Source organism: Mytilus trossulus, chromosome 4 (genome assembly GCF_036588685.1).
Source record: "Mytilus trossulus isolate FHL-02 chromosome 4, PNRI_Mtr1.1.1.hap1, whole genome shotgun sequence".
In the NCBI taxonomy this organism is placed as follows: domain Eukaryota; kingdom Metazoa; phylum Mollusca; class Bivalvia; order Mytilida; family Mytilidae; genus Mytilus; species Mytilus trossulus.
The window spans coordinates 56,079,137-56,201,032 of record NC_086376.1 but is presented as its reverse complement, the minus strand read 5'-3'; the positions used below and the strand labels follow the sequence as shown (position 1 = coordinate 56,201,032).

The 121,896-nt window shown below is 31.1% G+C and overlaps 3 protein-coding genes and 6 long non-coding RNA genes across 11 annotated transcripts in view; 1 reads left to right on the top strand and 8 right to left on the bottom strand.

Annotated features, from left to right (window-relative positions):
• Positions 1 to 10,563: 10,563 nt before the first annotated feature.
• On the bottom strand, positions 10,564 to 49,715 carry LOC134715577 (G protein-coupled receptor kinase 5-like). Of its 3 annotated transcripts, XM_063577842.1 has the most exons (18): positions 49,508 to 49,715; positions 46,500 to 46,595; positions 45,273 to 45,385; positions 40,289 to 40,420; positions 37,877 to 37,954; positions 36,905 to 37,008; positions 33,126 to 33,218; positions 31,356 to 31,560; positions 30,736 to 30,926; positions 28,213 to 28,250; positions 26,730 to 26,819; positions 25,948 to 26,036; positions 25,036 to 25,158; positions 24,407 to 24,544; positions 22,809 to 22,946; positions 21,681 to 21,812; positions 20,390 to 20,413; positions 10,564 to 17,381 (listed from the first exon to the last, which is right to left on the bottom strand). In XM_063577842.1, the coding sequence occupies exons 1-18, from the start codon at positions 49,557 to 49,559 to the stop codon at positions 17,364 to 17,366; spliced, it is 1,854 nt and encodes a 617-aa protein (XP_063433912.1). In that variant the 5' UTR covers positions 49,560 to 49,715; the 3' UTR covers positions 10,564 to 17,363. The 3 variants fall into 3 exon arrangements, with proteins under 3 accessions (XP_063433912.1, XP_063433913.1, XP_063433914.1); XM_063577843.1 differs by lacking the exon at positions 20,390 to 20,413; XM_063577844.1 differs by lacking the exon at positions 40,289 to 40,420.
• Positions 49,716 to 53,369: 3,654 nt separating this feature from the next.
• Positions 53,370 to 58,308, top strand: LOC134715576 (uncharacterized). Its single transcript, XM_063577841.1, has 5 exons — positions 53,370 to 53,460; positions 55,349 to 55,379; positions 55,678 to 55,827; positions 57,235 to 57,516; positions 58,133 to 58,308. The coding sequence occupies exons 1-5, from the start codon at positions 53,458 to 53,460 to the stop codon at positions 58,279 to 58,281; spliced, it is 615 nt and encodes a 204-aa protein (XP_063433911.1). The 5' UTR covers positions 53,370 to 53,457; the 3' UTR covers positions 58,282 to 58,308.
• A 2,513-nt stretch (positions 58,309 to 60,821) lies between these two features.
• On the bottom strand, positions 60,822 to 62,557 carry LOC134715574 (uncharacterized). Its single transcript, XR_010106757.1, has 3 exons — positions 62,316 to 62,557; positions 61,805 to 61,890; positions 60,822 to 61,125 (listed from the first exon to the last, which is right to left on the bottom strand). It is a non-coding gene; the product is annotated as an uncharacterized LOC134715574 (long non-coding RNA).
• Positions 62,558 to 68,712: 6,155 nt separating this feature from the next.
• On the bottom strand, positions 68,713 to 71,361 carry LOC134715573 (uncharacterized). Its single transcript, XR_010106756.1, has 3 exons — positions 71,134 to 71,361; positions 69,515 to 69,603; positions 68,713 to 68,919 (listed from the first exon to the last, which is right to left on the bottom strand). It is a non-coding gene; the product is annotated as an uncharacterized LOC134715573 (long non-coding RNA).
• A 6,864-nt stretch (positions 71,362 to 78,225) lies between these two features.
• On the bottom strand, positions 78,226 to 80,112 carry LOC134715572 (uncharacterized). The gene is made up of 3 exons (XR_010106755.1): positions 79,886 to 80,112; positions 78,925 to 79,014; positions 78,226 to 78,484 (listed from the first exon to the last, which is right to left on the bottom strand). It is a non-coding gene; the product is annotated as an uncharacterized LOC134715572 (long non-coding RNA).
• A 4,840-nt stretch (positions 80,113 to 84,952) lies between these two features.
• On the bottom strand, positions 84,953 to 86,832 carry LOC134715571 (uncharacterized). The gene is made up of 3 exons (XR_010106754.1): positions 86,632 to 86,832; positions 85,652 to 85,741; positions 84,953 to 85,211 (listed from the first exon to the last, which is right to left on the bottom strand). It is a non-coding gene; the product is annotated as an uncharacterized LOC134715571 (long non-coding RNA).
• A 9,246-nt stretch (positions 86,833 to 96,078) lies between these two features.
• LOC134714015 (uncharacterized) lies at positions 96,079 to 97,721 on the bottom strand. Its single transcript, XR_010106465.1, has 3 exons — positions 97,499 to 97,721; positions 96,948 to 97,032; positions 96,079 to 96,267 (listed from the first exon to the last, which is right to left on the bottom strand). It is a non-coding gene; the product is annotated as an uncharacterized LOC134714015 (long non-coding RNA).
• Positions 97,722 to 113,171: 15,450 nt separating this feature from the next.
• LOC134715570 (uncharacterized) lies at positions 113,172 to 116,145 on the bottom strand. The gene is made up of 4 exons (XR_010106753.1): positions 116,024 to 116,145; positions 114,656 to 114,840; positions 113,603 to 113,683; positions 113,172 to 113,295 (listed from the first exon to the last, which is right to left on the bottom strand). It is a non-coding gene; the product is annotated as an uncharacterized LOC134715570 (long non-coding RNA).
• A 923-nt stretch (positions 116,146 to 117,068) lies between these two features.
• The window catches only part of LOC134716683 (homeobox protein HMX1-like), a 5,293-nt gene continuing 465 nt past the window's right edge, over positions 117,069 to 121,896 (bottom strand). Inside the window, exon 2 of the mRNA XM_063579688.1 lies at positions 117,069 to 117,619. Coding sequence (XP_063435758.1) covers positions 117,069 to 117,619 — 551 coding nt within the window. The remainder of the gene's footprint in view (positions 117,620 to 121,896) is intronic.

Genomic DNA, 121,896 nt, shown 5'->3' with positions numbered 1-121,896 from the left:
GAAAATGTGAGATGGTTTCATCCTCTTTACCGCAAACTCTGCAGACGGCAGATACATCATTTTGATTAAATTTTGCTCTATTTGTCTGTAAGATGTAATTGCCAGTTGCAAATCTGGTCCTAATGGGTAATTTGATTATGTCTCTACAGTTTGATGTATTTGTTGTAAGAATTGGATGTATTCTTTTTGCCATATATTCACCCGATATGTATTTTAAGCTGGAGTATCTCTCTGATTCTTTATTAATTTTGTCATTCCAATAGGTATGTATTTTTTTGGTAATTAAACTTTTCCATTGCAATTTTCCTAAAGGGTTATTTAAAAAATCCTGACAGTCCAAAATGCCTCCATAGGTAGAGATCCACTTAAAATGTATACCGCAGGATCAGCTGTATTTTTGGCTAATGACAGTATTTGTTTTATCATTTTCTTATGGAATTGATGTATAGAATCCAAAATTCGGCCAGATGGAAGTAAGATTTCAAGGCCATAGGTTAAAATAGGCATGACATAAGTATATAGGATCGTTATAGCTGTTTCAGGATCCAAACCATTCTTTCCATGTAGACCTGTACCCATAAGACTATAGAGTGATCGTCTCGCTTTTTTCATGTTCTCCTCAGCAGTAAGTTTTGCAGAATTTTTTTGACATTTTTGTATTTCAATGTGTGTGGAATGTTCTACAACTGGCATCTGATTTTTATTGATGTTCCAGAAGTTTTCATCGATTTCAATAGATTTAGTAGAGGTACTTATTGGTATGACTACACTTTTTGTTGGTTGCAACGTGTAGCCCTCTCTCTTACTGAAGTTGGCAGCAATGTCTATCAACATTTGAAGTTCCATAGGGTTGTTTGAAATTATGGCTACATCATCAGCACAAGTTGGGGCACAGCATCCAATGTCACCTATATGTCCACCCAGTCCTGTTCCACTTAGAATATTTAATAGCGGATTAACATATAGTTTATATAAATCAGCGCTAAAGGCTCCACCCTGTCGTACACCCTGTTCTATCTCAAACATCTGTGAAGTGTTGTTTCTCCATTTAACGCATGAAGTCGCATTTTTATATAAGCTATCTATTAATATAATAGATTGGTCTGAAATACCGGCTTGATATAATCTCCGTATTAAATTTGAATGAACAACTACATCAAATGCAGATTTACCATCTAAAAGGGCTATATATGTTGGAAGTTTTAAATCTTTGCTCTCACGTTCAAACTCTTCAATCATAAGTTCACATAATAGAGGGGTGGTGTTTTCTGTAAATCCTCTTTGGAGTGGATTCTGATTTTTCAGGATAACTGGATTCTCCCTTATCTTGATTATTTTCTCTATAAGCTTGGAGTATGTTGGAGTTACGGTAATACCACGGTAGTTTTTAGAACTTTTAATATCACCCTTATTCTTATATACTGGGAACAATATTCCAATTTTGAGAATGTCAGATATGCAGCCAAATTCAAATGATTTATCAAAAAGTAATTGTAAATATTGTTGAAGTTGTTTTCCACCATGTATGATGTTTTCTGCATTAATGCCAAAGTAGTCAACTGCTTTATTTCTATTTAAATCAGATATTGCTTTTTCCATTTCTTTGTTTGTTATTGGGCAATGTTTGAAACGCTCTTTGCAAATGTCTATTATAATTTTAGCTTCATTTTCAATCAACTCAAGATATTCATTGTCATAATTTGGATTTGGTATTTTCTTTGCCAGTTGATGGAAATGTGTACTCCAGCCTTCTATTATATCTTCATTATAAAATATTTCATCATCAACATTTAACTGGTCAATAAACTTTGATAATTTTCCTCTTTGATTTCTAATAATCTTGTGGAACATTTTACGATCCGCTGTTTTAGCATTAACCAATTTTTGACGTTCGCATAGCCTTCTTTTAGCAACTTCCAGTCTACATTCTTTTCTTAAAGCATGTGTTGTTTGTTTTTTATTTTTCAAATATAAATTATCAATCTCTTTCGGTCTACCATTAATTTTCCATTTAAAAAATGCAATCTTTTTGTTTTTGAGAGCGACTTTAATTTCTTCATTCATAACTTGCAGTTTTGGTCTTTTCCTGTCAATTTTTCTAGTTGGGATCAGAGCTTGAGTAGACTGTTTAATGATTTCATTGAGTTGAGTAAATGCATTGGTTATGTCTTCAACAGATTTAATTTCTGAGTTCTTATTTGAAAGTTTGGAGTTGATGTTGTTTTCATACTTTTCCTTATCAATTCTATCCCAGTTAATCTTTGGTTTTAAAAAATCATTCAGAGATTTTTGCTGAATTAAATAACTACGATGTTGAAGGACCATTTTAATTGGATAATGGTCTGAGACATTAGCATCTATGTCTAGTTTCTTGATTTCAAGAACAGAATGTTTATATGAATTCTGGTATAGAAAATAGTCAATAGCTGTGGTATCATGGCCATTAGAGTGTATAAATGTGCTGCCAGTAAATTTTGTTTCTAAAGAGTGATCTTCCATAAATTCAGTAAAAGAGGCCTTTCTTTGTGAGGATGGACCATTTATGATATCTTCATTAAGATCACCACCTATAATAATTTGATGAGTAAGTTTGTAGGTGCAGACTATTTCATTTAGAAGAGCTATGCAGTCTTGAAATTCATCTATATGGTCAGAAGTACCTTTACAAGGCAAATATACAGAAAGTATGATAAGATTGGGTTCACCAGATATTTCAATTCCTTGTATCCTCTCATTTCCTATGGTTAGAGGTGTTATAAGAGTGTCTAATTCTTTTTTCCATAAAATAGCAGTGCCACCATAGCCCCTTGGCATTTGAATAGGTGGAATCGGGTCCAATGTATCAACAGCTTTGCCAACTCCAGTAAATTTATCATTGATTTCATTTAGTAGAGGTAATTGGCAATCAAATAACCAATGTTCTTGTAAAAGAAAAATGTCAACATCACTTTCTGTTTCTTTAAAAAACGGACCACAGGTTAAGATATTTTTACAATTAAAATCTAAAATATTCAGAGTCTCATATGTACAAGTATTTACATCTTTCTCATTATTTACAAGTTCGGTTCTTTGTATCTGCTGGGGTTGAGGCTGGCCAGGTGTAAAAAATGAGTTTGTTGAGGAGTTGGATGAAAATAAAGTGGCTGTCCAATGGTAGGAAGATAATGTTCAGAATTTTGAGCTTGCGATTGGTTTGTATACTTTTCACTATAATTCTGAGAATTTCTATTCACTTTCTCTAAGTTGCAATTGAACTTTGGCAGCTTGTTTTTGTCACAATACGTTGTGTGCTGAGTATTCACAGGTTTTGAGTTTATTGTAGACGTGTGAACATTTGTAGGTTGTATCTCAATAAGATTGTCTGTACAAATGTTTTGAGCAAACTCTGTATTTTGGTACGACGAAGAGTCTTCATTGTGTCCTTGTTGCCAATTATGATGATAGTTATAATAAGGTTGAGTATCTCTATACTGTCCTGAATAGCCATTGTTGTAATTCCAATAATTATCAGAGTAGTTTTGTCTTTCATAATTGTATTGAGGATTAGAACTCGTTTCAGTATTGTGTTCTGAATGATCATTGTTTGATTCTAGTTTGTTCAATTCTTTGTCGATTTTATTAAGTACAAATTTTGTGACCCTTTTTCTCATGCCAATAATCAGTTCATCTTCCTCCTCTTTAATTTTAGATTGAGAATTTGTTGGATTAGAGTTGTTTACTACTGAATTTATAGGTATTTGCTCAATTCTAGTCTGTAAAGTTTTGATTGTATTTTCGAGCTCAATGTTTCTTATTTCAGCTTTATGTAATCTATCCATAATCTTTGTTTTTTCTTTCATATCTTCGTTGAGCATTGCTTCCTTTATTTTTAATTGTTCCTCTTTCTTTTTCAATTTTAGTTCTAGAGTTCTTAATTCTTTCATCTTACTTGATGTTTGTATTTCATTTTGAGTGTTGACAGTGTTATGATCTGACTGTTTATCTAAATTGGCTGTGTTTTTGGCAGAGCTTACAGAAGATGTTATCAAATTTGGTGTAGGACCAGAATTGTTGAGGTCTAAATTTTGAAGATTGTGAGATGTTTGTTTCACTCCAGTTTGATGAAAATTTACTGAGTTTATGACGGTATCTTGGTCCTCAATTCCAATACATGAGAAACATTGGTCGGTTGTTTTATCTAAACATTGATTATGAAATGTCATATCACAGTTGACACATTTATTTTCTATTTTATCCAAAGTGACATCACAACCATTACATTGTATTTCTTCTAGTAGTAGAGTTTTTGCTAAAGTGGAGGTTCCAGTTGATAGTATGCTTTTATTTCTGATAATTTCTGAGCTATTTTGTAAAGTTATACATCTGGATGGTGATTTAAGTGATAAATTGGAACATTTTTTACAGATGTAATTTTGTTCATCTTTCTCAATGGTTTGTATATCTTTTTCCGAAAGTTTGTCGCACGAATAATGCACCCAATGGCCAAATTGACATAGTACAGCTCTAGATTTGCAAATTCTATTGCATTTGTGACATTTTTCAATAGCTTTATGGGGGTTGGATATGGCTGATGTTGGTTCTAAAGATGATTTAGAATGATCAATAGACTCTAATGCTGACTCTAATTTTGAGGCTAAATTTTTGTTCAAAAGTTCAACATTCACTTTTGCTCCTTGAATTGTTGTGTTTGACATAATCTTATGAATATATATCACATCATTGTTTATGAAATGTTGCGTATTTCTCCCATTAATCAATAATGAGCATTTTGTAAGGTATGCATTAATGGTATAATTGAACGGGTCTGAATCTTTTGTCTTTATATGGAAAGTATACTGATCATTGTTGCTCTGTCTATCAGTAGCAGTTGTTTTGGTAAATTCATGTAGATTGGATTCCCCGTAGAATTTTTCACAGGCATGTATAAAGAGTTCAAAGGAAACTGCATCTAATTTAGACGTTATACCACCCTTTGTATTTTCATATTCAATTTCTGTTCTTTTGGTTGATTCTAATTTTTTCTTTAAAGATTTCTCAATATTTAGTGTGTAGTTATTCTCATATTGATTTGTACATGAAATTTAACTGTCACTTTTGGTTTTTCTCAAAGATTTTCTTACTAGATCCATTATTGTTGTTCTTTATGTTGTATGCCCAGTTTTATATTACCAAAGAACCCTGTATGGCAGGACTGTTGCAACACAGATAACTAGACACTGTGGAAGGTCCCACCCTAGCCTAGCTATACTGTGTCAACGGTACCTGTGGAAGGTCCCACCCTGACCGCTAGCCAACAGCCTACCAACAGTCGTTCTTGACTTTATGTGCTATTTTCCTGAGCCAAACTCGAGCTAGATTGATATCTGGGTGGATCCCGTCTTTGTAAAGACTGAAGTTGTACTGATCAACTGCCTTCCGGCTTGATTCTTTTTTTGAGGTATTGACAGGGTGAAATAAATCAATTGAGAATCCTGGAGTTCTTGTTTCCAATGTGTTGTTTATATATCTGATGTGATCATTAATCTGAAGGATATGTTTAACAAGAGTGATGTCCTGATCAATAAATTGTTTAATGTCCGGATGTGAACGACGAGAGTTCCATTCATATATTGAGTAGGGTGATATTTCAAAAAAAGTTAATTTACAAGCTGGGTAATTCTTGAGAATTTCCGCAATTTTCTGGAAATTATTTATCACAGATTGAACAATTTCTTCAGGTTCTTGTCTCAGCTTTATATAAGGATGATTGTATTCAGTGAGGTCGCAAGTGCCAACCCAAATATAGAGTGTAATATTGCCTATTAGTGCAATTTCTGTTTCTACATTATCACGTAACCACTTTAGACCTTGTTTTGAGTTACGGCCAGATTTGTCCCACCATCTGATACTGTTTTCAATGGGTAAAATACACTGTGCTTGTAGATATTTCCCCTTACTATCTGTGAGAACCACTGGGGTGAGTATTTGTTCGCCGTTGGGTGGCTCAAAGCTTTTTTTCAAATATTTAAGAAGCTTTTTATCCGTCATTAGCAATTGATAACACAGGTATAAAAGTATATATATGGAAAACTCAAATGCAGACAGCAAGTTAGGTTTAAGTAAATGTCAAGCGTAAGCACAAACACACACAGATAAAAGTATATTTGGTGATGATGAAACTAAAATACAGCTATATGCAAATGATAAAATGTTTCTTGATGGAAAGGGTCATACACTGATGCAGGATCACAATTTCCGAAGCTTGAGTATTCCTTCACAATAAAAATTTCTGGATTTAAGAATTTTCTATTAAAATGTCAATTATTATATTTACTTTGGAATAGATTATTTATTAAAATCTAAAAGTAGTGTGTGGACTGCAAAAACTTCTTTTTCAGCCAAGGGCCGCCATGTTTTCTCGCTTTTTGATTTTGGCGGGTCACATGTAAAATGTTTTTCTGTCTAAAATTCGTAGGAATACTTTTTTAAAAGGTAAAATGTATCACGCCAGTGTTATTATGCAATGTTATGATATGTTCCTGATACAAATAAACGCCAACAGTACAAGTAATTCTTCAAATTGAAGCACAATATAAAAAGACGTCCGTCACCATCCACCACCACACACGAAAGTTACCATCACGAGTTGGTTGACCGTTATTGAATAACCGTTTCACAAATGATATCGGATATGTTCCTTACGTCGTAACTACAATCCCCTTCTCTTTCATGAATGTGACCTACCGAATTAGACTATTTACCGGCTTTGTAATCACATAAGCAACACGACGGGTGCTACATGTGGAGCAGGATCTGCCTACCCTTCCGGAGCACATGAGATCACCCCTAGTTTTTGGTGGGGTTAGTGTTGTTTATTCTTTAGTTTTCTATGTTGTGTCATGTGTACTATTGTTTTTCTGTTTGTCTTTTTCATTTTTAGCCATGGCGTTGTCAGTTTGTTTTAGATTTATGAGTTTGGCTGTCCCTTTGGTATCTTTCGTCCCTCTTTTATAATAGATAGATATAACTGTAAACAGCCATAATGTTCAGGAAAGTAAGATCTACAAAAACGTTAATAAGACCATAATTGTCAATTGACCCCCTAATGAATTATTGTCCTTTAAAGACAATTTTACACAATTTGTTCATCAAATTTACTAACATTTAAAAATCTTCTCCTCTGAAATACAGGTGAGTGATTCAGGCTCTTGAGAGCCTCTCCTTTGCCCCCTATTTGCTAAATGATTTGATCAATAATTCCCGATAACCATCCCTTTGTAGTATGGAAACAAGTGGTATAATTTCAGAGATATTTATACACTTAAAAACAAGTTACAAGTATTGACTGGAAACTACAAAAATGCTTATTTGAGACCCCTTTTAGGCCCAAAACTTTTTGAAACCCCCCTTGGAGCAAGAACCCCAAAACTTAATTCAGCCTTTCCTTTGTAGTAAGAAACCGTGTAGTATAATTTCAGAGAGATCCATACACTTAAATACAAGTTATTGTCTGTAAACTAGAAAAGCTTCTTTTTCGGCCCCCTATTCCTACATGTTCGGGGAAATTAACCCCTTACTCAATCCCAGCCTCCCCTTTGTTATATGGAACCTTGTGGTACAATGTCAGAATTATTCATAAAGAAAATGCTTCTTTTCGGTCCCTTATTTCTACTGTTCAGGGAAAACTACCCCTAACTCAATCCCAGCCTCCCCTTTGTTATATGGAACCTTGTGGTACAATGTCAGAGAAATTCATACAGTTACACACTAAGTTATTGTCCTGAAACTAGAAAAATGCTTCTTATTGGTCCCTTTTTGGCCCTTAATTTCTGTTTGCCCCATAACCCTTACAATAAATCCAGTGGCGTAGCTGGGTAATTTTTACGTGTACGCCCGAACCTTGGCGACCGCTCAATCTAAAGCACCTGCTGGTAGTGGGTTCGAACGGGAGGAATTAAGCCCCCGAAAGCTTTCGAGAATGAGATACCGTTATGATTCCTGTCAGTAAAAAATCATTGATAGCAACATACTTTTGAATCCAATTGGTTTATTTGTTTTGGTTAAATTTTGTTACATCACGGTTAACTTATTCATCGTGTTAAACTGGAAGCTAGCCTAATGGTCATTTGTTTGAGAGAAAACGTCCAAACCAATATTACTTTTAAATAAGTTTAAAGGGTGCCGTGAGTGAGTATACAATCGACAAAAGCACATTTAACTCGAAAATAAATATTTCTAAGAGATGCAATAGAAAAAAATTGAAACACCTAGGATTTCGTCCCACAAAAAGTGAGTCAATTTATCATTCCTTTAAAGGGATTTAAAAAAAAAATCTAAAATTTTCTTTTGATATTTTTTTCTTGATCTGGAATATTTCACGACAATCTCTGAAGGTTTATAAATTAAGCATGTACAACAATTAATTGCGTTAAGAAGAGTCCGGCTATCTGTCTATCAGAAAAGAACAGAAAAACGAACGAAAACAAATGCTATCAAAATTTTAGCTTTAGACATTAGTCATAGAAAAACTGCTTCTTCAGCATTTTCATAAAATTCGATGAAGGTTCGACAAGTAGTTAATGTATTGAGAAATAGCAAAATGTAAGCCCAAACTTTGACCACTTATTAATTGCAGAAAGAAAAACATTTTGTCTTAAAATGCGGGAAAATTAAAGATATAATTGCTTTATCATATTGATCTGAATATACTCTTTTGATCATAAACAGTTTCTGTCCAACTTTCGTAAAATTTCACGGAGAGTCATTCATAAGACTTTATCCAACTTCGGAACCTGTATATTGACGCCGCTTTGTCTTGCTTTTGGGACATAAATCACAGGCTCGACAAAAAATACAAACAGCATATCGAATCTGAGCAGATAGTGAATTGCTTTAAATATAAGAAAAGTATGTAGAATTCATAGCAGATTCAGACTTTTACAAAACAATCGAACACATATATTAGATGATCTATTTGAGTAAATTTAGTCCCTTTTTATTCAAAATTACAATCCATTGAAAAAAGAAGCACAAGGTTGGTGTGCTTTTGACCAGTTTTTCTTTTTCTATGTAGATTATTTATTTTATTTTCAAAATTCAAGGGTACGCCCGGGTGTTTTGACGTAAACGTAGCTACGCGCATGTAAATCCCAACCTTCTTCTTATGGTGTTTAACATTGTGGTACCATTTCAGAGCAATTGAAATACTTATACACCACTTTTTGTCCTGAAACTAGATAAATGCTTGTTTTAGGCCCCTTTAGACCCCTAATTCCTAAGCCTTTGTGACCGTAACCCCCAAGATCATTCCCAACCTTCCTTCTGTGGTTACAAACAATGTGTTAAAATTTTATTGTTTTCTTTTTACTAATACTAGTTATTTTCCGGAAACCATCTGTCTTCGGACGAAGCTGACCACAACGATGATGACGATGACGTGATACCAATATATGACCAAAAAATATTTATTTTTTGCAGTCGTATATAAACTAATCACTGAGCAATGAAATGTAAAAATGAGGTCAAGGTCAAATAAAACCTTCGACACTGACATATAGATCATAAAATATTTCCATAAACCAAATATAATTGACCTATTGCATATAGTATAAGAAACAAGAATGTGTCCAAGTACACGGATGCCCCATCCATACTATCATTTTCTATGTTCAGTGGACTGTGAAAATGGGATAAAATCTCTAATTTGGCATTAAAATTAGAAAGATCATATCATAGGGAACATGTTTGCTAAGTTTCAAGTTGATTGGACTTCAACTTCATCAAAAAATACCTCGACCAAAAACTTTAACATGAAGCGGAACGAACGGCTTATTTTTATCCTTAATGGATGCTCTACCGGCTTATAGTATCAATTCTTAATTCTTAGTTTATTAATTTTCACCTAACCTCACCTTAGTACATCCTTAATGTTGTTTTTGTTCAATTGTTCACGACTTGTTTATAAATAACAAGATCTGCATATCAACTATTCAAGAAATTTTACAAACTAACCAAATTTTGTCATGATTTGTTGCCAAGGTTACTTGTTAAATGTGAAATGTTTTTCTTTTTCTGAATAACTTTTATCTTAGTTATGACAAATTTAGGAATTTTTATGTCAACTTACAATTTGCACTAACATTTGGGCCAAATAAAGGCTTCATGGTCCCTATTTCTATATCAACCACTTGTCTAAAACTGAAAACTATGTAGGCCAAAAGTTGTCTTTTTCATATATTTGGTACTCCTTTAACATTTGATATTTTGTTTCCTGACTTGTAACAACTGATGCCACATGTTGAGCATAACTTGTGGTACTGTTGCTTGTACTGTATGTGTATACAAAGAAAAATCACAAAAATACTGAACTTAGAGGAAAATCAATTCGGAAAGTCCATAATCACATGGCAAAATCAAATACAAAACGCATCTAAAACGAATGGACAAGAACTGTGATATTCCTGACTTGGTACAGGCATTTTCAAATGTAGAAAATGGTGTATAGACCTCTGACTGATCAGGCTAGGGTTATCAAGCTTTTTAAACCAATTCCAAGCCAGAAGTCAAGCAAAACCATAATACATGTATAATTTAACATTTTATTAGTGAGCTGTCATTCACATTTTCATATAACTTTTACACGTTTCTCATTCTCATATCTACTAGAAAGGTATCAAAAGAGGTTACATCACCTACTAAATATAGCCTATAATGCTGTTATAGAGTATTGATCAAATGTAGTCAATACAGGAAATTGTCAATGTTGAAAAATAAAGTGAATGTTATGAATATACCCTGTGCTGTTTTGAAATATTACATAAGTTGAAAAATAATTATTCTGTTAAAAATTACATATCTTTAAATTTATTTCATACATTTGTACATCTGTATTTTTTTTTATGAAAATGAAAAATCTTTTTTTCCTGAAAGCTATTTTATAATTTTGTCTTTTTCCGACACTTCTGTGCTTTTATTCATAAAATTTCTCTCTTAACCATATGGAACCTTAAGTTGAAAAAGGAGAAGGTGCAATAAGACCACTTTTTTTGTCCCTTGAATTAGAAAATTCAAAGGTGTTATAGATTTGTCTCGTTATATCTTTCGGTTGTTTGTTAGACATTAGTCAGGCTTGCAAAATCTAGTAAGACATAAAAAACTGCCAAAATAACCTCATTATGAGATTTTGCCATTGATACTTAAATATGAGCCACAGTTTGTCTTTTGCGGTAAATCCCTTGCTCATATTTATATTGACATAAAGCATACGTGTAATGGGCATTTTAGGTAGGTAAATTATAACATAAGCATGAAATCATAGATTTTATTAACCTGTTCATTAACCAATAAAACTAGCATAATTTTGAAAGCCTTAAATATTTTTTTTCATGGGTCAAGAAATGGCTCTTATTATACCTCCTCCTCCAAACTTAATATATGAATTTTAAAGTATTTTGATATATTAATTTCTAGAGAACCTCTTAAAATCATACTAATCAGTTAAAAGAATTTTCAATGTGATATATGTCAGCTTCTTTGGTCAAAATGATTTTTTTTTTTATGAAAAGCACCAATGTACAGTTGATTACACCGGAGAAATATATATATTTTTTTTTACAAAGAAAAACAGCACATTTTATTTGTAAATATTGATGAGGTTACCGAGAGAAACGGACAAGTTATAAACTGTAAAACATTCACATTAAAATAATCAGGACATATATACACAGCTGAATCCTGCAGCACATACATACAATAATAAATACGATTCAAGTATCAAAATCTGCTTGGTAAATGGTGCTTTCAAAGACATGTGTTAAAACAAACAGGTAAATAAGGACAAAATTCACAGTTACTGTGGATTCATTAATATTCGTTGGATACCAATTTTCGTGGGTATAGGAGAACCACTAATTCAAATGTTCAACAAATTATAAGTTTACAAAAGGAAGGATTGTAGACTTTGCCAAAACCACGAAATAAAATATCCACAAATATGCAAGTTTTCCTCAAACCGCGAAAATTGGTACCCACGAAAATAAGTGAATCCACAGTATATCTTTAGGCTAGTCATTTAGTGTATTTTTTTTATTGTTCTACAATTATACACAGTCCTATCGTTAGAAAATCAACACAAAATTGTTATGTGAAGTTAATGACAATTTATATGATCTTTATCATGTTAATGGTGATTGGTAAAAACATGAAAGCAACAGATGAGGCAAATAAAATACTTTCTCCAAACATAAATAAAAGAGATCAATTATTATATTAAAAAGTGGTTTAACATATCCACACCATTTACCATGCAAAAAGACTATTCTTGTACAAGTCAAATTTTATAGCTATATATATATATTGTAAGAAATTCATATGACAAACATCAATAGTAACCGTTGTACGAACATTCATTTTATATTTTGAGTAACAAAAATTTCTTTCATTCATTGTCAAAATCAATTTGACATTGGTAACAGTTTTCACTGCAAAATTGGGCTTATGCAAAAAAGGAAAATCTTTGAACTCTTACCCCTCATTGAAAAATTCACATTAGATATATAACCTAGCTAGTATTTACTTTCATTAGAAAAATACCAATGAGCTTCAAATACAGATTATCAAGTTCACTTAACAAAGGAAGATAAGTTAAATAACTCTCATAAATCTCTTGTCGGCATAACATTTTAGAATGCACATTTTACAAAGCAATATCTTAAATTATTTCTCAATTCATTTAAATGTAGACTTTACAAGATTTTGCACTGACAACATTTATAATGAGCACCTAGATTCCTTCTAAAAATAAAAGCTGCAAAACTGCATAAATTTTTTTAAAAGATACTCCCTTTGAATGTTAGTTGTCATTGATTATGGATTGACAAACTTTTGTGTCAAGCAGTATTGAAAAAGCTTTGTGTAAAGCAGGATTGACACAGCTTTCAATCAAGTAGAAAAATGTGACAAAAACAATGCCTCCTTATCAAAAATGTGGTGGAAACATCATTCCTATATATCTCGCCACAACTTGAGCAAGTATTGATCAGCTTATAAAATGCCCACTGTTAAAATACCTGTAGTTAGTATTTTTTTTTAGATATAGGTAATTTAACAAAATACTAAGTACTATATGTTGAACAGGAATATTTTGCATTCATTGGAGTGGAGATCTTGAACTCAAAAAGCTTTAAAGGTAAATTCTACCTATAGATATTTTATTCATTTTGTTTACCTAGCCATCAGATTTTCTTAAACTTCGATCGAAAAGAGATGTTATAAGAAAATAAATACATAGTTGAATCTAACGATTTTAATTCATGGCTGGATAAATGAAAGTTAAATTATCTTCCAGCACTTTGAAGCAGAGATTCGTTAATGAGATTCTCTATTTGATTATATTTCAAATCTACCATTTGAACACATTGCTCTAGCACATAACAATAATTATCTGGTATTAATACATTTTTGTCACATTCACATTCATACAATACTATTTACTCATTATGTAGTCACAATCCTCATAATTTACTTATTTACAAAGAGTACTCTATATCTATGCTATAATATTGGACTTTTTAACTTGGAATATGCTATCTGAAAAAAAATTGAATTCTATTTATTAAAGGAAAACTTCCCATAAATATCTATAATTAGAATATTATAGTAAAGTTGGTAAACAATTTGGGTTTTTTTGGTTTTATTTATCCATGTTTGCAACTTTTTATTTTTTGTTGTTGATGAAAGGCTTTTATTGGCAATGTTTCCTGCAAACAGGTAGAAATGCAACTTTCAAAGCAGATTTTTTTTTACTTTCATGAAAAATAAGTCATGGTTTCAGTGTTTCACAGTACCTCTTCACAAACCTTTATTGACAAAAATAAAATTTCTTTCTTCTTAATCTCATGATTTAATGTTTAATAACTTTATTTAATTCTCTCATAAGTTTCATTAGATAGAAACTAAATTTAAAAGAAAAATTGTTTATTCTTATGCACCATGTTTATTTACAATCCATTTGTTATTTTCACTTCCTGGTTGAGAGTGTAAACCCAGGAAATTAAAAAGAAAGGTTATAATCAAACAAAATATAGTTACAATGCTTCAAATATGTTTGTTCGTAATGGCTATAAATAAATATCTAGTTATGTTAGACGTGTGGTATTTATAGTGTATTGAAAGCATAGATCTATTTGTGTGTAGTCAGGCATTATGTAAAGCTCTAACAAAATATTGGTGTTAATATCATTTTAAGAGGTAGAAGATATATCAACTTTATCAAATGGTCACGAATGATCTATCTGATTAAACCAGACTAGAATTTGTAAAGAAATAAAACCTGTCAAAATCAAAGGTCTGCCAATGCAACATTGCTAGATTTAAAGTACTGGATTGTAGAATTTGTTAAGAAGTTTTACATAAACCGAATAATGCAAGGTCCTAAATGTGTCATGGTAATGACAGCTTCATGTTGATATTTATTTGCATCATATGAATTAATTAATCATCTGTGACCCTTACCTTCTGAATAATCTTGGGCTAAGGCACGTTATGTAATGACAAACCATTCTGTGATGCCCGTCTTAGATTATGGCAAACATACCAACATACTGTGATGCCTGTGTAAGATTGTGGCAAACATACCAACATACTGTGATGCCAGTCTTAGATTATGGCAAACATACCAACATACTGTGATGCCTGTGTAAGATTGTGGCAAACATACCAACATACTGTGATGCCTGTCTAAGTTTGTAGCCAGCATACAAACACACTGCATGTACAGCATTACAATAGACAAACTGTATTCTTGGTCTTCAGGTCCAAGGGTAACAATTATGTATAACTCACATCTTCTGTTAGTTAGGGTGCAAGAGACAGATGATGAATGTGATTCATTAATACTATCTTCCTTACAGGTGACAATTTTAACCAGTGAAATTATGTAATTATTCTAAGACCATTAGCATCCAAATTTATAAAAATATATCAACTACAAGCATGTTAATTATCTTTAGGTTAACCGCAAATGGTGCAGAATTTTAAATGTTAAAATAACATTTCCAGTTAGAAAGCCAAGTATTTTCTTAATAAGATTTTTTTTCTCTCTAAAAAATAAATTTAAGGAAAGTGAGTTATGTTTTATAGCAAAATTCAATATATATATAAATACCTTGAAAAACAATGCAAGTCTGGCCTAATCAGAACTACAATGCAAAAATGAAAAAAATCACTTCAACACTGGACAAAATAAAATCCTTGTATTATATTTGATGCATTATTTACTACAAATGAAAACTTGAGTCATCAAATGGGTTTCATAACAAAGAATATACATACATCTTAAATACTGGCAGATAATCATTCACACTATAAAAACTTCTCTCACTCCAATGATACAATAACTGAGGAGAAATAAAAATCTAACAATTATAACAAAACATATTACTGTGAGCACATTACCTTGCAATGTAAACAAATTCTTTTTTTTTTGACAAAATACTGGCAAGTTTTCTATCTACGAAATTTCCTTATAGGAAGACAACATTTAAATGAACACCAGGTACAAATAATCTTGACTAGCAAGCTGCCATCATAGCTCCTATCACTTATTAGATACAGGCATTAATTACCCTTTGGTCACATTTATAACCGTCCCATTTTAACATACTCCTAGAGAGGAGCACACTTTATGTGTGGGGATCAGACCATAAGTGTGTTCCTCTCTCCATGTGTATATCTATGGGACAGCCATTATGTGAAAGTAAATAAACTCCTCATCTCAACTTAGGTCACAACTCAGTCTTATTAAATAGTGGTCAGAATAAATAAATGCCCTATTCTATAAAGATTATATAATGTTGGGTATAATATATAGCTATGTTCCCATGGACCTGGTCTTGGTCAAAAACTTACTCCCATATTTTAGAGTAAAAAAAAAGAGGGGATGTGGTGTTAATTCATTTCAAAATCCCTACATGCATTTAGTTGACAAAACGATTAGCAAAGACACAGCACTTTTATTGTTGTTCTTCGTCTAAATTAATCATTCATAACTACAAAATAAAACCATGTTTCTGATACTTTTAACAAAATTGTGTGATTTTTAAGTTGTGTGATTTTTTTTTATAAATATAATTTTTTGTCCATTGCCTTTAACTTTAAAAAAGCGGGAAAAAAAAAATTGTGAATGCAACAAGATGTATTTTAGCAAGCTTTCATATTATTGTACTCTTTTTATTTCAACTTTGTAAAGTTAAAAACTAAGAATTGCACATGCAATCTCAGCTTCCTATTAGAAGTTTAAATAACTTCTTTAGTTCAAAGTGTGAAGTCAAACAAGGTTGGATTTTTCTGAACCAGTACAGCAATGGGACTCAGTTTTATATCAGGAATACAAATTTCTAAGCACTACTGGATTTTTAATTAGCCACTTAGCCTACATTTTAACTCTTTCAACGGAAAGAAAAAAACATTTTTATTCTCTTTTCTTCAAAGAAGTATACAGGTCTGCTATAATATGCAAATCTTAAGAAACACAAAATATATAAATGTATAATACTTAAATAAAATCTCAATCTTGTGTTAAGTTATATCTTTGTAAAATGAGCAGGGGTTCGATCTAAGGTACTGAACTCATGTCAAATTTCTTAAAAGTACTCCTTTCTTTATGAAAAGAAATTGATTTTTTGTTTTCTAAATTAGTAACAAAAATATGTTCTTTTGTACTAATGTATTAATTATAAATTTTTATAATTTGAATATATTCTACGATTCTTAGTCACACAGATTTTTAAATTCTGTATCACAAGATTGCTTTAAAAGTATTGATGAAATTTTCTACAAAAAAAAAAAGAATAAATCATAGAGTTGTATCCCTTTTCCAAGGCTAACCTCCCTTAATTAATAAAAGATTTCCATTCAAAATTTGAAAAAAGACATTGGATTGATATCTAGTAGTAGTACTCTGCATTATCTAGGTAGGGAACCTGAGTTCTTCAGCTGACCAATGACCTTATAACTGAATATCATCTAGCAAGTGACCACTATATACATTTTATCACAGGAGCCCTACAATCCTAAATCTCACATATTCTGGAGGTGCATAATCCACCTTCACAGAAAAAAATGATGGCATATATTTTTATCTCTGTTTGGATAAACACAATAAGATTATATCAAGATCTCTCTTAACAACAAAAATAAAGTAAGGAACTAGCAAAGTTGTTGATTATACTAGGGAATTTATAAAAATCATTCCTCAGAGACGGCTGTCGGGTCTGGAGTTATCTTCCCCTAAGACAGTTTATCCTCTGTTTATCTCCCTGGACATAATCCTGAGCTTTGATAAATAATATCACTGAGTGTCTTTAACACCAGGTAAAATACCTCTGTCAGTGTCCTTCTGAATTCTGTTAAAAAAAGAAAAGAAATATTTTTAATTATTACATTACTGGAGTCTTTTTCTGCATAAGATAATAAGTAGGAAATAAGTAAATTGGAAATCTCAAGATTTGTTCTGAATTTTTACCATAGACCATTGTCATCATGTATGAAACCTACGAGATTAAATATCTTTTAAAAAAAATTATGTTGCTCAGTCTTAATTTTTCTATGTTGCGGTTTGAATGCTTTTGTTTGTCTTTATGTCTTCTTCTTTTTTTCTCTTTTTGTAATGTTGTGTCAGGTTATTTTCGACTTATGAGTTTGAATGTCGATTTGGTATCTTTTGCCCCCTTAAAAAAAAAAAATATAATCATTATTATTCTAACACAGTGTTGTAAATCAGGGCTTCCAAAAAATATTTGAGCCAGTTTGACATTTTATATCTGATCCCAATTTTAATCCCTCAGACTTAGTCACAAAAAGGCAATTATGGTAACCAGATGGCCATCCCATTAGATTAATAAAAAAACGATATTAAACTTTACTTTGATAAGAATTTGACGTTTTGACATATACTGTTAAATTGGCAGTGCATCATTCAAAGTATGCACATCAACGTCCTCACATCTGCCTAAGACTTTTCATTTGTGCAAAATGACTTTGTCCAAAACTTTACTTTCGTTTAAAAAATCACATTTTCTTAAAACTGGATGTTGACTTGACAATGGTTCAAGTTAAACATGGACCCTAAACGGATACATTAAATCCCTGTAGGTTTCCAAAGCACAACTGAGTGAAGAAGCTATTTCAACGTTATTTCTTCAACAAAATACTTGAAATGAACATTAAATACAGGTATCAATGATAATTTTAGAATTTTGTAGAAATTTAGGATGCATATCCTTAAATTTCCTACCTGTGCACATGCACACATGTGTTCTAGTTCATACAACGTAGTTCTGACAATTTTTCATTTATCAAACCTTTTTAAATTTTTCATCAAATCATGTTTATAAACATATTTCTTATAATTTAAATCTTTTGAACTAAATCAATTAGATACAAACCGCAGAAATGTAGAAAAATAATTATAATTAGACCGATCAATTTATACAATGTCAGGTACTGAAAATAGTTTACCTGTCACCTGCTCAGGTAAATTTCAGCAGTCCAACAACTAATTAGCCTTGATTAAAATTGGAAAGTATTGAAGGAGGGCTTGTTTTGATAGTAATTAATTATCATGTCACTTTTATGACAGGAAATGTGTGAATGTTAAAGGCAAAAGGTTGGGTCAAAAAGATCATGAATTAAGTTATCAATGACCGAAAAAGCCTTGAATTTTGAAATCTAAAAAGTAGATAACTGTTTCATGCTTTGCCCAGCCGGACTTTTACCGGAATTTATACAATTGTCTGGAATATATGATAGTTTTGGAAGCCCTGTTATGTCATGAATGTAAATCTATACATTTATAATTTCATCATATGCAGGTGATATGGTTCCATTTCTATCTTGAGTATGATAAACTAACATTTGTTAATCATAAACTGTTGACACAGAGATATGTCTTGTCTGTTGGTGGAAAATTTGAGAGAAAAAACTATTTGAAGGACAACAACATTGCTATTAATCCAAAGTCCCTGGTCCGTGACTTAGAGTGGTCAAACTGATAGTAATGCAACTTTACAGAAAATATCTTTGATCCACCACGAGCAGTTCCTATCAAACAAACTTAATGGGACATTAGCTTCCACTAAGACAAATTCTTTTTGTTTCAAGTAATTATTACAGCAAAATTTGGAAATAATATTTCCTTATAAGCAGTCAGTTTGGCCAAAATTTGTCAAAAAAAATTCAAAACATCCCTGATTATGATATAAATTAAGATGAACCATCATTCTTATACAGCTAAAAATTATGATTTGATCCTATAGCATGATATCAAACACCTAGAAAAATCCAATTGAAAGTGCTTGGTATCTATTTATATTTATGTTTATACCCAATACTATCTATTCTTCAGTGGTCATCTCCATGGTTAATTAGATGACGTCTGGATTAAAATATAAATGAAAAGCTGATGAAGTCCATGCGTTGTTAATTAGTTATTTCAAGACTTTTAGTAATTTTGGATGTTATAATCAAATATGAGAATTTGAGTCAAATCTGTGAACATGAATTCAACAGCTAATGTCCCTTTAAGCAGAAAACTTAACATTGAAAACTGCTTGTCAATTGAAAATTACTGGACCTTGGCTTAGGGGGCAGGACCTCAAAAAAGTCATCAAACTCATAAGCACTGATAGACATGAAACTGTATAGAAATTTTCATTGATCTATCATAAGCCATTTCTTCAAACAGGCTTCATTAGAAAACTTCACAAAACTTGACACTGCTGAAAAAGCAACACACATGTCTCGCGAGACAAAAATGGCTACTGATAGGATTGAACCAATAAACACTAGTCATCTTTTATCCTGCTTTGAAGTAAAATTCAACCAATATTCAAGATGAAGAACAATAAGCATAAGGTGGATAAAACCATTATTGATGATTTTCTGTATAATTGCAATAGACTATTTTGGTGATGGTCCACATACAATATTTGTAATGCATGTATGATTGCATTGGTACTATATTACATAGTCTCTAGATTTAGGCATCTCCAATTTGAATCTTTCAAGAAGTTCAATTAAACGTCTTTTGGGAAAATGTGTCCATAAACTGACTAGGTTATTTATAATTACATGTAGAACATGAAACCAAAAATAAAATTTTAATTGATTGATGTTGCCTATCTACCCACCAGAAAAAATCTGAGACTCAAAATAATTCCAATTTCTTCACTTGTTCTTATTTAAATCATTTCCTGCTGGAATGTCCTTTTCTTGTCTAATAACTTGTGTATTTTGTCCAAAAAAAATCCCTTTATACCAGACATAGGTAGGCAACATCAAACAAAGATTTTTTTAAGAGTGGCCCAAGTCAGAGAAAAATATAAATACATGCTTAAACCTATGTTCTACTTACATAACAGCATGTGTGCTGGTTTGTCTGCAAAAATAGTCAATTTAAAACTTAACACCATATGGAAAAGTATTAAAGGGGTATTTGCTATCAAATTCATGTTCACCTACATGTATTTAACTAACTCAAAATCTCAATATAATATCTATAACAAAATAAACAAAAAGTCTATCTAAATTACTGAAAGTCATAAGCAAATTAGATACTAGCATTGATTTGTAATTGTGTATCAACATTTTTGTGTGTTTTGTATAAGATTCTAAATCTAATTACAGGTAACTAGCAAGATAATCTCTGAAGAATTATGTAAGTCATATGACCTGATGTAAAATTGAATATAAATACAAAGGCAAGCATGTGCAATCATATAATGATGATGTTTCTAGGTCTTTGATTTGATGCCATAGACTATAAAAATATGTGAAATTGTTTACCTATATTTGAACAAATATTTTAAGGACAGAAAGAAGGGCTACCTTCTTGTATTACTTTTCAATTTTGACAATCTTATCTTCTTAATAACTTAACATGCTTAGCCCATCCCAGTTGAGGGTTAAATTGAAGTTCACAGGAAAATGAATTTAAACGAGTTGAATCATTGACTTGTAAGCAAATAATACACCATCAATGTTTTGAGCTTATTTTGACAATTTTGAACAAAATATGACTGCTAATAGTGAATAATTTAATTTTGGATGTAACATGTCTTCTGATTGGCTGACGTTATTTTGTTATCAGCCCATAGACATAATTAAGTCATGTGACTGTGATGTCATCAACGTTTTTTCATGGTTTTCTACAGTTTTAAATGGAATTTAGAATTAATTTATAAGAAATGACCCTAATATATTTTCTGTCGATTCAAAATAATATTCGCGCGTTATTCAGTGTGCACCACATATATTATTTTATTTCTTCATAGACAGAAAAAATATTACAATCATTCCTTAAATATTATCACAATCTACTAATATATTTTGTCCAGTTAACTAGTAACTTCCCAACTCACTAGCACCTTTAAACCACAGAATACTTGTACCAAAAAATTGCAGGGAAACAGAGAAGATGATGATCTTATAGATATATAATTTTTTTAGAAATACTAATTTTCCTGGTTTGTCAATGTAAAATCAAGAAACAATTTTCAAAATTTTACTCACTAAAGGTAATGGTGGTTGTATTGTTCAGTTGTAATTTGTTGAAAGTTTAAAAGTGATGGAAGTAGCTACTAGCATTTGATTGTAATAAATCAAATTATATAAAAAGGCTTTTGTTCTATACTTAATTAACTTACCCTCGGTCGTCTAAACAATCTCTCTAATAAACCACCCCTGTTTTCTGGAGGAGGTGGGTCTTCTAAATCTGGTGATGCACCACCGTCGGGACCAAAAGTATTTAATTCTTTAAAACACTCTGTTTCAATCATCTACAGATAAATAGTATATGAAATGTCAAGCTGGTTGCATGGATATTTATAAAAATGTATAAAATTTTAACACAGTGTACAACTACCTTGATCTACATTTCCAAATAATATTACAATTTGTACATATCCAGGAATACAGTACAAGATATAAATATACTGCTATTTGCAAGATCTACACAATGAAACGGACTTAAAAATTTAGCTTCCAAAGTATCAGAAATTAAACTGCAGGATAGCACATAACCCAAACTAGTCTATAAGAGTCCCAGGTGTCCGCGCGGCTTGTGATATCGCACGTAGGCCGATTTTGTTATATAAACACAGTATAACAAACAAAATCGTTCTTGTTATTTTTTAGCTATCCGAAGGGATAAAAAGAATAAAATTGATAAGTTCAAGAGTTAATTTAAAATAACTGCAATCCTGTGATTTGCCATAAATGGCCAATTTCCATTAAAAAAAATACAGCATCACATAAAATTTGTTTTATTTAAGTCAAACTTGCATCAGATTAAAATGATTTTTGCTCGGCATCCTTGGCAGTGTATTTGGTTCTAACTCGGCTATATTTCGTAGTATAAAATCTTTCCTTTATTTAAAATAAGCTATTTTTGGAAGGCATGCGCGAAATCATCGGAAATTGGAGGGACTATCAGAACAGGGGTTTCCCTAATTTTGGACACACATTACACAAAATCTAGAGGATAAAATTAAAGCATACAAACAGAAGATTTTATGGAATAAAAGTATGTTATGAATGTGTTCACACAATATTATCCAATTATTTGTTTTATAAGTTGAATGAAGTGAAGTCATAAGTCTTAGGTGCACGGATACACAAGACTGCACCGTAATTATATAAACTCAAAATCTCACTTAGATTTGCCTTAAATTGAATATGCTTTTTTGCTTTAATCAATAAAAGTAAATACTGAATACTATTTAAGAGTCTCTTTAAAGTGACTAAGGTAAAACAATAAGTTTCACTTAACATACCTCTTGTTGCCAAGCATAAGATACACTGCCTGTATTAAACTTTACATAAAATTTATCATCAGTGGGATCTAAATTTACTCCTTTTACTGTAGAAAATTGTTCTATATCTAGAACGTCTTTACAATATACAGCTCTTCTCTGAAAATAAAAGAATAATGCATCATACAAAGTGCCATTGAGAAAATGAAGACATACTTTTACACCTAACTTTACAGCTTGAATTTTATGCACAACTTAGAGTTTGACATAATGTAAAGGTTCAGATTCTTCTATAGATTTCAGGTGCTAGCTACGTTAAGATCAAAACACCCGGTGGGTACACTTAAATTACTAACTTCGAAAGAAGCTTTTTTCATTAATGCCTAAAGCAAAAACTTTAAAAGTAGTTTTTTTGGTTCGTTTTTCAGTTCTATACAGACAGTCTGGGAATATCTTTCCATGATAAACTTAGGTTCTCATGAACAGTTGGCAAATGTTTATATTCCAGATGGAGAAAAGTATCTAAAGAAAATGTATGATTTGTTTAAAATAAAGTGAAGAGACAGAAGCATGTGTTTACAAATTGTGAAATTATAATTTGAGACGTGTTTTGGCCAAAAGTCAGGATGATTAGGTGTCATAAAGGTCGGACGAAAAGTGCGATATATCTTAAGTTAAGAGAGCTTCGAGAACACGACAAAGGACAACAAAGTGTCATAAGATGGTCTTATGGAATGTTATAATCCTAAGATAGCTTCGCATGAGAACCACACCCCAGGTTACCACAGAACTCTCTAGAAATTTTAATATTGCACCTGAACATCTCTGAAAATTAATTATTTCCTGTTCATTCACGATGTATTTTTTTTGTCAAACCCCCACGGCTTCTTTCAAACATATTTCAAAGTAATTGGTTTGGACATTTTCTCTCTGACCACTATGGTCCAAATTAGCACAATGAATGAATTAAATGTAACAAATAAACCATTTAGATTCTAAAGTATTTTGCTATAGATGAGTTTTATTAAAGACAGGAATCGTATCTCATTCTCTGTAACTTGATACCCTTTTTGGGGCTTAGCATCGTTGATGCTTTGTCCTGCTTTGGTCCCATAGACCCCTCACCCAAGTTCGGGCGTTCACATAAAAATGACCTAGCTATGCCACTGGCTTTCTCAAAATTTCCAGACTGTTTCTGTGATCTGTGCGAAAGCTAAAATCTCCCAAATTGGTATATTTCTCATTTTTAGTTGTTTTAATGTCAGTTATAAGACTGCTGCATAAAGAAAGTGTTCCCTTGCATTGTCAAGAGGTCATACTTTGTAAAAAAAGAAAAGGAAAAAAGATTTGTAATTCAGAGGCCAACATTTACTACCAATGTGGTACAAAGTGAATATTAATTTTGAAGGCCATAAATAATGAATTTGTAGATGGACACGAATAAAACCATAGGATTTAAATTTATAGGTAAGAGATTAACTGTTGTAACTTTTACAAGATTTATATTTAATGACTTATTTTATAGTTTGGTTGCCTTACAAATGTTCAAGATTTTCTGTATATTCTACAGGCAGATTAATTCATTCAACACATATGCCTGCACTATTACACAAACTTACATCGGGAACAAATGGTGGATCTTCAATTCCAGCTTCTAATCGTTTAAAATTGATTGTTTTAAAAAATGGGTGGGCTTTAACTGCATTGGCACCAGACTCCGAACAACCTAGTCTACCTGTTGGATCTTTCTGTAGAAGCTGAAAGAAATGAAAACATAATGTAAATACTTAGTATAAAGATATATGTGGAATAAATTAATCTTTCTCCATATATTTCATTTTTAGAAATCATTTAAATAGGTCAATTCAAATATATGTTTTCCCGATCATTTTATACTCACGAGTAAAAGCTACCATATATATGATCAGTGTTATTAGTACAGAAATTATATTAAATAAGTCTAAGTTTCAATTTTAAATATTATAAAACATTAAAAGTTTCACTCATGCCAACAGAAATTTTAGAGGTTCCAACTATCATAGGCAAATATTTCTGGATATAATTCTGTTCTGTTCAGACAGATTTTGAATATGAAAAAAATGTCCTACTCTTATTGTATTACATTTCTTTAGTTTTCTAACCAATTTGATAAAAATATTTCTGATAAATCCAATAAGCCTGTCAAAAGTAGTAATTCTGTAATTTGTTCTTATTTTAAATGAAATGAAGTTTGTAAAACAAACCTAACCTGTTGACAAATATCACAACAATCCGGATTAGAAAATTTAGATGAGTAGACTTCTCTATCTTCTTTCACTCGACGATCCACCTCCTCTCGCCGAACTTTCTCTTTTCTTGCCCTAAAAGGTCCCTGTCAAGTATAAAGTTTAACAGCTGATTAAATTTGACCTTAACAGAATATAATGCTATTTTATGACATTTATTTATCAACAATTATACATAACTTTGAGAATTTTGCATTTCTTTGACAATGTTTTTTGTCATCTCCCCAACATGTTTTTTTTTCTCTATAACAGGATCCCAAGTTTGATGTATGAATAAAAGATGACTATTTTGACATTCTTATATAAAAGTGTGCTTAAAATACTTCTAAATGATTAAAGCTTTATAAACTAGGTGTAGTTATCTTTGATTGAGCTCTCATATGATTAGTAATTTTTAATTTGGATAGTCATACTTTAGAAAATTATTACAAAGGTCACAATTTGGATTTACAGTAGAAAGTTTATTTCTTACAATTTTTTTGGGGGAGTAGCTATTAAAAAAAGATCCTATATAATTAATTTAAATTCTCCCAGTATAACTTTTCTATAATGTAGAATAAAACTTATTCCTTCTTTCAGCTTTAACAAGTGAATCTGTGAGTTATTGCTCACTAATGATACCACCCCCCCTGAAAGTTTAAGGTAAACATGAAGTTGTCAAGTGATGAATCTGAAAATGCATTACACAGTATAGCTGTCTCATATAAACCACGAAACCAAATTTCAGAAAGCAGTGTATTGTAGTTTCTGAGAAAGATGCAACGAAAATATTTATAGGACAGTTGGATGGACAGACAGAGGTAAAATAGTATACTCCCACTTTTTAAAAGCAGGGGTATAATTATTTGCACCAAACAATGGTAGATAACTCTTACCTTGCCTTCTATCATTTCATAAATAATACAACCTAAACCCCACCAATCAGGACTAAATGAGTATCTTTCATTTTTCACTACTTCTGGAGCTGAAATATAAAAAAACCCTAACTGTTTTAACATCTTCTAATTAAGTATGCCATTACATTTAGATATATAAAGGCAAAACAAGTTCAAGTAGGGTGCAGAAGAGCCAGGAATTTTTGTTTGGTCAGTTTATTTATTCATCTACAATAGCTTGCAATGAGTTAAAGGTTCATCTAACAAACAAACAAAGTTTACTTTTGTGCAATACTTTGATGCATGAAGTATATACTCAGGTATAAGTGGTGTAAATGGATATTTAAACTTCAAACTAAGATTACACTTTGCACAAAAGAAATATCATTTAAAGTTAAGTTGAAGAAAATTACGTCATTACTTAAGTATATTACATTTTTTTCATGCATTTTTTGTTTAAAACTTGAATTGCTTTCAAACTAAGACAGTTTTCTAACATGTCTAATACCATCTAGAATATATTTATTCTAGAATTTGATTAATCAATTTTTGTTTGATTCACGTCAATGATAAATATTTCATGCATATTAAGGATAAGAACCAATTAAGCAATACATCAAAGAATTAGATTCCCCAAATCATTTGCTCAATCAACATTGTTTCAGCAATTTCACAAATCGTTTCATATAATAACCAATTGAGTAGTTTCTATATATAGGGTGACAATAAATACCCTAAATTTTGCTATGGAGACCATTCCAAATCTTCCTTTTAATACTTACCCATATAACCTACAGTTCCTACACGACCCTTAATTGTCTCCCCTTCTGGCACTTCCTCTGCTAGTCCTAAATCTGATATTCTAACATGACCTGTAATCATATTCATATTTAGTTGATTGTAAGAGCTCAATACCACAAAAAATAGCAAGCACATGTAAACTAAATGTTGTAGAGGGAAAGTATTTATAAATTAATTTTAAAATAGAATGAAAAAGAAAATAGACACTGTTTGGCCATACAACTCGACTCCTTTGACAAGTTTTCAAATTAACTGTCAACAGTAACTATTAATATATACATAGAAACCATTAATTTCTAAATTTTGACTACCTGAACAAATTTTTTAAGTCTATATAGTCTTTTGTCAACAAATTCTATAGTCCATATTGGCTAACTTGATTGAGGATTGGCCCTATTACTGATGTAGTTATACATTGCCTTTTAGACAGAACGATATTGGTTAACTGTTGTAAGTGTTAATGTGAACTGTTTATAGCTAATTTTTGACAAAATTAAGGAACACATGCACTCTTAAGGCACTGATGGTACCAATTTTACAGTTTTATTGACATTTCAATCATGTTACTCTGAAGCATAAATCATAAAGGCATATCTGTTCCTCTTATATTAACATTAGTGTTTTGAATCTTCTACTATTTTGTTTGAAATAGTATATATGCATCATATGTGCTTAAATACCCGGTTAACTCATTTGAATTCCTGTTTTGAGCTTCATAGTTTATATAATAAAGAATTGCAAACTTCAGGTCAGCACCTATCATGGGAGATATCCCCCATAAATAGGGATAGTTGGCAGGTCTGAATTGGTTGGTATTATAATTAACAACTTAGGGTAACCATGGATATTTATTTATCTAAGAAAATAGATAATGGGGAAACATCAAAATTAAAGGTCACAAATTAGGTAAATATGCTTAAAATATTATATTTTTGTCTGGAAAAGACGTCTCTACTCTAGGAGAGAAAGCACACCTGTTTTTAAATGGATTTGTATTTATTAATTCAAATTGACATTTTTGAAAGTTTGTTCCCCAGGCGCAATTTTACAATTGAAGTTAGAAATATCAAATTTAATACTTAATTGGCCAAGTAATACGTATAATAAAAACTAGAAATGAACTATTTAAAATTTCCTAAAATGTTTTTCAATTTATTTTTACAATAGCAGAGAAACAAAGCAGGCACTGCAGCAAAACCCATACCATGCATGAAAATATATGCGGCAACATATAAATTTTGGCAGGTGGCCCATCAACTTTTGATTATTGTTAAAGGAAGTAAAATTTTGAAGAGCGATCAGGAAAATTGTGTTCATCTTCAGATTTCAATAAGAATAGTGTATTCACTTTAAATGAAATGATATGTTTTGTTCTCTGAATGGAAACAATTATACACAATGGATGTTTACAAGAAGTTAATTACAGCTGAAAATGACCATGTAATTAGATATTAAATAACTCACCATTGTCATCTAACAATATGTTTTCTGGCTTCAAATCTCTGAAATCATATACATTCAAACATTAATGATACTGTAATTCAAAAAATAATTGTGTGCATTTGTCATGTTTGTTACTGAAATTTTTACAGAATGGACAAAAAAGCAAGATAAATTATTATGATTTCAGGAAAAGCTGAACAATTTGTAGTATTTAGGACCTCCTATTGACCAATACCCACACCAGAGGGATTGTCAGAATGTTTTAATTTGAAATATATCATATAAATTGAGATTCAAGTTCCTGCTTATTGAAGTTTTGGAAATTTGATCCTTTTACACCAAAAGCTAAATTCTATTCTTCATCTTAATTAGAATGAAATTTTAAAGAGAAGGAACACAACTACATGCTTCAAAATATTAATTTTCTTTTTTAGATTTTAACGAGATCTTATGTGAACATACATATGTACCTATAGAAAACTTCTACTACATGATCAAAACTTCATGATAATGACACAAAATTTCTATAATAATGGCATTTCATGTCGCACATACTTATTAATGTCATGTACCTGTAACTATTAATGACATCTTACCCCAAAAATAAATAGAAATTATAGTGATGTGAAAATAACTTTTTAATACATGTTAATTAAATTCTCATAATTTTTCATGATATTTTGTCATGCATCTAATTAATCATTATATAACAATGAAAACCCTTTTAAAGCCACCAACATTTGCATAAAACCAGATTCAGATTCAGATTCAATATTTTATTATACTCTCACCACATACAAACATAAAATGAGATTCACATACATATATTTAAAAAATTAAAACATTTGCATTGCATGTACCAATTCCTAAAAAGATTTATGAGAGACTTTTAAGATATACTATATACATATAAACATATTTTTACACATTTAAAATTAAAAATTCTGACACAATATACATTTTTACTAAATGATATTAAAACATTTGTTTCTTTAAAAACTAGTGAAATAAAATACTATTTCTTCTTAATAAAATGCTGTTGCAGGTTTTGGCAACTATAGCAGCAACATTGTCATTACTAAATAAAAATATAAATTTTTCATTATCTGATAAAAGGTTAAAATGTTCATTAAAATGTAAAGCTTCATGTATCATGATTTGTCTTAGATCCACATATAATGGGCATTTTAAAATGACATGCATTTCATCTTCAACAATAGAGCTTCAGTTAAAACATGTCCTCTAGTGGACTTCTTTCTTTTCATATCTTCCAGTTTCTAGTTTTAGTGGAGCTACCCCACATCTAAATTTAGCAAATGAACTTCTGTTCTTTAAAGATATAATATTTTGCAAATAATTTTCAGTACAATAGTTATTTTTAAACAATTTGTAAGTTCTTAATTTACTTCCCTCTGCATATGCAGCAACTCTTGTACACCAGTTTGATTTAAAATTATCAAATACATCCTCCTCAATTTGTTTAATACAATTTCTGTTTAATTCATTTGATTCAAAATTACAATATTGCTCATAATTATACAATTTTAACATTTCTATAACTCTAAAACTCCAGTTTTTAATTCTAGTATTACACTTTCGTATAGACCACTTAAAAATTTTAAAATTTATCCTGTGTGGGTCCATTATGGAACACCTAGCCCAATGTCTCAAGACACTTGACCATTGTTTAACGCATGGAATTGACCAGGTCCGTGGTATATACCTGTGAAAATACCAGGAAATACTGGCAAATACTGGTAAATTGAAATTTAAATAGGACATTACTATTAACACCAGTCCCTACCAGCTCAATCACTGGCTAACTGGACAAATATAGTCACAGAAAACAGACAAATAATAACGCTTTTGTGATAGAATTTTAATAATTATGATTTTATGTAAAAAAAATAAAAAATAAAAAAGAATAGCATTTTGTATCATTTTTGAATCTAAAATAAATCAAGACACTGAATGATTATTTAAGGTATATCCATGCCTAATTAATCAGAAATAAGTCTCTGAGAATTAGCAGTTTAAAAATAAATGCGTATAAATATGTTCATTCCTGGTAAATAAAGACAATTATTGAATTCATTTATTGAGTACATATGTATATATAGACTGCATAATCATTGATTGTAGATTAGTGGTAATGTTTATAATCTCATTCAACAAATTTTTAATGTCCAGGTGATATTCACACCATGGACTGGTAGTAATTAATGACACATCATCATAGCGATAGATCAATAATATAAAAAAAATCTGTGTACTGTGTACAGAAAGTAGTCCCTCCTCTGGTGACTTTTTGTATTGCGACATTTTGCCCTACATTCAAGTGCTGTTAATCCTTCACCTTATATTATCAGCTAAGTGGTTAGAACTACAGTAATGACATGATTTATAACAAGCTTTTTGAAATTATTAAGTGTTGTTTTCCTTTTTTTTTCATTTTCAATTCATGGTTTTAAAGAAATAAAATAGAACAACTAAAAAAAATAAAACCTTGCAGTGTGTAATTTATAATGCCATATTTTTACATACCGATAAACAATGCCCTTTGAATGAAGGTCAGCAAGACCACACGTTATTTCTGCTGCATAGAAAACAGCCCTATCTTCTTCAAAGCCAGGGTTGCCCATATTGTGTATGTGAAACTTCAGATCTCCACCATTCATAATGGTTAACACTAGACACAGTGCATCTTTTGTTTCAAATGCATAGGCTAAATTAACCTGTTAAAAGAAAATATACAAAAATAAACTTAAACCATAATCTATCCATATTTAATTTAAAGAAGAATATGTATTAGGACACCAATGCCCTCACCAAAGCTTGGCCCACTCTAAAGCTTGCTTATAATATTCGTAAATACTTTTTGACAGCATTTGATGTCAATTGAAGTTTTCAAGTTTTGTTTTAGTATTGTGTTACAGTTACATAAAATTGAATGCAGGAAGGACGATCATACAGTTAACGTATCACTAAATGTCCCCTTCGTATAGCGACAGGCCATTACAATGAATTGTCTAGCCTTTTTCCTTTTTGATTATATCAAACTTATACAATTGGTTAACATGTTATTGACATAAGAATAGAATATTTATAGAAGACATTGATAGCAGGCAAAACAAAAACAGTGAATATTCTGAAACAACACTTACAATAAATCTCGAGTTTATCCTTTGAAGAATCTGCTTTTCATTTAAAGCCATTCTCTCTCCATTTCTCTTCTTTATTCTTTTCTTTTCTAACTTTTTACATGCATACATTTTACCAGTTGCTCGTACTTGACAAGCACATACTTCGCCAAAGCCACCTTTCCCTAACACTCTGTACATACGAAACGTGTTCTTGGTTACAGGTTGCCTGAAATAAATGAAATAAGTCAGAAAATTAAAAAGTAAATCATGTTAATAGGCTAATGTAAATGTGGAATTACAATAAGAGTTTGTTTGTTTTGTATGTAAACATTAAAATTCCAAAAAAAAATTAATTATCCATGGCTACAATTTATGTTGGTTCTTTTTCATAATTGAAAAGAATATCATAATCTGAACAAATTAGAACACAAATATCAATTGTGATATCATTATGATGTAATAAAATTGACCATTTTAAACATAATTTTGGCAAATTTAAATATAAACCAAGGTTTTACCATAAATCATATGTGCACATAACATCATGTAACAAATTATCTTCATGGTTCAGACATTTACACATATTCAAAATCAATGACAAAATCTCAAGTTGGTATGGTTTCAATATTAAACTGAATAAAAACAAGACTGTTCTGACAGTCCAAATTCAGAAGATTGGGTAATTATAGTCAACTTCTATGTAAGCACTTGTAAAGAAAAATGAAAACAATGACAATAAAATTTTGCTCTCATGAACACATTTCTTAGAGGAGAATTTTTTTTTTTTTTTTTTTTTTTTTATCAATATATCAATCCTACAAGCATTGACAAGTGTGTGATAAGACTGATTTATAAATGTATACTATTTTTATTTCTAGTTTTCATGAAATAATCAACACATTAACCAACAAAAAAAATCCTTCTTTTATAGTTATATATATCCTTTAAATAGTAACCAAATAACTATGAAATACATGGATATCTATTGTTTTCTTTATTTGTGGTAAAGCAATTCTTTTCTTCAGTTAAATATCTATCCTAATAATAACCAAAAAACTTATACAAACATGTATGTATATCTATATTTTCAACAGTTATCGTAAAAACAATCGACACATTTACCAAACAAAAAATCAATTTGGTAAACTGATCAATATAATCACAGTAGGAGATACTGACAGCTAATTAATATTACAAGTCATATGGTATTAGCAAACAGGTGCGAGACAGTTTTGACATTTAAGTCCACATTTTCATCTCTAAACTGATTCTCTACTGTATTTAAATTAGCAGATTAGGGAATTCTGCAAAAGCTCCAATCTATATTGACAGGTATATCCTATTACCAAAAATCAATATATATTATTGTACATGTAATTGATCGTCAATGTCACCTGTAAATATTTATAAATGGAAAGAACATTTTTTTTTTTATGTAAGCTGTTTTTGTCATGCCTAGTAGGTAAATTCTATTTCTGTCACAAATACCATAATGTATGTTTAATGACCTTTTAAAAGGAAAGTGGGAATTTAAAGTTTTAAATTATGTAAGCCAATATGCAGAAATTTATCCAAGTGGAATTTTTTGTAAACATTTGAATGTTCATTTTGTTCAATTTTATATCAATTTCATTTTATTGAAAGTCCTGTTTTTGAAAGTTTTATAACAGAGATTGCATCAGCCATGGTCACAGACTTGTTACATGTCTTTTCATAACAATCAGATTCAAATACAATCATGATCTGCATTTTAATTATAACATTTTTTTTTTAAATCACTGTGTTACTTACTGTTCTAAATATTTCCATTGCAGATATCTTTTAAAAAACAATGATTCCAGAAATTCTGAGAATGGATCTCTCCGCAAGTGCTCTGTCACAGCTCTGTTGGAAATAAATCATAAAATAAGATCTAAGTTTGCACATTACTTAAGAATTGAAGGTTTAACTGGTTCAGCATTTGATATTTAGAATTTAAGAGTAGAGGGGCACAGAAAGTTGACGGGCTTGTGAGCATGGTTTCTGGTCAGAATAAATGGAGAGACAATAAACTAAAGGTGTATAAATTAATGTATTTTTGAGTTGTACAGTTTTCAGTAGATGAGACTCCAAATTTTGTTTTATATAAAGTACCTCCTCCTATCAATGCTATTATTTTTTTGGTTACTTGCTATTTAATTAAGACTGTTTCCAGTCTTTTTCTCATCACAACTTATGTAAAGTATTTTTCATCCATATAAAGCATGTACAGGTCAAGAACAATCAACCACTATAATTATCATGAAGATGTTTACAAAGTGAGTTAACCATGTTAACTGGAATGATGAACAGAAACATTATAAAGCTTCTTTAAAAAGAGGTACATGAATGTTTGGCATGGGTAAATTACAGTAAAATTTTGACTTGAAAAAGGTCATGTATGGATCACCCAAGGGTTATAACTCTTCCATCATGGGTTTAATATTTTCATTTCAACTTGATTTGGCGTGAGCAAAGGCTCCAAGTTGAAGGCCAAACTTTGACCTATGATGGTTTATTTTTACAAATTGTAACTTGGTTGAAGAGTTGCCTCATTGGCACTCATACTATGTCTTCTTATATCTATATTGTCTATGCCTTTGTACACAGATAAACAGACATCACATTCAGGTCAGTGCGCACCACAGAGAGTCAAATCGTTAACAAGCATACCACTGCCACTGCCCAGCTTAAAGCATCTTCCGAACATTTGAAAGTCCCTACCATGTACTGGTTACCGAAATTACACAAAAAACCATTTAAATTCCGTTTCATCTCCGCTTCGAGTAAGTGTTCTACTACTAATCTATCAGTGCTTCTAACCACCTCCCTTACTACTATCAAAGAACTGGTTATTAACTTTTGTAATAAAGCTTATGAAAATAATGGTATTAATTATTTTTGGAGTGTTAAAAATTCTTTAGAGGTTTTAGATAAAATACATGCTTTCAATGGTCCTTACAATTCTGTTGACAGTTATGATTTTTCTACTCTGTACACTACACTTCCACACAATCTTATAAAGAAAAAGTTTTTGTATTTGATAAAATGGTCTTTCGAAAAATCTCATTGTAATTTAATTTGCTGTAACTCGTTTAAGGCCTTTTTCTGTAACGAAAAAGGAAAGTATGCTAGATACACTTACTGGAAATGTGAGGATATGATTAAAGCTTTAAACTTTCTGCTTGATAACATTTATGTACGTTTCGGCGATAAAGTGTATCGTCAGGTAGTAGGTATTCCTATGGGCACCAACTGTGCCCCTTTAATAGCAGATTTATTTCTATATTGCTATGAATCTCAGTTTATGACCAAACTCAGTAAAGACCCATCATTGTTACATTTGGTTGATACATTCAAAAATACCTACCGTTATCTGGATGATATTTTTTCGTTGAATAATCCAGAGTTCTCTAAATATACTTCAGAAATTTACCCAAACGAACTTACTTTAACTAAATCTAACATAAACAGCAGCAGTTGTCCTTTTCTAGATTTAGACATTTCAATTTCAAACGGGAAACTTCACACTAAAATTTACGACAAAAGAGACGATTTTTCATTTCCTATTGTTAATTTTCCTTTTTTAGACGGCGATGTGCCTTTGGCTCCATCATACGGTGTTTATATATCGCAACTTGTTCGGTTTGCCCGTGTGTGTTCTGATGTCATAGATTTTAACGAACGTAATCAATGCATCACTGGTAAATTGTTGTGTCAGGGATTTCGATACCATAAATTACTTAAAACTTTTACTAAATTCTTTCATAGATACAAAGATTTGATTAGTAAATTTGGCTATACCTGTAGAAAGCTTATTAAAGATGGTATTTCTCATCCTAAATTTTATGGTAATATTGTACTTAAAGCGAGGAAATCACTATGTGATCCTTGTAAACTCATCGAACCTTTAAACAAACTTATAAGTAAGGGTTATCGTACCAATATTGTAATTAGATCTCTGAATATAGTTCACATTGGCACTAATATTGATTTTGTCATTAGCAAATTAAAACATAACTAAATTTCATTACCTTTTGAGGCGAGATGTATAGGGGACACATCCACGTTAACTTTTATTTCTATAGAAGTCGCTCTTCACTATACTACTACCTGTCGATACATTTATTTTTGGCATTGCACTAGTCATGTCTTCTTTGACTATTAATGACGTTAAAATACTAAATCCCTGTGATGTGTTTTAGTCGATTTTAGTCTCTGATGCATGATTTTTTACTATTAATTGGTTTTGGCTTTTAACTAGCTGTCAGTAACTGCGAGTACTCTCAAATCGTATTTTCTTGTTAATTCGACCTGTTGATACTGTTTATAATGCTTTTTTGTCATTTTTTATTTATATGGATCTTGGCTGTATACCAGCTTTGATTATTTGTAATATCTTCAATTTTTCACTTATTCTTACAACATTTGTATAAACTTCAAGATTATAAAAAAACGGTTTTTTGCTAAAGTGAACATTGATTGGTTAAATATTTCTCAGTGTGTTTGAATTTGTTTGATAGCCTTTTGGTCATGACTGTTTGTCTCTAATATTTAATTAACTGTGCATTTGTACTCAGATATCGCAGATCAAATTTATTCGTTCTTTGTGTAATCATACGTTTTTTGATTGAGTTAAGTCTGCTAATTGATATTTTATCGTATGTTTTTATATGTTGTGATGTTATGCTATTGTTTCAGAAAAAGGGAGAAGGTTTGGGCCCATTAAAACGTTTAATCCCGCTGCAAATGTTTGCACCTGTCCTAAGTCAGGAATCTGATGTACAGTAGTTGTCGTTTATGTAATATATACGTGTTTCTCGTTTCTCGTTTTGTTTATATAGATTAGACCGTTGGTTTTCCCGTTTGAATGGTTTTACACTAGTAATTTTGGGGCCCTTTATAGCTTGTTGTTCGGTGTGAGCCAAGGCTCCGTGTTGAAGGCCGTACTTTAACCTATAATGGTTTAATTTTTAAATTGTTATTTGGATGGAGAGTTGTCTCATTGGCACTCACACCACATCTTCCTATATCTATCATATCACATCTTCTTTTTTATATCACACTGCAAGGTCCTATAGCTATTGCAAGACTCCTCCTTTTGATCAAATGTTTTAAGTTAACATGTCTTTCCTTAAATTCATAAAATATTTAATGTTCAGCTAATAAAGGATCTGATTAGCCCTTACTGTGGATTCATTTATTTTCATGGGTACCAATTTTCGTGGATTATGGAAAACTTGGAAGTTCGTGAATATTTATTTTCGTGGTTTTGCCGAAGTCCACATACAAGCCTATAGAAAGTTTGATATTCGTTGAATATTTAATTTCCTGGTTCACCCATACCCACAAAAGCCACGAAAATTGTTATCCCACGAATAATAATGAATCCACAGTATCTATAAAACAAATATATGTTTTACAGTCTGTGCCGAACTGTTTTAGGGTTTGTCTGACCGAAAGAGAAATTTGGACTTTTCTACTTTATCTATATATTCAACCAAAATGACAAACAGAGTTTGGGATACATTGCCTTAACTAGTCATACTTACTCAACACACGAGGTAAAAAGGTCCTTATTAGCACTATTATCTGCAATGGCTTCCTTTATTTTTGAGACCTGGACGCCATTTAAATGACTAACATAGTCCGGAGACTGAAAGTAGAAAGAAAGCATACAGGTTATTAACAAATTTTCTCCTAATTATCTTGCAACCCTAATAAAAACATTAAAATTGATATGGAAGCAATGTCTCATTTCAGTGTTGCAAGGACAAAGATTCAAGTAAAATTGTGAAAGGAAATGGGGAATGTGTCAAAGCGACAACAACTTGACCACAGAGCAGACAACAGCCGAAGGCCATGAATGGGTCTTCAATGTAGCGAGAAACTCCCGCAACCGTAGGTGTCATTCAGCTGGCCCCATAACAAATATGTATACTAGTTCAGTGATAATGGACGTTAGACTGAACATGTGAAGCAAGATGATGTAAACGATGATATAAACGTGACCCATAATTTTCAGTTTATTGGCTTTTAAGTTTCAAGTAATATATCAGCTAACAAAATAAAACAAGTTATGAATATCTATCTATAAACCTCAATAATTGTAGTGACATTTCTGGTGAAATACCAGACTTTATATATCAAATAATTTTGACATTTCTGACGAAATACCAGAATGTATCAAACATTTTTGGAAAGTTTATAACATTATATATTTTATGGGGTCAATAATATTACATTTGTAGAAACTAAGAGACTCAGATATACATTGATACTATGTTGTTTCTTAATTTGGCATTTATGGTCTGAAAATATTCTTTTATATAAAATTCCTCAAAAATAAGGAATAAATATGAAACATGCTTTCCTTTTTCTATAAAAGCTCATCTTTCTTTTCTTATGATATAACTCTTAGGTCTGAAAACAGTTATTTTGTAGTGCATTTCTTTTAGACAAGAAATGGAAATGAATAATTCTCAATTTCCTGGAATTTGCTTTTTTCAAATTTAAGAACATACCTTTGTGTCTAAATATTTGTCAAATATAGAAGTAGCATCTGTTAATCTCTTCTCGGCAGGACTGACTTCAAATGTGGACTACAAATAAAATAAAAATAACAGGTTTGAAATTCATCCATTCATTCATTTATGTACACTTACAATAATACATAAAGTTTTTAAGATAAAGCCCCAACATTGTCCCAGTTTCTAGCTAAAATTCAAATAAGAATTTAATGGCAATTATCACATTGAAAATAGTTAAAACAATCACAATGAAGCTATATAGGTTATAGGTCTTTTTAGAATATATAAGCATCAGCTATTTTTAATGAAAAAATTGCAATAACTTTCAATTTTTTACCTCTTAAATGAAAAAAAAACAACATAAATTTTCATTGTGAATGAAATTTAGGACTGGAACATAGAGCGAGAATGAAGACATAAGACCTTTGACATGACAAAATGTTTTTTTTATCTTTGTTTTAAAGGCCTAAGTGTGGATAAAGAATACACTTACTTTAAACAAAATTCTATGGGTGTTGTGTAACTGTCAATGACTAATAAGAAAAGCTCAACATAAAATGTTAATTTTCTCTTCCTACATGCATTTACATATACTTCAAACATTTCTTCCTCATAAAATAATGGACATTTTAAATGGGAATCTTTTGCTACTTTTATCAATAATTACAGCAATACACTGTCAGACATAAGATATACATGTTCATGAATTTGATATAAAATCAGCATGTGCTTGACCCTTAAAATGTCTGATATGTTGGTTGATTTATGCACCTCTGCTAAAAACAGGTATTAAAATCAGCAAAACAATACTATGAGCTCATTAATCATACCCTCTACATGAAAAAAGAATGACCTATTGCTGCTGAGAAAATAAGACAAAATTTTCTGATACAACATCACCAACTTACATTCTTACCTATCAAGGACCCACAAAGTGCATATATACAGAGGCAAAAGAATATTGACCTGGATCATGTACATCAATTTTTCAAAATGACGTTTTCAGCAGAGAGGAAGCAGAAAATTGAAGGAATTAAAATAGGTATTGCACTGCATAATATAACGAGATGAAGCTTGGTGCTATAAATAAAAAAGCTAATAGCCTTGGGCTTAAAACTTGCAAAAAAGGTAAAATAAAATCATATTTATGTGCATAACATTTGAAAAATGAGAAGCTTAAATAGAGGAGACGAAAATTGAAGGAACTGATAATGCGATTGAGAATAGCCAAATAAAGCTTGGTGCGAAATCTCAAGCTGTAACTTCCAATTTTATGGACAGATAAGAACCAGTTAATCTCCATCCTTAAGAGAACGATAAAAACAAATGCACATTTGTTTTATACATGCACTAAATATATACACTTAAATTTAACCCATACATAAGAAAAATTTCACAATTACAATACAAAGTGTAACTTTCTTTAGAGTTCATGCTCAAAATAAATGCACACAAAAAGAATACATCTGTACATTTCTGTATACATCGCATTAGGAATCGAACCTCTTGCAATTTTTCACCATCTGTGTGGTATTTTGGGTTTGAATACAGCATATTTACCCTTATCACAAGACATTCAGGTCTTAAAGCAATAACTAGACAACTGGTAGTTGGGAAAATGTGTCCAAGATTGGTGATAAGTCTTCCTGGTGACCCTTACCTATACCATTAATATTAGCATGCAATTTAAAAACACTGGGTCTTTCTAGTACAAATATCACAAAACAGGGTTAATTTTCACATCAAATCATGAAAATTTTGCTTGAAATATTCCAGAAAAATTGTCTGCTCTGCTCTATGTAAAATAACCATTTGTCTTTTCCCTCTAGATGTTAAATGGGCCTCAAGTGACTCAAGTTAATTGTGTAAAATGTTGGGTTTTTTTTTTAAATCTTTTCCTCTTCCTCAACAGTTTTGGGTAGGTAGTAGTCCTATATTGTTTGACATGTACTTATTGTAAAACCAACGAGATGTCCTTGCCTGAGGCAAAATAAAAGGAATTTTCATAGTTGAACATATGGTAGAAAAAAATCAATATGAGGGAAAAAAATGTCTCTGACATTGATAACATATTCCTGAAATTGACATACCCATGAGTAAAATAGCTCTTTCATCTCAGACATCTTTCATTCAATATCTAATGTCAAAAAGATTTATTCTCAAAATAAGAAAATATTTTAGAAAGGATAAATATATTTTGATTGGTAAATGAAAACAAGCCAAGTGGAAAATTTTACTTTAGGATCCATTGAAATGTGAAATACATGTATACAAGAGGCCCATAAAGGTCTTATAGAAGGTGATCACAAAGAATCCAAAAAGTTTTCCATTGACGTATTCTAATGTATGATATCCCTATAAGATTGAAAATTTCGGACCCACACAATAATTTCATTAGTTTTATACCTTTAACAATATGTAGTTCATTATGGTTCTACAATGTATGTGGTGGTAATCATTTGGTTTTGGGGCAGTCATCAATTGGACTGTCTGGGTTCCCTTTTTGACATTATCAGCCAGATCCATGTACATGTCTATCTATAAAAAGGTTTCCACAATAAACTATAAGAATGTATATTTAATATGGACTTTTTAATTTATGATCCTAGCAATACTTTGATTTTACACACACACACAAATCAATCTATTTGTTAATCACTGCATAATATTGACTATTTGTGAAGGAATAATATATATTTTTAGAGACCCAATACTTGTAAGTGCCTTTCAGAGAAAATAATATAAGCATAAATTTGTATATTATAGCTTGCACACCATTTAAACTAACAACCCTGAAAATATCTTGGTTGTTAAAAATGCATAACACGTAACTTTTTAAGCTCTTTTAAGAACTTGTCACCTGTAAAAAACCTTAAAATTTTATGTGACATTTACAAAAGATTATAATAAATTTGAATGGATCAGACTAGTTATACATGTACAAAGAATTTAAACAATTGAATATACGCACTGAAGTTACATCATGTACACATATTTTGTCTGTCAGTGACCCACTGCTGACTTTACATGTTCAGACTATTAAGCATGTTTAGCGAAAACAAAAATAATCTTTAATCTTTGATAAAAAACCTTTGTGAATTTATCTGATTACCTGCGTAATTTATAAAATTTGTATACAGAAAATGAGAACAGGAAATACCATTTGTTTTTATTCAGATTTAAGAAAAAAAATCTTTAAATATCTTGTTTGGTAGCCTGCCAATTTTCATGTATTTAGTTTTTGGTTGATCGAGGAGTATTTTTCTGTAGTATTTGCACCATTACAATTCAATAAAATAATAACAGACCCAATAAAGCTGAAACATAATTTCATACTTTTTTTCATTTTTGGAATTAGTACCCTAAATGTGGTACATTCTTAGATGCTGTCTTTTTCATCCAATTAACCATTTTTAAGTAAGCAATAACTATCTTAAAATCACAATTAAGACATTATTGGAATAACATTCCAGTGATAAAAAAATCTCTCAACGCTTTCTCTAATTTCTATTACAATCGGTAAAATGTTTGAAGTTCTTCTACAAAGCTATCATTATAAATGATATTTTGGATGAAACAAGTACAACTAGTTGCAAGCAGTATGACGTATAATACTTTCAACCTCTGTAATTATAAAGCTGTTACCCTTAAGTATTTATAGCAATATCTCTATCAAGTAATCAGCTTTCCCCCTGATCAGTATCTCTTTACCTACTTACTCCTATCTTAATTTAATGGGAAAATGTAACATGAAGTGCCTATAAAAATCTACATTTTTTAAGATGAATATAAGATTAAGGATATCATTAATATCTATCTACATGTATATAACAGCTAAAGTTATAAATCATGGAAATGATAGCAAAAACTACCAACACGCACAGCATGTTTCTGAATACCTGTTTGATTTCTTAGCTCAATTTGTACTTGATAAAACAAAGGAACTGTATTACTTCTGATTCTTATCAGAGAGATCACCAGGAAGGCTCATCATTTTGCAGATAATATGTCTAATTAAATTTTTTAAGTTTTAAGTCTGTATAAAAATACATGTATATAGTCTAGTATTTAAAATGCAGTGTGTAGTATGGCATGATTTAACTTCTACAAGTCTAGCAAATGTACGCTTGCTTTTGGTAACTGGTAGCATTTTAGATAGAAAGGTTTATTATTATTTTGTTTGTGCTTGTTTCCATAATCTTTTCCACCATCATTATTATTTTACTGAGTTTTTTTGTGTATTTTGATAATGGAGATACAAAAGGGGAGGGAAAAAATTCCCCCAAAATTGTTTAATATTCCCATGTAAAACAAAGTGATGTGGTACGATTGCTAATGATCATGAGGCAACTATCAATAAGAGTCAAATCCAGAGGCTGTTAATCATGTAGGTCACTGTAGGGCTTTGACCAAAATCACAAAATAAGAATCAAAAATGTCAAAATCATTTTAAAATGGCCTGAAACATCAGATTTCCACAAAGCTAAATAACAAAACTTACATTTAAACAAAAGACACAAAGTATGGATCTTAGAAATCTTAAAAATTATTGAAAGCTAGATCAAGGCCAAATACAACAAATAAATAAATTATTATCAATCAGCAAACAACCATCAGATTTAGTGTAAAAGACATCATAAACAGACTGTGAAAATGTTGACCTTAATGTTTTTCTTTCAATTAAATACTTTGGTGATAATGACATATATGTTTTACTTGAATGTCTCAGTATATTTATAGTATTCAATCTTTTTAGACCAACTGTGAAAATGTTTTTTAGACAAACTGTGATTAAAGGCTTGATATTTCGTTTGGCACCTGTCTAATGTTGATGACTGTTTATTGCTCTTTAGATAATGTTTAGTTATTTTTATCATTTGGTTGCTGAATCATTGACCTATAACTACTGTTAACACCTGTGATCACCTGTCTTTATTCATTAAGTTAATATATACAGAATTTATATATAAGCAAAATTCAGTGGAAACACATCAATTTGACCATTTCTTTGAACAAATAATTTTGCTATAAGTTGAATTTTTCTAAAAACACAATTTTCATGGCATAAATATCAAAATAAGATCCATGCATGTATGAATGATTTTAGGAGTGTCTTAAACCTTTAAATCCAAGGAAACATAATTCAAGGATATAGAAACAAAATATCTCAAATTATGAATAATTTATATAGTTCACTTTTATTTCCACGTGCCATACACAACATACAGTGAAGTTAAGGAGCTGCATCACTTAGGAAACTTAGGAAAGGCAATAAATTATTAATAAGGAATTGACAATCACTTCTATTAGACTTGGATGTTAAGTGTTAATAATTGTCAATGGTATATTTATATTTATATACAATAAAATATACACTCAGTTCCAGCATAAACAATTTAAGAATTCAACTTAAAGTGAAATAAGTACATGTGCTTATATAAATACAGTGTAACATTTCATCTACCTTATTGAGTATAGCCTATTAATATGTTGGCAGACACTTACTTCAGGTACAAGTGTATCTAGAAAACTGAACTTTTTATCAGTTACATATTTGGTCACCAAACATTGATAAATAAACAAAATTAAGCTGAACTTATTATATTCTAATTAGGAACTTAGAAAATAACCTGAACAAGGATTGTTGAAAATTAAAATTTGAAGGTCAAATTTAGAAGGGCTTTGTTGCATAGAACAGAATCTTCAGACCAAAAAAAGAAAAATATTGTAACATTAAACCTATTGATCAGAGTAGCTTAAGAATGGTGATCAACTCAAAACATACATTATGTTATGACTTAAATAAGAAACTGTATTGAAAATAGAGTTGTATTTCATAGATACCCTACATGTACACAACTGAAGGACAAAAGCAATTCCATTGACATTTTCTTACAAAAACACAACTATTCTAACAAAATGTGACTCCTATGGGACAATGACTGCTGTTCATATTGATAAACCCTGGTTAGTTCCACACTGGATTGGTCATAATTTCAAATGACTTTACAGGACATGGCTTCAAATGTACATGTACTTCTTTCCCAAAAAATCATGTGATTTTTTTCAAGCAATAAAGATGAGCTTTGTAAATGTGATTGGGACAGAACATTAACAATCTGCAAGTGGGACTGTGAGAGTTCAGTAAAACAATCATCAGTTTACTACATTTGTACATAAATTAAGAAATAATCAAGTGGTATTTATAATGTGAATAATGTGACTGGGCGGGTATTACAATAATATGAATGTGCTTTCTGATATCTGTATTCAGATTTGTCTGAAATAGCAAAAATCAATCTCGCATTTTTGTCTAGTTTTTAGAAATCACATGCATGTACATGATGTATAAAAACAAATGAATGCAATAGTTTTTTTATTTACATATTCAGTTCAGAACTTCACAGAAAACTAAAATTATTTCACTGTTTAAACAGAAAAAAATACATTACTACAGAACCCTGAAAAAGCCTATGGGAACAGTAAAACTCAAATGTTTTAAAAACAAATTTCTTAGTAAAATTATCAATAGAAAGAAAAGATGCAAGTTGATTGTAACAAAAAGACCAAGAAGTAATATAATGACCAACAGCTCTTTATTCCTCTGGCACAGTTAAAATTAGGGAACAAGATTTAAATTTTCACCCCAGGGGCCAAACTTACAGGGTGTAAATATCTTGCATGGAGCCATGGACCACATGGGAATATTCTGTAAAAAGTTAGGGATCCCACCAAATTATCAATGGCATTGGCTACCAAGCCTTTGTAAAGCTTATTTCCTGACTTTATTAATGGCCTTTAAGGATGTTAACATATAAATAGCACATATTTTATCTTTCATTAAGAGCATGATGTCATTTACAGTGCATTTTAAAGTATCCTCTTCATTTGATATTTATTGATAACTATTACATGTGCATATGAATATTAAAGAAATATCCTGTTAAGGTACATATGTTATCAATAAATTGTACATAAAACCAGTGAAGTCCTCCTTCAAGGTTTATTGCCTGACAATGGACGAACCAGTATCTACATAGATGAAATTTAAAGCTGGGTACATTTATGCTACACAGCTCTTGCTGTATAGAACAAAATATTTATATTACAAATTATACATATAGATTACAGGAAATGTCAACAATGACATAACACAAAATAAACAACTTCCATGTACATGTACACAGGTAATCTAAAACCATGTGTATTGAAGTGTGTCAAATCACAGAATTATAATTACAGATTCAATATTGAGGTCACTCCAATAGCCTGTTTCCTTAAATCAAAAATGAAGTAGCATATGGAAAAAAGAAAGAAAGCAGACCAATTTCTCTTTAAAAAACACTTACATCCATAGAAATTTGGTTGTGATCTATAGAAAAATATTTACCACTTGATCAAGGAATTTAATGGCTTTGGCAAGCTCTGGTCTGGTGCTACAGTATAGTCTAAATAACTGGTTCCCTATTGGTTGCTGCTCCACTAAAAACTCATAGGATATATCTGAAATCAATAATTTTAAAGACGAAGTTAGAGGTGATCTATTCATTATTATGAGAAAATGAAATTAAACCCAACACAATTAGGTTAATGGACATTAACTTGCCTATACGTCCTAGCCTTTCATCAATTACATCCATAATTTTTTTATCTTCTTAAAGTTCTTTGCTTTGAAACATTTTTAGTTATGAAACTACATGTATATTTGAATATATTCATTTATTTACATGACCAAGCTTTTTACCACAGAGCATTGTGTTTCCTCCATGGATTTGTTACTTCCTGTCAGTTCCAGATGTGGTTTCCCCAAATACACAACATTAATGTTGGGATTAGAATATTATTTGTATTTATGGGTCTTCAGTTCCCCCTTTTTGTCTCATTTGAATGAACAGGACAGGACCTCTTACGCAAATCTTGTGAAAATAAAAACTGGAGAAACCAGGAAATATTTTTTGATAACCCCTACAGCAACAATATTAATGTAGGCCTGTATGTATTGACTAGTGTTTGGTACATGTATGATGCAAAATATACATACATGTACATTGTAAATGTACAAGTTGTACCAAAATGTTTCTAGGGTATCTTTCTAATCTAGCCAGGCTTGCATTTAAATGTTTGAAATTAATTGAGAACTCAATTGCTAACCAGATTACAATTTAAGTTTTGTTCCTACATCTAATACATTGACATTCAACATAAATTTGAACCTGTAACCATCTTCTTGATCTTTTCTAAAGGATGATTGAGGAATAGAAATATGGCCATGCTTTGTCTCTTCCAACTGACAGTATATAACCCTTTCCAAAGTGGGCACATGACTCTACATGATGTAAAAGAATGCAACCATATGTCTGATCAAAATGGGAACTTTAAATCTGATGACTTGTGAAGAGAGTGCAGTACAATTTTCCTCAACCCTCCCATTTTGTAAATGTACAATTTTTATGCTCTTCAATCAATAAATGTAAATAGGTATACATGGTATCGGAAGATGTGGCATGAGTGCCAATGAGCCAACTCTCCATCCAAATAACATGTATGTAATTAAGATTTCATTTTTGACATGTATGGAAACCGAAGTTAAACAAAGCAATTTAAGAGTTTAACTTACGTATGTCATCTTTTTTGTGTAAGCATTTTGAAATGTGTGGGAATTTCAGTATCTGTTTCCATTTTTTACTCTTTCCTTTTCTTTTTCCTCCTCCCCCTGCAATGAATATGATAAATATTTAAATACTTTTATAACCTTGGCTATGCTGAAATAACTACATATGTACATGTGCAATCATGTTTTGCAGATCAACAAGATAAAGTTCAAACAATGTTTATTGAAATTGAAAGTGGTCACTACAGTATTTTGCTTACTTGTAATTGTAAAGATTTTGCCCTTTTTTTTTATCAAAACATACACGTATTAAATGTATCTCATAAATGTACATGTACATATATATATAACTCGTCTAAACATCAACCCAACAATGTTAGATCTGTAAATTTGCTTTGGCGGGATTCGAACCCATGCTACTGAGATATCGTGACACCAAATTGAATCGCCAGCACTGTAGCCGTCCCGCTAGACAACACGACCACCTGGGCTTCACAAAAATGAAGCTTTCGGTGGCCATGTATTACCTTTCCACGTCAGTTTTAATCTAGCGTCGTACTACAGTACATGATATATATATGTACATGCATTTTAAGTGTTACATTTGTTAAGATATCGATAAATACACAAAATTTATCTAACAATAAGTTAACTGTAATATATTTGTATATAAAAGAAAAACATGCATTTTCCCGTTTGAATGGTTGTACACTAGTAATTTTGGGGCCCCTTTATAGCTTTTGTTCAGTGTGAGCCACGGCTCCGTGTTGAAGGCCGTACATTGACCTATAATGGTTTACTTTTTTTTAAATTGTTATTTGGGTGGAGAGTTGTCTCATTGGCACTCACACCGCATCTTCCTATATCTATTGTTTATATGTTAATGTAATCCTCAGTTTTAAAATGTCATTATGAAAACTTGCATCCATGATTTTCAGGTTATTCAACCCATTTCACCCTAATGTATAAGCCCTCTTTTTCAATTCTAATTGTTTTCAAATATTCTGTGGTCAATGAGGCGCTCTTTGCCATCACTAAATTTCAATTGTATGTCTATCATAGATATACAATTATTTAAAATTCATTTGTTCACATTTAATCTCATTTTAGGTCTTTGTGTGACAGTTTCTGAAGGAGCCATTTAACATGCATTACATTTTTTCCTTTCTTTTTTAATTTTAATAAAATATAATGTTGCTCATACATTGTACATTAACATTGTAAATGATTTTCTGTTATCTTGTAAACATCAGTTCAAATCAGCATAAATATAATTGTCATTATCTCCTTTAACACAGTTACAGGTGAGTAAAAAATACAAATTTCAATTTTTAGCATGCTTTTTTCTACAAAATGAACATGTAAATTAATGGGAGTATATATATTCTCAAATGGTTACAATCCGATATTATAAAATAAATATTATAAGCTATAAAACCATGGGCTTACTTGCATTGTACTAAAACTGTACTTCAGGGACTCTACCAAAACGATTTCACAGGCGTTCACCTCGCGGAATTTAAAACTGTACATGTACATTTACATGCAGGTGAATAATTATATAAATATACATGTAATTTTTAAACTTTTCTCAAACAGCTGAATGACTTACATGTATTTAGAATAAGATGTATGTACATGTACGTATAGTTCAAACCTTCACCATGTTTAGTAATGTGTATAAATGCAATTATATGTAAATTAATAACAGAATCAAGATTTTTTTTCATATTAAAATGTTGTACACATACATTTAATCATTAATTATCTATATTTTCTTCTTAATGCTTAAGATTTTGTAGATGCAGTACGTTTGAATGACTGAAATTTTATTATGTCATTTAAGATGTTATTTTTTTCTGTAAGCTTCTGTCCCATCAGATATTTCAGCATGCATGCTAGCCTGTTATTATTCAATGCTGAACGTGTTCATATTAACAGTAAATTTTAAATTTTCAATATTAAAAGTTATTGCATTTATACATGTAGTTGTGATGAATTAACGGGATTCCATAGTCCGACACATAAATACATGTACAATTTATAGATATTTCTCTTGACTTCACAATTGGTACGATCAAGACCTTCTCAGTGAAGTTGTATCAAAACGAACCAAGGAACCATTAGAAAAAGATGTAGTCCCTTGCATTTTCTAGTCAATTTACATGTACAATGTACTTGACATTTTGTGACTGTCAACGTAATAAAAAAAGACTATAATCTATGTCATGTATGTTAAGAATTCAAATTTCAAAAAATATCTTTCAACTCATGATTGAACAACAGAGATAATTGACTCATTCATGAATCAATTTTTCAATCACTCAATGATTATTTTTCCACATTTGAATTCTGGAGTTACAAGTTCACATAGTTTTGAAGCACCTATATGTACATTTGTGTACATAATAATGATTAATTTGTGTACATAATCATGATTAAAGATGTTTAAACTCCTAGACAAGTTAAAAGTTTTCACTATTTAGGATAAATCCTGTTATCATAGGCCAATAAACTTGAAAACTTGCTACATTGTAGTTTGCAAGCAGAGTCTAACATCTTGACCAGACAAAGGTTTGAGGTCTATCTCATCTAAGTTTTGTATACATATAGTCACAATTATGTATTAATCATTATGCATGCATTTATTATGAAATGAGCAAAAGGTTTTTTTCATGTTTCCATTCCATTTAATAAATAAATAAAAACATCATTTGAAGCTTCCTTTTTATTTACAATTATTAGTATTGGTCTACCAAAAATTGACGTCTGCATACAAATGTGTATTCCGAAAAGCTATTCCGAATAACTTATACACCATACACACATATGAAAACATAAAAATTTATGGAAAATTTATATGCAAATGATATAAGCGTTTTATAAAACAATGAATTTCTTTTGTTTTGAATGATAATATAGCTACACAGTACCGATAAAATGTAGTAGACTTAAACATATAAATTGAATGAATATTATGACAGAGAGAAATGACAGTTGTGTCGATACTTTACCCTCGCGTGCTTTTAAATACACAGTATTTGCAACGATGTTTTCCAATTCCATTTACTTATTGTTTTGAGATAATGGAGATCAACAAGGGTCAACTTCGACCCTAATTGAGTCCACTAACTCGCTATTAAAATCCCAGGGTGTGGTAAAGAAATCCAACAATATGGCGAACATTCAGAAAATGAGAGAGTCGTGTGATCTGATTGGTCAAAATAGGTTTCTGTCGACGAAATCGATGAAGGCAAAAGAAAGGGAAACTACTCCTGTTCAAATAATAATCGATAACATTGATGTTTGTCAACATGTACTTAAGAGTAGCAAATAAATGTGTTATGTCATTTTAAAAAGCAAAAGGGAAATATTACAAACATAATCGTATTGATACCATTTTGATTAAATGAATTTTTTGTGTTTGCTTACAAATATGACAATAAATCTAGAAGTTAAGACAGAAATTATATAAATTTTGTTAATTTCTATACCTAGCCTTTGCTTAATTTTTAATGTGTCTTCAGTGACGTCCGCTTTCACACCAGATGTAGCAACAATGTCTTCAATGACGTCCGCGTATCGGTAGGTGTCTTCAGTGACGTTCGCTCTTTAAATTGCACGGCGAGGAAAAGGGATTTATAAAAAAATCTGTGTCCATTTTTACTGGGACTATTATATTAACTTAATCTAACCATACTTACTATAATAGGCCCAGCTGATGATTTTTGGTTGAAACAATACAATAGTTTGAAACATTTTTCAACTAGTTCATTCCTGAGTGAAAATTGTTCTGTTCAATGTTCTGTTGTTAAAAAAAATTCAACCGTGTGTAAACACATGATGTTCATTTGCTGAAAGTCAAATATCTGAACTTTATTTCAATAATAAATACTATATCTTTCTATGATATATACACAAGATACACAATATGTAACAATTAACGATACGGGTAAACATAACCGTGAATCATTAAAATATAACTTTAAGCATTATAGTCCTTATAATATATAGATATTTCCGAAGTTTAAATCGTTTCTAATTTACAGGAAGGCAGCATACTTAGTTCGGACTATACATGAAACCAGAAGTCCGCGGTACTGTAGTAACGGCCGTCAAGTGGAATTAACAATCATAGTATAACTAAACTAGTCTACAGTCATATACTATTGGTACTTCTGATAGTTGAAAATGCGAATAAGACCAAAATGTCAACATACTAAACTGTTGTCCACCAGTAGGACAGAATGGATTACTGATGTTTAAGCGTTAGAATAACTTAGCTAAGAACATTTAGGTTGTTTAAAAACATTTTTAAACAAGCATTTATACCTGAAAACATTTCGAAATTTTGTCACAGTGACCAACGTCCAATTTTATCGAACTTTCGATATGTTCTCACTTTCACAAACTGTTTAAAAAAAAACCAGATCTTAATTATCTGAAAGGGTGATCTTGGGCTGAATATATATGTAATGTTCTCTTTATCATTTAAATTTGTAGTGCCATATTCTCATTTACCATAAAAAAAAATCTAAGTTACTAAATAAACTTTTCTCTTTTTCTTCTGTATTATTTAGTATACATGATTATAAATAATGAGTTTTTCATAAAAACGCTCCATTTTATTTCATTTGTTGTCTCGTAGTTTTACTTATCTTATTTGAGGAATGTTTCTTTTAAAGTATTCAAATCCGTACCGTTCTTCCTAAGTGACAACCAAAAATATATATCATCCCCAAGAGCTCAAGTTTTAAGACAAAACAAAGGACTCTTTAACAAGAAGAATACATTCTAATAAGATGCATAATAAAAAAAATAATATTTAGTTCCAGTGGAAGTCTCCCCAGATGATCAGATCAGCTTTTGCACCAGTTACTAAATTTAATGAAGATTTTCTTGTGAATACCCAGTGCTTTATAAATAGATAAAAAGAAAGTTTGTTATCTCCCTTTGAACAGTTTTTGTTATGTGCCAGGCACATTGCGGATTTCCATAAAAATGCCTTGTAGAATAATTAATAAAATATCAAACGAAAATAAGACTTTATATATTTTGCGCATCCAAAGTGATTCTTATGATTTACACTCTGTAAAGTTAAACAAATATATTTCCAAATTTGTAAGAACAGAAAGACTGATAAAATATGTGATCTTTTGGGTAAACCCGAAAATAAAATACGTTTACCTCGCCTGTTTCTTATTCCTATTGGATGTGCTTCAGAACAGAAATTGTGTTTCATCATCTATTTACCCATTAGGGATGAGAACCATATCTGGTATAAGCTTTATCTATAAATAAATACATTATACTTCACGGACTGAGGGTATATATAAATTATTGGCACATTAATACTACTTAGTAAAGTAATTAAAGTTCCTCATATACTGAATTGACTTTGTTTTATTGTTTATACATAAACCTGTGCCATTGAAAAGGGTTAAGGCTGACAGGACCTGGATATATGCAATAAAATTGAGAATGGAAATGGAATGTTTGAAAGAGACAACAACCCGACCATAGAGCAGACAACAGCCGAAGGTCACCAATAGGTCTTCAATGCAGCGAGAAACTCCCGCATCATTCAGCTGGCCCCTAAACTAATATGTATACTAGTTCAGTGATAATGGACGTCATACTAACTCCGAATTATACACAAGAAACTAAAATCAAAAATAGTACAGCAATTACAAAGGCCATAGGCTCCTGACTAGGGTCAGTCGAAAAACTGCGGTGGGGTTAAACATGTTTTTTGAGATCCCAAACCCTCTCCTATACCTTTAGCCAACGTAGTCAAAACAAACGCACAGTAAAACTCATTTAAGAGATCCGATTCCGATGTCAGAAGATGTAACAAAAGAAAATAAACAAAATGACAATAATACATAAATTAACAACATACTACTAGCAGTTACTGACATGCCAGCTCCTGACCTCACTGGTTGAAAGATTATGTCTTCATCATATGAATATCAGACACAATCCCTCCCGTTAGGGGTTTAGTAATATACCATCATAAAATATATGAGAACATAACCCGTGTCATGTCACCAACTGGTTTTAAGTTAAAACTTCAGTATACAGTCATTTAGCCCGACGCGTTCAATGGATGCATTATTTAATCTGGTTATATTTCCAAATAGTCTAAAGGTTTAAACTTCAGGGCTCTAGCCTTAAAAGAAGTTTATCAGACTAATTTAGACTACATGCACTTGGTTTTCAGGGCATATACTAACTATCACATTTGTTTAAAACAGTAGTTAAACAGTACTTTCAAGTGTTTTTCAGTGGGAAACAAACGTTTAAATGTTAGAGAATATTTAGAAAAAGGAGTAAAATGTCCAAGCGTGATCCATGTCCAAAACGTTTGTAACATAATCCGTTCAGCATTTTTTACATGTAAAACAAAGCTGTGTTTTTACACCACAGTCCCGGATTAGGGGAACTATTTTTAACCCGCCGCATTCTTTATTTGTGTGTCCAATTCAGGATTTAGCCACAGTAATTCGATGGTTGTTTCATTTAATTCGTTAAATCATACTGTATGTTGTCTTTTATGAATTTAATAACATTTTGAAGCTCACTATGTGGCATGGATAATGACCTACATGTACATTAATTGGAATCTGGTGGGTAGATGTGTCAACGGTAATCATGTCACATCTTCTTAGTATCTCGATTCTTTTTTGTATCAGTAACGTTCTAATAGTATACATGCACAAACTGCTTTTCCCAAACCCCACAAACACTCACGCACAGAAAGGGTAATATTAGATATTTAATAAATATGTTCACAGATTTAATCAATGTATTCCGATACTAAGTTTGTAATTGAGTACTATGGAAGCGATGACTCATTTCACAATTCTGAAAAGGGTTTAAATTTTTTCTGTTGTCCTTGTGAAATAAGCATGGATCAGTAGTGAAACGGATTCGTTGTATCTAAGGACTTACACAACAAAAAATGGTACGAAATTGCTTTTTAACTTATTTTCAAGTTATCTTTGATATTGTTTTTTTATAGTACTTTTTTTTTTAAATATAACTTAATGTCATGATCATACTGCGGAATTATTTCCGAAAGACAAGCTTAGCCCTCACCCGAATTCAATGTAGAAATATTTCATTGTTTCAAAAATAAATTTACTGACTTACTACTTTAATATTGTCTAACTCAGTTGAATCTTGGCTGTAAAACTGTTTGTGTTGACTCGTCTGGGTTCATTTGATACCGCTGATGCAATTGAAATTAACCCTTTTAAAGCAGTTAATTTTTCATTTATTTTATTATTAAACTAAATTTAAATCTTTTCTTTGCTGATATTCTGGCGATCCTTCAGTTATTGAAGACCATCCACCGGACGTCGACTATAAAATTTATAATTTACATCGTTTCAAGAAAAATCAAAAATCAATAAATCAATAAATCAAAATAACATATGTACATTTGAAAAATAAATTTAGATAAAACTATATACATTTGATAACAGAATAGTTAGGGTTAGATGAATATGGGGATAACATCAGATTCTGAGATCATACTCTTGAATCCCTGTAGTGTACTGCATGATACTATTTGTTGTGGCAGATGATTTCAATTTAAAACTGTTCGTGGATAAAATGCATGTTTATAACTGTCTTTTGATGTTTGTATTTGCCTAAATGAGTGTGGTTGCTGTGTCTGGTTGTATTGTCTAGTGGGATCAAAAGGTCATGTGTAGGGACTGCAACAATTTCATGTGTAAAAGATAACAAGTCTGTATCGTAAACGCCTAATTTCAAGTGGGTATACCGATTTAGGTATGTCATAATTTTTCAGTAACTGAGCTGGTGTTATGGAAGTTGTTGCACGGGAAGCGTGCTACTCTTCTCTGAACTTTTTCAATTTGTGAGATTTGCTGTTTTTGATGTGGATCCCAAATAGTTGAGACAAGAGCTTCATAAACATGAGCTTTAATTTTCGGTGAGGCTAAGTTTATGTTTCTACGAATAAATCTAAGAGACTGGTTTGTCTTTGGTGTCATGTTATCGATATGTTTGTCCCATTTTAAATTTGATTGAAGAGTTAGTCCTAAATATTTTGTAGAGTCGACTTTTTCTAGAGAGTGATTGTGTAATTTATAAGTGAAGTCTAAAGGTTTGCGTTTTTGGGTAACATTGAAAATGTTGCACTTCATTATCAGGATGAAAATGCACGAGCCAGTCTACCAGACGCTTCTAAGTCAGACTGTTATTGATATGTGTAGTCTGGTTTTTTAATTTCCCTATAAAGAATACTATCAGATATTTTTTACTCATACGACTAAATAAATCTTAAATGATGCGATTGTGCGTTATGATTGAGTCAACTGAACTGACCTTCTTAACATAAAGGCTCCTTGTTTAGAATAACATAGTTCCTTAATTCTATTAATTCTGTATTATAATGGCGATCGAAACAACACATTCGACATACATAAGATCATTGGAACTGAACACATGAATCTTGTCAAACCGCCCGCTCTTCGAGTCGACCGAATCTGGAATACAGAACACTAAATACTGAGTCAAATTAAATGAACTTCATTCATTCAATAAGTCTAAACAAAACTTCAACTGTCTGAATCGAGCAAAATGAAAATACCGCACCGGATTCATAAGGGCGAGTCCGGGGGGTATGACCCCCCCTTTTTTTTTACGATTAAGGCATTTGAAAGGCGACATATATTAAGAATCCCAATCCATTTCTTCTGGGTTGGAATCCCTTTTTTAAATGTTTCGTCGCCTCTGATATTTATATTATCAAATAATAATTATATGTGTTCAAAAGTTTTTATTTATTATCTATATACGTGCTCATAACTTCTGTTTTACAGGAGGACGACGTTCCAGAGGAACACAAAGAACGTAAGTATATATGATAAATTATTGGTTTGAAATATTCCTAAATATGAATGACATGAATGTTTTCCACATTCTTTTTTTCTTCTCTGTTGTATTAAACAATCTTTATGTTAAAAATTGTGTTTCGTTATGAAAACAATTTTACGACAAAATGAAAGCCGCAATCAGTATCACTGGGACAGGAGTTTGTAGATGACGCATACAATTTAGAAAATAAGTTATCAAAACTCAGCTTAGCAAAATAAATATGCAGTGTTATATGATGAAAAAATGATGACTATATATATGATTTTTTATTCAGGTCTTGAACAGTTGTTTTACATGTACTGCCATCCCGACTCTGGGTTACTGACCAAGGAGGGGTTCATTTCTGTATTACGAGGGCTACATCTAGATCCGACTAACACCTTTATCGAATCTATATACACCGAACACAATAAAGACGGAAATGGTATGTACTGAAATAATCTAGGAAATGTGATTTAAAGATGTGTGTGGTTCTGAACATCTTTGAAAGAGAGCGATATTTTACCCCGCAATAAATATATTTTGATTTACTGTGGCAGGTTGACATAAAACTAGAGTTTTTGACGATTTATGTTCTGTAGCGACTTTTCCAATTCTCTTGACAACTGCACAAAAAATATTTCCCATTCAAATACCTCTTCTGCGTTATACATCTCAGTCAGATGGTTTGCTTGATGAGAAAAGAGACCAACATTTTCCAAGAGAATATTGCCAGTAAAAAATTTCAAAAAAATTATTTCCTATAAATATTTAACACATAATTATAACATATACGCCTTATGTCAAATATTTCAAGCATAATCAAATCATACACGTCAGTTGGATCTTTTGCAAAGTGGGTCGACAGGGACAACTAAAAAATAGTCTATGACCCACACCTCTTCTAAATTTTACCATTCGACCTTTATATGGATATTTTAATACGTGTTATACAAAATTCACAATAACAATTATATGACGTTAATATGAAGTCACTGTTTTAACTGCACGGTGACAACATTCATAGTTGCTCTATTTGTTTCCTCTTCATATATAGTAGCGTTCGCCTTGAGTGAAGACAGACGCGGGTTGCAGTTTAATCCCGAACGACTCAAACTAAAAATTTAAAAAAAAAATGCTAATGCTGCTTTTCTCACAATCAGCCGATATTAAGGAGCACAAGGATCAAACAACAAATGGAAGTTTTTAACGACCTTGACTGGCTCAAAGACAGGTTTATCCGGAGTCAGAATGATGTGTCCAGTATATGATTGGGGTATGGGCTTTGCTCATTGTTAAAGGCCGTACGGTGACCTATAGATGTTAATTTCTGTGTCATTTGGTATCTTGTGGAGAGTTGTCTCATTGGCAATCACACCAAATCTTTTTTTTTTTATATTAAATGGCGCAATGTTGATATGAACATTATGAGTTAACTCATTAAAAAAAGGATTTAGGATGTCGGTCCTGTATACAGCAAAATATATTCATATCCCATTTACACGTTAACATCCTTAATATTTACTGTTTATAATGTAACATTTGCTAATGGACATTAAAAAATCAACCAACCTTTTATGTTCGTTAAAGATATTTTTTTTTTTACAAACGATGATCTCTTTTCTGAAAGTCTGTTGAATACTAATACTCAATTTAAAATACACGAAAAGAGATTATTGGGTTAAAGCCAATGGACTAGAAAACCAATCCAACAACCTGATATTGAAAAAGAAGTTAAATAATATTTGCGAAATTGAAAATCAGAACATCCTGTTGGATAAACAACACTGATTGATCGACTCTTTTTTCTGGCCATCTCAATATATATATTGAAAATATGTTTTTTTTGTAGACGATGGAATAAGTCTTTACGAATTCAAATCATGGATGAAGAATAGGTGGAATACTAAGGATGAAATGGAAAACAGATTATTTTCGTCACTGGAAGTTTTGTTCTCACGATATTCTGACAATCCATCACGTGATATGAGAAATCTGAAAATTCCTCTCAATGATCTCATGGATGCTTTGCAAAACGCTGGTAGCGAACCTTTAAATAAAACAGAAGCTGACCTTATTCGAACAGAGCTTTCAGCAATTGATACATCGGGAACTGGAATATTAGATGGCAAAGGTATAAAATAATAAAGTATTGCCTTATCCGTCCGCATTCTTAGTGCTATTGTCAATTAGGTAACTTTAAAACAGGTCACTTAACATTAAATCGAGTGCCATTGTCATATATAAGGACGCTTTTTGTTTAGGTCTAAAACGCGCCCTCTTCTCACGAAGCCATATCCTTTACGATTAGATTTCTGTTTTGCCTCCCAAAATGATAGACATTGTAAAAAAATCGAATAAAAAACGTTTTTGTTATGCTTCCTTTGGGCGTATTTTCCATGTTTTCATATATGATGTTATCATTTAGATGGCAGAATGTGTCAATAAACTGACATTTTGTAAAATAGGTAATTTTCTATATCACAGTACACTGACCTTGTATTGCCAGAAGTTAATCGAGACTATGAATTATATTTCACGATCGGATAAAACAGTCTTTCCAAATGTATATATGTATATGCAAGTGCGTTAAAACATAAGCAATATGCCTAATGACCGATATTCTTTGCCAGACATTATACAAAACCGCTGGATGCTAAGGAATTATATTGCAAAATTTGAAATGACTTGAATCGGCAACTTGCTACTATTTTTGAAAGACAAAAACTGTGTACCTTTATTCATTTCAGATTTGGTAACCTTTCTGCACGGAGAAGACGAGACATTGTCCGCTCGAGATAGTGTCAGGAAAGGATTAGCAACGGCGAGAGGTGGGCCTAGACAAATGGCAAAAAGTACTGGTGAGATCGAGAGGACGCCAACAGGGGACCAGTACTAGACAAAACAACATAAACTATTTTTGTGAAGCAGTTTTTGGACGAAATATAATAAAATATGTGTATAATATTATTGAAACATAGTTTACGATAACAATGGTATTGGAACGAACAAAACATTTTTGATTTTTTTTTTTTTTTATATAACCACAATTTTAATACCAAAATGGAGTGTTTTTTGTACAAAAAAATGCATTTTACAACTTTTACTGTAGTCGAACTTTACAATGTCAGACATTTCAAAATTAATCCTTAGATGACTGTTCATATCATGATTGATCGTTATACGCCAAAGAATTAGTACTTTGTGCGCAGCCTCCATTCAAACGGATAACCGCATCTAAACATCTTCTGATTCCTGCCATAAATCGACTAATTTGTTGCTACGGTAGCAGCAACCATTTCTGATGAAGGGCATTGTTTATTTCATGATGTGTTTGAACTGGGGGGTCCTTTCGCGCACTTTCCGCCCAATAGTGTCCCAAATATGCTCGATATGGTTGAAATACGGGCTACGATCGTGCCAAGGAAGATAACCGAATTCCATTTGAACATTGAATCTTCCTCCACGATGCTAATTTCCAACTTTGGCGAGCTCTGCATTACATTGGATACGGAAAACTGTGTGTCTGTTCGTTAGCAAAGGTCTCCGAAATGGTCTTTTCGCACGAACACCAGTAGCGATGAGTCGATCTCGAACAGTTCTTGTTAAAAAGCTCCTGTATGGCCACAACTCTCTTTTTAGGATTGTCTTGTATGCAATGGGTTTCCTTCTGACCAACCTTCATTATGCTTGATTTTCCTTAGCAAATGGTACAGGGGGTCTTCATTATCTCGGAATGTCTTTAACAGCGTTTATTGTCTGATTTATTCTCAAAACGACTTATAGTGAAATGGTGATGACCAACAATACGTGCAGTTTTTACATCGACATCCCTGCTTCCCTTATGCTGATAATCTGCCATCTGGCTGCAGTTAAGAGTTGTCAAGGACCCATTATAAGGTGTCAATCACATAACTTTAAAAATTGGTTATTTAAAGGGTTGAAAACAAAGGGGATAAAACAACTGTTTTGCTGTTTACGGGTACAGTAGCTGCATGTGCAGATAAAAAATTATCGAGTCGATATTTATTGATTAAACTCAGGTGATACTTAAATAATGTTTAACTAGTTCTATTTTACCAAATTATATCCCCAAAAAAATGAAAAGTGTTTTTTAATTTCAATTTCAATTTGGTGTTGCAATACTTTTTTCCATGTGTATATATTATACCTGCATTAAATGTTTTCCCTCATATGAAATCGCAAAATGAAACAACACAGCATGAAAGCTGCAACATGTGGAGCAGAATATATTTACCCTTCCATCGCACATTAAATCATCTTCAGCTGTGTGTGGGTTTTATGCTGTTCAGTCTTTAGTTATCTATTTAAGCGTTGTTGTCTTTTCGTTTTTTTGGCCATGTTATAAGTGATTTATCTACGATTGAGATTTTTTGATTGTCCCTTTTGTATCTTTCGTCTTTATTTACATAGACTTGCAGATATGTACTGAGTTGGTCATTTCAACTCCATAGCAAACATAATTCTTGAACAAAAGGAATACAGTTGAAAACTATATTGCAGTTCTGAGTGTGAATATAGTATCTTGTTGACTTTTGCTTCAATATTTACAGCAACGGAACTCGATTTTTTAAGGAACTTTAACATAAACACATTCATGTCATTTGCAGTATTAAGAAAAACTAAATAAGGCGTGTGGGCATTTAGACGAGCCGAAGATTCAAAACAGCCTAGACAATGACCACGAAGAAAACGAATAACAGGAAAATAAATAAGGCTGTTAGTTTTCTCGTTTCAATTGTTTTACATTGTCATTTAGGGGCCTTTTATAGCTGACTATGCGATATGGGCTTTGCTCATTGTTGATGGTCGTACGGTGACCTATAGTAGTTAATTGCTGTGTCATTTTTGTCTCTTGTGGAGAGTTGTCTTATTGGCAATCATACCAAATCTTCTTTTTTAAAGATAGACTAATTATTATAAACATACTACTATACAGAAAACTAGGGTTTGTAGCAACACAAATCTGAAGAAACAAAAATTCTGGAGATGCATTCAAATGACCCTTAAGGGTCAGAAGTTCATGCACAACAATGAAACCGCTCTTGTTACTCTTGTCAAACTTGTTGATAGCCATAACTTATGCAAAAAGTAAAATCACAAAAATACTGAACTTAGAGGAAAAACAATTCGGAAAGTCCATAACCACACGGCAAAATCAAATAACAAAACGCATCAAAAACGAATGGACAAGAACTGTCATATTCCTGACTTGGTACAAGCATTTTCAAATGTAGAAAATGGTAGATTAAACTCTGTTCTATAGCGCTAACCCTCAGTCTCATCAAATTCCGTTATATTTACATTTATGCGTTAAATAAACAGACACTATAAATAGAATAGTCAAAATATGGGTACACCGACATTACCGACATTAAAGAAGCAGATTGGTATCACCAAGAACACAAGTAAACAACATTTCTTTTACGTACGTTTTATTAACAATTATAAAAAATTTTAGATCTTAAAAATGCTGAACCGAACAAGTCATTAAAAACAATTAAGGGTTTGCAGAAAAAAAAAATTATAATCTGATAATAGACTCTTTTAAAACGGTTTTCACAAGTTCTGAACTTTTAGTTCAACATAATTTATGATATAATTCATATAATGGTATAAAATTTACATAAGGCCATCCGAATTGAGGTAAATCTGTAGCACACTGTCTGAAATTCAGCACTTCTATGGCTGCATGACCAAAAGTAGGGTACTGCTAGTAAACCTACAATAAACATATTACGTTTGAAATGTATATTTCAGCGACAAAAGAAAAAACATTCTTAAAATTTAAACCGATTCGTTTTTTTTTTTTTAAAGCATATCTATAAAAAAGTTATTCTATTGAAACCGTATGTGACGCGTCTACATGCAATAATTTGGGTCCGTTCAAGCAATGTTTATCATTATTTCATGTAAATTCTGGTCACTGATGACAAAATGGAGGTCAATTTGATATTCACTCTTTTCATTCTGTCATCCTTGATTGATTGGTGACAAAATGGTGATGTTGGGTTAGGGGTTAGTGAGAGGGTTGTCGATATTTTTGCCTTTTTAGTTTGGAGGTGTTTTTTTTTTTTATCTTATATAATTAAAATACGATAGCATGTTTACAGGCAAGGTGTCTTTTACACTAAAAACAATGCTATGAAACTCTATTTATATAAGGGTTTTGATATGTAAGAAGCATTAACAATGCAATAGTCTGAATAGAACAATACAAACGCGCCATTTGTCAAATTTGCAGAAATTATTTAAAATGCTTTTTATCTAACGGTTTTTGACTTTGGAAGAAATTCGAACGGCAAACTGGACTGACAAATTTGGTCCCATCAAACCAAGGTATCACTTAATAACTTTTCTATTAGAAGTAGAAAATATGAAATTCTAATGCAATAACTTACCATTGATGCTCATGAAAAATGTTTCTAACCAGCGATTTTGTTTCCAGTGACGTTAAAGAGGTTTAAGAAGTACAGACCTCCAAGAACTACAAAATTAGATACAAACTATAAATAATAATAATTATAACATGAGAAAAATGATAAATTTGAGACTTCATATATATATGAAACGTACAATTTTTGCACACTCATTGTTAATTAACTAAGAGAGAGATTTCATACTTATATAATTATATTTGAAATTCGCATTTTAAGTATTCATATTCTATAATTTTATTTATATTTTAATAGAACTATTTTCGTAATTAGAATAGCAAATAATAAACAAATAAATGATAAGAACTTTTTAATTCTCGGTTACTGTATTCCTTATTCAGTTTAACTTGCGATATTTCAAATCTAATGTATAATAGCATACTTTATAATAATACGATTACATTTGTGTTTAGGTACAAACCCAACCACTTTGACAATTCTAATAATATTTGGACCTAGTGTAAGATATACTCACGGTAGTTGAAGAGTTTAGCCTGTTTCAGACCCTGGTAGCTATTGGCAGCATATGCTGCATAAGGAGCTACCTGTCTTGGTTGTTGGTATCCAGAGTATCCCATTCCGGAGTATCCTGGGTAATACGCACAGGAAACCAGTGCGATAATGCACGGAAGGAGCAGACAAATGGCGGCTTTTGTGTTCATTTTGATGATTGACTCTCACTGAAAGAACATAGTTAAAACATTTATGTTTTGGTTTCATGCATTTAATAGATATAAATATTTTTATCACTGCAGGATGGACGTAAGAATGAAATTTCAATGATCATATCGTTATTGTATAAACAAACATTGTATGTCTAATAATGATCATTCAATAATTTCTTCTTGACTTTAATCGAAGAAAAGAAAAGTACAATCGTTATAGTAAAACCCTGAAAAAAAATCACATTATCGATAACACCTTTCACAGGTCATTAACAAAATTTTCTTATTCTAAGCACCAAAATATGAATAGTTCGTTTAGTTTGCTTTTTTGAAATTTTAAGGAAAGAAAACGAGAGAATCAAGGATTTCAACTGTATTCTGACCTTAAATTAAAAATATTTTTTTGGAATAGAAAAACTTTTTACAATCTTACCTGGATAGACTTAATTTGAAAGTGAATATTACACGAGATATACATGTATTTATATGTAACGTAACTTCCCTGTTGGTCAGAAATTAGGTCTGGACATCGACAACATTACAGAATGTCTGGACAATAACGTTACCGCATCGAGTTTTTTTTTAGGCTTTTGCAAAATGAAATATTTACAGTGAAACTTATTTTATGATCAGAGGATATGTTCGATAAAAAGTTTTTTTTTGGTGGTTTTTTTTAGCAAATTCTGTGTTTATAATTTTTGAAAATGTAACATTTATGTTTAAACATTTTAAATTTACTTTGCAACCTTTATATAAGGTGTCGTATTTATTCATTAACATAAATTATAATTTATTTTGTAATACTTCCAAAACAACCAAATAACTCGTATTTTTTTTACGTTTTTAGTTGTCGTACTCATATTTCAATCTTTGACTCCAACGAAGAGTGTTTTTTTCTTCTTATTTTTTTATTATACCAGATATAAAAAGTCAAACACACGTAAGGTGCACAACTGCGAAAATGACACGCTGCTTACATGTATTTGCAAGTTTTTAAATGTCTTTTCTTGATTTTTCAACGAAAATGAATTCAGAAACCAAAACTTTAATTTGGATTTCAATTCGAAATAGTCCCCATATCATGTTAATGTGGATAAACGATATGTAATATAAATGATCTTGCAACCTTAAAAACACTTAAAAAAAAGACATATTTTAAGTTAAAAATTTGATTTTCAACAGCAGTCGATTTTCTATCCATTTGCCAAGCTCTTAATCGCTCCGAGTATGGAAAGTTCATAAAATGGTTCAGTTTATTTAGCTTGAATTACAAATTTGTATCTTGAACTTTATAATTGGGGCCAAATATGGCCCTAACTGAACTTACTCCTTTGTGAATACATTTAAACAGATATAATCAAAGATACACAAAGCTTCTTAAATTACAACCCCCTTAAAGAAAACGAATTCACGAAAACGCACATAACAAAACAAACAGAGAATTATAAAAAACAAACAACAAAAAGTAAAGCAATAATAAAAATAAGAAACAACCATTGCCGAGGTTTCTGACTTGGGACAGTATTAGTTAACTTGGTGTAATCAGGGCTGTACAGAATTTTCAACAACGGTTGTTGGCAGTGCACTACCCAGGGGCCGTGTCAACGAAGCTGTCCTAGGACTAAGACATGTCTTAGGATGGTCTTAGGACACGTCTTAGTCCTAAGTCGGGTTAACGAACGTCTCCTAAAATAAGATATGTCCTAAATTTGGTCCTAAAGTTAGGATATACAAATAGGTGTCTTAGGATAGTTCTAAATGTTACATCGTCCAAAAACGTAATAAAAACAATAAATATGGCATAAACTCAAAACTAAAAATACTCATACAATATTAAACTATCATAAGATAAAATTAATAAAAAAAAATGTTTAATGTTTGTTAAAGATTTAATTGTATTATATTAAATTATTTCGTGCTGCCTTTTTTTGGAGCCTGAACAATACTATCATCATAAGAAACATATTTTAAATAATTCAAATATGGGGAAAAGTTTACTTCTTTTTTTATACCTAATCCCGATTTGATATATGTAATGAAATCGAGTGGACCTAAGGACAAAACTAGTTGATGTACTAAAATTGCAGCACGAATATCACAAAGTTTTGTTTAAACATTTACTTTTGTTTTCGTATTAAATTCATTTATATCTTTTATCATATTTAATAACGTATTTATTAGTATTCCGTAAAAACTTTAACTTTTATTTTGCGTTAATTGTTTTCTATATTAGAGTCAATCATCCTCCCTCTCTTTTCATATAGGTTCTAAAATACAATTCAATCTTTGTCATACAAATCTCTACATATATTTTCAATTAAATAAATGTGTTAGGATGGTCCTAGGACCATCGTAGTTAGGACAGTCCTAAGACAGCTTTGTTTTACATCCTAAGACATGTCTCAGACACGTCCTAAGACCATCGTAGTTAGGACAGTCCTAAGACAGCTTTGTTTTACATCCTAAGACATGTCTCAGACACGTCCTAAGACCATCCTAAATAATGTCCTAAGACCTATCTTAGGACATATCCTAGGATACTTTCATTGACACGGCCCCAGCCTCGCATTGCGCATTTTCAAATACGTTTCCCCTTATTTTTTGGGAAATTCAAATTGTTTTGTTCTTTGAATTTCCTGAAATTTATTTATTTTTATTTTTTATATTTAAAAAAAATGGAAAAAAAAATACGTTTTTTTTTTATTTTGGCATTTTTTAATTTAAAAAAAAAATTGGTGTTAAAATTTTATTTATCGCGTGGTGAACAAGGGTGGGTGTTATTTACACCGGGGTAATTAACCAATCAGAATGCAGTATTTTTGCTGCATGAGAAATAAATATATGTACACCTTGCTTGTTAAACTTGTTTATAAACACTTTATGAGATTAAAATAATGAGATGTGGTTTGATTACATGAAGAAAACTGTCCAGCGAAGTTCAAATCAAGTATGTAAGTAATCATAGGTAATCGTACGGCCTCCGACAATGAGGAAAACCCACACCGAATGTTCGGCTTTTAACATGAAAAATATGAAACAATTCAATTGAGAAAAAACTAACGGCCTAATTTATAAAGCGCGCAACCCTTCCCCAACGGGGACAGTATTGTAACAGTACAACATAAGTCTGCATTTTTACCAGATGAACTTTTGTTGTTGAGGATATTGAATCATCGGTTTATATTTTTATAATATATCTATATTCTATAAATTGCTGCATTAGTGTTTTATCGAAAAATACTAGAGTAATTGACGAATAAGTCATAAGCAAAAAAAAAAAAAAAAAAAAAAACGAAAGTGAAAACAAACAGAAATGAAGAATTAAGAACAATTTCAAGCATCGTTCTCTTACGTAAAAATCTTAGTGTGTGATATCACTTGCGACTGAATTCCGACTTTCACTATAAAACAATATTTATGATGAAATTTGAAAAAAATGTTGACTAATTATAATTAGTTACAACTAGATTTTTTTTAACTATGGTCATAGTTGTAAATGTTTATGTCATTTTGGTATTTTGTGGATAGTTGTCTCATTGGCAATCATACTACACCTTCTTTTTTCATATCATGTTATCACTACTCCGTATGTCTACATCATTATAAATCTACCTCTTCTACACCACAATATGTATGTTACAATCTATGAGATCTGATTGATATGTGTTCGTGTTGTAGTTTTGTTTCTGTAAGTTTTATTTATTCTTTTAATTTATAACATATAAAATAATGAAAATACTGAACTCTTGGATAAACTCAAAACGAAAAGTCCGTGTAGTCAAATTGCAAAATCAAAAAATTAAACACACGAACTGAATGAATAACCGTCATATTCCTGAATTATTCTTATGCAAAAAAAAACCCAGCGGATTAAATCTAGTTTTATAGCTAGCGAAACATCTCACTTGTATGACAGGCGCATAAAGTTCCATTGTATTTTGTGAACAAAAAAAACCAGACATGACTATGTTTTTTCGTGATAAGAAGATCATCTATAAAGTCTTATTTTCATTATTCAATCAAAACATACTCTTGTCGAAAAGAAAATAGTACTGTTAAAAAAAAGTTATTGGACGTTTTAAAATCCTGGTATTGTGATTATCAGTTTTTGGCATGGCAAATTAAAGGGGTTAACTTATCTCTAGTTTCTATTTAGTTATGCAGTACGGAATAGGCATTTTTTTTATTGATACAACTCAATTACAATAAGATGGGTCTACAAGCAACACAACTGAGTTAGGACTGAATTGACCGATTGAAAACGGAGTAACATTTAACACATTCAGGACAATAACATGTTTTGACACGTGGACTCATAAACAATCATTCCACATCTCACATATAATTTTATATAAAAAGAATAACCAAATTTCAACTTTCCCTGAGGAAGGGACGGTTAAACTATTTAATAGATTAACATCAAATTTTAAAACACTCAATGCTTACTACTTTTTTTCTGTAATTAATGACTTCTTCTTGTAATACTTTTATTTGTTTCATGAGTCTACTACTATAACATTTCATTTGATTAATCATTTATTATTCTATAACCAAAATCATCAATTGTTTGTTTTTCTATTTATCTTTTTACATTAAAAATTTATACCATATAGTGGAAATGGTATTTCAGGATCCGCACTTTAAATACACTGCTACGCGTGTTTCGTTGAACAGATCTCCTGGCTTACCTTTGGTATAAGAATGCACAACAATATGGCAATAGAGCTCCATTTTCTGTTGAATTATTACCATACTATGAAGCAAAATTAATCAAAAGACATCACTCCTGCTGTTGGTGAGAGATAATTTTTTTCCAAAATGTATTCTGAATTAGTGTATGTATAATCTTACTTTGATTGTACCTGACAATCTGCTTTTGATTTGTCACAACTGTGTATTGTCTTTGTATTTCAATTCCTTGTTTATTAAATGATAAGCATTTACTTTATATGAAGTGTCATCTTTTGAATTCTGAACGGTATGCTGAATGTGTTTAAATTTGATTCAGTATTAAGAAGGACTACTTGCATATGTCTTTGAGTTTCATTGCCTGAAATAATTAGTGGACCTGAAACTGAAAAAGATAAGTTTTGAGATTTACCGGGTTATTGCTCTTTTATTTTGCTCACACATTGTTGTCAATATACTAGTAACGAATTCTGTGAGACTGTCACACAAGTTAAAAGTTAAGCTAGCTATAAAATCAGGGTTAATCCACCATTTTTTACATAAGGAAATAACTGTACCAAGTCAGGAATATTACAGTTGTTTTCCATCCGTTTGATGTGTTTGAGCTTTCGTTTTTGCCAATTTTGAAGTTTCCTTGGAATGCGGTGTTTAGTTGCTGTTTTTCTTAAAATCGTTTATTCATACCATATGTAGTCGAAAGTATATACATTTTAGTTAATGTTTTAGAATTTTCTCTCTTTTGAATGGTTAAATGCATCAAAGTATTTCTCTCTGCGATTTGTGTATATTGCTAGCTATAGGGGTTTTGTTCTATGGTGTTTTTCATTGATAAACGGTTTGGTATGTTTTATCAGTTATATTTTTTTACATTTTCGTATTTCTTTGATACATTTAGATGCATTGTACTGCACTATTGTAATATTGTGGGTTTTTTTTGCCCCATTTTATCATTTAGTAAACTTTTGATTGTTATATTATTTAGAAATTGTTTGGTTAAAATTTCTTTGTAAATAATAACGTTGAGGTTGGACTCGTTGGTTTGTTTTTATGCAATTTAAGCATTTTTATTGAGAAATGGTTTGATACGTTTTTAACGTCACAACTTTTTATTGTACAAGAAAAAGATTAAACAATGAAAAGGGGTTCATTATCACTGAACTAGTATATATTTGTTTAGGGGCCAGCTGAAGGACGCCTCCGCTTGCGGGAATTTCTCGCTACATTGAAGACCTGTTGGTGACCTTCTGCTGTTGTTTTTTTATTTGGTCGGGTTGTTGTCTCTTTGACACATTACCCATTTCCATTCTCAATTTTATTTTGTCTTTATATTTGTTTCTTCCAAAAATGGCGGTAAACTATACAAAAATCTTTTGTACTGAAATGTGGACATTGATAAAACATCTTCAAACTTGGAATAATTGTGATATTGTCAACATTTCACTCATTTGTATGAAACCAGGACATTTATTCTAATTGCGAAGTTTACCTGGCGCAAAATAAATGTAACAGAAACAATGATAGAGAAAAATCTTTTAATTAACAATTGTATAACATTATACATCAACAGTTTTAAAGTACTGCCTTAACAAAAAAGGCATAAATGTACAGATAATGTTGATCTTGGTAGTACACTCTACGATGCTATAAGGTATTCTATGATGATGTTTGATATCCGACATTCTAGTCCACATCTTTACCATGACTGTATAAAAACTGCTTGTAAGCCTGCAATAAAAAGTATAACATTCGAAATACATATCGTAAAGGATGTGTATCAACAGTATATCAATTGCAGTAAATTGTTAGTCAGTATTAAATTATTTTCTTGTTGAATGGTGTAATTTCTTTCACTTGTATCTGAAATATCAAGAGCGATCTCTGTTTTGCAGTGAACCAATAACATATGCATACGAAAATACAATTTGTGGCAAATTATGGTAGCATTTAGGTAAATAAAATTCAGGATAATGTGACTAAAATTCGTTCTTTTCATTTTGAAGAAAATTATATAAAATACAAAAATTTTCATCTTTTGTTTATCAGTATAACCAACTAGGTCAAGCTTCAACTAATTACATTTCTGTCCTAATTTTAAATCCGATCTTTATCCCTTTTTTAGAATTTTAATTACATAAAAAAAGTAAAAAAAATCAAAACTAAAATACCTCACGGAAACCAAGATGGTCGGCAACCCAAATGGCGCTTTCCACCTGTTTCAACTACAACAGAAAATATTGAATGCATAACTATCGCTTTGGGGTACAGCCGAACATGCCAGGGGTGTTTACTTAGCCAGTCAATGTCGTTTAAATCAACTTACCTCTTCTGTATGCTCAATACATGTTTTCTAACCCGCAATTTTGTTTCCGGTGAAATTGAAGAGGTTTAAGAAGTATAACCCTCCGAGAACTAGAAAATTAAATATAAAGATGGTCAATAAAACATTGATATTCTATTGATAAAAATTAGAATACATTCAATGATAATATTTATGGAAATAAACTCATCATAGATACCAGGACTAAATTTTGTACATACGCCAGACGCGCGTTACGTCTACAAAAGACTCATCAGTGACGCCTCATCAGTAACGCTCCAATCCAAAGAAAGTAAAAAAAAAAAGAAAGAAGCCAAAAAAAGTACGGAGTTGAAGGGCATTGAGGACCAAAATTCCTAAAAGTTTTGCCAAATCCAGCTAAGGTAATCTATTCCTGAGGTAGAAAAGCCTTAGTATTTCAAAAAAAAATAATTTTGTAAACAGTTAATTTATAAATATAACCAAATCAATGATAATTAATGTCAGCACAAAAGTGCTCGGGGAAATAAATCTCCACCAGCAGTGGCATCGACCCAGTGGTTGTAAATAAACTCATCATAGATACCAGGACTAAATTTTGTACATACGCCGTACTCGCGTTTCGTTTACAAAAGACTCACCAGTGACGCTCCAATCCAAAAAAGTTAAAAAGGCCAAATAAAGTGCGAAGTTGAAGAGTATTGAGGACAAAAATTCCTAAAAGTTTTGCCAAATCCAGCTAAGGTAATCTATTCCTGAGGGAGACAAGCCTTAGTATTTCAAAAATTTAAAGATTTGTAAACAGTTAATTTATAAATATAACCATATCAATAATAATTCATGTCAGCACAAAAGTGCCGACTACTGGGCTGGTGATACCCTCGGGGAAATAAATCTCCACCAGCAGTGGCATCGAACCAGTGGTTGTAAATAAACTCATCATAGATACCAGGACTAAATTTGTTACATACGCCAGACGCGCGTTTCGTCTACAAAAGATTCATCAGTGACGCTCCAATCATATCATAATGAATAATAATGAAATTATAATGAATATGAAAATTACAAAATTACGTAAATAAATTAAATTACATAGACATTAAACTAAATACATTTGACGAAATATCCCGGCCATATGATATATCCATATATTTATATATATTTGTATTACTCAATTTATTTCACTTGACTGGGCGGAGTTTAACCGGTTCGCTTATAATAAACCAGTCCATCTATAGATAGGTGTTTTAGAATAAACTCATCAATGAAGTGTCCAGTCATTCTTTTGTAAATTCCTTTGAAGACACTGATAGGTGATTAGAAATCAGTTATAATTATAACGGTAATCATCCTTATCACACACATCTTCAAATAGACTGTCCTTATGCAAATTAAAACGTAAGCTCCGCCCGATCAGTTGAAATAACATTGGTAATAATTTTAACAAGAGTTATAAATTAAATTAGAAAAAATACTATAACAGATTGCTTTATTCTTTATCAGAATAAATGTGACTTTCCAAACCTTACATACCGGTATAACAAACATGCTTTACATTTATGCAAAAACGCTTGTAATATGCTACACTCCAACGAATATTTATCATTTGAATACCATTTGAATCCAGTTTTAATTGTACTCACGGTAGTTGAACAGTTTAGCCTGTTTTAGACCCTGGTAACTATTGGCAGCATAGTTTGCATAAGGAGCTACCTGTCTTGGTTGTTGGTATCCATAATTACCAGGTAAATAGGCACAAGAAACCAGTGCGATGATGCACGGAAGGATCAGACAAATGGCGACTTTTGTGTTCATTTTGAAGATAAACTATCACGACTGAAATAATATAATTTAGAAAAATTATTAATCCTTTTTCAATGGTCATATTATAAAGAAAAAACGCAACACAACAAAAATGAAAAAAACTAAAACATAACAAAGCAAAAGAAAAAGTTCACCATCACACTACGGAAACTAAAAATAAAATTTTAGCAAAATATACGACACTTAAGTCAACATACCTAGAAGGATTAAAGTTGAAAGTGAATGATGCATTAGTTTTACACATATTTATATGTAATATGTCACTTCCCTATTGAATCGAAGTGGTCAGACATTATGTTTTTTAATAACTGAAAACATTATATGGTGTCGTCTGCACAGTAACATTACCGCATTTGGGTATTTAGTAGGTTGTACTATAATAACTACAAATTATGCCCCTTATAAAAAGTAAAATATGTAAACAGTATAATCATATTATTAATGAAGGCTAAACATTATTTTTTTGGTAATAACAACAATTTTTTTCTCATATCAAACATATGTTATACTGATTGTTAAATGCAAAAGCTGTCAAATTTAAACCGAAAATATATATATGACTTATTTTTAATAAAATAAAACATATCTGCAGTTCTTAACGAACTGTTGTGGGCTGCAATTTTATACATGAAACGCTCAGATTTTTTTAAATCAGGTTTACTGACGAATGAATAACTTTAGTGACCAGTCAAATCATTTTTGTGTCAAATAATTTATTATTTTTATTCTTTATAAAGTTTTGACATGTATTTAAAATTAGAAAATAATTGATGCAAGCTATACTTTATTGTAGTTTTAACATGGATTCGTGATTATTTTTACCCGAGCGATATTCAGGGCTAAAGCAATTCGAATATAATGCCTACCAATGTTAAAACTACAATAAAGAATAGCTTGCATCAATTATTTCGAATCTGATGAGGACAATTATGATAGTCTCTATGTCCGATGTGTATAAGTGTAGAAGATTTGTGTAGGCTCCTCCATGAAACTCCTTTTTTGTTTGTAAACAAACGAATAACTAGCATCGTGATTTTTTAGAGGGAGGAATTTGAACAGCCAGCATGAACGAATGTCGTATCTAGGTCAAATATGCCAATTTCCAATTGCAACTCATTACAGTCATAATAAATGAATTAGTAACAAGATGTGCATCATTTAAGAGTTTAGTAGTGTTTTAAGTTAATGAAATATATCAAATGCATGCCAGTCTGCTGTAGTCAATAAACGCATGTGCAAACGAATTTTATTGGATTTAGAGCATGTGTTTATTCACAAAGCGAAATAAGCACGTCATATAAGAATATATTGATTATAATGAAATCGTTTGAAAAGATTCGGCCTAGCTTAACTATAAATGTCAACAAGGAGTTTAACTTTTAAATATTTTAAAGACACTTCAATATATTATGTATTCAGTTGGACATTTTTTCCGTTTGAATCGTCAAATATTTCGAAGCATCTTTTCAATACAAAATTCAAAGATATAAGTTTTTAAGTTTTTAATATATCAGAAAAAACATCACAGCTAAAAGTATTTATACAACATCCACAAAAAAAGTATTAGACAATAAACATTACTGAACTCGCTATCAGATTTTTCATAACTATTAAAGAGATCTAAATCATGAAACTTTAATGATTTTTGATAACACTGGACATTTTTTGACAGAAAAAGAACAGATTGGCATCTCACATATTATCTTTGATTGAAATGATTATTTTGATTTAAACTGAAAACAAAGAAATGCGTCGATATGTTATTTTCAAAAAGGGACTCTATGATAAGTGTTTCTGTACCGATAGGATTTTTGTTATCAATTTAGGGTAATTATATTTTTCGGTCTGTGCGTCCGTCCGTTCGTCCGGTCAAGGTAGTTTTGGATGAAAATGAAGTTCAATCAACTTGATATTTTGTACACACGTTCCATATGATCTTATATTTTTCAATGTGATGCGAAATTAGAGTTCTGATCCAAATTTCACGGTCTTCTGGCCATAGAAAAAAACTAATGCGAGTTGGGCATCCTTTTAATATGAACAATGTCTTGTTTTCATCTTCTCTTAACTATCCCTGTTGATAAATTATGAAGTTGTATAAAAAAAAGTGTCTGAGTTGACCTTAGATGAATTTGGCTTTTTATGTCCATTCGGTCATATAACTACTAGTATATAAGTAGAAAGGTCTTAACCATCCTTGTCTTTCAAATTTTTGTATTTGAACGTTAAGCGTACATGTACTAATTAAACTCATCATAGATAACAGGACTAAATTTTGTTCATACGCCAGACGCGCGTTTCGTCTACAAAAAGACTCATCAGTGACGCTCGAATCCAAAAAAGTTAAAAAAGGCAAATAAAAGTACGAAGTTGAAGAGCATTGAGAACCAAAATTCCTAAAAGCGCTTCGGCTGTTCGAAATCAATAAGATAAATAGTTGTTTGTATTTACTAGTGCTATCATTGGTTCGATACAATTGTTGGTGGACTATTGGTATCACCAAACCAGTAATCAGGGATTTGATCAAAGTTAACATTTTGAAAACTAGAACTAATATTTTCTAAAAGAGGGACGAAAGATACCAAAGGGACAGTCAAACTCATAAATCTAAAACAAACTGACAACGCCATGGCTCAAAATGAAAAAGACAAACGGAAAAACAATAGTATACATGACACAACATAGAAAACTAAAGAATAAACAACACGAACCTCACCAAAAACTAGGGGTGATTTCAGGTGCTCCGGAAGGGTAAGCAGATCCTGCTCCACAGGCGGCACCCGTCGTGTTGCTTATGTGATTACAAATCCGGTAAATAGTCTAATTCGGTAGGTCAAATTCATGAAAGGGAAGGGGATTGTAGTTACGACGTAAGGAACATATCCGATATCATTTGTGAAACGGTTATTCCATAACGGTGTCATCACAATGTTTAAGTAGTAATTGAATTTTTAGTGCGGGTAAGCATGATGAAGTTGTCAGTTGAAATTGATGATAGGACTAGATTTCAGTAATTTCACTTTCCAACTGACCTTTACTATGTGTTCTTCTTTTTTGTTCTGTTGCCCCACTGTCACAGGTTAGGGGAAAATTTAGCGTTTATAAAATATTTCAGAATTGTACAAGATGTCTGTATGATGATTTTTTAGTTAATCTATTGATGTGTACTGATTGACATACCAGTCTTGGAAGAAATGGTCTATTAATGGCTAAAATTTTCTTTAACTAATTCTAATCCAAATAAGTATGACGTCGTGAAAGTCTATTATTATTCTTTTGTTTTGATTAATGCAGTAGGGCGTCAAAGCAAAATAAAGGGTCAATTCTAAGATATCTAACAGAACTGTCAGAATAATCTGTCATAGAACTGTTGAATCGGTGTAAGGATACTTGCTTAGAATTTAAACACTTGTGATACATGTTTAGGTCTAAAGGTGTTTAGGATTGTGTTTAATTTCTAAACACATTTTTCAGTAAGCACATAATATTTAAACATGACGTGAATTTAAACACGTTTAAAAATGAATGTGTATAGAAATTAAACACATTTTTCTTAGCTAAACACGATTCTAAACACAATCCTAAACACATTGTACTGAGACACGTTTAGATCTAAACATGTCAAAAAAAGTGCACAAAAGATGTGCTTAGAATTGTGTTTAGGATCTAAACACCATTTTTACAGTGTAGTTTACTCTAAAAATGTTCTTGTGTAGAACCGTCAGAACTATACGTTTTAAACTACTAATTGCCGAATAAGTTTTCCCAAAAAGTACTTGAGGTACTGATTGAACAACAGTAGTTTCATTAAGTATGGAAAGCCAATATAAAAAATAAACACCAAGACAAATAAGTAAAAAAAACAGAAAAGTGAAAAGAGAAAAGAGAAAAAAAGCACAATTCATAACCTTAATCACTCGATCACTAATATGCAAGTCAAACTCTTATGTGAGAATGGTCAAATATACTAGTAAATTGAATCCTGCAGATGGAAAACTTTTACAAAAAATAGATATTTTTGCTTAAATTTAGAAAACGTTGACCAATTGATAACACCCATGTTTTTTTTAAATTTCATTTTAATGTATAGTTGTCTCATTGGCAATCATAACACCTTGTGTTGATGTTTTGATAACTTTACACTTTCAATAATTCATAATATGTAAGTTAACAGCAATGTTTAAATGTGGTAAATCCCAACATAGCAGTCATAAAAAAATTCATAGCACCCGACTTGACACAATATTCTGACCCTGAAACAACCATTAGTTACACTGAATCCGTTACGACATTAAGTCCCATGCTTGGCAAAAAATCAGTAAATACAATTTATTTTATTTCTGTAGATCAAAACAATTACATTCTGGAGTCGATTTCACAAAATAAACCCGTAAGACTAAGATTGATCGTAAGTCATGAACAATTCAGTATACTTACGACCAATCTTAGTCGTAAGCTTTTGTGTGAAATCCACTCCAGTATTGCAGGTTGGTACGTTATCACGGGTTTACAAAGAATTGAGAGCTGATAACAGACTAGACATCACTTAAATACAAACATTACACTCTATACATTTGCATTCAAACACTTTTCTGGGTTTACTTTCATCATGAATGTTTAAACCCCACAGTTAGAAAGGCAAGGATATTGCATTACTTAATATTGTGAGGAGCTGTATGTAAAAAAAACACCTTAAAGGTGTAACCAATTCCACCTAAGATCATATACCTCTGATGGATTTGAAATCCATTTCTTATTAGTTTGTATAAACGTATAATGGGGAAATTTAACAAACATCGGTTGCACTGAAGCACTGATTATTTAACACCTCTGGAAGCTAGCATTCAATCTGATGCATTATCAACAAAGCAATACCAACTCTACTAGTAACACCTTTCCCCCCTAACGCTGTATTCTAAATTCGTTGTATTCAAAGTCTGATTTTGTTGGTACGTATGTATGTCAATTCTTTTTGATTTGTCTCTGTTTGTTTATTTATTTCGGATTTCAATACCGTATAGCGGGTTATTTTCGCGGGTGTAAAATTTCGCGATTTTTGATTGAACAAGGTATACGAAATATTTTGGCGGTTATTATTTTGGCGGATTAAAAACTTTTATTAATACCTTTGTATGTACACTTTTAATTTGGCGGAATTTATTTTGGCGATTAAGTTCTGTCCGCGAAAATAAGCGAAAATTTGCACCCCGCGAAAATAACCCGCTATACGGTATCTTGTTTATTTTGTTATTGTCTCTATTTGTTATATCTTATGGAATCTTCTATCGTTATGTCAACATTGAATTCTGAATTGTTATGTATTATTTAAGTTAAATAGTATTGTTCGGTACTACTTTTATGTGTCTTTTAAAAAAAATCTATAAACGAAATCAATGCATGGAGCTGAGGACGACCAACATGGTTAGTTACTTGGGTTTAAGATAAAATTTATCGTTATAAGACTCTAATTTTTAAACAGATTATCCATACAATACGTAGATCAATATCGGCAACTGTAGTATACCGCTTGCCAAAAGTCTTAAATCGATTGAGAGAAAACAAATCATGGATACCAACCAAAACCGAGGGAAAAATATAAACTATAAGATGAAAACCGAGGAACATCAGGAACACCGGAGTGCAACAAAACAAACGTCAACACACAAATAAACGAACTATGTGATAACAGCTGCCATATTCCTCACTTGGTACAGGACATTCTCAGAAAAAAATTGGTGGGTTGAACCTTGTTTAATGGCATGCCTAACCTCCCTCTTTATAACAATTAAAAAATATATCGCTTAAACACTACGTGACAGAAATACAGCACAAACATATACAAGAACATTCATAGCAGAGACACGTACAAACAAATGACTAATCAAATGCCAAATTCAAAAGCTAAAACACATCAAACGAAAGGATAACAACTGTCATATTTCTGACTTCGGGAATATGGCAAAAATGGTATTGAAAGGCAATTTAATAATCATTTGAAAACAAATGATACGATATAACACATATTATTATGAAACACTGAATACATTTTTGAAAGGTCTTATACCTAACGTAGTTTTTGTTTTTCAATTTTAAATTCATCTTCATTTCTAGCTGCAGGCATTTGTTCTTGCGTAGTTCTTTTATTTTAGGACGGTTTGATATGTTGTGGTTTAGACTTATTTGTAAGTTTTCATCATTTCGGAAACATTTATTTATTGAAGTGCCGTTGTCTTTTTCTTGTTTCTTTGATATTGTAACATTGACTTTTGGTATTTATTTTCATTTAGTTGCGTTCTAATGCTGCATACTGTATCATTGTTGCATTGGCGTTTGGTTCATTTTTTTACTTGGTTGCGTTCTAATATTTTAGAAATTGTATGACCTATTCTTATTCGTATAGACCTTAATAAAGGTTGGTCAAAATAATTTATTACATTGGAAACGTTTTGCTGTGGTGTAAACATTATACAAGAAAATGTTTACGCACTAAACAGTTATGTTCTTAACCTACAGTTTAAAAAAGGGGGGAATACAGAAATAATTCTTTTATACAGAAACATTTTATCAAATGTGGATTTCAATAGCAAAGCTTTAGACTTTTAATAATTGTGATATTGTCATCAATTAACGGTTTTGTATAAAACGAGGAGGTTGATTTTATTCGTGAGGTTGACATGTTTGTATGAGGTTTAGCTAGCTATAAAATCCATTCTATTCAATCCACCATTTTGATCATAAGAAAATGCCTGTAAAAAGTCAGGAATATGACAGTTGTTATCCATTCGTTTGATGTGTTTGAGCTTTTGATTTTGCCATTAGATTTGGGATTTTCCTTTTTGAATTTTCATCGGAGCTCAGAATTTTTGTGATTTAACTTTTTACTGCCACACAAAAAAAATGTAACAAAAAGGTTGGTAAAGATATATTTTTATTCACAATTGTTGTAGAACATATCACAACAATAATGTACTGCCTCAACAAACAAGGCATTAAAATACAGACAATTTAGATTAAAGGAATGAAAGATGTTCACATTAACAAAAGTGTATACACGGGGTATTATGCTACAACTTAGTTGAACGATGAGAAAAGATCTTTTTATCTGGTGTTGGATGTTCGACACTCCCGCATACATCTTGACAATGACTGTACATCATACTGCTTGTAAACCTATAAAAAGAGTATAATGTTCGAAATGTTTTCACATTTTTTTCCATATAAATTTATCAATATTACAAAGTTGATTACCCGTATTGTAAGTCAGTATATGCTAAATTCTCTTGTAATTAAATTTCAAACTAATTATACAAAGAATATGTACGTGAACGATTTCTTTTGCAATAACAAAACAATAAATGTGTCTAAGAATATACAGTTTTACAGATTTAAGATTTTATAGTAGCACAAATTGCAGTTAAACGTAACAAAGAAGCAAGGTTTTTTTTCATTTTAAAAGAAATTACATAAAATATATACATTTTAACGTTATTTATCAGCATAACCACTGAGGCCAAGTTCCAAACAATTATATTTAAGTCTTTTCTTTACCACCTCATTAACATTTTATTTGGAAGCAAATAGTGATATTAAATTTCATTAAATCAACTTACCTCGTCTGTATTCTCATGAAAATGTTCTCTAACCAGCAATTCTGTTTCCGGTGAAGTTAAAGAGGTTTAAGAAGTATAATCCTCCGAGAACTAGAAAATTAGTAATGATGATAAAAATTATGATTGACAATGAAATGAATGATAACGATAATAGTTTCGATAATAATGTAAATATTTAGGATAAAATATTTATCAATACTAAACTAAATCTTCGTAAATTCATTAGATTGAATAGAGTTTAAACAGAAATTCGGTTTCAAGTGAAGTTTGAAAGATTTAAGAAGAACAACCCCCGAAGACATAATACATAAAGATTGATATTGAAATTATTAACAATAATAATAATTATAAACATAATTTTGATACGTCATAGTAGACACAATTATCGTACATCCATTAAATAGTCATACACGCGACAAAATATCTCCGCAATATAAGATATATATATATATATATATGACGAGGAAAGGTAACACCCGGTCATAGAAAGCTTCATTATTGTGAAAACAAGGTGTTCGTGTGGTCTAGTGCACCGGATACAGTGAAGGCGATTTGGTGTCACGATATCTCAGTAGCATGGGTTCGAATCCCGATGAGGGAAGAACAAAAAATTTGCGAAAGCAAGTTTACAGATCTAAAGTTGGTTTGATGTTTAAAGTTATTTAATGGTGATGATGTACCCTTTTTGACTTGTTTTGTATATGTTTGTAGCATAACATTGTGGCTTTATTTTTGTGAAGACTAAGTGGTCGTGTGGTCTATATATATATATACATTCTTAATTTTAACAGTTGAAGCACATCAAAATCAGGAAAACTACTTTGAAATAGTGCTGTATTTCATTTTTAGGCGGAATTAAAACATTCTACATAACAAACATGCGTTATATGTACATGATGATTTTTGTGGTATCCTTATCACTTTTTAAATTTGATTTGAACCCTGTGCTAGATGTACTCACGGTAGTTGAAGAGTTTAGCCTGTTTCAGACCCTGGTAACTATTGGCAGCATAGTTTGCATAAGGAGCTACCTGTCTTGGTTGTTGGTATCCATAGTTACCAGGTAAATAAGCACAAGAAACCAGTGCGATGATGCACGGAAGGATCAGACAAATGGCTACCTTTGTGTTCATTTTTAAAACTGACTTTCACGACTGCAAGAGAATGAATTAGAAAATATATATCGTTTTAAGCAAAAGCAAAATAAAAAAAAACAACCATAATTAAAGCAAAATTGAAAAATTTAACTAAAGAAGTCAAAATATCAAAGTCATTCTAACCTAAAAAAAAAAAAAAAAGAAGGAAAAAATAGATTTATAAAAAATATAGTTTAAAAGAAACTGTTTCCAAACATACCTAGAACGATTGAAGTTGAAAGTGAATATACCACAAATTTTGAATGTATTTATATGTGATATATAACTTCCCTGATGAAAAGAAGTGGTCGGAAATTATGTTTTTAAACCGACAAATATTATAGAATGTTGTCTGGACTATAACATTACCGCATTGAACAGGAGGTTGTACTGTGATAAATGTTAAGCAACTCTTATATGATTTTAAAAAAAAAATTATACACATTATTATTTATTTAAAGACACAAAAGTGTGTATACACAAACACTTGTAAAATTTATATTTTAATTTCTTTACACACAATTTTGAATTTTACATACAAAAGCTGTCAATTATAATATACATACAAGTTGTTAATTTATTCTAATACTGTTAAAAAAACCTGTTGTTTTTGGTTTAAATTAACAAGCCAAATAATTTCATATCTTTCATAGTATAACATGGTACTGGACAGTCAAAATAAAACAACAGAATATAAACAGATATGTATATCAACGTGTACGATATAAATCGCAAAGAAAAACTTATTATTTTGTACCCCAGGAGTACATTACTTTATGTGTATAAGAAAAAAAAATCAGAATTGATGTCCTCTTTGAACTTTATCTCTGTATTTATTTGGTCTTTTAACCAGTTTTATTTGAACGTCTTTAACGAGTCGTTTGTAGACGAAACGCGCGTCTGGCTTTCACAATTTTAGATAATGAGTATATATGCTAAAGGTTGTACAACAGGCCAAAATAAACGGACAATTAAAGTCTCTATCAGGTTTTATTCGAATCATGGAAAAAGTTATACATCATGGATTTGTATGATTTTATATGACAGGACAGATTTTTGTGACAGAAAAAGAACACATTTTCATCATAAAACAAAGGCAATAGTAGTTTACCGCTGTTCTAAGTTCATAAATCGATTGAGAAAAATCAAATCCGGGTTACAAACTCAAACTGAGAGAAACACATAAAAATATCATTTACGGCAATGTTATTCTTTTTATATTTTAGATAAAACAAAACATTATTCGTTTAAAGCTTCAATATAACTTACTGTAACATCTTATTACCATCTCAGCAGTCGGTTCTTCTTTATTGACATGATTCTAACAAAATTTTCTTAAATTCTCTGTTCAGAAATTAAGAATCGTTAAGAAACTAAGATTTTATTTGCCTAAGTCAATGTTGATTTTGATAGATGAATTGTCTAAGTTCTTTTTTGGTCATACAACTCCCCAATTGGTTAGGTCTTATACATCCTTGGCTTTCAAATGTTTGTTTTTATCTTTCCTAACGATGGTATTCAAAAAAGCACCTCGGACGCTCGAGATTAATAAAGAGTTCTTTTTATTTACTGGGTTGCTAAATGACTGTTAGTCCCCAATGAATTCACATCCCATTCTTAAAAGAGGGACGAATTTACAATGGAATGATTTCAAGTTCACCATTTGGAACTCTTGGTTTTAGAGCTTTCTTGTGAGCAGAAACTCCTATCAAGAAAATCATGATAGGCAATACAAACATAGTCACCAATTTATGAATTATTTAGTGAGAGAGCATCATCTATATAGCGTAACGTAGAGTTAAAGGATATAAGTTCCAGTATGAAGTCAGCCTCATAATAATAAAGAAACAAGTCGACAAGAAGAGAGGCACATTTGGTTCTCATTGGAATGCCGACAATCTGTTGAAAAACACGTCCTCCGAACGTAAAAAATATGTTGTAAATCAATAAATTAAGCATCTTGATAATGTCAGTTTCATAGAACTTTTTGTTTGAATCAGAGTGATCCTTTACAAAGTATGAATTTTCTATCCCTACGACAAGATACTTGTATCTACGTTGGCCATTCTTTTTTATAAAACAAAGCAATACCAACTCTTTCAATTTTTCTTTTAGTTTGGAACGTGGAATGCTTGTGTAAAGTGTCATCCCAATAAAGAAAATTCGTAGTTAAAGTTGTGTGCTGATTGACATTACAGTATGAGAAAGCATGCGGTGGTTATAAGTTGGAAATGGTGTCTGAACTAGCTTTCAGCTATTTTGAAATAAGTTTTGCTCTTCGTAATCTGTTTAATTTGACGAATACAGCACTTTCTACTTTAACCTATCATTGTTTTCTTTTTTTAATTGTTATTTGGATGGAGAGTTGTCTCATTGGCACTCACACCACATCTTTCTATATCTATCTACTTTCTTACTGATATTTGCGTGTGCTTTTTTTTTTATTTCTTTTGCTGATCCACCACTCTCCAATATTAAGTGGGAGAATTGAACTATCATACACTATTTCAAAAGACTAGTATGTCGTCTTTACAGTAAATCTGTTGGACGTGTACTGATTGCTTTTTTTTATTGAAAGACATGGTTAAAAGAAAAATAACAAAAATACCGAACTCTGAAAGCAAAAACATATCAGACGAATTCAAAACAACTGTCATATTCCTGACTCGGTACAGGCATCTCTTTATATAGGAAATGGTTGATAAGATTTTGTTAAATAGATTATGTACTTGTTAAATATACCTCTACATCTGGGGTTCCTACTCATCTCTATTAAGAACTGTAATATGTCGTAGAACTGATGTAACAGTTCCAGAACACTTCTATCCTAAATATGTTCGAGAATAGAACTATCAGATTCATTTTTTAAATGTAAAACCACAAAAATACTGAACTCTAAGGAAAATTCATAAAGAAAAGTCTCCAATCAAATGTCAAAATTCAAAACTCAAACACATCAAACGAATGGACAACAACTTTCATTATCCTGGACTGGTACAGGTATTTTATTATATAGATAATGTAGAACTACTGTCATAAAATATTGTATGGTATAACTGTCATACGATATTCTTAGGTAGAACTGTCAGAACTGTCATAAAGTATAATAAGGTAAAAACTTTTATAAATGTTTTGAGGTAAAACTGTCATAAAGTATAATAAGGTAGAACTGTCATAAAATATTCTTAGGTAGAACTGTCATAAAATATTCTACGGTAGAACTGTCATAACATATTCTAAGGTAGAACTGTCATAAAATGGGTCCTTTTTCGCCACAAATGTTTTCTCTAATGTTACCTTTGCGCCACTTGTTTTAAAATTATAAAGTATCATTTGCGCCAAAAATTAAATATACGATTGTTCAAATTAATAGCAAAATGACTTCCCTCTTCCTTTATTTTAATTCATTTAATAAAAATACTTTAACAAAAAATATCTACAGTCCGACAATGCATATACATTAAATTACTGTATTTTATTATGTAGTAGCCTATTTTGTCAAAAACCCATGCGTTGAAGGATGGGACGCATAAAACAGTTCATTGTATTTTTGGGGGAAATTTTTGTTCTGATTTTTTTAGATTCCTTACTAAACACTTTTAATAATAAGTGTTCATTTGTTGGTTTGAATATATTCCTTCAGTATAGACATTAGTGTAACAGTTATTTCATTAATGGTGACTTATAAGATCTTATAAGCCAAAAATAAGAATAAATGTATATTAATCATTAATATGTACGATTGCTATGTGTACAGGTAAATTGGCACAAATGTTACAATTTAAAAACAAAATTTAAAGGAAATGACCCCCGAAAAACAGTAATTGGCGCAAAAGGACTGCTGCCCATAAAATATTCTGAGGTAGAACTGTCCTAAAAAGTTTTGAGGTAAAACTGTCATTAAAAGTACTAGTTCTAAGTAGACCCTTAAGAATATGTATTAAAGAAAAACAGTCCAAAACGACGTTAACCAAAAACATCCTTCTGACCGTGATGTAGGACAGAGGTATCTTGATTTTGACTAACAATTAATATTATATACTAAAATGATAACAGTCTCTGTATGTTTTAGTTTTGTTAGTTCTCCATGTTGATAATATTTTCAATAATAATATTTTTATCTGTATGTATTAATGCTGTTTAACATAAACGATATCAATTAAAATGCAACAGATGCGTATTTCGACAATTATTGTCTCAACAGTGAAACACAAAAATTTGAATATAAAAAAAATTATAAGATATGTTGAAGAGCGGATCAAACAACAAAGCACCTAAAGCAAAGCCAAATTCGGACAAACAATCAGAGCTTTGTATGAGGGTGTTAAATTCCATTATCATAGCATATTTTGATCAAACAATATCCGTATTTTTTGTAAGAAAGTGAAGAAAAATAATAATTTTCATATCAAAAATTGCTTCTAATGCAGTCCTTTTAGAAAGACAATTTTTCATATTGAGGAGCGCTTTGGATAATCACAATACAACGAGCAGTTGAATAGTTGAATAACACAGTGCCCATATCATTTTCCCGGGTATTGTTTTCTACCCAAGATAACATGACATAATAGATTATATGTATTAATACATAGGTCGTGTTGTATCATCTCCTAAATTTTGTCATGTTTGAATAGTTCATACAGCTAGAAAAAAAATGTTTGTATTAGGTTTAGCTTGCTATACAATCCATTCTATTCAATCCACCATTTTGAACATAAGAAAATGCCTGTAAATAGTCAGGAATATGACAGTTGTTATCCATTCGTTTGATGTGTTTGAGCTTTTGATTTTGCCATTTGATTTGGGATTTTCCTTTTTGAATTTTCATCGGAGCTCAGAACTTTTTGTGATTTAACTTTTTACTGCCACACACAAAAAATGTAACAAAAAGGTTGGTAAATATATATTTTTATTCACAATTGTTGTAGAACATATCACAACAATAATGTACTGCCTCAACAAACAAGGCATTAAAATACAGACAATTTAGATTAAAGGAATGAAAGATGTTCACATTAACAAAAGTGTATACACGGGGTATTATGCTACAACTTAGTTGAACGATGAGATTAGACCTTCTTATCTGGTGTTGGATGTTCGACACTCCCGCATACATCTTGACAATGACTGTACATCATACTGCTTGTAAACCTATAAAAAGAGTATAATGTTCGAAATGTATTCACATTTTTTCCCATATAAATTTATCAATATTACAAAGTTGATTAGCCGTATTGTAACTCAGTATATGCTATATTCTCTTGTAAGTAAATTTCAATCTAATTATACAAAGAATATGTACGTGAACGATTTCTTTTGCAATAACAAAACAATAAATGTGTCTAAGAATATACAGTTTTACAGATTTAAGATTTTATAGTAGCACAAATTGCAGTTAAATGTAACACAGAAGCAAGGGTTTTTTTCATTTTAAAAGAAATTACATAAAATATATACATTTTAACGTTATTTATCAGCATAACCACTGAGGCCAAGTTCCAAACAATTATATTTAAGTCTTTTCTTTAGCACCTCATTAACATTTTATTTGGAAGCGAATAATGATATTAAATTTCATTAAATCAACTTACCTCGTCTGTATTCTCATGAAAATGTTCTCTAACCAGCAATTCTGTTTCCGGTGAAGTTAAAGAGGTTTAAGAAGTATAATCCTCCGAGAACTAGAAAATTAATAATGATGATAAAAATTATGATTGACAATGAAATGAATTATAACGATTATAGTTTCGATAATAATGTAAATATTTAGGATAAAATATTTATCAATACTAAACTAAATCTTCGTAAATTCATTAGATTGAATAGAGTTTAAACAGAAATTCGGTTTCAAGTGAAGTTTGAAAGATTTAAGAAGAACAACCCCCGAAGACATAATACATAAAGATTGATATTGAAATTATTAACAATAATAATAATTTCAAATACAGTATTAATTTGAATAATAAACATAATTTTGATACGTCATAGTAGACACAATTATCGTACATCCATTAAATAGTCATACACGCGACAAAAAATCTCCGCAATATAAGATATATATATATATGACGAGGAAAGGTAACACCCGGTCATAGAAAGCTTCATTATTGTGAAGACAAGGTGTTCGTGTGGTCTAGTGCACCGGATACAGTGAAGGCGATTTGGTGTCACGATATCTCAGTAGCATGGGTTCGAATCCCGATGAGGGAAAACAAAAAATTTGCGAAATCAAGTTTACAGATCTTAAGTTGGGTTGATGTTTAAAGTTATTTAATGGTGATGTTGTACAATTTTTGACTTGTTTTATATATGTTTGTGGCATAACATTGTGGCTTTATTTTTGTGAAGCCTAAGTGGTCGTGTGGTCTATATATATATATATACATTCTTAATTTTAACAGTTGAAGCACATCAAAATCAGGAAAACTACTTTGAAATAGTGCTGTATTTCTTTTTTAGGCGGAATTAAAACATTCTACATAACAAACATGCGTTATATGTACATGATGATTTTTGTGGTATCCTTATCCCTTTTTAAATTTGATTTGAACCCTGTGCTAGATGTACTCACGGTAGTTGAAGAGTTTAGCCTGTTTCAGACCCTGGTAACTATTGGCAGCATAGTTTGCATAAGGAGCTACCTGTCTTGGTTGTTGGTATCCATAGTTACCAGGTAAATAAGCACAAGAAACCAGTGCGATGATGCACGGAAGGATCAGACAAATAGCTACCTTTGTGTTCATTTTTAAAACTGACTTTCACGACTGCAAGAGAATGAATTAGAAAATATATATCGTTTTAAGCAAAAGCAAAATAAAAAAAAAAAAACATAATTAAAGCAAAATTGAAAAATTAAACTAAAGAAGTCAAAATATCAAAGTCATTCTAACCTAAAAAAAAAAAAAAAAGAAGGAAAAAATAGATTTAAAAAAAATATAGTTTAAAAGAAACTGTTTCCAAACATACCTAGAACGATTGAAGTTGAAAGTGAATATACCACAAATTTTGCATGTATTTATATGTGATATATAACTTCCCTGATGAAAAGAAGTGGTCGGAAATTATGTTTTTAAACCGACAAATATTATAGAATGTTGTCTGGACTATAACATTACCGCATTGAACAGGAGGTTGTTCTGTGATAAATGTTAAGCAACTCTTATATGATTTTTTTAAATTTATAAACATTATTATTTATTTAAAGACACAAAAGTGTGTATACACAAACACTTGTAAAATTTATATTTTAATTTCTTTACACACAATTTTGAATTTTACATGCAAAAGCTGTCAATTATAATATATATACAAGTTGTTAATTTATTCTAATACTGTTAAAAAAACCTGTTGTTTTTGGTTTAAATTAACAAGCCTAATAATTTCATATCTTACATAGCATAACATGGTACTGGACAGTCAAAATAAAACAACATAATATAAACAGATATGCATATCAACGTGTACAATATGAATCGCAAAAACATTAGAATTTTTCATCTAAAACAGGTATAACAAATAAATAATTGTACTAACTAGTCAGATGCATTTCAGTGTCATATCATACTTTTTATTCGTGTGAATAGAATAAACTAGTTTTAATGCCAAAACTTAAAACAGTATTGTCTACCTAAACATTTTTAGATTTTTTGAAAAACTTATTATTTTGTACCCCAGGAGTACATTACTTTATGTGTATTAGAAAAAAAATCAGAATTGAGGTCCTCTTTGAACTTCATCTCTGTATTTATTTGGTCTTTTAACCAGTTTTTATTTGAAATTTTGCACACGGACCTATACTTTTTTCTTTTTTAATTTCAATATTGAAACCTAATGAAAAATTTCAGAAATTATTGTTAACTTGTTGTTATTTTTAAACCATGTTTCAAACAGTTTTGTTGGATGTCATATGTGTTCCCGTACTTTCTTGTTTTTTTTATAAATTCAAACAGGTCAATAACTGTGAAAAATGACTTGTTTCCTTTTTTTTTGTGTCAAATGAAACAATGGCATGTTTTTCAGCTTTATTTTAATAAAAAGAGTTCATACTTATTGAAATGATTGTTTTTTGTTTCTTCTAATGGACATATGCAGATTTCTGGAAAAGGCCGATATTTATGAAAAAGCCATTTTCATGAACAATATAGAGCTGCGGTACGAAAAAATAAGTACACGGACCTATATTTTTTTTTTATTTTTTGACTTTCCTATGAATGAACTTTAAAAAAAACACTCAGGAAAACTTTCTTGTTATTTTGAATTTGAGGAGCACAACATCCTTAACGAGTCGTTTGTAAATTTTAAATAATTAGTTTATATGCTAAAGGTTGTACAACAGGCCAAAATAAACGGACAATTAATGAAGTAGCTATCAGGTTTTATTCGAACCATGGAAAAAGTTACACATCATGGATTTCTATGATTTTACATAACAGGACAGATATTTGTGACAGAAAAAGAACACATTTTCATCATAAAACAAAGGCAATAGTAGTTTACCGCTGTTCTAAGTTCATAAATCGATTGAGAAAAAAACAAATCCGGGTTACAAACTCAAACTGAGAAAAACACAAAACGGCAATGTTATTCTTTTTATATTTTAGATAAAACAAAACATTATTCGTTAGACGCTTCAATATAACTTACTTTAGCATCTTATTACCATCTCAGCAGTCAGTTCTTCTTTATTGACATGATTCTAACAAAATTTTCTTAAATTCTCTGTTCAGAAATAAAAAATGGTTAAGAAACTAAGATTTTATTTGCCTAAGTCAATGTTGATTTTGATAGATGAATTGTCTAAGTTCTTTTTTGGTCATACAACTCCCCAATTGGTTAGGTCTTATACATCCTTGGCTTTCAAATGTTTGTTTTTATCTTTCCTAACGATGGTATTAAAAAAAGCACCTCGGAGGCTCGAGATTAACAAAGAGTTCTTTTTATTTACTGGTCTGCTATAGGACTGTTAGTCCCCAATGAATTCACATACCATTCTTAAAAGAGGGACGAATTTACAAATGGATGATTTCAACTTCACCATTTGGAACTCTTGGTTTTAGAGCTTTCTTGTGAGCAGAAACCCCTATCAAGAAAATCATGATAGGCAATACAAGCATGGGCATATCGTTTCAATTGGGAGATATATACCCCTTATGCAGGTGCTGCTGGAATGTTGCTTATTAGAAAAGGAAAGTTCACAATTGGAAAGCTGAAATCATCTCTTTTGTCGTAAAGTATTGTTTTCAACCGACCCTCATTGTCAATTTCTAGGTGTACGTTTATCTCTAGTTCGATGGGATAGATGTGTTCAACATAGTCATCAATTTATGAATTATTTAGTGAGAGAGTATCATCTATATAGTGGAACGTAGAGTTAAAGGATAGAAGTTCCTGTATGAAGTCAGCCTCATAATAATAAAGAAACAAGTCGGCAAGAAGAGAGGAACAATTGGTTCCCATTGGAACGCCGACTGTCTGTTGAAAAAACACTTCCTTCGAACGTAAAAAATATGTTGTAAATCAATAAATTAAGCATCTTAATAATGTCAGTTTCATAGAACTTTGTGTTTGAATCAGAGTGATCCTTTACAAAGTATGATTTTTCCATCCCTACGACAAGATACTTGTATCTACGTTGGCCATTCTTTTTTTATAAAACAAAGCAATACCAACTCTTTCAATTTGTCGTTTAGTTTGGAACGTGGAATGCTTGTGTAAGTGGTATCCCAATAAAGAAAATTCCTAGTTTAAGTTGTGTGCTGATTGACATTTCAGTATGGGAAAGAATGCGATGGTTATAAGTTGGAAATGGTGACTGAACTAGCTTTCAGTTATTTTGAAATACGTTTTGCTCTTCGTAATCTGTTTGATTTGACAAATACAGCCCTTTCTAACTGATGTTTGCTGGTGCTTTTTTTTTTATTTCTGTTGCTGATACACCACTCTCCAATGTTAAGTGGGAGAATTGAACTATCACAAACTATTTCAAAAGACTAGCATGACGTCTTTACAGTAAATCTAGTGAACGTGTACTGATTACTTTTTTTTCTTTTTGAAAGACATGGTTAAAAGTAAAATAACAAAAATACCGAACTCCGAAAGCAAAAATATATCAGACGAATGTAAAGCCACTGTCATATTCCTGACTTGGTACAGGCATCTCTCTATGTAGGAAATGGTTGATAAGATCTTGTTGAATAGATTATGAACTTGTTAAATATACCTCTACATCTGGGGTTCCTACTCATCTATCTTAAGAACTGTAATATGTCGTAGAACTGATATCGAAGTTCCAGAACACATTATATCCTAAATCTGTTCGAGAATAGAACTGTCAGATTTATTTCTTAAATGTAAAACCACAAAAATACTGAACTCTGTGGGAAATTCATAAAGAAAAGTCTCCAATCAAATGTCAAAATTCAAAACTCAAACACATCAAACGAATGGACAACAACTTTTATCATTCTGGCTTGGTACAGGTATTTTGTTATATAGATAAGGTAGAACTACTGTCATGAAATATTGTATGGTATTACTGTCATACGATATTCTTAGGTAGAACTGTCAGAACTGTCATAAAATATTCTAAGGTAAAAACTTTTATAAATGTTTTGAGGTAAAACTGTCATAAAGTATAACAAGGTAGAACTGTCATAAAATATTCTAAGGTAGAACTGTCATAAAATATTCTTAGGTAGAACTGTCATAAAATGGGTCCTTTTTCGCCACAACTGTTTTCTCTAATGTTACCTTTGCGCCACTTGTTTTAAAGTTATAAAGTATCATTTGCGCAAAAAAATAAATATACAATTGTTCAAATTAATAGCAAAATGACTTCCCTCTTCCTTTATTTTAATTCATTTAATAGAATACTTTAACAAAAAAATCTGCAGTTCATACAGCTTAAAAAAATAAAAATAGAATAAAAACAAATATAGCAATGTACAAAGATATGGAAAATTACGGAGCCCCGCTAGGGAGAGCCCCGCTAGGGACATGCAAAGAAAAAAAAATATATTGTGCGCACAACTTACATATATTGTGCGCACAACTTAAATATATTGTGCGCACAAATTAAATATGTTGTGCGCACAACTTAAATATATTGTGCGCACAACTTAAACATATTGTACGCACATTATAATATACTGTGCGCACTTAAATAATATGGTGTGCTCCCAAAATTAGGAAAACAGTTTTCACTTGACCATGACCTCATTTTACGTGTTCGTGTTATGTGTTCGTGGTTTAGACAAAATCTAAGATACCAAATGCAATAGTTTTTCTATATTTGGTTGTATTGAACGATTTTAATGTCTAAATGTCCACTTCACAGGTGTCATCTGACCTTGACATCATTTTCAGTGTTAAGTGGTCCGGCACAGTAAAATGTTTGTGTTTTGGTGTATTTCTCGGATACTTTAAGCATTTAGTTAGATATATTTTTGGAGTATGGAATGTTTGTATAGTGAAATTGTCTATCTTGCAATTATATTAATATGACCTTGATTTTATATTCATGGTTCATTGATCCATGTTATTTGATTCTTGTTTGGTATGATTTTCAGATTCTATAAGGAATAAATTAACAATATTTGTTTTATAGAATGATTGTAATGTATATATATATTTGGCTGGTCGGTATCGTCATATCTCAGAATTGTTCTATTATTTTTAAAGGTATACATGGTACAGTTTAACTGGATTTAATGTACAAAATAATTATAAGGCGCGCAAATCATATAAGGGTTGTTTCTCAGATATATTTGGTTCTTCAATACAACAAGAAAAAATCCCGCACCCAAATGCGTGCTTCAGCTGGCCTATAAACAAAAATATGGACTAGTTCAGTGAAAAAGGACGTCATACTAAACTTTACAGTTGTTTCTCGTTTCTCGTTTTGTATATAGATTAGACCGTTGGTTTTCCCGTTTGAAAGGTTTTACACTGGTAATTTTGGGGACCCTTTATAGCTTACTGTTTGTTGTGAGCATAAGATACTTGTGAAGACCGTACCTTGACCTATAATGGTTTACTTTTATAAATTGTGACTTAGATGGAGAGTTGTCTCATCTGCACTCATACCATCTCTTCCTTTATCTATCCAAAGTGTATACAAAAACCTAAAATTAAAAATCCAACAAGATCAATAAAGGCCAGAGGCTCCTGACCTTGGACAGGCACAAAAATGCGGCTGAGTTAAACATGTTTTGTGAGATCTCAACCTTCCTTTTATTCCTCTTGCCAATGCAGATTAAAAAAACACACAGCAATACCGACAGTAAAGAAGCACGTGTCCGTTGTCAGAATAGGTAACAAATGAACCTTAACAAAATGACAATGATACATAAAATAACAAGGACTACTAGCAGTTACTGACATGCCAGCTCCAAACCTCAACTAAACTGATTGAAAGATTATGTTTTAATCATATGAATATCAAGCAAAGTCCTTACCGTTAGGGGTTGAGTATCATGCCATCATAAAAATATATGAGAAGAATATAACCCGTATTTGTATGAGCTATGTTGTATATGTATATAGTTGTCTCTTTGACAATCGCATCGAGGGTCACAAAGTTTTGAATAAATGATACCCCAAAAACGGACCATATTTGGAAAAAATGAATCATAATTGTTTCGTTTATTTTCAAAATATTCCACTGAGGAATTTCATTGGCTATTCCTAAATTGTTTCGTAACATTTTAGTTTCAAAATGAATATGAACAACATACTGTAAAATTTTATAATGAAATCGATCAAAAATAGATACTATAAGTGACCTCTTATCCTCTCTTCTATTAAAGACTATTAAACAGAATGAAACTATAACTTGACCTGAAACATTTGTATTCAACGCTTAAAATTTTTAATCATAATAAGCATACTGTTCAATGTCGGGAGCTTGTTATTCAGTGATTGTCGTTTATTGGTGTGGTTCATATCTGTTTATCGTTTTGTTATAGCCATTTTGGGCCGTAGTTTGCGGTTTGGTGTGAGCCAACGCTCCATGATGAAGACCGTATTATAACCAATAATTGTTAACTTTTAATAAATTATGACTTGGATGGAGAGCTGTCTCATTGGCACTCATATTGCATCTTCTGCTTTATATATGTACCCAGTTCAGTTTATCTTTATTTGATCACAACTTCATGGTGAATTTCGTAGACTGAACACACCGTCACATTTCAATAACGAACAGTACATTTTAGATGAGAACCTTACTTAACCATGATCAAACATATCTTTGATAAAAAAAAAACAAAAAAAAACAAAAAACAACAACAACAAAACAACTTGTACGTGTATTCAGTTTTCATTGGATTTGACTTACTCTACACTTTTACAATGATACCTTCTTAGAAACCACATTGAAGTTGGTGACACTAAAACTTCATCATAAACTATCACCAAAACATTTACAATAAACAGAGACGGACGGATGAACGGACGTAAAGACTTTTAAATATACACAATGTAATGACCATCTCTGTCGTCGAACAGGGTAACAAAATCAAAGTCATGAATTGAGTATAAGTGCAAAAAGTACTTTTTTTCATATTTGTTACAAGAAAACAGGTAAAGCTATAGTATCAAAGTGTACATAAGTTCGATAGTTTCCTCGCTCTTTTGCCAAGTCTGTTTCAAACCGTTCCAATAAACTCTGATATAAAGTGGAGGCTTCCAACGCATTTGTTGGTAAACCAAGTGTCAGACGAAATAAACGTTAATTCTTCAGTATTCCTGTCAGGAGTTGATACAAATGCAGTGATGAATATTTCCATATATTCTAGCGCCATTTCAAAAGAAAACTTTATGCATTTCTCCATTCTGTCACTTTAAAAAGGAGACATTGAAGACCTGTACCATGTGTAAGGTCAAAGAATTTAACGCACACTATATTATTTTGTGCGCACAATATATTTAAGTTGTGCGCACAATATATTTAAGTTGTGCGCACAATATATTTAAGTTGTGCGCACAATATATTATATTGTGCGCACACTTTATTATATTGTGCGCACACTATATTATTTTGTGCGCACAATTTATTTAAGTTGTGCGCACATTATATTTTTTTTTCTTTGCATGTCCCTAGCAGGGCTCCGTAGAAATGCGCATCTGGTGCAAGAAAATTGGTACCGTTAATTTTATTACTACTACTGGGTCGATGCGTCTGCTGGTGTACTATTAGTCGCCGAGGATATGGCACCAGCCCAGTAGCCAGTACTTCGGTACTGGCATGAAAATACGGATTTTTTGTGTTATTAAAATTTGCTGTTACAAAATATTAGAAATTATCATAAATTAAGGAATGTATCTCCCTCATGGAAAGCTCTGATTCCTTTCACGGATTTGGCTATACTTATGGACCTTTTGGATAATAGCTCTTCTTCTTTTTTATAAGCTTTGGATTTCAAATATTTTGGCCACGAGCATCACTGGAGAGACATGAATTGTCGAAATACGCATCTGGTGCAAGAAAATTGGTACCGTTAATTTTATTAAAAGAGAAATAAAGTGAATGTAATAAATTATGTTTATAAATTATTTATTTTTTTCAAATAAAATTTATAAAAAGCTTTATAGATAGGTAAATGAATACCTAAACTTTTATGCATTGATCTGTTCTGTGTTAAAACTGTCAGAAACATTGGAAGGGTAGATCTGTCTAACACTGTTCTAGTGTAGCAATGTCAAAATCTATTCTAAGATAAAACCACTTCTGTCAGAAAATGTTCTGATATTTTTAGAAAACAGTTCATTGACAGTTTCTAACAGAATAATGGTAGAGCAATACTTCGGGTTTTTTTATATTTTTTTATTCTTCGTACAGATCTAAAAGGCCAATTCTAAGTCATTAGTCGAAAATTAAACTGATATACTAAGGCAAAATAAAAATAAAGAGACACAAATACCAAAAAAAACTGTTTAGAAAACTTAATACTTAAGCAACAAGAACTACACTGATTTTTAATAACATAAGAATAAAATCAAGAATAGAAATGGGGAATGTCTCAAAGAGACAACAACCCGACCATAGAGCAGACAACAGCAGCAGGTCACCAACAGGTCTTCAATGCAGCGAGAAATCCCCTCACCCGGAGGCGTAGCTGGCCCCTACAAAATATATATATACTAGTTCAGTGATAATGAACGCCATAATATACTCCAAATTGTACACAAGAAACTAAAAGTTAAAATAATACAAGACTAACAAAGGCCAGAGGCACGACGGGTGCCACGTGTGGAGCAGGATCTGCTTACCCTTCCGGAGCACCTGAGATCAACCCCGATTTTTGGTGGAGTTCGTGGTGGTTAGTCTTTAGTTTTCTATGTTGTGTATTGTGTACTATCATTTGTCTGTTTGTCTTTTTAATTTGTAGCCATGGCGTTGTCAGTTTATTTTCAATCTATGAGTTTGACTGTCCTTTGGTATCTTTCGCCCCTCTTTTAAAGACATAAACCGAAGTAATCGCACAAAATCAAAAAGGATCATGAACGGATACGTCGATAAGTTGTGTATAACGCTTGTTTTGAAGTCATATACCGCCTTGGAAAAGGGACTGGTCGAAACCTTACTGTCAATGCCATAGTGAATGTTTAATTATAACCAAACTGGATGTACCATATTTACAATTGTAATTGCATCTTTCGGACAGTCAAAAGATGTATTTAACTTGTCTCGGAAAACTCGTTATTCTTTTTTTCGACTTGTTTTTATGTAAACTTTTCCTAGGGTTTTATGTTTTGTTAACCTAGTACAGCAAAACCTATACATATAAGGTTGCCTTTGGGATCTTTGAAGATGAGTATACCTGAAAGTGACAATTTTATTTTGGTTCAAAGTGCATAGGTATTACTACAGCGGAATAAGAAGATGATGACCTGACAATATAGGCGGCATCTAAAAAGAGGTGTCAATTAAAGCAGGTTTTACAAATACACTAATGGTATAAAGTTTGGAACAGTTTGCTCTCAAAATGCAAAACCAATATCAAAACAAACAAGAAAATAAGGTACAGACTATTTTTAATCTCAATAAAAACATCTTTGAAAAGGTAGATGTTTACAAGTTCTGAAGTGTTCTGTTTCTGGTAAATCGAACTTTATGCTATGTTGTTTGCATCAATCGTCTGCTCTGACGTAAGATGTCCAAATTGATGACACACATTTCTTCTATGACCAAACACTGCTTTTTAACCTAAAATAAAAAAAAAAATTTAAATAGAGTTTGAGCATTAATAAGGCACTGCATACAATTTTAACAGATTTAGTATAATTCAAAACACTTACTAAATATGTTACCATTATATTGTTTTGCCTGTGAATTGTGGCATTTTGTCACAGGTAATTGGCATGTACATTTCAGAAGGTATATATACAAGAACGATCTCTTATAAAGTTAGAAATAGATTCCACTTAAATATTTTTAAAATTAATTACAACTTTTTGATATAAAAATTTGTATTAGGTAAACTAGATATAGATATCAAGAAATTAGATTATCTTTTAAATACATGTGCATTTTTAAATGCATTATATTTTTGAAGGCAAACAAGGACTCTGCAATGATACATTTCGGGAAATTTCAATTCGAAGCGGATATATATGTTGTGTACAAATTTAATTGTTGTCCATGTTATAGATGTTGGTCCAAGTTATAAGTGTTTAATTAACCGCTTAACACAAATGAATGATAGTAGCACACAATCTTTTGTTTCGCATATTACTCTCATATTTCTATTTTTATGATATGATTTTAGTGTAAGGAGAAAATAAAAATAGAATTTAAAACTTATAACTTGTACAAAAACCCTGTATAATGTGTACAAACTTGCATCTTATACCCAACATATACAAAATACAGATAAATAAACTAACCTCGTATGACCATGAAATGTTGTCTAACCAGCAATTCTGTTTCCGGTGAAGTTGAAGAGGTTTAAGAAGTATAACCCTCCGAGAACTAGAAAATCAAAGATAAAATCCTAGTACTGATATTTATAATTAAGTTTCAATTCATAATAGAAATAATGAAAATGACAATAATAACAACATGATATTATCATTATAAAAATCCTGAGACGCCATTAATATTTATATTATAAATTAAGTACTAGTATTAGAAACGACTATACCTACTTGAATATATACATTGACAAATACCTAATGGGAATCGCATAAGGAGTATACAAATCCACTTTCTCCAATTTGTATTTTTATCAGCTTTACTATTTACGAACACATTTGATAACATAATGACAAATGAATAATAAGATCACATACTTTTCACATTTGCTGAATGGATCTTTATGGAAATTTTGATAATTTAAACAGTCACAAATACGCTTTCAATAAATGCGACTTCACAGCCATAACAACTTTGACTGTTCTAATAATTTAATAACATATAAAATGTAAGTTATACTCACGGTAATTGAAGAGTTTAGCCTGTTTCAGACCCTGGTAACTATTGGCAGCATAGTTTGCATAAGGAGCTACCTGTCTTGGTTGTTGGTATCCATAGTTACCAGGTAAATAAGCACAAGAAACCAGGGCGATGATGCACGGAAGGATCAGACAAATGGCGACTTTTGTGTTCATTTTTGAAGATTGACTTTCTGAAAGAAAATATTGTAAAAAGTGAAATAATGTTTTCAAAGAATATTTGAAAATGTAAATTATGGTGACAAATTTATCACATATTTCACAATTAATTTAGATAATTAGCCTTTGAAGCCTTGTCTCCAAAGAAAAAAAATGATGATAGAATGATTGAAAATAAGTAAATACTCGAAATCACGAATACAAGATTGATATAAAGTAAATATGAGGGGCAATTTATGAGTATAACTGGATTTTAAATCGACCATCCAAATGTTAACCATTGCTTTAGATTATTAAATCACAGTTTTTTTAATCATATCCATACATACCTAGAAGACTTTAAATTGAAAGTGATTAGCAAACATGAGTTTACATGTATTTATATGTAACATAACTTCCCTGTTGTGTAGAAGTGGTCAAAAGTAATGTCTGTACACTGGCAACATTATGGCATGTCGTCTAGACATTCTACAAAACAACTGGTCTTTGAGATCTATACACTACAGTAAAACAAAATGTTTGCAATAAAATTACTTGTTTTCAATTAAAATGGATAGATTTGAAAAAAATAAAATTAAAATACACATTTTTTAACCAGTTAAAGCGTTTATTTTTTTAAATATCACGAAATTTAAATTGTACGTCTAATAAATGTCAAATTTATAAAAAAAAAAAAAAAAACACATATTAGATGTCTGTTTTACTATTTTATACTAACAAAAAATTACTGTAATACTTTACTTAATTTTTTGGTGTTAAAAAAGCAAAATCAAGAGAAAAATTGCAGTTGAAATACTGGTATTAACTCTTGGGAAATAGAAGTTTAATATGAACGATATGTTTTATAGTAATTTTCGATTCACGCTGAAGTTTTCTTGTTTTAACGTGTTACTTTGAGAGTAAAACGAGTAGTTTTGAGAATTATATGATTAATTAGTCATAAATTTCTAATTAGATACATCATGAACTAATATGATGCTGACATACAATTTCTTCAAAATATGAAGAAAAAAACCCCACATGGTATTATAATTTTTTGTTTATTTATGAAATGCATATTTATACCCCTAGGGGTTGAAGGCATATACAAACAATGCATCTACACAATGGAAAAAACTAACATATGAAACATCATATATAAAGTGGTAAAACAGATATATTTATGCAGGCGTTGTGTCCACTCCCCTCAGTGTAAATGACTTTTTAATGAACGGAACAGTAACCTGCATAATATCAAATGAAGATAGGTAATCTATCTGCTTCAGACAATTTTTAAAAAGTATTTTGGACATATATTTTATATTTATATCTTTTTCAAACTGATTACGTAAAGTTTTATAAATTTTACTTTTTAAGAAAAAGTGGGTATCATCTTCAACCGCATTTATATTACAATGTTTACATATTCTATTTGAATTGAATGAATTGAAAAGTGTTAAAATGGTCATATTGGATTTATTCACTTGTTTACCAAAAAACATTTATTTTTTTTTAATTAATTTTATGTAGACAAAACGCGCGAATGGTGTATTAAATTATAATCCTTGTACCTTTGATAACTATTCACACCAGTGGGTCAATGCACTTTACATTAAAGGTAAATTATTTAATGTGATCTATAATATGTATCAAAATATAAAAACATGTGTCAAGAAAGGAAATGAATTTTCCGAATTTTTTATATCTCATACAGGAGTAAAACAAGGTGAAAATCTATCACCTTTTTTATTTTCTTTGTTTCTAAATGATTTAGAAAGTTATTTTGTGGAAAATAATATAGAAAGTCTAAATAATATTTCAAAGCTGTGCTTGGAATCATTAGAAATGTATGTTAAATTGTTTATTATACTGTACGCAGATGATACTGCGCTATTGTCTGAAAGTGCAGAAGGATTACAAAAAACCCTTGTATGTTTTGAAGAATATTGTAAAAAATGGAAGCTTAAGATTAACACAAGCAAAACCAAAGCAGTAATTTTTAGTAAAAGGAAAGTAAAAAGAAATCAGAATTTTATGATATATGGTGAAAAAATTGAAATAGTTGATTCCTACTGCTACCTTGGTGTACTTTTCAATTACAACGGTAGCTTTTGTACAGCACGAAAAAAACTTCTTGTTCAAGCACAGAAGTCTTTGTATGCTCTATACCGAAAAATAAAAAATATATGTATTCCCGTCGATTTGCAGCTAAAACTTTTTGACTCATTGGTTAGTCCTGTTTTATTATATGCTTCAGAGGTATGGGGATTTGAAAATAAAGAAAGCATTGAGAAAATACACCTTCAATTTTGCAAAAACATTTTGAAATTAAGAAGCAGTACACCAAATTATATGGTGTATGGGGAACTCGGAAGATTCCCTTTGGAAACCATTATTAAACGTAAAATGGTGTTGTTTTGGAATAACTTGGTATCGGAAAATAACAAGTTATCTTCCATTATGTATAAATTAATGCTCAAATTACATTTTCAAAACCCCACAAAATTTAAATGGATTACGTACGTTAAATCCATATTTGATGAAAATGGAATTAGTTTTATTTGGCAAAATCAACTTCCATTGGATAAACTGGGATTAAAGAACATTATTTCACAAAAACTGAATGATCAATTCATCCAACATTGGTTTTCACAAATGAATAACTCTTCAAGAGGTGCATTTTATTCATTTTATAAAGAGGAATTTCGTTTGGAAACCTATTTGATAAAGTTGAAGCTGTGTGACAGGATTTATATGGCAAAACTCAGATGTTCAAATTTAAAAATTCCTGTAGAAACGGGAAGATGGTCCGGAATTCCAAAAAATGCACGAATTTGTCATCTTTGTGGAAATGGAATAGGGGATGAATTTCATTATCTTTTTAAATGTCAAAAACAGGAAATAAAACTGCTTAGAAATAAATATATTCCACAATATTATACTGCAAATCCAACGGAGTACAAATTGAAACAGCTTTTAACATTTTGTCATGTAGAACTTTACAAAAACTTAGCAATATTTTTAAAAATTCTTACACGATACTTGTGATTTATGTTGGTTTTTAGTTGAAAGTTATGGTAGTTTGTAAATTGACATTTGCTATATTCTCTCATGTATGTAGCATTATTATGTTTAGTGTGAATGTATTGAGTATAAACATGTGTATACGTGTATATATGATGTCCTCTTGTACACCTATGTGTCTGAGGTTTATTAATAAAGTATTGTAAGTATTGCTGGTAGACGTTTCGTCCCCGAGGGTATATCACAAGCCCAGTAGTCGAAGTTACCTCGGTGTTGAAATTAATATCAATTATATGGTAATTTTAATGAATTTTCTATTGACGAAACTTCAAATCGAAAATAAGCATTTTCTTATCCCAGGAATAACCTAAGCCGTGTTTGGCACAACTTTTGGGAATTTTGTTCCTTAATGCTCTACAACTTTGTACTTGTTTCGCTTTATAACTATTTTGTTATCTGAGCGTCACTGGTGAATCTTAAGTAGACGAAACGCGCGTCTGGCGTATTAAATTATAATCCTGTTACCTTTTTTTAATGACTATTATCGAGTGGGATGTCTCATTTTCTATAATCGTAAGAATTTTTTATTGAGTTATGCCGCTTTGTAAATGTAATGTCGACCAGACACGAAAGTTTCATAGCTAATATGTCACTGAACTGATTATTTCCTTTATTTGTCTAGAAAACGTTGATGAACACTCTATTTTCCACAAATAAAGAAAATGTACAACACTATGAAAATATTACAGTATTATACAAATGTTCTAAACATGTAAATCAATTGGGAATATCAAGAGAAAATCCCACTTGGTAGATGCCACTGCTGGCGGAGTTTTAATTCCCCGAGGGTATCACCAGGCCAGTAGTCTGAACATGAATTATCATTGATATGGTCATATTTATAAATCAACTGTTTACAAAACTTTTGATTTTTTTGAAATACTAATGCTTTCTACTTCAGGAATAGATAACTTTAGCTGTATTTGGCAAAACTTTAATGAGTTTTGGTCCTCAATGCTCTTCAACTTCGTACTTTATTTGGCCTTTTTAACTTGTTTGGATTCGAGCGTAACTTATGAGTCTTTTGTAGACGACACGTGCGTCTGTCGTCAATACAAAATTTAATCCTGGTATCTATAATGAGTTTATCTATATACATTGCATGAAATCAAAATAGAGCATAATTCGTCACACTTTTCTCATGTATGGCTTCATCTTTACTGAGTCACTTTGAGGTAGTATTTGCATGAAACTAATTATTTCCAAACATCATAAAGGGGCCTGATGGGTTATTTTCGTTCTTCATGATCCACACATTTTCACTATTGTGATCTATTTTTCTACAGATTTTTTGTTATATATATTTTCGCGATCCGTGATCATTGAAATTTATTTTCTGTGAATTGTGAATAAACCAAAACATTAAACACAACAACTGACCTCAAGTGCTCCCTGTCCTCAATTCCATAGACTGTTTAATAAAGGCACCTAAAGATCACTTGCTGACTAGTGGTTCGATTTGGTATATATATATTTCATTTTTTAATCAGAAAAATCTTTGGATTGAGTATTCAAATCATTGAAAAAGACATGTCTTAAATATCATTTATTTTACACATTAGAAAGAAATGGGATTCTTCATCCAGAACTTTGCACTTGAAAATAAACAAATACAAGTAATAATACTTTTATTTTTTATTTGTTTAATTGCAGCTCATTGAAAATAAAAACATAGAGATTAAGGACTTGAGACATACCATTGTAGGACTTTCTGAAAAATTACAAAGTACAGGAAGACTAATGCAATCAAGTGATGATGAAAAACTCTCCGAAATAAAAAAAGTAACAGGACTTTGAATGGGGAGTGTCAAAGAGACAATAACCCGACCAAAGAGCAGATAACAGCCGAAGGCCTACGATGGTTTTTCAGTGTATTGAAAAATCCCGCACCCGGAGGAGTGCTTCAGCTGGCCCGTAAACAAATATGTATACTAGTTCAGTGATAATTTACGTCTGTCATACTAAATTTCTAAATATTTAAAAGAAACTAAAATTAAAAATCATACAGACTTGGGACAGGTACAAAAATGCGGCGGGGCTAAACATGTATTTTGAAATCTCAACCCTCCCCTGTACCTCTAGCCAATGTAGAAAAAAAAATGTACGCAACATTGCGAGCATGGAATTTCATGTGCAAAGTCATCGACTACAACAAACGAACCAAACCATGACAAAAAAATATCTAAATATACAAAATACAACATAGGAAAAAAAAAGACTGATCATAATATACCCCATTCAAAATGGGCGGAGCTATGCTTGGAATCTACAGGTTTTGTTCTTTGAGAAGACTTATAGTGTACTTTTGATTTTTCGCTGTATCGATCATCATCCATAAATAAAACTGTACTGACAAACAACAGCTAAAAGGGCAACAGTCTTAGTGTTCTTTTTTACTCTAAATATCATGTTATACAACGTGTCAGTTTTCCTGTATAAAGAACATAAATAATTTTCCAGAAAGGCAATGTCTAGGTTAATTTGCACATTGTCTTTTTTTTCTAATCCACATGATGTTAACAGACGTTTACTTTAACGTGAGCCAATAACATAGATCTTGAATAGATAATTAGAAAAAAGAAGTTATGTGATTTCATTCCATATCCTATCACATTTATCGAAACGAACTAATCGTGTATTTTTAATTATAGTGATGGTTTATGAACATTTGTCTGTACCGAACAAATAGGACATCATTTTTTTTTATTCGGGCGTCACTGATAGGTCTTTTATAGACGAAACGCGGGACTTGCATACTTCATTTTAATTATAAGGTAATTTGAAATTTGTCTGTTAATCTTTGTTGTGTCGGTGTTGATGTTTGTGAAATCGGTGTCTATGGAGTCGGTGTTGGTGTATATGGTGTCGATGTTGATGTTTGAAGTGTCGGTGTGGATATCTATTGTTTCGTTGTTGATGTATGTGGTGTTGGCGTCCATGGTGTCGTTATGGATGTCAATGTGTCGTCGACGTTAGTGTCTCTACGTCGTCGGTGTTAGTGATTATTTTTATGGTGTTGGTGTCTATGGTGATGGTATGAGGTGTTGGTGTCTATGGTGTCGGTTGTGGTATCTGTGTCTGTGGTATCTGTGTCTATGGTGTAGGTGTTTGGTGTCTATGGTGTTGATATGAGGTGTTGGTGTCTATGGTGATGGTATGAGGTGTTGGTGTCTATGGTGTCGGTTGTGGTATCTGTGTCTATGGTGATGGTATGAGGTGTTGGTGTCTATGGTGTCGGTTGTGGTATCTGTGTCTGTGGTATCTGTGTCTATAGTGTAGGTGTCTATAATCATTATGCCGGTTTTGATGTTTTTTGTGATGGTGTCTATAATGCCGGTGTTGATGTTTTTTTGTGATGATGTCTAGGATATCGGTGTTATGTTGATGTTAGTGGTGTTGGTGTCTATTATGTTTATGGGGTCGATGTTAATGTTTGTGTAGTCCGTGTCTATGGTGTCGGTGTTGATTTTTTTGGGTGTCGTTGTTGATGTTTGTGGAATTGGTATCTATGGTATCAATGTTGGTGTCTTTTTGTTTGTGTCGGTGTTTGCAGTGTTTATACAATAAACAGGTACAAGTCATTACTCTTATTCTTGTTTCATATACGTTAACCTTTGTTTCTTGAAAATACATTTAAAAGCACATTTTTTTTATATTTAGCTTTTGTTCATATATAAAAACAATGACGTCGACACGGTTTTCACATTTTTTTCTCTTTTGGCACTTTTACATTAAAGACCATAACACACCACAAGAAACCCAAAAAATATGGGGAAAGAGTGAATTTTTACTTACGCAATATATGAAATCTTAATAGTATGAAAAGAGTTTTGGCTTATGTAAGAAATCTGAAGCTCTAATCAAATTATTTTAGGAAAATTAAAAATATGATAAGTGAAGTCTTCAATGAATGGTTACATCTTTTACATCCTATTACACTATTGTGATGGTATTCTTCAAGGTACTACCGAGAGTAGAAGGCCTGATTCATATGTTGATATTTTCTTTGACAGACGGAAGTCCTATGACAATCATTATGATTTCAACTTTCCAATTGTCAACTTCTCATTTCTAGGCAGTTGCATACACTCGGCTTGGCGTTTATTTAGCTCAGTTAAAACGTTACGTTCGCGCATGTTCACCCTATTTTGATTTCATTCAAAGAGGATCCTCAAACCATAAAATCACCAACAGAGTTAGTTGGAAATAAGCTCATCATAGATACCAGGACTAAATTTTGTATATACGCCAGACGCGCGTTTCGTCTACAAAAGACTTATCAGTGACGCTCAAATCCAAAAAAGTTAAAAAGGCCAAATAAAGTACGAAGTTGAAGAGCATTGAGGACCAAAACTCCTAAAAGTGTTGCCAAATACAGCTAAGATAATCTATGCCTGAGGTAGAAAAGCCTTAGTATTTCAAAGATTTCAAAATTTTGTAAACAGTTTATTTATAAATATAACCATATCAATGATAACTCATGTCAGGATCGTTTAAAGCTTACCCCATGCTAAAAAAGAAAAGAAAGAAAAAAGCCCAAGCTACAGAAATGTAATGGTCACCATCATGAAATGGTTGACAGATACCGTTGTATTGGTGTAAACACTAAATCGACATGTTTTTGCAGTTGTAGACAAGTAGATACCAGTAAATTCCTTTGATCTGTTCCTTTACCGACCGTGTTCTATTCCATTTTGAGACGTTTTGGTCAAGTTTTAATTCGCTTATCGGGCGATTCATGTATATAGCGAGACGCTCATTCCGTCTACGCATCCTGCCACGCTTGGTTTGAAATTCATGCAATTCCCTTATTTTTGTTAAATTCGAATGAATCGCGATCGATTTTCTTTAAATTTTAATGATATTGCGATTATTCAACCAGTGCATCAATTAATGTAACCTATATCTTGCATGAACAATTTTTTGATAGTTATTATCGACAAATATTATTTCATTCAGTGGTTTTTGATTGCAAGCTATTAAACCTAGTAACTTTCGAGTTTATTTCCGAAAGTTCACATGATTGTGACCTCGATAACCAATAAAAATAGAGCACGTGGAAAGCGTGACAGATAGGTGAATTGAAAGAGCCATGCCAGTTGTTTTTATATTTTCCATGCGTTCCCATTTTACTAATTGAACTATTACCTAACAGTTGTTAAATGATTTATTGTATTAAAATCGTTTTTAAGAATCTGTTATTTCTACTCGCTACATTTACACGGTGGGTATGGTTGTCCTGCGAGAGAACGTACTGTGCTGGTGATTCGGTCATGACGGGTGCTGGTGATCAATGAAAAAATGAAAACAAAGACGTAAATGATGATTTTTGACGTTTTCACTCATAAAAAATGGAAGAAAACAGTTGAGATTTTTCAATTTCGTTTCTTATGGGTTCATATATAAACCATTAAAAAAATGACCCTCTAGTCTAAACTGTTTCAGTAAGCGTAACACAAAAATGCTCATTTTCAGAAAAAAACGAACTGAAAAAATAAAACAAAAATGCTCATAGAGTCCGCTTTCTATGCTGCAATCCACACGACAAAACAATTTTGTGAAAAGACATTGCAATTTATTGAAATTTATCATTTTCTCAATTTATTCATGTCCTGATACTGTGCTGGTGGGTCCTGTCATTGTGCTGGTGGGTCCTGATACGGTGCTGGTGATTTTGGATAAGAAGTTGGTCATATTTGAAACAAATGTTACAAAATCAATAAAATTAGCCAGATAATTGTTGCCAACAGGATCTATGACTCCTATTTTAGCTCTTGTGCATCCATTTGTCTGTTTAATATGTGGTTTCAAATGATCTGAACTTGTATTACATAATAACATAAAAGGGCAACATCTTTCGTCCAATATCAGATAACAATATATAGTATCTAAAATAAGTTAAAAATTCCACAATACTATATAATTCATTTTATGTGTCAATTTGTTCGAAAAAAGTCGAAAAGAAGAGACTTTTTTTAATGTCATGATTATATGTCGCTTTCTAGATCTATGCTTAGCATTTATTTCAGATGACACGGACTCCTCACCCTTTTTGTATTTAAAATGATTCGTTGTAAAAGAATATTTGTGGTGAATGGAAACTGTGAGGGTCACAATCTTAAATTGCTTATAAATGTTGCTGGAACCAGTTTCGTTATCTGATCTGAATTTTCTGAAATGTGCAAGGTAGATAGACATTTTGATTTTTTTTACTCGGAAATGAACCATTGTGTTGACCCAATGCTAAACATAACAACAATTTCTGTACAAAGGTCTGTGAAATTTTCTACAAAAATAGTGATTTTATTTTCACTAAATTCTCCTTTTCTACTAAATACAATAATGAACTATAAATAATAATGCTTTGCAAGAAGTTTCCCCTTGATATATGTAGAAAATTACATCTCTGTTATTCATTGTCTGTGCTGTTTTGATACTATTGCAGTTTGCACATTTCGGAATTGACAGGCCACAGGAGTCATAAACCGTACACGAAAAGATAAAATATTGATAAAAGTACTTAATTTGCATCTTTGAACCCCCACCCCGGTTTGTTTTTTTAGGAGCATGGGGTGTCTAAAAATGGTCGATTACAGACAGCCGAGTACGCATTTTGCTTTTCAGGCGTGTTATTGTTGATTGTTAAAGATTGAAAACGGATAGATGGAAACAAAAATGTTTGATATATCTGGCTTTAGATTCAGTTTTTTTTTTAATATAAATTAAGGCTACATTTTAATATAATAATTCTATGAATTCAAAATATAAAAAAATGCAGAAAAAAAATGAATGAAGTGAAATATCTTAGTAAGGAGTCATTACTACAGAGATGGTGTGTTTGACACACAAAACTTAAAAGCTTAGTGATATTACCAATATTAAAATAAAAGTGTATTTTAGTTTGTATTTTTTCCATTTACTCATTTTCAATTATAATCAAGGCACATTTTATTTTTATTCATGAAAAATATTTATATATAGAAAAGAAGGACACATTGTTCACTTCCTCCCCCGTAATTCTTTATCAAAAATATTTATTTTGAAATGAAAAAAGCTAAGAAATCTTAATTTTATTAGTGTTCTCTAGGTTATCTCGTCTTCATTCTCTGACATATTCTAGCCTGCCCTTTCATAAAATAGTAAATTTTTTTAGTGTTCTATCGAACTTTCGAAAAAAAAACCCTGATAACCGTTTAGAAAAAAAAAAATGTGCTGGAAAAATCTTACAGCAAGTGATTCTTGATAGCTATAAGAAAACCAAAAAAACAAACCCGAAATACTATTGTCATTCTTATAGTCAGCACTCAATTGTTCACAAACAAATGTGTTTTAAGCTGCTAAAGACATGATTCAAACGCTCAGAAAGTCCTTTGTTCTATATTTTTGCTCTCCATTTTTATGCAAAACCCTTTACATTTTTATTTTATGGGTTATTGTTGAAGGTCGTACGATGACGTATGGTTGTTAACACATACTTTCTTTGGTTTCTTATGGAAATTTGTCCATTGACAACAAACATACCACATCATCTACTTTATATAAGTATTGTATATATTACAACGTATTTTGGTGATCTTTCAAAATGATCGTTATCCCGAAAATCGTAAACATATTTTCTTATCTTAAAAGGGGGCAAGAAGGGTTCAATTAACAGGCCAATAAATAAGATTACAGTTAGTTTAAAAAAAATATTTGAAAATAGGGGATTTTTTTCTCTCATAATAACAGTAAACAGATGCACAACAATGTCAATTTCAAGAAAGCAGACAACAGCTAATAAGTCAATAACAGTACAGCAGCAATGATCTTGAATATATGCCACTTTTAACTAAAATATAAAAGCACATAACCAGGACATAGGAGCACAGAACCAGGACCGTTTTTCTTATCACCAGCACAGCGTCAGGACAATTCCGTTTAACGAACTTGCACGACTTTGCAATATAATATTGTTGTAATATACTTTGCATGGTACTTATGACATATCAGAGAAAAATTAAGCAACAAAACAGTCGTTTTATTGCCGTTCTGATACAATGTAAACAAACCCACCAGCACAGAATCAGGACCCACCAGCACCCGACAGGACCCTATCACCAGCACAGTACGTTCTCTCGCAGGACAACCATACCCACCGTGATTTATGAAGATTTTGACATTAATATGAAGGATTTTCATTCAAAAATAGTTCATATTCAATTCTATTTGAGTAAAACTCAGCCATTCAATTCAATTAAATAAAACTTGTTCAATTTTTTTTTTAATTTGAAGTTTCATATGACTATGATTACCGTGATACGCCACATCCTCCTGGAATAGCCTTCATTCAGCAAACACTGTGACTATAGATACAAGGTTTGGTTGACTCTCAGGGTTGACTTGATAACTTACTTAGTTGAAATTAAACAAACTAGAATTTAGAATTGATACTTTAGGTCATGAGAGCATTTAATTATTTTAGGAATAAAATTAGCTAAATATATTGATTATATAAATAAAACTTTTCGATTTCTTAGATTTTTCGCCTGACTCGGCCTTTTACCTTATATTTGCATTAAATATTTTTGCGTCTCAAATCGAAAGAAAACAAATATAGAATGTATTTTGGCAAATGACCTTTTATGAGCTATTAAAGTCTTACATGAAAAGAAAAATTTATGTCATGGAGCAAAATATTTTACCGTATATCTAAGTGAAAAAACAAAAGAGTTCGAACATCTGACAAAATTTCGAAAAGTACACCCTTTAATAAACAGAAATAAAAAAAAATGAAAGTAATGAAGTAATTGAAAAATTAAAACAGCGCACCTTATCCTTTTACAAACAATTTGGAACAAAGATGGCCTGTCATCCACTTGGAAACGTAATATAGTAGAAAAATGGTCTTACCCTGGTATTTCTAAGACGGGCTATATTTATAGAAAGTTTCATGTATCCTATTGTTCAAACTGTCTATACGTCTATTTTTGCAAGAAAACTGGAATTTTCTTGAATATTCTGGAATTTTCTCAATTCTTAGGCCATGCAGTTCTTGCTGATGTATCATAGGGTTTTTGGATTTCTTGTCATTAAAAAAAGTCGTTAAATGTAAGTCTGATTTTAACACTTTGAGCAGCTTTTTCAATCGAAATATTCAAATCAAATCAAACAAATCATTTTCTTGGTGTAAAATCCAAATATTGGATTGTTACCAGGACAAACATGACAAATATTTGATGCAGCTGTTCAAAACTGACGAATCTTATTTAGGGCGTCTGTCCTATTTAACTTATATAAAATGAGATAAACTATTCCCGTCTATTAGATGACACAAATTCAGGAGAGGTTGTCATTTGGCTGTCATTTTAATTTCCCATACGTTTAATGAATACGAATTCTTACCACTAGTATATGGAGAGTTGGAAAAAAGATGTCAAGACAAGTTGTGGTCGAAGATGTTAGAGACGAGCTGAGATCATGTTGGAACTCAAAATTCAAGAAAATGGCAATGTATTCGCAGATAAAAGCATCTATTGAAGAGGACTTGGCAATCTGATTCAAACAAAAAAATCTCTAAAAACTGGTTATCAAGATGCTTGATTTCTTGATTAACAACCATTTGTTTTATGTTTGGAGGACGTGTTTGTCAAAAAACTATCGGCATTCCTATTGGAACAAACTGTGACCCTCTTCTTACCAACTTGTTCCCTTATTCTTATGAATATGAGTCTGACTTCATATATGGACTTCTTAAGAAGAAAGAAAATAAGTAGCAATATCCTATAACTTTACTTGCCGCTATATAGATGATGTTCTCTCATTAAATAATTCGAAATTTTGTGACTTTGTTGAACGTATCTATCCCATCGAACTAGAGATTAACGATACAACAGATACGGCTAAGTCTGCCTCATGTCTTGAATTACGTATAAAAGTGGACAATAAGGGTCTATTGAAAACAAAACTTTACAACAAAAAGATAATTGAGCTTCCCAATTGTAAATTTTCCATTTCTAAGTAGCAACATCCCAGCAGCGCCTGCATACGGAATATATATCTCACAATTGATATGATATCCCCAGGTTTACATTTCCTATCATGCTTTCCTTAATAGTGAGTTGCTGCTCAAATTGAAGCTATTTAACCAGGAGTTCCAAAGGGTGAAGTTGAAATCCCACTTAGTAAATTTTACGGACGCCATCACGAGTTGGTTGGGCGTTACGGAATATCCGTGACACAGATGATATCAGATATTCCTGATGATTTAACTACAATCCCATTCCCTTTTTACGAAGACGACCTACCGAATTAGACTATTTACTGGGTTTGTAATTTATAGCATAAGCAATATGGCTGGTGCCACAGATCTGTGGAGCAGGATCTGCTTACCCGTCCGGAGCACCTGAGACCACTCCCTGCTTTTGGTGGGGTTCGTGTTGCTTAATCTATGCTGTGTCTTGTGTACTATAATACTGTTATTAAAGTGAGAGGGTTAGCGATATAGAACCAGGTTTAATCCACCATTTTCTACATTTGAAAATGCCTGCTCCAAGTCAGGAATATGACAGTTCTTGTCCATTCGTTTTTTATGCGTTTTGTTATTTGATTTTGCCATGTATTATGGACTTTCCTAATTGATTTTCCTCTGAGTTCAGTATTTTTGTGATTTTACTTTTTTTTTGTCTGTTTGTATTTTCTTTTTTTTTTTAGCTTTGGCTTTGTCATTTTGTTTTCGATCTATGACTTTGAATGTCCCTCTGGTATCTTTCGCCTCTCTTTTTGACAATGGTGTTCAATTAAATTAGTTATTATATCAATTGGAATCTGAGGAGAAAAAACTATTTTTAAAATTTTTATTTATATATTGCAAGGTGTAGCAACATGTCACTATGAAGATGTTATACAACACATCATCTTATTAATACTATAATTTACAAATAAGAAAAATATAAGATATGTTATTATATTTTCCAAACAAGGTTTTTATTTTTGCTTTATTTAATCATTGATTGGCTATCTCCAACATGCATTTTTTTTCTTTTTACCTAGGGACGATGCTCTAGGACTGTGAGCGTAAGAGCTCCAAGAAACCCCCTCATATTTGATGCATAGAAACACATATAAATGTAACAAAAGTTCCTGTTTATTCGCACCAAATAACACATACTGCAGTAAACCGATACTGAAAATAATGTAGGTTTTACTACTGCAACAGACACCAAGGGGCGGCGCTCAATAAGCTGTGTTCTTGATACAGTCCTCTCCGTGTCTGAAGCAGACAAAAAAGCCACAACATTATCAATTTTTAGAAGTGAATTTACCAGCAGCAGTGAGAATTGACATAGCTTCTGCGTTTATAAGCCACATCAGTGTATCTTGAGTTTAGACTAATGAAATACAAATACTGAAAGGTGGAGCCATATATCACATGGCGAAGCAACTAGGATGAAGGAAATGTCATTATATTGTCATAACGAGATCCCTGTGTAAACTATTTTGGACGTTAGGAAAACCGTGAAACTGTGTTATTTGGTCTCTTGTTAAGAGTTGTGTTATTGCCAATCATACCACAGATTCTTTTTTTATTTTTCCTATATCTTGAACACAGGCAAAATTTGCTTACGTGAATTTCACATGAAATTCTCGTGAAAATAATAACGTGAATTTCACCTCACACGAGCTTACACACGAAACTCACATGATATTCATGTGAATTTCACTTGATTTGAGATTCACATGTTTTTATTCCGGTTACAGTCATTTTTTTGTCATGAAAAAAAAACATGGTTTCTATTTATGATTTTCACATTCGGTCAAGTTTCAGGATAAGAAATTTACATGACCGATGATTTCATATGGTGATTACTTATGGTTATATAGGAGCCAACTACCAATCAGCTTTAGTGTGATTCCACTCTTCTAAAAAACATTTTCAATGTGTTGTAATGAGTTACTCAACAGATGTCGTATTTGGAGCAGGTTATGCTAACTCGTCCGGAGCACCTTGAATCATACCCGGCTTTCTGTGATCTTTGTGTTGCTCAGTCTGTTGTTTTCTGTGTTATGTTTTTTTCTTTTTTTTTTCTTTCATGGGATTGTCAGTTTATTTTTAACTTACGAGTTTGAATATATAGTTAGACTTAGCAATTTGTTACCTGCATGTTTAAAAATTAAAAAGAATTAGGAACCCCAAGAACATGCTTATAAAAAAGTGCAGATGGAATGTATTTTAAATTGCATACCGTTGAAAATGCATCTATTGTTACAAAGAAACCATGTCACCTCGTGGAGAACTGCCACGGACTAGCTGATCTTTATCAAAGCTGAGTGATTTGATCAGGGTATAAAAAACTATAAGAGTGATGCATGGAAAATTTTATAAATAAAGAAAGTTTAGAATTAGAATTATCCTATAGTTTTTAGAATCAGGCGATAGTACAAGATCAACACACATCGTAAAGGTTTTGAATTTGAATTTTATTATTTCAATCCACAATAAATAACTAAAGCATTTATCCGGGTAACAACTGAGCTTAGACTGCATCTAATTATCCCGGTATCACCTGAGTTTATTCTGCATCTAAAACAATAAAACAAAACAGTTAATATCTTACAAAAAGATTTCGTTTTGATATAAACTAGAGAATTCATATATTTTCTCGTTTCTGCAATAAGATACTAGAATTATTTTTTTAAATGTTTAAGCTTTGTTCGAAAGAGTAAAACTCCATATGTTGAATTCAAACAGTAACATTGGTTTTGTAAGTAAAGAATTTAGATTTTTTACATAAGCTAAATTGATTAGGCGTTTTAATTGGTAGAAGTAATAACGAATGTGTTTTTTGTATGCCTTGATAATGTCACGTAAAATGTATAAAGAAATTTACCAAACTCTGTATATGGATTTTAACCAGCAATTCTGTTTCCAGTGAAGTTGAACAGGTTCAGGAAATACAGACCTCCTAGAACTGGAAAAAAAATATGATAAAAACAAGTCATTAATTATTGAAGCATAACAAAATGGAAATTATTATCGACTCCTTGTTATCGACTTCTAGGAGTCGATATTAAGAATTGAACGATGGACAGTTAGTGCGTGAATTTTTCTTGCCAACTGATTGGAAGATATTACGAGAGGTGAATAATCAATGTTTATTGATTGGTTAGGACAATCCAAACCTAGTAAATGTCCTTCAATCCTGTAGAGTATCGGATTTGTCGTCTCTATTTTAGCAATTAGATTTTGCCTGGTCATTAATCATGCATATTCATGATATTGGTACACAGGTAACTTTTATCTATAAATAGTCGAATCTTCTGGAGTTTCGTAAACAACAACGTTAAACGATATATACTACTTCATAACGTTTGACCGCACGTGTGTGGTAAAATTTGTTGATTGATGCACGTGGCTATTCTAGTAAAAGAATTAATCTACAAAGCGAGAGCACTTTCCATTTTCATCAGCTAAGAGTCGACTAGCCCTTTTTGAAAGGCTAATGCTTTTCATTCCAAAGTACTCATATAACTGAAGGCAACAGTAGTATACCGCTGTACAAAACTCATAAATCGATAGAAAAAAAACCAAATCCTGTTTATAGTTACTGACAATTTATAAAGTTTAATTTTATCTCTGGCAATAAGAAGAAACTTTCTGGGTTTGAATGTATTCCATATTTGATTTAACTATTTTGAAAAAAATAAATGTTCTCAATTCAACATTGTGTGGCTTGAGGTTAAAATAGAAGTATGCGAAAGCAGAACACATAGCATAGATAGGGGAATCGTTTGTAAACCTCCAGATGTCATCTTTTCGTGTCGTTTGGTTGCTGTCTCTGTGACGTATATCCTAAATAACTCATAAATTAATATGCTAGTAATATAAATTTAAATGTATAATTTCCATGTTAAAAGACGAAAGATTACTTCAAAATACTCACGGTAGTTAAAGAGTTTAGCCTGTTTCAGACCCTGGTAACTATTGGCAGCATAGTTGGCATAAGGAGCTACCTGTCTTGGTTGTTGGTATCCATAGTTACCAGGTAAATAAGCACATGAAACCAGTGCGATGATACAGGGAAGGATCAGACAAATGGCTACCTTTGTGTTCATTTTGATGCTTTTTCTAATGCAAAAATCATAATATGTTAGTTGTCATCTTATAAATTTATTACATAAATGTTCTGTAAAAATATACAGTCAAGAATGCACTTTCCATTTGCTAAACTGTCGCATTGAGCAGTAAGGTTTAAGTAGCGTTGAACAACCAATTCAAAATGAAAATAATTTTTCATTATGAAAATGATCTTTCATTATGAAAATAAAACATCTACAATTTTTACGTATTGTTAAAAAGTTGTAAAACTTCAAACTTTAAAACAAATGGCAAATTATGAAGAAACAAAAATGTATAAATGTTATTTTTTAAACCATTCATAACTGCAATAATAACTGCATTTACATTGAATTAATGTTCGAGTTCGTGTTCGATTTTAAGTTTGTATTATTCTGAACCGTGAAAGGCGATATTTAAATATTTATCTCTATATTTTGAAATGCTAGGTCATTGATATGATAGAGAAAAAAAGGATTGCACTTCTTAAAATGTTGATTTCTGAATTTGAATGGATAAACGTTATAACTAACAAATCGAAAGAAATTTTATATTTCGGAATTTGAACTTTTTAGCTGAATAAATATATTTTGAAAACAAGAAACAAGTTCGCAATTTCGAAAAGTTCACATTTTAACTTAAACATCGAAGTATTTATATTACACATATTTTTTAATTGTTAAACGTAACATGGACCCTTTAGTTATCAGTCTCTCCTATGATACATAAACTCTTAATTACAAGTTGTCTAATTAAAAAATAATGTGCAAAACAACGTGAAATTTCAAAAAATAACCACGGAAACTATTAAACTATTAACAAACAAAAAATATTATGATTTAAATGTTTATTTTGAGTTAACGCATTTTGTAACATTAGAATTTTGTCTTCGACTGGCCAATGTACAGAATTAAAAGACATGTTTATCTTAATAATATAAAATAGTATAATTTCATAATTAAATTTCAAAAGTGTTATTAGAAAATACTTTGTATTGCAATTAACCCAATGATACCGATAAACAAGAAAATGTGATTTTAGTAAATAATGGACTATATCAAAAGTAATTTGTTTAAACATATTTGAAGTGAAAATAAAACTTAAATTTGTGAATTAAGTTTGTATTTTAACCAAGATTGAAAAAATGTATTCAAGGAATTTCCCTGCACTTGAAACTATCGGTATTAGGACTTACCTGGACTATTGACTTAAACTGAAAGTGACCATGGACAGTTTTTGACAAGTTTTATACCAAAATAAACTTCCGTATTACACAATTATTACAAACAACGTTTCCGGGCTAACATACAGTATTACATAAATATGCAGGGCAGACAGTTATAATGCATTACCTGTAAATCATTCATAGAATTCTTGACTTCATACAGAAATATCATTCTTGCGGAAAGAGTCCGTTGAAATTTGATTTTTATATTGTAATTCATTTATAATATTTTTAATCTTAAAATGGTATATACGGTCTGGGATTTTTAATTGTGAAGCTTAAAAGTAAAAAAAAAAAAAAAAAAACAAAAAAAAAACGGCACAAAACTTTGAAAATTAAAAAAATCAAAATGGGGATTTGTTAGTAAACAATCCAAATTTCCAAAAGTTAAACTAAAAGTGAATGATATTTGAAGTTTAAATATAGGCAATCTCAAAACTTTACAGGGCTAAAAATCTAAAGCATTTAAAGAAAAAACTCAAAATCCAATTTGAAACTTATATCGTTGAAGATCTTGAGTGGAACAAAAAAACCAAACATAACTCATGATAAACAGGAGGAAATAAAGTCTTCACATCGAAATCCATAAAATATATCAAAACAATGTTCAGTTTAATCATCATTATTTTCTTTTTTTTTCTTTTTTCATTTTTAACTCATTTTCAAGTTATCTTATATATTGAAACTAAAACTAAAAGATTTTGTTATATATAAAATATAAATGATATGTTCATTAATATAAAACCTGAGCATTGTTTACATACAACTCATTTTAAGCAAAGAAAGGACATTTTTGAAGATATCTTCCTTGAAGACAATATTAAAATAATAATAATAATTCATCAATATCAAGATTTCAGTTTTTAACAACGTTACGGTTATAATATTTCTCCCTCCGTTGGTGTTTTAATGTTTTGCATTAGTGATATTAAGTGCATTCAAAAAATATTTGTCTACATAAAACTACACGATAGTTTGTACAGAACATTGATCAACAATCCACAACAATAGTCTTTTACAAAATAGAATTTCGAATCGTTGCTGGGTCTGGAATGGCCAGCTGTCCATACGCTAAAGACATTCCTTTCAGAGTTGGTTGGAAACTAGAAGTCATTGTGCCTAATTTACAGCCAACAGGCATGTAATGGTGGCTCTTGCAAAAAATAGGGATTCGAAGTTGCGTAGAAGCGTTGATTGGTGCAAATGGTGTGGAGTCAATTTCTGCCGATAGTTGTCGCTTCCATTTATTTCGTCTGTTCTGGAACCATATTTTGATTTGTGTTTCCGAAAGCTTCAGAGTGTTCGCCAAAGTTGCTCGATCCGAACTGGATAAGTATCGCTTCATGTCAAATGTATTTTCTAGTTGATACACTTGACCTCTTGAAAAAACTGTTCTTGTTTTCTTTTTTCTTCTATTTTGATAACTTTCGCCAGTAAACTCAAATAGGCCCGTTGCATCTATTTTCTGGTGGGCTGTTTGTGGTGATAAGGTATTTCTTTGACATGACAGATCATGGACTCTTTCTGTGTTATTCAGTAGATGTTGCCCGCCCTTTGGAATATAATCTAGAAAATAAATACAAACATCAATATCAGTTTCAACTTTCACAACATGAAAATAAATATACTGAAGAAAAAAAAATCATCAAATTATGTTTTACTATATGAAACACATGAAAGAATCTTCTGTGACGAATACACAAACACTGCTGTATCTATTTATTCTTTTGAGACATAAATACTAACAGTCAACATACATACTTAAAGCATACAGAAATGATATTAAATAAATCTAACCAAAGAAAATAAAGCTCACAAAATAATAGCATTCCATTAACTCATTTGATCTGAGCGTCACTGATGAGTTTTATGTAGACGAACGCGCGTCTGGCGTATGAAATTATAATCCTGGTACCTTTGATAACTATTGTATATATGCCAAAGTCCTGCTCATCCGAATAGTACACTTCATGTACTGTGATCCTTTAATTGCAAATAAGTTGTTTATAAATGTGTCAACAAAACGTGCCGTCCATTTTTATTTAAATATGACAAAGTCCACCTGTTGATATGGGAAGTCTAACAAATCAGTCGAATAAAATCATTTATAAAGTGCACGATATGCATGAAAAGGTCTGTGAAGATAATACTAAAATTCAGTCAGTAGCTACAAATTGATTTATTGAGACAAAACATATATTCCTTTGTCCTTGATTTGCTTTGAAGATCCCCCAAAAATAGTTTTAAACAATATATATACGATGTGAACATTTCACTAAGCTACAAAAGATTCTCTGAAAGTTAAGTTGACATATTGACCGACAGACGAACAAACGGACATAAAATAAGCAACATTAAAAGACGCCCTGTTTACTCTATGTCTATTGCCGGTGACATCAATCATCAAATAAAATGTGAAGCCCTTCCGATGATTTGATTCTAAACACTGGACTCAAATTCCCTTAACCATACTTATCCATTTTTTTTAAATGTCCTATTTAATAGTTGAGATAAGTATGGGTTGGCAGTCGCCTTGTTTTGCGTCTGAATCTATGATGACTGGAACCTATGAGTTTTGAAATACAATGATAATGCAGCATAAAAAATCGCTACAGCAAAATGATTTTTTTGTAAAGATGGAATAAATTATTGGAAAATCTGTCACTCTTTGCAGAATTCGGTATAGTGTTTGAAATACTCAAACGGCTAAGAAATTTTGTTCACTGATCCATGTAAAGTGTGATTAAAGTTTAATTATCTCAATGAATTCAAACTATCTGATTATATTGCGCTTAATACTTTCTATTTCACAGATAACTGACCATATAAAAGCAATAGAAAACCAATTGGTTCTTATTGTAGCGATAAATAAACATATCAAAAATTGTGACAGTTTCATTTGATCCTAAGTCAGAAATGCATTGTGCATACCTAAACGTTAGAAGTTTCCATCTTAAATGTAAAGATTTTAGTAGTAGTGTGAAGTGTTACAAATAAGCCGATTTTTCGAGTAATAGTTATCCGTATAGGTTTTATAGTTTATCATTAACTCTATAACTGAAATAAATTTGACTACAATAAAAAAAAACTTTTTTAAATAATAATAATAATAATAATAATAATAATAATATAGGGTTATTGCATGAATATTGGGGAATATTGTTCCGAGTAGAATTTTATATTGCACGAGCTTGCGAGTGCAATATATGTTCTACGAGGGACAATATTTCACAATATTCATGCAATAACCCTTTTATTGTATAGCAATATAATATTTGAAAGTAAAAAATGGTTTAAACTAAGATTTTGTCGTTGATGACGTCATGAATTTTGAAGATTTATTGCACTAGTGCAATATTGGAATTTATTGCACGCTAACTTTTGGTTACTTTCTGTGGGAAATATTATATTGCTATACAATAATAATAATAATAATAATAATGATAATAATAATAATAATAATAATAATAATAATAATAATAATAATAATAATAATAATAATAATAATAATAATAATAATAATAATAGACATTTCCCCCTTTCTGATCCATACAAAGATATAGCATCGAATGGATGATAATGAATTCCTTCTTCTATTGGATATTAGAATTAAAAAAAAACTGTATTGAAAATATCTATTTTTTCAACATCATGTCCCCATTTTATTTTATTTCCCTTCCCCTGTGAAGTTACTTTAAATAAAAAGGATATCACAAACCAAGTATTCGTTGTTGTAGAACGGTAAGAGCGTATAACAAAATAAAAATCGTTTTATTCTGATTTAATGAAAAATTTAAATTATGTTTCAAACGGATACGAAAAATTACATTCTTAGAATGGAAGTGTATAAAAATAAGAAACAATGTTTTTCCATAGAAAATTAGGTGAACAAATTAAACATCGGGTTTAAAATAAATATATTTTTCTTGTTTCAATGTGTTATTGAACGATTTTTTTCAATAAAATCGAGAAAAAGAAATATCTGTTTTTATCCGGTTTCATTACCTGTATACATGCCAATACCTGCATATTCATTTAATCAACATAAGAAAAAAAGGAGTACTAGTATACTCAAGTTAAAATATCACAAAAATAAAAAAAAATCAATCTCCGTTTGCTGGAATTATTAAACAAAGAAAACATTTATTCCGTTTTGATTTTTTTTTCAACTTATAATATTCATGTTTTATGACTATCCTTACATTTGGGAGCAGTATAAATATGCCTGCTTACACAATCTAACAGGCGCCCTTTGTAACTACTCATTCTTACGACAACAAATTTTAAAAAAAAATCATCTTAGGAGTCTTTCGTCAACATGGTTTAATACTAAGACCATGTCCTTATACCATTCTAAGACATGCCATAGTATTAAGACAGATTTGTTGACATGACACCTGATTTATAGAGATTTCTGAATATATACAGCTCCGACATGTGATGTATAAAAGAACTATTGGATGAAAGAATGGAAGCATCTGTTCGATTTTCTTACCTTGATATATGATCTTGACCATGAACATTTCCAATGTTAGAAAATGAATTAAAGGACATTGCATACATTATATAAAATGCTATGAATTTGACAGGCTATTTTAATCAAATAAATGCTCCTTTCATAAAAAAAAAAGTATAATGTGACTATGGTTTTGTAAAGATAACAGGAATTTAGAATGAATAATTTATATTTGTATGGCAATACATCGCTGTATTTCTTGTATTTTATTTTAGTATAATACATTTGTTGTCCATTCGTATGATGTGTTTTATCAGTTGATTTTGCCATTTGATCAAAAACTTTGTTTTGATTTTCCTTTTTGTAGAGTTTAGTTTTGTTTTTGATTTTACTTTTAAGAGTAATACAAGGAAAACGCTACAGCATTTGAAGTTTTTGTCGGTTTCAACCATTTATAGTAGATTTAATGCTTACAATATAACATAAATGAAATGATGTCAGAACTTTAGCATAGAAACAATGAAATTATTACCCTGTTGGTTAAATTGATACGGAAAATGTCAAATTTCCAAGTAAGCAAAGCATAACATTAAATCATATTGCTACTTCATTTCGAAGCAATCAAAACGTTTGAAACATTTTATTGCAAATACCCAAGAAATTGATTTGATCACAGGGCCAATAACAGATTTTTTTAAAACCAAATTCAATTTGAATATTAAAGAGACTCAATATGATATTAAGCAATTAAAAAGAATAAATAAAATATTAAAGCATCTAAAACCAACATTTGGAAAAATTCAACGACTTCACTTCAATCCTGTTATTCAGACAATTTTGATACAATATTGCAAGATTTTTTAAATAGTTTTGTAAACATTTTGAAATCTAAGACATCGTGAACCATAAAAAATTAATCTCATATGATTTGATTACACATTCAGAAATAAGGAAAACTATTGTTATTAACCAAATCAAAACACACACACAAAATTATGAAAAGGTTAATTTTGTTTATTTGTTAAAAATCAAAGTTATGAAATAAATTCGTGAGGAATTGTCGGTACTTCTTTTCGTCGCTAGAAATTAAAAAAAAACCATCAGATGGTGAAAAACAAAGATTCAAATGACAAAATGTTTAAAATTACATAAAATTAGTCATCTTTGTTTTACGTTTTTAAATATTAATTGATTTAACAAATCATATTTCGCACAAAGTTCTACGATTTAACAGTTTAACACACGAAGATATGTTATTAAAAAAGGCGGGAAATATCAAAGGGACAATAAACACTAAAAAAAAGTCGATCAGAAACCGACAAAACCATGTAAAAAATGCAAAACTAATGCATTCAACATATAATTTATGTTTTGTAAATTAAAACTA

Bases quoted from the DNA above. Each gene is read 5' to 3' on its own strand.
- LOC134715577 (XM_063577842.1), bottom strand. From the start codon at position 49,559: ATGGAATTGGAAAACATCGTTGCAAATACTGTGTATTTAAAAGCACGC. The intron at 45,386-46,499 runs GTAAGTTAAACT...TATTGATTTCAG, and splicing joins ACACAAAAAAGATGACATAC to ATATATCCTATGAGTTTTTA. The intron at 26,037-26,729 runs GTAAGTATTAAA...TTTATATTTCAG, and splicing joins AGGAACTGTAGGTTATATGG to CTCCAGAAGTAGTGAAAAAT.
- LOC134715576 (XM_063577841.1), top strand. The intron at 55,380-55,677 runs GTAAGTATATAT...TTTTTTATTCAG, and splicing joins TCCAGAGGAACACAAAGAAC to GTCTTGAACAGTTGTTTTAC. The intron at 55,828-57,234 runs GTATGTACTGAA...TTTTTTTTGTAG, and splicing joins ACACAATAAAGACGGAAATG to ACGATGGAATAAGTCTTTAC.